General features: G+C 42.5%; 2 protein-coding genes and 1 pseudogene across 5 annotated transcripts in view; all 3 read left to right on the plus strand.

Annotated features, from left to right (window-relative positions):
- Window positions 1-30,399: 30,399 nt before the first annotated feature.
- plekhm1 (pleckstrin homology domain containing, family M (with RUN domain) member 1) lies at window positions 30,400-84,246 on the plus strand. 2 transcript variants are annotated; one of them, XM_048560859.2, is made up of 12 exons: window positions 30,400-30,504; window positions 43,822-43,895; window positions 45,216-45,454; window positions 50,150-50,797; window positions 62,394-62,913; window positions 64,291-64,516; window positions 66,010-66,936; window positions 69,977-70,122; window positions 71,574-71,767; window positions 73,415-73,478; window positions 76,668-76,825; window positions 82,764-84,246. In XM_048560859.2, exons 2-12 carry the CDS (start codon window positions 43,833-43,835, stop codon window positions 82,870-82,872), a joined length of 3,294 nt encoding a protein of 1,097 aa, XP_048416816.1. In that variant the 5' UTR covers window positions 30,400-30,504; window positions 43,822-43,832; the 3' UTR covers window positions 82,873-84,246. The 2 variants fall into 2 exon arrangements, with proteins under 2 accessions (XP_048416816.1, XP_048416817.1); XM_048560860.2 differs by having other exon boundaries at window positions 30,441-30,603.
- A 42,631-nt stretch (window positions 84,247-126,877) lies between these two features.
- LOC132206135 (basic proline-rich protein-like) overlaps window positions 126,878-144,179 on the plus strand; it is a 36,716-nt pseudogene continuing 19,414 nt past the window's right edge.
- The window catches only part of LOC125466241 (rho GTPase-activating protein 12), a 212,064-nt gene continuing 205,070 nt past the window's right edge, over window positions 137,186-144,179 (plus strand). For all 3 annotated transcript variants that reach the window (XM_048560516.2, XM_048560517.2, XM_059638678.1), the window contains exon 1: window positions 137,186-137,517. The gene's annotated coding sequence lies outside the window, so the exon portion shown is untranslated. The remainder of the gene's footprint in view (window positions 137,518-144,179) is intronic.

Genomic DNA, 144,179 nt, shown 5'->3' on the forward strand with positions numbered 1-144,179 from the left:
TACCTCCCCACCTATACTCTCCTCTCCACCTATCTTCTTTTCTCTCCATCTTCGGTCCGCCTCCCCCTCTCTCCCTATTTATTCCAGAACCCTCACCGCAACCCCCTCTCTGATGAAGGGTCTAGGCCCAAAACGTCAGCTTTTGTGCTCCTGAGATGCTGCTGGGCCTGCTGTGTTCATCCAGCCTCACATTTTATTATCTTGGTTCATCACTTGCAACAGCTTTAGCAGGAAGAGACTTGGACAATTGGCGTATCTCTAACCTCTGAAACAGGAGACCTGTGTTCAAGACCCAACCTGCTCCAAATATGTGTCATGGCATCTCCAAACAGGTTGGTTAAAATAAATTGTTTCAGAGATAGTATGAACTGCAGATGCTGGAGAATCTGAGATAACCAGGTGTAGAGCTGGGTGAACACAACAGGCCAAACAGCATCAGAGGAGCAGGAAAGCTGACATTTCGGGTCGAGACCCTTCTTTAGAATTGGAAGGGGGGAAGGGGGTTCTGAAATAAATAGGGAGAGAGGGGGAGGCGGATAGAAGATGGACTGAGGAGACAATAGGGTGAGAGGAGACATACGGGTCAAAGAGGCAGGGATAGAGCCAGTAAAGGTGAGTGTAGGTCGGGAGTTAGGGAGGACATAGGTCAGACCAGGGAGGACGGACAGGTCAAAGGGGTGGGATGAGGTTAGTAGGTAGGAGATGGGGGTGGGGCTTGATGTGGGAGGAGGGGATAGGTGGGAGGAAGGACAGTTAGAGAGACGGGGACGAGCTGGGCTGATTTTGGGATGAGGAAGGGGCGGGGTGATTGTGAAGCTTGTGAAATCCACATTGATACATTGGGCTGCAAGGTTCCCAAGCGGAATATGAGTTGCTGTTCCTGCTACCTTCAAGTAGCATCGTTGTGGCACTGCAGGAGGCCCAGGATGGACATGTCATCGGTGAAATGGGAAGGGGAGTTGAAATGGTTCGTGACTGGGAGGTGCAGCTGTTTAGTGTGAACTGAGCGTAGGTGTTCTGCAATGTGGTCCCCAAGCCTCCTCTTGGTTTCCCCAGTATAGAGGAGGCCATAAAGGGAACAGCGCATGCAGTATACCACATTAACAGATGTACAGGTGAACATCTGCTTGATGTGGAAAGTCTTCTTGGGGCCTGGAATGGGGGTGAGGGGTAGGTGTAGGGGCAGATGGAGGACTTCCCGTGGTTGCAGGGAAAAGTGCTGGGTGTGGTGGGGTTGGAGGGGAATGTGGAGAGGACAAGGGAGTCCCAGAGAGAGTGGTTCCTCCGGAAGGCAGATAAGGGTGGGGAAGGAAAAATTTTTTTGGTGGTGGGGTTGGATTGCAAATGGTGGAAGTGTGGGAGGATGATGTATTGGATCCGAAGGTTGGTGGGGTGGTGCGCGAGGATGAGGGGGATTCTCCTTTGTTTTTATTGCGGTGGGGAGAGAGATGAGTTGCGGGAAATGAGGGAGATTCAGTTGAGTGTGTTCTCAACCACTGTGGGTGGGGAAATTGTGGTCCTTAAAAAAGGAGGACAGCTGAGATGTATGGGAGTGGAATGCCTCATCCTGGGAGCAGATGTGGCGGAGGCGTAGGAAATGGGAATGGGGATGGCATTTTTACAGGTGGGTGGGAGGAGGTATATTCTAGGTAGCTGTGGGAGTCACTTGGCTTGAAATGAACATCGGTTCCTAGGTGGTTGCCCAAGATGGAGACAGTGAGGTCCTGGAAGGAGAGAGAGGTATTAGAGATGGTCCAGGTGAACTTGAGGTTAGGGTGGAAGGTGTTGGTGAAGAGGATGAACTGTTCAAGCTCCTGGTGGGAGCACGAGATGGTGCTGATACAATCATCAATGTAACAGAGGAAGAGGTGGGGTTTAGGGCCAGTGTGGGTACAGAAGAGGAATTATTTAATCTCTCCTCCCCCTACCGCGTCCCAAAACCAGCCCAGCTCTTCCCTGCCTCCCTAACCTGTCCTTCCTCCCACCTTTCCCCTCTCCCACCTCAATCCCCAACCCCATCTCCTAACTACTAACCTCATCCTGCCCACTTGACCTGTCCATCCTCCGTGGACTGACTATCCCCTCCCTACCTCCCCACCTACACTCACCTTTAGTGGCTCATCCCCGCCTCTTTGACGGGTCTATCTCCTCTCCACCTATCGTCTCCTCCATCCACCTTTTATCCGACCGCTCTCCCTATTTATTTCAGAACCCTCTTCCCCTCCCCCATTTCTGAAGAAGGGTCTCGGCCCGAAACGTCAGCTTTCCTGCTCCTATGATGCTGCTTGACCTGCTGTGTTCATCCAGCTCCACACCTCGATTAAACTAAATCTCAGAATATCCGTGAATTCTTCACGCTTTGTGAAAACATAAGCACTGGGAAAATATGGACCAAAGTGGGTGAGGCTGGGTTTAAAACGTAAAATCGCTCAACTGCATGAAGGAACACACCTAATTCTAGACTGCCAAACCGGGTAACATCTTGCCCGACCGGAATGTTGGGGCTCGGATCCATAAGGGGACACTGGACAAATCGGGAAAACATTTGGGGTGTCGATTGCTCTTCTGAGCGGCGGTGAACTCTTTTAAGACATGAAGAAATTTTCCGGCGGAGCCAGTGTCGTTTTGTTTTAGATTCAGATTCCACAGGAGATTAACATTTCCGCTGCTCTGATGAGCAGTGCGGTTTAACTAATGCAATTCGCAAGCAAAATGCGATACTTTTTTTTTGCAGACTTATTCTCTTCCTTTCCGATTGTCTTTTTCTTTCGATTGTCTTTTCAAGGTTAATTGCTCCTATTTTGAAAAGCGAATGTGGCCAGAAAATTTCTTGTGGTCCTGAAAATCTCGTGTTTCACTTTTCTAATGCAAGCCGCCGGTCCTTTTATATTCGCCGTGGCTTTCCCATCCGACAGTTCACTCTTGACTGTGGCAATAGTCTTGTCTCTTACAGCGAGTCCATTACGAAGTAAGAAAGCTGCTGTTTTCACGACCTCAGGAGCACTTAAGTCGCTTTGCTGAAGCTTGCTGTCTAATAACGATGTCCCTCTATTTCAGGTCCTGTTGAACATGGTTCTTTCTTATATCTGGAGATTTTGGGTGGCGCTGGTCTCCCTGCCCGGGATTCTGACACTGGGCTGCGAACAGCTGGCATTCCGCAATATTGAGACGCGAAACAAACTGGCTTCAATGGTGCGCTTGAACTGATCTTGATCTATCCCCTTGCCAGGATTTGTGCTTTGTGGCATTTGTATAATCTGACTTTTTGTTTGCGTTGCAGGGCGGAAAACTCACCCTGCGGTGTCTGAAAGTGACAGAAATACCCCGTGGCCCCTCCCTCATCGATCTCGCGGAAAACTTTCAGGTACGACTCCAGCGCGGATATTGAGTTTCACCTATCATTGATGTATGGCTTTTCAACCTTAAAATGATACCGGACCAGAAAGCCTTATATTTCAGTCCTGGGCTAAGAGGCAGGTTTGGTAGGACTGAGATGTGGAGGAATCTCTTCACTTAGAAGGTGATGGATCTATGGAATTCGCTACCACAGGGAGTTACGGTTACCTTGTCCTTGAGTAGATCTGAGATTCCGAATCGCAAAAACAGAACGAGGAATTCAAGATGGTCTATGTCTCATTCATAGCGGAGTAGACTCAAAGGACTAAATAGCACTTTCTTACTCGTTTTTCTTACGTCCTACACAGTCCTTTTAAAACTCGAGTAATGTTAAATTTCGTGAAGTAAAATTTTTGTGTCCAATAGGTGGAAGACAAACTCCTGCTTATCCATCACACACTAGAACAAATCAACAAGACTTTCATTGAGAACCTCAACACTGCTCCCTGGGACCCTGACCGGCTGGAAACCTTCCTCATTCAACTGAGTGAGCAGCTGACAAATGTGAACGGATGTGTGAGTGAGTCTGCGGCAGCCTCTAGAAGCGAGGAGATTCAGCAGTACTTCGGGAAGTTGAGGGAGCTGCTAGAACGGGAGGTATGGACGATTCATGTTCCAATAGTTCATCTGTTGTGAAGTTCATGTAGACAAACCATGCATCAAAGTCCCTAAACTGCGACCATCTGGACTAGGAATGACTAGAAATGCCACAGCTTGGAGCTGGATGAACACAGCAGGCCAGGCAGCATCAGGGGAGCAGAACAGCTGACGTTTTGGGTCGGGATCCTTCAGAAAAATTTCAGAAGCTTCATTTTCCGAAGAAGGGTCCCGACCCAAAACGTCAACTTTCCTGCTCCCCTGATGCTGCCTGACCTGCTGTGTTCCTCCAGCTCCGCACTGACTCCAGAATCGGCAGGTCTTACTATCTATAACTAGAGATGCGTTGGCGAAGATTTCCTCTGCACAGAATGTCTAACAACATTTCTTAGGAAATTCTAATCAATTAACCATCACGTTAAAATAAGCATCAACAGATTAGTGTTGTCCCAAAATGACAGATCAAATGAACGCTTACATTCCCGCGCGTAAACTGGAGCATGGCTTTCAAATAGGGTGCAACTTTTTTGTACCCCATTAAAATTCGGTGCAGGCTTACTAACACGTTCCAATATTGTTTGCCTTTCAGAGGTTCAGTGACTGTGCCTGGGAAATAGTCCGCTCTCGCACCATGTACTGTTTACGGCAGATTCAAACCATAACAGCACAAATTCCGAGCAACACTATAGGGTGACCGAGCGATCATCGTAATCAGAATCTTTTCTAATTCAGGGAGAAATTGGTTAATTTATGTCTTTTTTTTGTATTTCCGATTTATGTGCTATTTACAACATTGACAGGCTTACCGCTCTCACTGCCAGAGATAATAAGGAAAATGAAATTGTCATATAACAGTGGCCCGAAATTATTATTATGTCATGTATTTTGCAAAAGCTTACTAATGTTGCACAAAGAAGTAAATTGCACAGATGTTTTATGTTATTTATATTTATTGAATCTAATTTATAACTGACGTAAAAATTGTTGTTTGTAAGAATTATTTGTACTCACGTCCGAATTTCAATAAATATATTATTGCAGCCTCTCTTTGCTTCATAATTTTTATTAATATCTGTATTACACTATAAGATTCTATTAATTGCAAAATATTCAGTTATTAGTGATATTGTGAACATCTAACTTAATTAGAAACTCTTGTCTGAAGCAGAGTGGGAAAAGCTAGAGCTAGAACATAATATAAACTCACACCAATGTAATGAGCCATGCAAAAATTGTAAGCATTTTTCAGAAACAGATATATATATTTTATTCCATTTAAATCTTGAAGTTGTTCATGTAACAGTTCACATAAGGAGCATCAGGCTGCAACAGCCCTGGTATAAGAGGTTTTATTTATTCATTTGTGGATTGTTGCATTATTGGACAAGCCAGTTTTTAACACCCATCACTAATTGTGCTTGGGAAGGTGATAGTGAGCTATCTTGTCCAACAACAGCAATGCTTCAGGTGTGTGTATATTCAAAGTGATGTTTAGGAGGCTATTACAGGGTTTTAGTGAAGGAATAGTGATATAGGTTCAAATCAGGTTGGTGTGTGACTTGGAGGAGGTGTAGTTGGTATAGTTGGTGTTGTTCCCATGTATCTGCTACTTTGGTCCTTCTAGGTGGTAGAGCTCACACATGTGGAAGATGCTGTCAAAGGAGCTTTGATCAGATGTTGTAGTGTATCTTGTAGATGGTTGCTACCACTGTGCATTGCTGGTGAAGGGAGTGGGTGCTGATAATGATAAACAAGGTGTCAGTCAACTGGGTTACACTGATCCAACTGGTCTTGAGCCTCTTGAGTGCTGTTGGAGCTGCACAAAGGACAAAGGTGAATGCTGCACAATTAAATAAGGCTACTATTGCTCAGATGAAGTACAATAGCACAGGGAGGAGTTAATTAGATAAGAAACAAGAATAAAAAGACTCTTTTGAGTAAGGCCCCATTGTGAAGAAAATTCAAAACCAGAAGAGAAGATACCAGAAGAGAGTTAGAGGGACAGACAAGAAAAATCCAGAGACCAGAAGATGCAAAAAGAGAAGTCATTGCGTGCTCTCTAAACAGTCTTAGTATGAAGAATAAATCAATTCTCAGATTACAGGAAACATAGCAAAAACATAAGTTGAATTGAGAACAAAATGTTCACTCAGGGTGATTCAAGTATAGCTAAAAAGAAGTGTTTAATCTGAGCACAAGTGAGGGTAACTCAAATTTCCATCACATAAGTAGTCAAAACATCCTTAGATAAATTTTATCTTATATATAAACCTCAGGTATTGTAAAACTCAGGTTCTGCTCCAAACTCATTCTTTTTACTCTGTGGAGCTAAGATTTGATTCTTTTTGATATCCATCTACAGAGATTGAAAACCTTTATAACAGACATCAAGTGGCCAGTGGTTAGACATGTCAAAAAAAATTAGAAGTAATTCTGATCATATTTCTTAGGATTTCCAATTTGACATAGTGGAAGATGGCGGATTCTGCCTGTAAATCTACATGTTTGTTTGGTAATTCCAGCAACAATAGTCAAAAAGCTTATGCATTGCGAAGTGGCCAGGGAGGACCTAGTTGATTTTCTTTAAAAAAAGTAGTGAACAAGGTTTCATTAATGGCACAGCTAATGGTGTGTGACGATAAAGGAAGAGCAGTTTCATAGCTAAAAAAATTATTGGTGTTATGCCTTGACTATTAATCTTTCGATGCCTATTTTTAAAAATCAACCTTAACTTTGAGTAGGTAAGCATAAAACAATGACAGTGTGTGAGTCAAAAGATAACAAACACAAATGGATCATATGTGGATGAAGTTTAAATATGTCCAAAGTGGGGACCAATTTGGTGTTTAGTCATTAATTTATAAAGATGCCTAATTGATTCCTGCAGCTGTAAAGGTAAAAAGTTTATATATTTCCAAGTCATAGTATTGTGTGACCTGGAGGGCAAATTGCTTATAGCATTCTCATTTGCCAGTTGCTGTTGGTACAGGTCATGTGTTTGAGAGATGTTCTCATAGTAGCTTTGACAAATTGTGACAGAATACCTTTTAGATGGTACACATTGCAGCAACAGTGGTGGAGAGAGTGAATGTAGAATGTGGTGAATGGGGTGTAAATACACCAGGCTATTTTTTTTTTGCTGGGTGATGTTGAGATTCTTGAGTACTGCTGTAACTGTACTCATCAAAGAAAGTGTAGGGTATTCCATCACAATCTGGGCTTCTACTTTAGAGGTGCTGGACAGATCGCAGGAAGTCAGGAGGTGAGTCAGTCACTGAAGTGTGCCCATTCTCTGACCTAGTCATAGCCACATTATTTACTTGGTTAGTCCAGATAAATTTCTGGTCAATATTAACTCTCAGGATTTTGACAGTAGGGTATTTGCTGCAGATAATGCAATTGAATATCAAGAGGAGGTGATTAGACTCTGTTGGACAAAAATACATCCCTCCTGATGCACTGCATGCTTTCTACACTCGATTTGAGCAGAATGGCAGTATTGTGGTGCGGTGTCACCTGCCCCAACAGCCCTGGACACCCCTGTTACCTCAGTCATCACTGCAGATGTCAGGTCAATCTTCCTGAAAGTCAACTCAAGGTAAGTGATGGGCCCAGACAAATCGTCCAGCTGTGCATTTACCATTTGTGCAGTTGAGCTGGTGTAGGTATTCACTGACATATTCAATCCCTCCCTCCTACAAGTCAAAGCCTCCACCTGTTTCAAGAAGACCGCTGTCATTCCACTGCCCAAGAAAGACTACCAGCCAGTGGCTCTGACCTCCATAATCATGAAGTGCTTCAAGACACTGGTCATGGCCCTCATCAACCATAGCCTCTCAGCCTGACTCAAAACCCTGCACTTTGCCTACTGATGTAACAGGTCCCCAGTGGATGCCAATTCCCTAGCCCTGCACTCGTCCGTGGAATATCTGGATGGCAAGGACACATATGTCAGACTCCTGCTCATTAGGCCTTCAACACCACAATGCCCTGCAGACTGATCTCAAAACTCTCAGCCCTAGGTATCAGTTCTGCCCTCTGCAGCTGGATCCTCAGCTTCCTGACCTGTAGACCACAGATCAGTGAAGATAAATAACTGCACTTCCTCCACAATAACCCTCAACACTGGCATGCCCAAAGGATGCATTCTCAGCCCCCTACTCTACTCCCTGTACATCCACAACTGTGTAGCCAAAATCTGAATGAATGTCTCTTACAAGTTTTCTGATGACACTACTGTGGTTGGATGGATATTGAATAACAACAAGCCAGAATACAAGACAATGATAGAGGGCTTGGTGGTCATGGTGTAAGGAGAACAACCTCCGCCTGAATGTTGGCAAAACAAAAGAGTTGATCATTGACTTTAGAAAGAAAGGAGAACGCAACCCCATCTAGATCAACAGAGCTGAGGTTGGGAGGGTTGAGAATGTCAAGATTCTAGGAGTGACAATAACCGACAACCTGTCCTGGACTTCCCACATAGATGCAACAGTCAAGAAGGTACAACAATTCCTCCATGCCTATGAGGACCCTCACCGACTTTTACAGATGCACCACAGATACACAGATACAGAAAGCATACTGTCCACGTGCATAATGACCTGGCCAGAATTGCAAGAAACTACTGAAGGTTGTGTACACAGCCCAGAACATCCCCGAAGCCAATCTTCCACCCATGGTCTCTATTTATGCTTCTCATTTCCATGGAAAGGCTGGCAACATCATCAAAGTACCCCTCCTCCACCAACTCCCAGAAATGCTCTCCTGCAAGCTCTTTCATCAAGCAGAAGATACAAAAGCTTGAACACATGCATCAACAGGTTCAAGCATAGCTTCGTCCCTGCTGTTATTAGACTGATGAATGGAATCTCCAACTTTAAACAATGGTGATTCGATTAATGTTGATCTTGCCTCACACACCTCCTGTGCAGTGCAACCTGTATGTCTCACTCTGTCTCAGCACTCTGTTATCTGTATGTCTCTGCTTACTATTGTTTGCTTGTACTGCTCACAAACAAAGCTTTTCACTGTACTTAGGTACACATGACAATAAACCAAATCATTTCAAATCTTATTGAAGATGCTTATCTCACAGCCACTTTTGTGCCATGAATGTTACTTTTCAATGGCGAGGTTGAAGGAGCAACGTTCACTATGATGTTGTTAAGCGGTTCTGTTCTTTTTGAAGAGTGCCTCAAAATATTTTCAGCCATGAAAGGAGATAAGGTTTAGTTTAATGTTTAATCCGTAAGATCATATTTCCTGGGGAAGTCGCACTTCCCCATTATTTCAGCGAAGTGTCAGTATGAATTATTTTCCTAGCTCCTTAACTGTGGTTTGAATCCATATGCTTCTGGTACAGAGGTAAGTGTTCTCTCACTTCACACAACCTCAAGCATTAAAAACCGTCTCAGCAGCTATGGACAACAATGGAGGAGGCCACATGAATAAACAACAGGGGAGCTTCATGACTGAATGTGTAGGAGAGGGAAAGAGCCAATGTTGATAGGTTCAATGCTTTGGGACATGGAATAATAAGAGGAGGGTATCAAGGAAATCAACCAGAGATGAGAGATGATTAAGAAGGATTGAGTAATGATTTCTGTTCAATATCTCAGAGAAGATAGTATGACAAGTTGGAATAGAACAGACTACTGACATCACAAAGGCTATAATTAGTGATTTTGATACAACAGGTTCAATTCTATTGGACAGAGAGAAAGCAAATCACGACACAGGAAAGAGTAAACAGGAAAAAGAAAGTCCAAGAAAGGTGAACCACAATAATTGAGTGGGTGAAGAAACTAGATAAGAAGATACTGAATAAATTAGGTAAATTCTCAGCAGAATGGAGAAGTTTGACAAGTGATATAATAGCCATTATTAACATTTCAATGAAATGTGAAAACCTTGACAATGACAGGCTATTTCAAATGCTGCAGAGCAGTGAAACTAAAGGCTATGGATTAGGTTTGAAGAGGATAGTTTCACAACTAATCTTGTGAAACACTTTATTTTAGTAAGCGAGTTGACAGCAGGCAATAAGTGAGTAAAATGAAGTTGCTGTCATTGATTCGTTTGAATCTAAGTGAGATGGTATTTTTCCAAAAATAAGCATTTTGATACGCAAAGTAAAAGTAATCTGAAGCATCGTATTTGCTGAATGGAGAATACCTGAGGGTTAAGTAAACTTTGGACTTACAGCTCCAAAATATCACCATGTTTCTATCTATTTAGTCTACCTGAAAGAAATAGATTGCTATGGGTAGTCAACAACTCCACCAACTTTATAGGTAATTTTAATCAACCTGTTCATATGCACCAGAACACAGTCCAAGAACAGGTGGAACATGGATTCAGATCAGAGGTTAAGAACACTACAATAAGAGCCCCTATTTATAGTTAACCTGCTCAGATATGTTTTGACAAGGATTTGCAGGTTAGATGGATTGGCCATGCTAAATTGCCCATAGTGTCCAGGGTTCTGTAGGCTGGGTGAATTAGCCATGAGAAATGCAGGGTTACAGGAATAGGGAAGGGGCGTAGGTCTGGGTGGGATATTCTTCGGAGGGTTGGTGTGGACTCGGTGAACGGAATGGCCTGCTTCTACACTGTATGAATTCTATAATTCTATGATTTCTGGATCAGATACGACATGAACCTGTGCCTTCTGGTCAGATGTAGGGCATTACCAATGTGTCATAAGAGCACACCATCTTATCTTTAAAAAGAACTATTTTCTGAAGAAGGGTCCCGACCCGAAATGTCAGCTTTCCCGTTCCCCTGATGCTGCATGGCCTGCCATGTTCCGCCAGCTCCATACTTAGTTATCTTTATTTTCTATTCAACCTGTTCAGAGATGTTTTGCCACAACTATGGGCGTCAGCCTGGGCCTCCTGGGTCCACACTACCACAGCACCACAAGACCCTTCCCATCATACTTCTGTGATGGCTAATTAAGTTGATCTTATTTGTTCCTCTTCAGTAAAGGTCTCCCGTGTGTAATGGTATATCGCCACCCAGAGGAATCTAGGAGCTCAGCAAATAGGGCAACGTGGTTAGTCTTTCTGTTAGAAGAGAACATTTAAACCAGTTCACCATTTGTGCCTGATTTTGAAGGAATGTTCCCTAACTTAACTGCTTGCTTGCTGTGTTTCCCTAAAGGGACACCTTTGTTCCTTATTTCTAGGACAGCTGGAGGAAGATTCGAAGTTTTCGGCCAGTGATTAAAGCCGGGTTTCTGACAGGAAGCCAACAGACCCATGGGGATGGTGTGACTCCTCAACAGAAGTTGGACGTTTTGTTGGCCTCAAAGCCCACTCGGCCTCCTCCTTTTCCTTCTTCTTTATGGCCACCTGACCTCCCACATACTTAACCATCAACAACGAACCCCTCACCCCTCCCCCATCCTCAGCCCGTGGCCCAACTTGCCCTTTATTTCAGAAAATGGTGGCTGGGTAGTTTTGATAGTTGAGGTGGAATACGTACGATTGCGGGAAATATTTTGGATCGGAAGATGTACAATCCATTTGGATGGAGTCAACGAAGCAGCACGGTGACTCAGTGGTTAGCACTAGCGCGAAAGACTGTGTGGAGTTTGCACATTCTCCCCGTGTCTGTGTGGGTTTCCTCCGGGTGCTCCGGTTTCCTCCCACAGCCCAAAGATGTGTAGGCTAGATGGATTGGCCATGCTAAAATGCCCGTAGTGTTTAGGGATGCGTAGATTGGGTGGGTTGTAGGGGGATGGGTCTGGGTGGGATGCTCCAAAGCTCGGTGTGGACTTGTTGAGCCAAAGGGCCTGTTTCTACACTGTTGGGATTCTATGACAAGTGTTCTCTTACTCTGTTCCATACTTAGTTTGGGAAACTCATTTTCGTTCAGAACCAATGAGTGTAGAACTCACTGAAATAAGCAGGCATTAGCGTAATAAGTTTCTCTTCGTTTAGTTACACCACACATTATAATAGTGGCATTAGATGAAGGGAAACTTCTGGGGCTATTTATTTCCCCCGATACCCTTTTCCACCCAAAAGCTCCCCGAAAGCAATTTTCACAGTGAACCATCTCTCGCTCCATAACCACTAGTGCAGCAGTAAAGATTTATCAAGTCTGATGTCTCACACAGGTCAGGTAGGATTATTTGCATGTCTTCCCCATGGCGCTGCCGGCTGCTGTGGAAGTCCCAATTTTACTCACTTTTTTGGTAGCCTGATATTTTTGGCTCTTTGCACCAGTCTCATTTACACCAACGCGTGGCTCTAAACTGACTGAAATAAAAACTGATTGCCCGGGTACTTTCTCTCCCAATGATGATCACACATGACGTATACCCACGGTACTTTTTCTCGTCGAAATCATTTTCTTACCTCTCAGAGCAGAAAATGAACATGACTATTTTCACTTTTGTGATGTAAACAGTTCTGCCTGTTGAATACGGTTTATTTGAGGACTGACAGCCTATTCTGTCCAGTTAAAGCACAGCATCATATGTCCAGCATCTAAGGCACTCTGACATTTCTTACTTAATTTGGATGTTAGATCCTGTACGTTAATTTTCTCGATACTGAATGTGGACTTTCTTTTAATTGACTGTGGCACTTTAGGTCAGAATCGCTGTGGAGCATGGCGTTGGCTTGCACTTGGCAATTTGTTCTTCCATTGTTCCTGTTGCTTGGGACCTTGAGCCAGAGCTATCCAATAAGGCTGGAACTCCACCGACGTTTCACCAGCGAAATTTTGGAAATTCTGGATGCAATGGTGAGTTTACGGACGGGATCCAAAGTTGCTGAACTTCCTAACGCAGGGTCTAATGCCTTAACATAATCTCTCTGCTCTGTTTTAGGGGGGCGCCTTTCCTGTTCTTTGTCGAGAGCAGGGGATGCAGATCAAAAGCCTTGATCTGATGGAGATTGCAAAAAATGCAAAGGTAACCAGTGCGCTTTTCTGTAATTATTTTGAATGCAATCTAGGGATTGAGAAAACAGAAGAGGGGCGTCTATTGTGGTGTTACAGGGTATCCCAAAACGATTTACGACCACTTAGGCGCTTCTTAGGATTGTAATGTAGGAAAGTGTGCTGTTAGACTCAAATATTGTCCAGGATACCAGTGCAAATTCCCTTACTCATCTCCGAAATAGTCCTCTGAAGTAGGATCTTATTACTTTGTCTGTCTGACAGATGATAGATGGCGCTTTTGAGGTAGCGAAGAAATCGACCCAACCTTGAAGGAGCTATTGTCCCGAAGACGATAGGTAGAATCAATCAAAATTGAAGCTAGTGCAGTTTTAATTTCAAGTATGTTGCTTGAGAGTTCCAAAGTGAATAATAGATATGCATGTACCTACAATCAAACCTTACTAATTCTTTCATATGTGTCAGAAACTTTTCAATATTAGGAGGCTGAAAGGAAGCGACATGGCCTGGAACTCAGGGCGTAAAGAAAGTTGGAAAAGAAATGAATAAATCATTAATCATTAAAGGAAAGATTAAAAGTCTTACCACTATTACAGTTATAGTTTCTGGGAATGGAATGAATTCACCAGAGTAGAGACAATGCAAGGTATTGTCAGGTGCTTTAATGCACAGGTGATTTAAACACAGTGATAAATGCAGGGAACAGAAAAGACAATGGAATTAATGAGTTTGACAAGGGAATTAACGACGAGGTCCAACTCCAAGACTCAAGGAAGGAATACATTTGGTGACAGTGTCTAAGTTAGATGCAGACTGAGATTGCTTTCGCCAGGCCTGTGAAGCCCATCAAAGCATTCCTAAAGCACCAGTGCAATAGTTCCAATTCCTGAAATCATCCGCCCTTATGGATCCTCCGTGTGAAATAGTACCATTTGTGTCAAAATCACATCGTGTTATTCAACAATGTGCTTTTTGTTTTTCTACTGTTTGCCTATTAACACCTACTGTAGAGTGTTGAGGCTAGGTAATAACATTTTACATATTTTCCTAACATCAGCAGAATTGCAAGAGTTTCATCCTTCATCTTGGGCTAAGTTAAAAATTAGACTTAAGAGTGTAAAATATTTCTATTCTCCTTAATCTGGAATATATCTCTCTAATAGTGAATTATTATAATGTTTAAAATACTGTTCGAACAATTGCATAGAAGTTGTTTTCAAATCAATGAACTTTGTATAATTGATACAATATTGATTACATTGTTCTGTTTCATACAAATCATTATTCATAATTTTTTCACTATTTTCATCATTCATTAAGTTAAAGCTGAAAGAAAAATATAAAGCTCAAGTCCTGCTCCAAATTGCTATTTTTCTGATGAAGGGTCTAGGCCCGAAACGCCAGCTTTTGTGCTCCTAAGATGCTGCTTGGCCTGCTGTGTTCGTCCAGCTCCACACTTTGTTATCTCGGATTCTCCAGCATCTGCAGTTCCCATTATCTCTTATTAAAAATGTATTTGGATATGCCTCAGTTGTGATGCCCCACATCTCCCCTTTCTACCATGCCCCATCCCTAACAGATATTCTTGAACACTCATCAAGGTTCAAACATCTAAACAGTAGTCACTTTGCATAGAGGCATGTTAGTTTCTGTGAAGCTGTATCTAGCAAGAGTCAGTGACTTCAGAAGAGGGTGAGAAAATTTAGAGAGGATAGAGGAGTTGACAACTGTGAGAAGATTATATCATGCATAGTCATAGAATGCAAATTCAGGCCATTTAGCCCAAAAAATCTATGCCAATATTATGATCAGGTGAGGAAGGCTGACTTCGGTTTCCCCTCAACCACCCCTCATTTGATCACAACTGGTTTTTGAATTTAAAATGGAATGATGGGATTGCTAATTCAGTATTACTTAACTATGTAGTTTATAAGATCTGAGACAAACTGGTGTTCTTGAATTCAGCAAGAGTTAGTTTTATTGCAAAAAAATCAATCAAAATTATGAAAATATGTTAGAATATGGTCTATATCTCACCAATGTGTACATATGCACACATTCAAAAACTAAGCAAGGACTAGGAAAAATTATGGACAATAAACTTGACCACATTAACATGTAGATTAATAAAAAGGAAAGTCAGTACAAATGTACTGGTTGTACCCACAGATTTCATCAGCTGAAATAGTTCATTTGAAGTTGTGCTTGCTAATCCCCTTTGTTCCTGGAAATCAGTCATGTAGAACTCCAACAGCTTTCAGTAAAAGATGTTTCTGCTGTAAGGTCATCGACACACTTTTCTTTCTCAGTAAGATGGGCTTCAAAGCCTAGCTGGTACTTTGCACTGAAATAGAGAAAGATTGTTTGCTTGTGTGCTCTCTGCTCAAATGCAAATAAATCCTCCATACAAATGTGGTATCACAAGAGCTCTAACAATGTTTGTTGCATGTTCCAAAAATTATTAAAGGCTGGTTCATGTCTCATGTAGTTTCCCTTTAGCTATTGCCAAATAGCTGAGGTGATTAATGTTTTTACTGTTCCAACCATTAACTCCTGGATGATCCTTCTCCACATTTATGAGATGGGAAAGACTTGTTTACTTATCCAGGGATGCTGTTATTTCTTGTTGGGGTCTCAATGGACTTTGTGTCTTCATGGGATGGAATGTGACTTCACAGGTACAAACTGGTAGCAACTTCAAGTCATTATCCTTTATTTAGAAAAACTTTTCTTAAAAAGAGTTTTATATATGACCACCTAATAAAATTACAAGTTAATATCCCGTATTGTATATTGAATGATAACCAAAATCAAATCAATGAAAGTTGGAAACAGTCCACAGGTTAACCTTGCATGTAGAGACAGAACAGGATGAATGTTGCTGAGTTAAATGGCTTTTCAGCTCTAATGAAAGGTAATCATGACCTGAAGCACTAATTCTGTTTTTCTGCACAGATGCTACTTGACTTGCTGAGTATTCCCCAAGTATGTTGTTCTTATTTCAGATCTGCAGCATCCACAATAATTTTTTTAAATGAAGACCGATACAAAATTTTGTCTTCCCTATTAGTTCCTTCCCAACCTACTTCATCTCAATTTATCATATACTTCTATTTCTTTCTTCTTATGTCCTTATCAAGCTTCTGCTTAAATGCAGTTATTTCTTTGCTTGAGGCACTCATACGCTTCTTACCATTGGCTCAGTAATATGTCGTGCATTTTACACAGGCTGAGGACAAGGTTATGATCTTCTATCAAATACTGCACCATACCAGCAAGATCTACAGAACAGATGCCTGTTCCACGATGTGGGACAAGAATGGATTGGATGAGTTTGCAATGCTTCTGTTTCAGCAGCTGAAGGAACTCAGACAGGATTTGGGAGAACAACAGTCAGATTTTAAAAATTTTGGGAGAAAAAGAATTCGTACATATTTCCGAAAACTGAGAACATTTCTACAAAATAAGGTATATGTCTAGTTTATTATACCTTTAACGGAAAAAGCCATCTAGTGATTAATAGCTTTTACCTCAGTCAATTAATTCTGTGACTATCTTACACGTTTTCTTGGTACTAATTCTTGTTCTCTTTTTAGGGGTACAATAGATGTGCCTGGGAAATGATCCGCAATGAAAGCAGGAAAAACTTGGAAGAAGCCGTAAATCTACTGGCGTAATGTAATGATGTCATACATAAAATCTTGCTGTTGATACATTCTTTAAAATATCAAGTATCATTCATTGGACCATTAGAACTAACAACTCTTATCTACTAGTATTTTACGAATCTGAAAAGCCAGCAAGGGCCAAAGCAAACTGCTGCAGAGACAAAGGCAGAAAATGTTGAAAATACTCAGCAGGTCAGATAGTATCTGTGAAGAGAAATAGATTTGATGGCTCAAATTCTTCTAGTTGTTTCCTATGTGATGCCAAGTGTCATGCCATGCGGGATTCACCTTCACCCCCAAATCCAACATCATGAACTGGAAAGCTCATCAGATCTTGTGCCTATTAAACACCTGGTAGGCTTTTTGATGAATCAGTAGTTCAAGTAGCATTTACAGAGAGAAAAAAGTAGAGTTAAGATGTTTAAGAGTTCCAATATAAGGTCATCACCTTCACAGAATGTCAACATTGCTAACAAGGTGAGCAATTATTACCCATTTTTATGGCCATGAGAAAATAGAGTTATACCATCTTCTTCAACATGATAGCTTCCTAGACTATGTTATATGGTTAGGTAAGAGTCAACCACATCACTGTTGTCTGGAATCACATCTGACAATTAGTAGTCACTTAAAAGAAGGAGGACAGTGCCACAGAGTATAGCCTATGCAGGAACCTACGTATGGAGTCTTTTCTATGGGGAGACTGTTGTGTTACAGCTACCACACAGTTCTGGCTGGCCAGGAAACTCTCCCATTGTTGGTCCTGCTATAGGAGTATTGGAAAGATTTATAGACTGATAATCAACCTATTTGAGTACGCTATGAATGTACTTCCTGTGGCAATCACGTCTGACCGTCAGATCTTAACATAGAATTTCTGGTTCAGAGACAGGGGTTCTGCACCATGCACCTCAAAATCTCCCTGTGGAATCATATTAAAATCAGACTGAGTAAGAACAGCTTAGTGAACAGGATGGCTTTTCATGACAATGGCAATCATCACTGATGCAGCTTCACTTCAAGCCAAAGCTTCTAAAGTGTGTTTGAACTCACATCTCTGGGATATTAAATAGATTTATGGATCACTAGCCCAATAACAAATTGTGCTTTACCATACCTCTACGTTAACTTATTGTTTTCTTTCACAGATGTTGCCCAATCTGCTGAGTGTTTTCCAACATTTAAATTATATTAGAAAGAGTTTTGTTTCATCATGTTTAGTATCAAAAGTTCACTAAGAGAAGAAAAATATATTTTATACTAGTTTATGTTTGCAAATAAGAGAGCTGGTTCCACTAGTCTCATCATTGATTGTGAGTAGTTCTTACCAGAAATGTACGTTGAAAACCAATGACTGTGCTATCTGCAATTATGCATCCATTCATTTCTTTTTCAAACAAATGGAAAAGCAAGCGTTGCAGGCCAGTGGTTGTAATGACTTGTATCTGATATGTAACCCTGGTGTCCTTGCTGTCCAAATGGATAAAGACATTCACCAATCTTTTAATTGTTATAAATATTAGATGCAGATGCAAACAGTTTCAGCTTGAGGGCTCATCTTATGTTGAATCAGCGGATCTCCAAAATGTCATAAAGACTGACAGCTTAATTCTAATGCAGAAGGTGGACTTTCTTACAGGAAACACTACCCATGTCTAATGATAAGCTGCATCAAGCCAGAATTTAATGACGAATGTTGAGTCAAAGATTGCAACAGGATTGTCTCTTTTCCAAAACAATATATTCTGCTGGAAGTCAATAATAATGACATAATGGCAATATGAATTTGAATTAAGATATGAATTAAGAAATTTTACAAATTTCTGCCCCTTTTGTTGATTTTTATCCACTGACAACATGAGTCCAGAATTTCAGCAAATATCTTTGATGATTCAGAGATCAAGGAGATCACATGTTCAATGGTGACATCCTTTGGCAACAGGTAACACCCTGCCCTGCGCAAAGGCCATTAGCACACTAATATTCTTCCTAATTTACCAATCTATGCTTCTGTCAAGTCAGATGCCATGACAACAGCAGAGTCTTGGGAAATCTACCATAACATTCCTATCTGCAATCAGACTCAGCAAGCATTTCATCACGTGAACTGTAACTCTAACCAAAAAAGCAAACTAATCTGTATTAATTTATTATAAGTATATTTAATTATATTTAAACCCAATTTATTTAGTTAACTATGTGTATAAGCCGTATGTATTTTATTTTCCAAGTAAAAAATTATGCTTACTGAATCATGAAATGCCCACAAGGAACTGCTTTTAAGTGTTTACAAATTACTTTCATTGAGAAGAATCATTTATGACCCTGTATGTTTGGAAACACTAACTTGAAACCCCACCAATTAAAAAAAGTTAAAATATTTCCTGTGAAATGATATTTTTACATGACTTGTTACAGAGTAAAATAGAGATTAAACGTGTAAAGCTTTCAGCATAATTTCAGTGTCTATCTTTTTGAGAAATGTGTGTCTACTAGTATGTGTTTCACTCATTACTTTCTCAATTTCAGTGCACACCAGTGTTTATTTTAATTGTTGCCTTAATACTATCAGATCTCTGCAGATCAGTGCAAAAGGACATTTTAAAAAAGCAAACTTAAATTCAATGCCAGCGTACAGTGTACTCTTGGCTAGAGTGCATCTGAAGAAGTAAAATTGTCCTCAGCGCTTTGAACATAATTTCTTCCAGTGAGAAGCATGTCCATCATTAACCTGAGGGAGGCAGCTGCACTTCAGGGTGAAGATTGTGTGATGGGGTTACCCTCGTGGAGCTGGTCTTACACCAGCTGCTGAAACCTGAACTCAAGTTAGTTTCTTTATCAGTTATGCTTGGCTTTTGAATCAGTACCAAGCCGAAACTGCTTTTCAGTGCCACATAATTTGCAGAATAGTTAATGTATAAATACTGATCAGGTGCACGCATGTAGGAGGTTGGTCTTCCCCCCCAGAAGAAAGAATGAAAACACACAGTCAAATTATATTCCGTTCTTCTCAACCTTTCCCTGAATTGGCCAATAAAAATGCTATTTGTTTTGGCCTGGCATAATAGCAGAGGCTGCATTCCGTTTCATTTTCAATTCAATGACTCATAATAGAAATCCGTAATGTTTGACACAGATTTCACTTTGACAAAAAGATTAGAAAGTAATAGACCTAAGTTTTAAAAATGAATTGTACGCTTAAACAGTGAGATTAATGGCATTTCAGACTCCAATAGATAGCTGCTATATCTAGGCATAATCTATCCCTATTCACTTAATGTAGGTATTAATACCAACCTTTGAAAGGCTCGCATTGAGATTGGAAAATATGTAGCAGTCCAGACAACAACTGCGGATTGAAAAATAGAGTGGAATTTTTCCCTCATTGGTGTGAAGTGGGCAACATCGAGAAAGTTGGGAAAATACAGCGAGAATGAAAATGTCAGAACATCGAGAAACTTTTTTCTGAATTTCCCCTTTAAATGATGACTTTAGAATCTTACCATTGACCGGCGATTACCTTATTTCCATTTCTTTAATAGCCCATCAAAACTCTCTTCTCCTATCACAAGAAACCAAACAGTGACATGCAAGTCAGAATGGATACTGCAAGTCGCTGATTGCTTACTCCAGCCATAATTCAATTCTGTCCTCACTACATCCTCTCCTCATGGCTACCAGAATACTCAATCTTTCGTCCATGGCAGAGCAGCAACAGCAAACCACCAGCCTCACCACCATTATCATGCCTACTCTCAGATCAATTCACCCTTCCGGTCAGCCCTTCAATACTTTGCTTTGAAGCCCAGGACACCTGTGACTTGATGTTTTGGCCAGGTCACTTTGCACACAGGGACACGCAGATCTCATGTAGCTACACAGATTCCATCATGTGACCAGCTTGTTTTCTTAGGACTCACTCACAGTGTGCTTACTTTGAGTGAATGTCAGCCTGTACGTATTCCACATTGACTTATTGGCAAGCGGGATCTTCACTGCTCAGTTGTTTGGCTTGCATTGTTTTTTAGCACTGCAGGAGAGGCACAGTGCTTGAAATGGCGAGGAACACTGATCAGTCAAGGGGGCGGACATATTGCTACATGGCACCAGGCCACATCAAACATCACACCCTCACTACAGGCCCGCAGCTTATGCCACAAACACATTGCATATGCTTCAAGGCCATGTCTGAAAATCAAAAGGGAGCAGTCCTTAGTGAGGGCAAGGGAGACAGCTGTGGAGACATCAGTCCATGGGGTGGATCGTGTTCAGTATATGAAACTTTGGATGTGCAACATATATTATTGGGATGAGGTCACATATCCTAGAGCTCTTTATGGAGGCAGGGCATTGACCAGCTTGTCACACAATGTGAGGGCATAATATGAGGCTTTATTGTCATGGATGTGTGGTTTCAAGAATTTCTTCAATAAAATTGTGCAATCTTTCTGACCTTCTCCACAGATTATTTGTTCACATATCTGACATGGACACCAATGTGGCTGCAATCCTTGCGGTCTTGCTTCATATTCAAAGACAACATAGAAGGACACAGCAATTACAACTTTGTCAGCAAGTCCAGGAACTTCAGCAACTTCCAGTGGCTGGGGCACCACCATTTTTATGACCCTGTGAGTGAGGCGGAGTGTCAGCTTTCCTTCCTTGGAAGATGTCCTCAGCGATAATGGTGCGACACCATAATGAGAGCTACTTCCTGGGTCGTGATATCTAAAATGGTGTGCAGCTGGGCTTTAGATATGGTGCGGGTAGCACAAGGACCTGAAGATCTGGTAATGGTGAGTATTTCTGTCCGTCCTGTCATTCGACTACACTAGGAGGCAACCAAACAGCCGGGTTGCTTATTTAATGAGATGAAGAGCCAAAAAATGTGAGATGTGTGAGCCATAGCAGACAGGGCACCAAGAACCTCACTTGCCAAAACACTGTAATTGAAAATGAGAAATTTTCCATTCATCATTAATATTTGAGTTCTGAGGGAACTGTTCTGTGTTTCTTAGGGCAGTTAGAAAAAAAAATCTCCATTCAATATGTAAATACTGCAATGTCCAACTGTTATACTACCGTATTTTAGTCTTTTTTTGCCTCCACAGGATAAACATATTTTAACACTGAGCAGTGCACTTCCTTTATATCAGTAGCTGCAAAGCTAAGAAGTATTCAAGCCTGTGGTGATTAAAAGGTTCTTTCTCCAGTGAACCACAGGAAGGTACTGCACAGCAGATCTTTTATATAGCTATCCTCTTGTCTGTTCTTTTTCTGTAGTGCTGCTGAATTCTTTCCCCTTCAAATTTTATTGAAATCCCTTTTGCACATTATTCTTGAATTTGCTTCCACCAGCCTTTCTGGAAGTTTCCAAACTCCAGATTGCAACAAGTTGTGTAACATAATATTTCCTCACGTCATTTCTGGTTCTTTTGACCATCACACTAAATCTGTAATCTCTGGTTCCTAACATTTATGGTAGTGGAAGTTTTATTCACTTTTTTTCAACCCTCTCCAATCTGTGTAGTACAACTTCAGACTTCTCTAGACTCAGCACATGGTTGAAGTGTTTCATCCCTGGTACCATTCTAGTGACTATCTTCTGCAGCCATTTGAAGGCCTCAACATTTCATCAAACCTAGAATCAAGCAAGGCCTCCACCTGAGACATAAGCAGTGTTTTGTGAAGGCTTACAGAATAAGTAACTGGCATTTACAGAACATCTTTCACACTGGACTGTCACAAAGTCTTTTGAAGGGTGATTGCTGCCTTTATGTAGGAAATGTGGCAGCTATTTGGACAGGAAAGGTCCCAGAAGTAATAATAACCAGAAATTTTTTTGGGATGTTAATTGAAGGGAAAGTATTAAGTTCCCTTATCTTCTGTGAAAAAGTACAAAGGGATATCTTATGACCACATGAGAGTGCTGGTAATATCTTTGCTTAATGCTTCATCTAAAAGACAGTAGCTCTAACAATGAAGCATTTAGAACATAGAATCTCTACAGTGTGCAAACAGGCCCTTTGGCCCAGCAAGTCCACACCAACCCTCAGAGCATCCCACCCAGATCCAGCCCCTTATAACCCACCTGAGCTACACATCCCTGAACACTACGAGCAATTTAGCATGGCTAATCCACCTAACTGCACAGCTTTGGACTGTGGGAGGAACCCGGACCACGTGGAGTAAACCCATGCAGACACAAGGAGAATGTGTAAATTCCACACAGTCACCTGAGGGTGTAATTGAACCCAGGTCCCTGGTACTATAAGGCAACAGTGTTAACCATTGAGCCACTGTTGCAAACCACAGCAGCATTATCCTAGAGTGCTCCTCTAGACTCATGTGTTGAAGTTTCTGGAGTGGAAATGCACACAAAATCTTTTGTCACAGCGGTGGGAGTGCTATGAACGGATCTGCAGTTGAATTTCACACCAGTTCTTCAAAAATGAAGTCAAGGATTCCAAATTGCTTTTGCAACAGGTTTCTCAACTTACCCTTAAAATCCTCTGGTACACATATCAAGGTTCTTGCACTTGCTTTAAAATGTTATTATTTGGTTTCAAGTTGCCTTTTCCACCTTTTGTATCAAAACGCATCTGTTATACTTTCTCTGTCAAATTTCATCCGCCATAGGTCTGCCCACTTTATCAGTGTGTCTACGTCCTGAAGTCCATTTCCATCTTCCTAATTGTTTGCCGCATTTCTGAGTTTTGCATCTTTGAAATTATTATGCACCAAAAGCAGGTTCTGCAGGCTATTATACTGTACCAGTTACGAACATATTTCAAAGGGTTATAATATAAATGTTATGAATATATATTAAAGAAAACTGTGGTGTTAACACCGACCTCTTGAGGACATGTCACAATATTTCTAATCGGTCTGAAAAACGACTGTTATTCGAGGTGCACAAGGGTAAGTGCAGAAATGTTGTTTCCCCTTATGGGAGAGTCTAGGACGGAGGTCTCACAGTAAGGGGTCAACAGCTCAAATCAGAAATGGGGAGGATTTTCTTCTCTCAGAGGATATTGAAATTCATTACTGCAGAGGGTTGCAGACCCTGTGTCATCACGTATTTTCAAGGCTGCAACAGATTTTTAATCAGGAAGAGAATCAAGTATTATGGGGAAAAGACAAGAAAGTGGACTTGAGGATTAACAGATCTTTTTGTATTCCAGCATTTTAAGTTCTTAATATTTATCAGAAATCCAATCAACAAGACTCTAAGAGTTACAGAGAATGCCATATAACAGCTATGTGATTGAACAAGCTGTAAGTACAGTGAAGTTGTGTTTAAGATGTGCCTAGGTTGGACTTGAGTCCTTCTTCAGAATGTGCCAACATGAGGGTCCAGAATGGACATCATGTGCCCATTCCCCAACATTGGAAACCAGTGAGGTTCGGACCTACTGGAGAAGCAGGGCACAAAGTGCAGATCCTCATTTGACTGTTCTAATGCGAGGGAGGAAGACAGCAGCCATATGGAACTTCCATATTCAGACTGAATCTAACAGGCTGGCAAAGAACTGTGCATGCTGGCATGAGTAACTGCTGACTTGTCCACTTTGATGGGCATTCAACCATGCTGGGCCACGATCAACATTTGGTGTGGTAGTCTAAGCTGCACAGGACACAAAGGATGACCAAGGGCGGGAGGCTAGAATGCAATGGCTATGAGTCAAGTAGGCTAGCCAAAGATGGAAGGGATGCAGTGGGGTGGTCAGCAGCAGGCATGCACTCTGAGAGGCTGATTAATGGCCTTGGTTTACACTACGTGAATCCTTATTCCTTTAAATTTGGGGCTAGACCTTTGACCTCATAAGGTAAAGGTGGGGTATGATGTCCTGCACACTCTTGCTGCAAGAATGGCCAAGTTACATGGGCATGCAAATACAAGGAGTTAAGAACCACATTATCATGTAAGCAGCCAATCAATCTCTACTTAATTCCATATCTGTGATAAAGCTATATTGCATATTGTTAAGATTCTGGCCAATATATTAGATCATAACACTTCATCAAAAGTGCTTTTTCTTACAATCTTAGGAAGGAAATGAGGGTCCTTGAAAAGGGGGCATAAGAAATTTACTAGAATGGTACCAGGGCCAGGAGATTTTAGTTACCTGGTTAGATTGGAACAGCAGGAGTGGTTCTCCTTAGAACAAAGAAGATGAAGGGGAGAATGGGTACATTGAAACATAGGAAATCGGAATAGGAGCCTGCTGTGAAATTTAATACAGTCACAGTTGATCATCCAACTCAGAACCTTGTTCTCACTTTCTCCCCAAACCCTTTGATTCCTTTAGCCCTAGAATTAAATCTAACTCCTTCGTGAAAATAGGAAATATAAGGTGAGTAACAGAGTTTGATAGAGACAGTAATAACTGCAATGAATAACAAAATTTGATCAGTGCTTAGAGATAATTAAATCTGGGAAATGTCTAAAAGAGAATATAATTGTTAACTTTTGAATGTAAATTAATGGGGCACATTGTAAGACCTCAAGGCTCGATGATAATGATGTCTGGTAAACATCATGAGATCATGGGGAACCCAGTGCTGTCCATGGAGGTGTCCATCATTGATCAGGTGTTTCAAAGAATTTGTTTTTTACTTATTCATTTGTGGGATGTTGGCATCGCTAGATAGCTAGCCTTAATTGCCCATCCCGAGTTGCCTTTGACAAGATGGTGGTGAGCCGCTTTCTTAAACCACTGCAGTCCACCTGCTGTCGACTGACCCACAATTCTGAGGGAATTCTCAGATTTTGACCAGTGAAGGAACGGTGATATATTTCCAAGTCAGGATGGTGAGTCGCTTGGAGAGGAACTTGGAGGTGGTATTGTTCCCATATATCTGCTGCCTTTCTCCTTATAGAAAGAAGTGGTTGTAGGTTTGGAAGGTGCTGTCTGAGGATCTTCGGTGAATTTCTGCAGTGCATCTTGTAGATAGTACACACTCCTCTTACTGAACGTCAGTGGTGGGGGGGGGGGGGAGTGGATGCGATGACAATAATGTGGGTTGCTTTGTCATGGATGGTGTCAAGCCTCTTGAGTGTTGCTGGGGATGCAATCGTTCTAGCAAGTGGGAATACTTTATCACACTCCTGACTTGTGCCTTGTAGACGGTGGAAAGGTATGACTCATGTTGCTGATAATGCCATTGGATTGCCCTATAATAAAGCAACACAGGATAATTGGGTTGTCAATAAACAACAGAGAAGACTTTTCTGTTACCTATTTTAACACCTGAATGAGCACAGTGACCTGAGAACCAGTTGTCTTAGCTCGTACTGCTGCCAGTATATGCATTGTGCAAAACATATGCCATTACTTAACATTACTGGTAAATGTTTGTTTCAGAGTTGAATGAGCTATTGCAGAACTTAGTGTTATGAGCTATACTATACCAAATGATTTCATTTAAAATTCCTACTGAAAATACTGAGTGGCTTAGTAAAGAAATAACTTACAACTACTCTTTGGGAAGATGGTGGCAGGGTGATATTGTCACTGCACCAGTAATCCAGATGCCAGGGCGAATTCTGAAGGCTCATAGGTGCAAAGCCCAGGTCTAATGCTGAAGGGACACAGGGTACAAATCCCAGCACAAACAGCTGATGGAGTTTAAATTGGAACACAACACTGGTCAGCAGTGATGGTGACAGTAAGGCTACATTCAACTGTTGTTAAAACGTTAAAATCCGCCCTCGGTAATTACCTTGAATGCTGCCACCACCAACCCCTTCCCCAACCACCTGAAAGAGACCTTAATTCTGAGTCACAGTTATGGTTGGAGACTTCACTGTTCCAATTTATTTACCTGGATAGTAATTTAGGAAAGATTAGAGGAATGTAAACCTGCCATAACTCCTGGGTAATTGTAAAACTTACGCACCAGCGTGCCCCTCCTCCGCCAACAATCCATTGATCTCCCAACTCTCCCTGAAGCCATCCCAAACCCACTCAACCCAAACTCCACAGTACATTCTGATTTTACCCCTCATGACCCAATATTCCTAATCCACTCCCCAACCTCATTCCAGGAAACCACTAACCAATACCATTCCATCCCGATGTCTCCCCAGCCCGATATTTCATTAAATCATACAATCCCTACAGTGTGGAAGCAGTCATTCAGCCCATCAAATCCACACTCATCCTCCAAAGAACATCCTACCAAGACCCACCCCATCCCTGTAACCCTGCATTTCTCATTCAAAATTTGTCCATCCCTGGACACTATGGGCAGGTTAGCATGGCCAATCCACCTAACTGCACATCTTTAGACTATGGGAGGAAACCAGAGAAAGCCCATGTGGATATGCGAGAATTACTAACTCCACATAGACAATCGCCGGGGACGGGTGGGGGCGGGGGGGGGGGGGGGGGGGGGGGTTCGAACTGGGGTCCCTGGCACTGCGATGTAGCAGTGCTAACCACTGAGCTGTTCACATGAGTTTCCCCAACCTGACACCCTGGCCCATTCTTACCAACATTCCCCCGATGAACTCCTGGCCTTGCAGCCCCATTGACTTGAAACTTCTGACCTGAAAGCTGATATCAGTCCTGCCTGACAATAACACCCCCAGCAAACATTCCCTCTTCCTGATGAAATACTTCCTGGCTAGACAGACACCTCAATCTAACCTGACTCCACAATTTCCTGACCTGGCACATCCAACCTGACCCAACACCCATCTCCCTCCACTACCCCAATCCATGCCACCTTACTCCTCACCCACACCTGCTACCAAACTCCCTCCCCAGTAGTCATTCGCTACCCTACGTTGCCACTCTTCAAACTGCAAACAACTTTAGATCATGCCAGGCAAAGAGATAAGCTGCTGAGTGATTTATGTGAAAGTGAAATGGCAAGCACTACGACAATGAACACACAACAACTTCATGATGAATTGGAAAGCTGAAGATGTTGTCGGAACATTTGAAAAGTCCCGACAAAAGTGGAAACTGGCAATCGTTACCTTGAACAAAATGGAAAGGATCAGCTTTTGTGGACAAGAAAAGTGGTGTTAAACTTGCAAAATAACTGACAGTCAAGTGAGGACGACACTGAAAATACAGACAAAATCCTTGTCGTATTTCGCATATAACCCCAGCCAAAGTCAACTCATTGGATTTAGGGCTGCATGCTGCCTCAGTGGTTAGCACTCCTGCCTCACAAGGCCAGGGACCCAGGTTTGATTCCACCCTCCTGCATCTATCTGTTTGGAGTTTGCATATTCTCCCAGTGTCTGCGTGGGTTTCCTCTGGGTGCTCTGGTTTCCTCCCACAGTCCAAAGATGTGCAGGTTAGATGGACTAGCCATGCTAAATTGCTCACAGTGTCCAGGGATTTTCAGGCTAGGTGGGTTAACCATGGAAAGTGCAGTGTAACAGGGATAGGGTAGAGGGGAGGGTCTTGGTGGGATGCTCTTTGGAGAAATGGTGTGGACTCAATGGGCTGAATGGCCTGCTTCCACACTGTAGGGATTCTATGATTCTATGATCAACAGGCATTTCAGAGCAGGAAGCAAGTGAGCCTGTTCACAATTTCTTAACAAGATTGAAAAATGCAACCAAATAATACAAACGCAAGAATGAAATGTCTGGATGTGATATTTTCCAAGGAAATATAAAATCATATAACCATTCCCATCAGGAGGGTGAGAAATAAGCCCACAACCATATATATAAAGCAGAAGCTCTATACCAGATTACAGAGTAATGGTATTCTGCTAAGACCAAACCAGAAGATTGTTCTAGGAAATTTGATAGAAACTATCTGCCCAACGATAGATACTCCGAAACTGACCAAATGTCATAGAAGGAACTGATTTTCTACAGCTCAGAACATCCCCAATCAGGGGAATCCTGGAGTTGAGCACTTGTGAAGAATTGCAGCTCATCTCAATAAATCATGAAATGAATAAATGACAGTGAGATTGAAGATAGTATACCCACTGAAAACTGCCCTCTGATCAGAAGTGAGAAATTGATTGCTTGGCTCACAGAGCCCTAGCTTTGGTAAATTCCATTGTGATGAATGAAAATATTCAAAAGCCAACTAAATAAGTTGCAGCTAATAAAACTTCCTGCATCTACCTCTTCCCCTTAATGTCAGCCAGAATGTCAACAGAAAATAGGTGAGATAAACAGAGAATGTAAAAGAGCACTTAGCATTGCTAATGATATCCACATGTATGGTGTTGATGCAAAAATCATGATCACCATATACATGAACCATGGAGAGAACCAGAAGAACTCAGATAAAGCTAAACAGAGAGAAATGCATTGCAAATATGACAGAACACTTGCTCTTCAGTATGCAGTACACGAACGGTGGAGTTCTAAAAAGATCTGTTATCTTGCAGGTGGAAGTTCCAAGAGACATGAAAGAATTGACAAGTTTCCTTGGTGTGAACCTAGACGAGTCTTTTCACACTTCGCCCTAAGACAATAAGATGTAAGAGCCAGAAGTAGGTAAATTGGCCCATCGAATTTGTTCTGCCATTCACTGAAATCATGGCTGATCTGATAATCCTCAACTACACTTTCCTGCCTGACTCCTATTAAGTCTTGATTGCCATATTTATTAAAAATCTGCCCATCTCAACCTTGAATATTCTTCATATCATTATGTTGGAAAGCACAGCACATCTATGAGAGCTGGTGACAAAAGATATTGAGTACTGGTGCTCAGCGTCACATCAGAGGAAATTCAAGAAACTTGCAATCGTAGCACAGGGGACAAGCCTTTGTACTACAATAGAAAGAAATCTGTTGTTTTGTAATTGGTACTTCCACAGAAGGACTAGGCACAGCCTTAGTACAATCGAGAAGATCGCTAGCATTCACATCCAAAACTTTGATATCAGCTGAGACCAGAAATGCTAACATAGAAACAGAACATTTAGCAGTTGTGTATGGATATGAGACATTCTGTAAAAATTGCTAAGGAATCATTGCACACTAAGCAAATGTACAAAAATTGTGCGGAACACCCAAAAGACTCAATGGTTCCTGAACTATCAACATTCTTTCTCCCCAGCACTCCAAACCCCCAAACCTCTCATTACTGCATAAATGTTATTCCCTCCACATTTCATTTCAGCTTTGAAGAGTCATCTAGACTCAAAATATTAGCTTGCTTTCTCTCCATGGATGCTGCCTGACCCACTGTGATCTCCAGCTTTTTTTCTGTTATCAGTACAGATTCCACACCTGGAGAAATTTGCTCCTCCAAGATTAAATGGTAACTTTCAAGGCTGTGGTGTTATAATTGCACTCTGAGATACAAGTGAGAAACAAAAGTGGGGCTGGCAGATGTCATACTTCAGTTATGGTTACAAGAGATACAAAATCTAGGTTTAAAGAACATCACCAAAACTATGTCAGATAGGAGGGGACGGTAGCAGTTACGAATAGTCCTGGTATAACTGATCCAGGCGTGGCCTGATAAAACATAGCAATCACAACTGACCACAGAGCAACATTGGTCTATCACAGAGGGCATCCTGGTGGAAGATGGGGCGGTGCTAGTTGAACTCAGTCCAATCACACCGAAAATGATGCAGAATAAAACTTCTCCAAGAAGGTACATAAAGGTCACATCAGAACTAGATGAAGCGCCATGGTTTTGAAAGTAAAGTTTGATTATTTCAAACTCTGAGAACAGTGACATGGGTAGGCGGGTGTAAAACAGGACTCGAGCGAATGGCTAGATACTGCAGCCTACCGCTAGGTGGAGGCCGTTCACCGGGTTGGGGTTCTCGCGGTGTGCGCTGGGATAGTGGCGGAGTCCATGGGAGGAGGAAAGTTGTTCTCGCGGTGTGCCCTGGGATATTGGAGGAGTCTGTTTTTGCGGTGGTATTGTCGTTTTGGCGAGGGTGTTGACAGCCTGAAAGCTTCGGATCTGCGGGGGTAAGGGGAGAAAAGATGGCAAGTGAAGCGAGTTGTGGGCAAGAAGAAGCGGTTTGGGTATTTGGGAGGAGCTGATGGTGTTAGAGGGCGTTGGGACAGGTGAGCTTTGAAGCCTCCTCGGATGGGTCTCGGAGATTTCAATTCCTTTATATCTCTGTATCTGTCACCCCGAAGTTCAGTGCCTGAGATCCAGCAGCCTTGGGCACCAACAGGAATAAAGACGGGAAGTTGGTTTTGTCAATGAAACCTCCTACTCCCTGTTTGTAATATCATAGCTAATCTGATCTGCTACGCTCTTCAAAGTTTCTCAACAGTATTGCTTTGTCGGATAAAGAGTTTTCTTAGTCTTTGGACATGTTTCTAAATTTCTGATTAGAGTTACGGTATTATTAACCAGACTATGATTTTTTTTATTTCAAATTAATGTTTTGGACACTCAGTTTACATATATTTATGATAGTTGGAGCCTCTGTGTTAAACTCCACGTCATAAGGAGCAAAGTTCTGGACAGTTTCAATTTCGTTAAACTCTTGATAAGTTTTTTTTCTTTGTTCAACTTCATTAACACGCTGTAAAGTTGGGAGAAAAGAATCGTGAAGGCTGCCTTGTTGAAATTCCTCTATTGCTTGACACTACTACAGACGAGGAATCTGCTTGGTTCTATCATTCTTATTGGAACTGTGCCCTGCTAGGTTTGTTGATTTCAGTAAGAATAACCGTCATCATGTCTTGTACTGGGGAAAAGATGTGCTCATATCACTGGTCTCTTAAACAAACTCTATTGGAAAGACTAACGGTATGTATGTAACCCTTCAAACCAGGAATCAGCCTCCTTGTAGTCAAATAGCTCACTTGCTTTATTAGGGAGCCAAGTTTTGCAAAGACTTGTGGATCTGTACCTCAGCAAGTTGATAACACTTCATGAGAACAGGCAGTTAATTGGCCAATAAAATTACAAAAGAAACAAGAACAGAATGTTAGAGGAATGCGGCAGATCTGGTAGCATCAGTGGAGGGTAAAACCACTCCCCAGTCAGTTTTGGACTCAAAATGCTAAATCTGTTTTCATTCTACAGGTGTTGCCAAACCTACTAAGTTTCTCCAGCACTTTTTGTTGCAGATATCCAGGATCTGTAGTTCTTTGTATTTATATTAAGGAGAAAAAAAATATTGATTTATTAAGTCAACCTGCTTAGTCTGTCCTTTAGTTAACTTTTAAATTGCTGAGTTGTGGTTGTTGGCAGCCTGGGGTCTTCTGTACTTTAATCAAAATTATCTGATATTTTTAATCATGGCCATGAAACATTGGGTTAAGCATTGCCTTCTGTTTTCATTTAGAGGCTTTTAAAATTCATAACTTGAATTTATGACTTTTAGGGCCAATTTTTTATTATGCAACAGCAAGGATAAAAAAAATTCAATCAGTAGAAAGTTCTTTTTCATGTAAACTGTAATATACTAAATAAACGAATCAGCCTCCTTGTCACTGCTTCCAATACAGCTAAATCTTTCAATCAGGAAGGCAAACTACACTGATCCAGGTGTGGTCTCACCAATGCCCTGAATGAAACAAGGTTTCTCCGTTTTTATATTCCACATTCCTTTATAACAAAGGAAACAACCAATTACTTCCCTAAATACTAGCTGTATGTGCATGCTAATTTTGAGATTCATGTACACTCAGATTCTCTGAACTGCAAGATTCTGCTGTTTTCCCTCTACTTAAACAATTCTACTTTTCTATGCTTACTGCTAAAGTGGAACGTTTCACGTTTTCCCACGTCATTCTGCATCTGCAATTTTTTTTTGTCATTCGTCTATACCCCTTTGCAGATATTTGTATCATTTTGAGGCGCTCTACTATCCACTTGATGATCAGCAAATTTGACTATAATATAGTTGGCCCCTTCATTCGCTTATATAGAATGCAAATAGTTCAGCTCCAGCATTTATCCTGAACTACTCCATTAGTCATTGTTTATTAACTGCAAATGATTCATTTATCCTGGTTCTCTGTTTTCTATTTGCTAGTCAGTTTTCTATCCATGTCTATATATCACTCCAATGAGCTCTGATCCTTTGAGGTGAAATTTTAAGTGGCCGTAACAACTGATTTTTGGGAATTCACTGCAAGGCTCCTACATCCTGTTTTAATCGCAGTACAACATTAGCAGAAAAGTTTACAGTCAAGCTAAAATCTGTACCATTGTAAATTGATGCTAATGTTAACTAATAGGTAAGAAAGATATGAGCAGCATAGTTGCAGTGTGGTTAGTACTGCTGCCTCAGTGCCTAGGAAATAAAAATCGAAAGAACTATGGATGCTGTAAATCAAGAACAAAAACAGAAGTTGCTGGAAAAGCTCAGCAGGTGTGGCAGCATTGGTGGAAAAAAAATCAGTTAACGTTTTGAATCCAGTGACTCTTCCTCATATTTCTTTCAGGTGCTCTAGTTTCCTCCCACAGTTATCCCATAAAGATGTGCAGGTGAGGTTGATCGGCCATTCTAAATTGCCCAGTAGAGACCAGGGATGTGAGGGCTAGGTGGATAAATGTGAAATTACAGGGATGGAGTGGGAGTGTGGGTCTGGATGGGATGCTCATTGGGCCAAGTGACCTCTTTCTGTCATGTAGGGATTCAATGATTCTATAAAATAGAAATGACCTGAAAAGGCAATTTTTCATGGTGTTAATTCCTGCAGAAATGCATAAAAGGGCTGCCGTGTAGGATACTCGGATGATTAAATGCTTGTGTGTTGCTTAATTTGTGCAGTAAGTGAAGTTTTGCAATTTAGTGGTGGTAAGAATCTGCTCTTTAATTTCCAATAAGGGAGCAGACAGGATTGACATAGGTCTTTTCCTTTTTTTTATGATGCAATAATGAAATGGTTTTCATCAGTCACAAATTACGTAGCATATGACTGACAATAAGTTGTCGTCGTTGTCATTCTTGCCTTTGGTTCTATTGACCACCATCCTCCTGCAATACCTCTCCAGTGTTACACAGCTAAATCAATCCATTTCCACATCTCCATTTGCAACAAGCTATACCCCATCAACATCTCTCAATCTCTCCTCTGTCTCTCTATTAGACTACACATCTTACATCCAGTACTAGATAAACACAAACTTCCATGTACGAAATGGGGAAAGATAAAAGCTTTCCCCAAACTTCATTTCCTAGTTGTTGACTCCATCCGTCTCCCTGGCACTGCCTGAAGTTGAACCGAGTCATTTGTAACTCGGGCACTGTAATTCCATAGCTGAGTCCTAATTGTATGTTTTTACCATCATGAAGTCTATTTCTACCTCTAATATTCTGATCTCTAGGAATCAATGTTCTTCACTTTCAGTTCATTTGTTGTTGAGACCCTGACCTGTGTCTTTGAATACTTGTAGCTTGACCATTTTTAGGCCATCTTCCTCACAGTCTCATGCCAAAAATGTGAGCATTTGAAACTCTGTGTCTACGTCCTAACTCCTACCACATCCCATTTATCCTTCACTCCTGTATTTGCTGACCTGTTAGGTCTCAGCTGTGCAACTGTTTGATTTTCAAATTACCATTCTGTTTTCACATCCGTCTCAAAACTTTGTTCAGTCTCTACCTCTGTATCCCCTCCATCAGTCAAACCCATCCTTTAGCCCTACAACCTTCTGATCTGTCTCCTTTCCTTTGATACACACCTCATGCTCATCTCCAGTTTTAATTGCACACAGGATTAATTTGAGTTTATGGTACATAAACAGACTATTCATTCCATCTCAGTGTTTATGCCTCATTCAAGTCTCCATCTAGCTCTCTTTTCCATTTGAATGTACAATTTTTATTCAGTGAGTGCAAATCCCTGGAACCAAGTGACAGTCTCCCTGTTTTCAGAGCTGAGAATGATCAGCCCACTGAGTTTGTCGAGGGATACTCCTTGGTAATGTGCTGCATTGTTTGTGTCTCTCCACAAGTACATTGGGGTTTGTACTGAGGCCTCGGCAGTAGATGTTTGAGGTGCAGGTCCCCAGCTTTTCTTGAACCTGTTTATCAAGGAGCACTCTGGCTGTAGTTATTCCAAGCATGTCACTCGACAAATGGAATTGGTCACAATGAGCATAGTGACTTCCCGTGTTTCCCATTCCTTGATCCAATCTACAGTTGAAGTGACCTATTCCCTTCTCCCTCATTTATTCATCTTGTTTTCTGCAAATACATCTGTAGCATTCACTTCAGCCACTCTGTGATAGACTTTTCCAACACGCGATCACTGAGTGAAAAAGCTTCTTCTGAATTCTCAATTGAATTTCTTGGTTGCTGTCTTATATCGATTACCTCTAGTTGTTCTAATCCTCACAAGAAGTAGTATTTATTTTGTATCCACAGTATGAAACCCTTTCATAATTTTAGACACCTCTGTAAGATTACCCCTCAGCCTTTATTCTCGGACATGAAGAAACCTAGCCTATTAATTCTTAATGTGCGTGGTCACACGTTTCTGGTACTATCCTTCTGAGTCTTCACTTTACCTTCTTCTGTGTTTCAATATTTTTATAATATGGCACCCACAATTGAATGCAATAATAGGTTGTCTAACTAAAGTTGGATGCAGGTGTAACATAACTCCTCTACTTTTTGAGACTATGCCTTTGCAAATAGTGCCTAGTATTTGGTTTGCTTTTTTTAAATGGTACTGCTAACCTGTGGTGCAACTTTGAACAATTGATGTGCTAGTACTCTGGGATTCTGACGTTCCTGTGCCTCATTTAGATTTGCATCTTCCAGATAATAAGTGGCATTTCTAGTCTTCATTACACAATTGCTGCAGTTCTGAAAGACTCACGTTCTGAAAGGCCCCCATGATCTTCACTGCCCATCTACATTTCTCCTTTCTTATTTAAGACACTTCGTAAAAAGCTTTCATTTGACTGTGTTTACATCTCTATGTAGCTCAGTGTCAAAGCTTGTATAATGCTTTTCTTGGGTGGCATGGAATATTTTATTACATTAAAGATAGGAGGCTCTTGTGGCAAAATGATAGTGTTCCTAGGCTTCATTCAAAGCCCACCTTCTATAAAGATGAAGGTTGTGCACAAAATATCTAAAAAAAGAACGAGTTGATGAGAAATTTAGTCTGAAAGTGCTGTTATACTTGTGCATCCAATGGCAAGAGAGTAATATCTGCATGTCATTTCCTTGGTATTATATTCGGAATGAGGTTATGCTTTGGGCTATTTCATGTAAATCTCTCAGAAACCAAACAGATGGTGTTTGTGTCATTAAAACATTCATGCCTGCAGAATCAAACTTCCACTATTTTGGAACCATGATACATGGATCCATTACTTCAGGTTAAGCTTGCTTACTCTGTGGTGTGCACCCAGCTGAAGGAAATTCATGTGTGAGCTTGATATCTGCATTCCTGAACAATAAAATGTCATAACTGCATGACCAACAGTTCTACTGCACCGATGTAGAGATGAGAATTAATGTAGTCATTAGGGTGATTTGGGTTTTTTAACATTTCTTACTTAAACTCCCTATACCAAAATAATGAAAAATCAATCCCTTTATCTTCATAGCAGATATGACATAGTAATAAAGTCATAGAGGTGTACAGCATGGAAAAAGACACTTCGGTTCAACTTGTCCACGCTGGCCAGATATCCTAAATTAATCTAATCCCATTTGCCAGCATTTGGTCCGTATCCCTCTAAACACTTCCTATTCACATACCCACACAGATGCCTTTTAATTGTAATTGTAATTGCAATTGTAATTGTACCAGCCTCCACCACTTCCTCTGGCAGTTCATTCCATACATGCACCACACTGTGTCAAAAAAAATTGCCCCTTGGGTCACTTCTAAATCTTTACCCCTTCACCTTAAACCTATGCATAGACTCCCCTATTCTGGGGAAAAGACCTTAACCTTTCACTTTAGCCATGCCTTTCATGATTTTATAAGCCTCAGCCTCTGATGCTCCATGAAAAATAGCCCCTATTGCATCCCTACATCTTGGTCAGAAGGCCACGGTTAAAATCCTGCCTGCCCCTGATGTATGATGTGACATATCTGAATAGGTTGATTTAAAAATATCTATCCTGAAGCCATGCCTAGCATGTGTTAGGGCTCTTGTGGCATGATGATAGTGTCCCTGTTATTGAGCTAGAAGGCCTGTGTTCAAGTCTCGCCTGCTCTGAAGCTGTGTCAAAACCCTTCTGGACAGGGTCAACACAAATATCTGTGCTCACAGCAAAATGAGATTTCTGATGAAAGTCTAAAATACAAAGTTACAGGAGTGCTAAATTTAAAAAGTTCTTCACTGCTAATCAGTTGTTCTATTCCAAACTGTATGAGAGATACTTGTCTATTTTAGACAAATTTCTGTAGAGCTTTAACAAAGCATCAATTATCAAACTTATTTCAAAGCGTCACGCAAATAATGGTATTAGTTATGCGCCCTGAATTATTGACGACTGTCTGCTTTTATTTTTAGCGGTATTGGTTCCTGACATCCTGATCTTGTAGAGTAAGTTGCACTGTAAAAGTAAATTTGCTAGTATTCTGTAAATTTAATTGCACAAAAACTAGCCTGAGTTTTTCATTGAGGTTTGTAGGGATGCGTGCATTGGAAACTGGTGCTTTTGTTCTCAAATTGTACAATCAAAAGATATTTGATACTCATGCAAAATTCCCTAAAACTCTTTGAAGTTATTGGAAAAAGTTATCCGCTTTTTAAGCAGGCAGTTATACTGCCAATGATGGACTATCCTGGTTACTTGTGCTTCATACAGCAGATTGGATAGTCTGATTTTCCACTGTATTCAACAGCAAGTCTAAATAAAAGCATTTTTCTGTTACTGCTAACTGAATCAAATAATAGAAAATAACAACAGAAGATCATGACTCACACTGGAGTATGTTACAATTTTTTCATGGTCATTATTTTAGGAGAATAACTTAGATAATTTGGTGAGACAAATGTGAGTTGTGATTCAGAAATCAGCCTTTCAAGAAGTGCGTGTATATACTTTAGCTGGCATTTCTCTTGCTATGACCAGTTAGGATTTGTGAAAAATATATATCACTAATAGTTGCAAGAATAAAAATGGACATAAGTCTTCATGGTGAAAAGATGGCAAAAGGTTATTAAAGCTAACCCACTTATTGCCCTAACTTTGCCATACTAAACATCTTGTTTGTGTCTGTTGCCCTGATTGACTTAGAAATCAAGCACTATCAGAGGGGCGGCAATGTGGTAAAGGAATGTCTTCAATTTCAGGGATAATTTGGAAGAACAACTTGACCTTAATTTTTGGTTTGTGAATTTCTGCTCATTAGGGCCTTTCTTTTTATTTGATTGCTTTTTCAATTGTTCGTGCCCTCTTCCGGTTGATAGAAACTGAGAGGGTTACTAGAGAAAGTGTTTTTTTTCCAAGAACCATGATCCCAAGCACTGACATTTATAATTCTTCCGAGTACTGTTCAGGTATAACTTGTTGAAATTTTATTGTTAGAATTGGCTGCCAAAACAATGGCACTTGCATTAATTACAGTGTAAAGGATAAACTGGCTGCACGTGAGGGGGAAGGTGCTAAGCATGCATATTTGAGCTTTGTTCTCTGGGCTACGTAATTCACAAAATGGTAATTTACTGTTTGGCTCATCAGTGATGTGCATTGAATAGCATGAAGTACATACAAATTAAGCCTGCTTTATAGGAACAAAAACAAAGTTGCTGGAAAAGCTCAGCAAGTCTGGCAGCATCTGTGAAGGAAAAAACAGTGTTAACGTTTTGGGGTCCGGTGACCCGTCCACAGAATGGATTTTGTTCCTGATTTACAGCATCCTCTGTTCTTTCGGTTCTGCTTTATAGGGTAGTTCATAGCAGAAATTGCATTTCACTCTTGGTTACTTCCAGCCGGCCCTTCTAGGGTTGAAAGCTAACTATGACAATTTGCAAACAAAAACAAAAATTGCTGGAAAAGCTCAGCAGGTCTAGCAGGGTCTGTGAAGAGAATCAGAGTTAATTTTTCTGATCCAGTGACCCTTCTTCAGACCCAAATCGTTAACTGATTTCTCTCTACCTGTGGTACCTGACATGCTGAGCTTCTCCAGCAATTTCTGTTTTTGTTCCTGATTTCCATCATCTGCAGTTCTTTTGGTTGTAGTATCAATTTGGAGTTTCATTGCAGAAGATTTTTAAAACATGACTTTAAATCAAATATTTTTCTTGTTCTACACTCTGTGCACTGTTTCACTTTGTTTTTGATTTGACAATGAATTCCTTCACCTTCTCAAACCTCCCAGTGTTTGCTTCCCTATCTTTAAAATCTAATTGTTCTGTACAATGAAGCTGTGTTTTCCTTGCTCTGTCGTCATCACCTCGTGCTTGCTGTAATTTCTTGGACAATTTTTATTTTGAGCTGATCAGAATGCAGGGACAAGTTTAAATAATGATAGATGCCATCAGGTGCCTTGCCACAGTGAAATCTGTCTTGTTGGCTTGCTTGCCATTCCTCTAGTCACAGTCACAGTTAATACTATAAATTTGCTTACAGTTTGGTTATCCAGTTTATAGAGCTCTCTCCACAGTCAGTGTAGGTATCTGCTTCAGTTGTTGACTTGTTCCTGCTGCGGTTTCTGTTGCAGTGACCGCTTCCGTGTTGCTGTGGTCGGTGCTGCAATCTAAGTTGTTCACTTTGTAACACAGAATTGAAAAACATTTTGATAAGTCAGTTATGTTGGTGCTACACTGAATGTGCTTTGTATCAATATGTTCTTCCCGTAGGAGTTTCTGTTTGCTATTTAAAGCATAGCTGTCATCGTAAGTCTGAACAACATTTTTTAAAAAGTACTATTGTATCTCTTGTTCAGCAGAAGAGGGAGGCTGATGTGACGATGAGACCAGATGGTTCAGATGAGGTGATGGAGAGATACAGATTAGCTAGAAAGGATTTAAAGAGAGAGTTAAGAAGAGCAAGGAGGGTACATGAGCAGACATTGGCAGGTAAATAAAGGAGAACCCTGAAGCTTTCTATAGGTATGTGAGGAATAGGAGGATGACTGGGGTAGGCATAGGGCCAGTCAAAGACAGAAGTGGGAAGTTGTGTGTGGACCCTGTGGAGATTGGAGAGGTGCTAAATGAATATTTCTCATCTGTTTTCACTGAGGGACAGGAGAATAATTTAGAGGAGGTGACTGAGTTACGGGCTGCTCAAATTGAAAGGGTTAAGGTTAGTAAGGAGGAAGTGTTATCAATTCGACAACGTGTGAAGGTAGATAAAACCCCTGGGCCTGATAGGATTTTTCCGAGGATTGTCTGGGAAGCTAGGGAGGAGGTGGTGGAGCCTTTGGCCTTGATCTTTGAGTCCTCATTGTCTACAGGTCCAGTACCAGAGGTCTGGAGGATTGCAAATGTTGTGCCCTTGTTCAAGAGGGGCAGTAGGAATGACCCAGGCAATTATAGACCTGTGAGCCTTACGTCTGTTGTAGGAAAAATTTTGGAAAGGATTATAAGAGAAAGGATTTATAATCATCTAGAAACCAACACTGAGATTGGAGATAGTCAACATGGATTCGTCAAGGGTAGGTCGTGTCTCACAAACTTCATTGAGTTTTTTGAGAAGGTGACCAAGCATGTGGATGAGGGTCAGGCAGTTGGCGTGGTATACCTGGACTTCAGTAAAGCCTTTGATAAGTTTCCCCATGGTAGGCTATTGGAGAAAATACAGAGGCACAGGATTGAGGGAGACTTAGCCATTTGGATTAGAAACTGGCTTTCGGTAAGAAGGCAACGAGTGGTGGTTGATGGAAAATATTCAGCCTGGAATCCGGTTACTAGTGGTGTGTCTCAAGGATCTGTTTTGGGACCACTGCTGTGTGTCATTTGTATAAATGACTTGGACGCAGGCATTGGTGGATGGGTGTGTCAGTTTGCAGATGACACTAAAGTTAGTGGAGTGGTGGACATTGTGGAACAATGTTGCAGGTTGCAAGGAGACTTGGATAAACTGCAGAATTGGGCCAAAAGGTGGCAAATGGAGATTAATATGGATAAATGTGAGGTGATTCACTTTGGGAGGAATAATAGGAAGGCAGAACACCAGGTCAACAGAAAGATTCTTGGTAGTGTGGATGTGCAGAGGGATCTTGGTGTCCATATACATAGATTCCTGACAACTGCCACCCAGGTTGATAGTGCTGTTCAGAAGTCTGATGGTGTTTTAGGTTGCATTGGTAGAGGGATTGAGTTCTGGAGACGTGATGTCATTGCTGTAACTCTACAAAACGCTAGTGCGGCCTCACTTTGAATCTTGCGTGGTCGCTCCATTACAGGAAGGATGTGGAATCGTTGGAATAGGTACAGAGGAGATTTTACCAGGATGTTGCCTAGTCTAAAGCGAAGGTCTTATGAAGAAAGGCTGAGGAACTTGGATCTGTTCTGATTGGAGAGAAGGAGGCTAAGAGGGGATTTAATAGAGACGTACAAGATGATCAGTTAATTAGATGGGGTGGACGGTGAGAGTCTTTTTCCGAGGATGATGACTTCAGCTTGTACAAGGGGGCACAGCTACACATTGAGGGCTGATGGATTTAAGACAGATGTCAGAGGCAGGTTCTTTGCTCAGAGAGTGGTAAAGAGGTGGAATGCCTTGCCTGCCAATGTAGTTAACTCAGCCACATGAGGGGCATTTAAACAGCCCTTGGATAAGCATATGGATGATGGGATAGTGTAGGGGAATGGGCTTAGATTAGTTCACAGTTGTGTTGTTCTATGTTGTATTCATATAGCACCTTACAAGCTCAGGCCAATCCAAAATGCCCCACAGCCAGTTGTTTTTTTTAATTTTGAAGGGTAGCCCCTGATCTAAAGTAGAAAGCATCTTGGTCAATTTGTACACAACATGATCCCACAATGTGATTATGCCCAGGTTAACTATGTGTAATGTTAATTGGGGAGGGGGGCAGTTATTTGGTAAAGTGGTAAATTACCCTGTTCTTTGATATAGTGATGTAGTCCACATGAGAAGGCAAGTAGTGTTTAGTTTGAAAAATTACACCATCCTTCAACACTCCTCAGACTGGACTATAGCATCAGTCTAAGATGTTGTGCTCAAATATCTGCACTGTGAACTGTACCCACAAACATCTGTTCCTCTGAGCATACTATATGAATAAACAATCGCTGTTCAATGGAGTAAAGTTGAATTTCAGTTAACAGTATCTCCACATCATTTTCCTTTCCACATTCCAATAAGGACACTGTCCAATTACTTGCGTTTCCAGGTTGTGTCATGTACATTAGTCAGTTCAGTGTAACTTGCTAGTTGCATGTTGGTCCATTGGGTCTCTTCTCTTTAGGGTGATGTGCCCACTGGGTAAATCCTGAACTGCAGCTTAATTGCTTGTTGCTATAATTGCTTCTGTTCAAATGCATGTCTATGCCATTGGACCAATTGTCTATTCTATGATAATAAAGGGGTTTTAATGTCTAGGTTAGAAGCATAACATTTTATGGAAATAGATAATTAAATAGATTTTTTAACAGATATTTTGATAAATTAGGACAAACTAGTTAGTCCACGTATGTTTGCTCAATAATACCAACAAAATAACAGGAACTCAGTGCATCAAAGTACTTTTAAGCAGAAATGGCTTCTTGTAATGCAATTCAAGCTGTTAGTAGGCAAATGTCACAGTCACTATGCTAGTGATGACTTTTAGTAATATATAGCCAGTTTGTTTTAGTTGTAATTGATAGAGAGTTACGTTGATAAGGCTATACTGCTTTGACTGCTGCCTTGGGATCTTTAACAACCACTTGATTAAAAGGATGGCTCAAGTTCCATTTATGGATTATTGCCTCTGTTTGCAATAAAATATCAACCTTGATTATAAGTGTACCTTTCAAATCCAAATCCAGAGGTGAAAATGCAAGCTGACTCATTATGGAAACCAAAAAGTGCTGGAAATACTGAAGATGATTGAGAGAAACCGTTAACATTTTAGGCCGATAACCTTTCATTACCTCTGCTTTGTGAAACATAATGCAGAAATCTTGCTGTGCTGTCTTGCAATTGAATGGGAAATATTTTTGTATCTTTTGAGTAGTGTTATTGTAGCTTGTGACGTCCTGAGTTGTTTACAAAGAGAGCAGGAGGCATCCACGCACATATACCAAAACTTATTTCATTTCTTTATTGCCTTCTCCCAGCTTCATAATCATACATGTTATTGTATTTGTTTTTCTACTTCCAGCTAGTGCCAAGTTACTCTTCCTAGGTAGATGGTTTGGTAGATTTCAACTGTCTCTTTTGTGGCACTGGGATGACACAATATTGTTCAATGAGAATAGTATTTTTCAAGCAATTAGTCTCAAGTTGCTTGCAGCAACTTCATCCCAGCTTTACCCCAAAACGATTTTTTTTCTGAAATAGAGAAAATTGAATTTGAAAAGCTTCACAAATTATGAAGCTTGGATGTGAATTGATCCTGTAAAGCTTTGGTTTGGTCATCTAGAGCTAAAGTGGGGCTGTAGAGTGAGAGCTCTGATTTACTTCTACCTTGGGTCACTTGTTTTATGCTGTTGGTAGCTGAGTTAAGATTAACATTTGATCTTCCAAGGGGAAATTGTGAGTTGAGATGCAATTCACTGTAAAGGCCTAATTCACATTATGTTTCACCAGAGGTGGTAGCAAAATGGTCATGTCACCAGACTAGTAACCCAGAGCCCCAGACTAATGTAAATACTGAAAGAACTGTAGATGTTGGAAATTAGAAACAAAAGCAGAAATTGCTGGATAAGCTAAGCAGGTCTGACAGCATCTGTGGAGAGAAATCAAAGTTAATGTTTCAGGTCTCGTAACCCTCAGAACCCCAGTTTTGGCATTACTTTCATTGCTGCTAACCATCCAGCTATCTGAGCTAAATGTTGAGGAGGGACAATGCCCTAGTGGTATTATTGCTAGATTATTAACGTTCTGGGAACCTGGCTTTGAGTCCAACAATGGCAGATGTTGGAAGTTGGAATTTGTGATTGAGTCCAACAATGACTCTGAAACCCCAGTCAATTGTAGGCTCACTAATGACCTTGCAAATATGTGAATCCAGACCTACAACACTGTGACTCTTAACTGCCTGCTGAAATGGCCTAGCATGTGCTCAGTTTAAGGGCAATTAAGAACGAAAAATAGATGCTAGACTTACAAATGATGTCCAGATCTGACAAGTAAATAAAAAAAAACTTGATTCTCAAGATTTGCTTGTTTGTTACTTCAGTTATGAATTTAACCTTCGCTAAGTGTTTCTTCTTTCCTCCGTCTGAAGGTGTCATGTGAATGTGCACAATGATTTCTACGCACACATTGGAAAACTTAGTGGCGCACAGAGAAGTTAAACAGGTAAGTGGAAGCATAACAGTAACTCAAGAATAGAGGTTTTGCTTCTGCATTTGCTTGACTTTAGTAAAATTCAGGTTTGTGAACAAAAAATAAGTCTCACTCAGTAAATAGTCACCAAGTTGTGATTTGTAGAATATTTATTGAAGTAGAATCTTACTTGAATGGGAAAAGTGAGATCTGATTTTTGCACAAATGAAATATAGCATATTTGGAAGTGATGTAATCAAATGACATTTTGTCATTATATTTATATATGTTGGAATTAGGGACTGCTTAGATGGATCACTAATTTTGGAGTGAACAACATCAACCTGCATTATTTAATGTTCTTGAAGGTTTAATCAGACAAATATTATTGACCCTAAAAATGAGCTATCAAGAGACATAGCTGTATGTGTAAATGTCATTAAATATGTAAGTTTTAAAAGGCTTTTAAAGGTTGACTCATGCAAAGTTTTAGAGAGAGAGTTGCAAAGTTTGTCATCTAAAATTCTGAAGCATGATAAGTAGTGGTTATGCAAAGGGACGGGGAAATGTATAAATTGCCAGAGTGCAAGGGACCAAGTTTGATATGTAGTGTGAGGCAGGAAGAATTTAGAGGTGGAGAGAACGGTGATGCCATGATTAGATTTAAACAATGAGTCTTAAATTGATTATGTATCTCTCAGTTCCTCGAGGGTAGGTTGGCAAGGCTAGTAGTATTAGGCACGTGACCAGGTGTGCTATTGAATATGAGCAGAAGTTTCGGTGGGGTGGAAAATGAGAGTCCAGCAGGATGAATACTGGGTTATTGTCAACAGGGAATTTGCAGCTGATGGATAGATGTGAATGATATTAGAGGTAAAGGTAGGTGTTCATTATGCTGGAGTGTGATGCAATTATTGAAATCTCAGTTTGCAAACATTTCCAGATAAGTATGTGATGTGGGGCAATTTGAGGGGGGAGAAAATTCTGCGTTCAAGGTCATTACTGGTGAGCATGAGGGTAATTAAGCTGAATGGCTGGTGAAATATTGTAGAGAATGGGAGTCTGAAGGATGAGGAAGTTCTCAGGAGTATGTGGGCTTTCTGGGTCTGAATCCCACTTTGATATGTAGACTTTTTTTTTGGTGCAGGTTTGATTTTGTGGAAGTTACTTTTACACGGCGTCACTTCAGGCCACTTCTTTTAGTTCCAGGTCAGCATATAAGCTGTGTGTATCAATAATGTCAGTTCCGATACTCAGGATTTGTAGACCCTTTCACTTTTCTGATTGTGTATGAATTTGAGAGGTGGGGATTTATTTTGTATAAACATAAACACTTGATTATCCACTTCTCAGCGAATAAAGAAGAAACTGGCAAGTTCCCTGAAGTGCTTACAGAAACGTTACGTAAATTCGGACAATGTGGTTACCAGTGATGACAGTGATGCAAATGTTCTCTGCTCTGTCTTGGAGTCAGTGTTTGTGCACGGCTTGAAATCAAAGTATGTCAAAACAGATGGAGGAAAACGAGGACGAAATAGAGTACCTCTCCCAGAGCCTGTGTTTTGGACTCTGCTTAAAACTGTCACTCACCGGTAAGTTTGTGTAATTTTGTAGAACTGATTTATTTCCTTATTTCCTACCATATCATCACATTTTCTAAACTTGAATGTTAGTTTTAAGTGGGGAATTTTTGCATTTGTACATTTTATTTTTAATCTAAGAACACTGGTTACTTCTGTAGGATTACTCTGATAACAAGTTTTGTAACGTTACTTCTATAGTTTGTAATGCCACATATATTCATGGAAAAGTCAATATTATGTTAAAATCAAGTCTGTGAAATTTTAACCTAATAACCTGTAAAATTAAGTTTCATTCTAGCTTTTTGGGGATAAAAATTTAAACACTTCAGAATGAAAGTATAATGTGTCCAGTCACAACACTTCAATCCAAATTCATTATTGATTCAAAAATATTGCAGTTACTATATTGTCTCCAGTTCCTTCTTGTCAATTAAGATAGGAAGAATGTAGATAGTTTTGATTTTTTGAGGCTGAGGGAAGAAGGGGTCAGAAACTGAGATTAGAGGAAGAAAGAGATCAGCAGTGCTACTGAAGACAGGATGCAAGGGCAGACTCTGGACCAAACATGTAGTAAATGAACATCTGATCATTATGTCCTTCATCATGCCTTAGCTTTCCTGGGGATGAGAAGAGGTTCAGGCACTAGCAAAAAATGCCCTAGTAAGTGCTGACTCAGTACCATCTCCCTGAACCAAGACCTGAATAAAGATTTGGGGAGTGTCAGCATGACATGCTCTGAAGCATGTCTCTTCCTTTCACCTCTTTGGTGTGTTAGTAAAGTGACACGTTCCTTAATAAAAATACAGAGATCAGCAATAATGAGTGGGGTAGCTTTGCTTCTCCCTGTTAGTTTTTGGATTTTTTGCGTCACATTATATATGCTGGCCAGGATGTTTAGGTTGGAAGTAAACTCCTCAATGTTACCTGAGTAAAAGTTGACTCTTTAACATTTTGTCTATTAAAAATTGTTCTCACATTTGGTCATTCGACTTTTACACTGTTAGAAAAAATTCTATATTTACCAATTAGTAACTTTAAATCCAATTGTTTTCCAAAATATTTGATGCCAGCTTGTGGGGGCTTCACATTGTGGATTGCTATCATTAGGTTAAACAAACTACATTCTAATAAATTTTGTTGATATGCTAAACTGTCAGCTACATGCCTTGAAAGAAATATATATGTGTAAAAGTTCCTTCATTAGCTATCTTTAAATTCTTGTTTGCACTTAGCAAACCTTGTCCCCACTTACTGCCATCACCAAACATATGTGCTTAAGCCCACTCATATACTTTGTGTAGTGACAAATTCAAGAGCAGGAAAGTCAGATTTTTATGACTGAAATTCTGTTTGAAATCCATAGACTCTTCACTCTGGCATGGATGTGGCAGTCAGATGTACTTGGATTTGTCACAAACATCCTTCCATAACTTGCATGCTGCTTCATCTCTTTTTCCTCTTCACATCTTTTACATTCATATTACACTAGCTACAAACTTTTGCCATTTGTTTATTGATAACAAAAATTGTAACACAAAACCTACGGATCTATTTGCTTAATAAAGCTGATGGAAAGCTATGCCATAAACCTCTATGTTCCGGTCACAATTCTTCAAAATCCTAACAAATGTTTAAAGTTCTTTGGTAGTTTTATCCACTAAGCTTCATTCACCATCCCAAAACACATCACTGCCAATGTATCATGTAGACTAGAATACCCCGGAGTCATTTCCTGGTTTGTACTGAGGTAAGTAAACTCATTTGACTGGGATGTAATCATTATCTTGATCTAGTAGGAAAGATTGACTTAAAGTGTTTAGGTTTCAGATTATCAGCTCCTGCTGATCAATTGTCCATGTGTGGAATGGAGTGAGGAGGGGATTAGGCTTGGTTATGGTGTTCTATGCACTTATATACCAGATTGATGTACCTTGTCAAAAACTTTTGAATCGACGTGAAATACAGGTTTAAGGTGAGAAATGTTACTCTGAAGTACAGCAAAAACCTTCCTGTAATATCTTGTGTAGTATTAAAAAAGTAGGTCATAATGGGGATATTAAAAAAGCTACAAGGGGATATGGATAGGTACGTGAATGAGCAAAGATTCCACCAATGAAGTATGATGTAAGAAAATGTGAATTTGTCTATTTAGGCAAGAACAAAAAAATGCACGTGGTTTAAATGATGAGATATTCAAGAACTCAGATACAGGGTGATTTGGGTGTCCTACAGCTTGACTTACAAAGAACTAGTAAGCAGGTTCACCAGGTAAATGGGAAAGCTAACACAATATTATCGTTTATTATGAGGGCAGTTCAGTACAAAAATAGGTAAGTTATGCTTCAGTTATACAGAGCTCTGGAACCTTGTTTACAGTATTGGTTTTGTTTAACAAAGGATGTAAATGCATTAGAAGTAGTTTAAAGAAGATTTAAAAAGAGGGGAGACAATGGCCTTGTGGTATTATTATTGCTGGACTGTTAATCCAGAGACCCAGAAAATTATCTGGGTCTCCAGATTCAAATCCAAACACGGCAGCTGGTGGAGTTTAAATTCATAAATATCTGGAATTAAGAATCTAATGATGACCATGAATCCATTGTTGGTTGTCAGAAAAACCCATCTGGTTCACTAATGTCCTTTAGGGAAGGAAACTGCCATCCTTACCCGGTCTGGCCTACATGTGACTCCAGACCCACAGTAATGTGGTTGACTCATAACTACCCTCTGGACAAATGGGGATGGGCAATTAATGCTGGCCTAGACAGTGATACCCTCATTTCGTGAATGAATAAGAAAACATTTACTAGGCTAAAGCAGCAGATTATCTTATGAGGAAACATTGGACAAGCTAGGCTTGTAACTGCTGGAGTTAAGGAGATTGAGATGACTTGATAGAAACACAAAATCATGAGGGCATGGTGAGAATGGATTTAGAAGGATGTCGGAGCTGGCTTGACAATCCAAATGTCCTACTCCTAATATTTTTCATATTTGTACGTTACGCTGCTGTCCGCTTGATATTTCTTTCCCTTCCATTTCAATTTGAGCACTAGATAATTTGACCTAATTTACACGCTTTAGAGTTCAGAGCAGGCTGTTCGGTTTACGATATCAGCACATCAGACTTAAATACCAAAAGAAGTAGTAACTTGCTGTGCTTAACCTTTGTACATTATTACGAACCGCAGGCATTTGTCGTGAGATTTAAGGTAGTCAACAAGTTATGCAATAAGGGATAGAAAAGAAATTTCTTCACCCACAGACTGGTAAGAATGTGGAACTCACTACCACAAGGAGTGATTGAAGTGAATTGATACATTGAAGAGGAAGCAAGGCGGGCACTTGAGCAAGAAGGGGTAGATTTGATGAGGAAAGATGAAACGAGACTCAAGTTGAGCTGAATGGCCTGTTTCTGTGCTGTATATTCACTGAAGTCCTATGTTCTCCTATGTGGAGAGCTTGGGAACTAGGCAATTCAGCCCCTCAAGCCTGCTGTCTTGTTCAGTATGATCATGACTGACCTCATCTCAGTCTCAGCTGCACTTTGCTGCCTTCTCTCCATAACTGTTCAACCCATAACTAATTAAAAATCTAACTATCTCTGTCTTTAAATTTACTCATTGTCCTGTCATTCAGTATGGTGGACTGAATTCCACAGGCTCTCAATCCTTTGAGAGAAATGATTTCTTCTCATCCTGGTTTTAAATCTGATACCACTTATCCTAAAACTATGATCTCTCATTCTAGATTATTCCACAAGAAGAAATGTCCTCTCTATGTCTATTTGGTCAAATTCCTTTAGCATTTTGCTTACTTCAATTAAAACTCTCCTCATTCTTCTAAATTCTAAATTGTTGAATGAATCTTTCTTCATAAAATAACCATTTGTCTGTAGAGACAAAATTTTTCTTTCTGACCTATATGTTGAAATCTGGCAACAGTGCAAGTGAGGTTAATGTGGTATGATGCTGAAGTTAACTTCAATTCATAGATCATAGAATTCCGGAGGAAACAGGCCCTTCAGCTCAACAGTCCACACTCAGAACATCCCACCCAGACCCATCCCCCTATAACCCACATATCGCTGAACGCTACAAGCAATTTAGCATGGCCAATCCACTTAACCTGCACATCTTTGGACTGTGGGAGGGAACCGGAGCTCCTGGAAGAAACCCATGCAAGCACTGGGAGAATGTGCAAACTTCACACAGACTGTTGCCGGAGGCTGGAATCGAGTCTGGGTCCCTGGTGCTGTGAGGCAGCAGTGCTAACCACTGAGCCACGTGCTGTCCCTGAGTTCTGAGAGTGTTATCATTGAATGCAAGATGGTGCACATTTGGTTTTGCTATTCATGTTCTACATGTGTACTGTAAATAAGTTGAAAAAGGGTTTTCAATTTGTTTGAAACTAAAGAAGTGGGTATCAGGTTCACTGTGACATTGCCTGTGGTGGATCAGGGTGCTTCTTGTCTGTGCCTAACTAGAATTAGTGGCTCCTTGATTGAGATGCAAAGAGAGGCTGCTATCAAGGAAACCAGATTACAGTGGAAAAGTGGTGTAAAAAAGTAATAATTTTATTGATTTGTGAATTATCCATGTATATATTTATTAATGATGGCATGCAATTCAAATTGCTTGACTCTACAGAATTGCCTAAGAAATATCTTGAGTGCTGATTTTCATTTATTTAAAAATCTTACAGAAATGTGGTGACGGAGCTGGAAAATCTGAACTTTATTAACACTGACGTTGGGCGATGTCGAGCATGGGTCAGGCTTGCACTGAATGATGGCCTGATGGAATGTTACCTAGTATCTCTATTCCGTGAACGGGGCAACCTGTGTGACTTCTACCACCCTGTGGCCTTACTGCTTGATTCAGAGGATAGTGAAGTCCTATTGAGCTATCTACAAGGTCTATCATCTCTTTCATTTGCACTGTCTTTTAAATCAGCTGTACTGAATGAATGGACCACAACTCCCCTGGCATTGGCAGGTTTATGCTCAGCATCCGAGTTGCCAGAACACACACTGCCTGACTTTTCTGAAAGCAGAAGGAGAGGATCCTGGGATTCGGTTTCTCAGTCCTCTGGATCTGATATTGTTGATGTAATTCATTCTAGTTCCACAACTGCACACAGCAGTCACCTCTCAGGAAAACTAAAACTTACATCGTCTAATCTAAGTTTGGAAACAATTGGATCATCCCAACTATCATCCAGCCTGAACTCTGATGGGTTGCTTCAGTCAAATGGAATGAAGAGCCCTGATCAAGCCACAGAAGAGTTGTGGTCATGTGATACAGACAAGGGTATTGCAAGTGCAGAAAGTTCCAACAAATCTCTACAAGAGTGAGTGTTAATTTTGCTTTGCATGTTCTTCTCGATACTTTAATGTATGCCATTTTATTTCATTTATGAAGCCAAGAGAATTGACATCTGTCTTTAAGGACTCCTTGCCATCCTAAGAAATAGTTTTGACTGTGAACTGTAATTGTCACATTTTGCTTTGATAGGTTCTCCCACAATACAGCGAGCTGTTTTCTGTTCTGAAGTCGGTATGGGTTTCTGTTAAAGAGCGATGACTGAGATGGGTTTGATGCCATAAGATGGTGGTAACATTAGTTAACAACATCAGATTTACAGCCAAGGTGCTTAAAATAGATGACGTGACTGCCTCTATTTCTATAACTGTTTCTGGTTTTATGTTGTCAATCTGAGCATTATGCCTTTTAAATTTAAAGAACACATTTCTATTTAACTTTACAGAATAATGGATGGCATAAACATTGCCATTAAGTAGCAAATTCCCTGAGAAATCTCTGAAATTCTGAATAGATATAAACATGTCATCCTTGAAATTATAGTTTCATTTTGTGAAGAGGAAGACTTTCTTTGACTTTAAGTTTTTAGATTTGTTCAGGGAGGAGTGACAGTATCTGGAGATTTGTTTTGTATGCATTTAAATTAGATCTTTGAATTGCTCACTTAAGGATTTGTGCATAAGAAGTAAAGTGTAGGTGAGAGGAAATAAAGCTGCCATTGCTTAGTGACAGGAGTCCCGTAACACACAGTCAGAACAATCCAGAAGTCAGACATTGTGGATATTCATTTAGAAGAAAAGGTTCTCTCATGAGGGATGCTGTTATTCATGTTCAGTAAGTAGTTTGGGCTGAAAAGATCTGAGAAGCTTAGAAATGAGAATCAAATGGATATAAAAAGTTTTGAAAGGAGAGGCATTGGTGTCATGGTGAAGTCTCTGGGGAGTAATCCAGAACCCCAGTTAATGTTCCAAAGATATGGGTTTGAATACTACGTAGGAGATTGGGAAATTTAAATTATTGTCCTCTGGGCCAAAAGACCCAGTTTTAGCCCCACCTGCTCCAGAGGTGTGTCATAACATGTCTGAACAGGTTGGTTAAAAATATCTATAAAAGGTAACCAAATGCCTTGATTTTCTTTAAAAGAATAGATGGCAAGCAAGGAAAGAAATATGCAGCAAAGAGAGTATGTGAAGAGACTGGCAGCTAATATAAAGGGGAATCCAAAAGTCATCCATAGATATATAAATAGTTAAACAGTAATAAAAAGAAGATTGGAACAGATTGAAGACCGACAGGGGGATTAATGAATCAAGGTAAGAGGCATAATTGACATACGAAATATGCACCTTGTGTCTGTCTTTACTAAAGAAGATAATGCTACAAAAGTCTTTGTGAAAGATGAGCTTGTGGAGACACTGGGTTGAAAAATGACCTGTACTTAGGTCAGATCTAATGCAGATAAGAATGTTGAGGGAAGTAAGAGTGAGACTTAAGGGGTCCTGTCCAGAATCTTATATGCACCTCAAAAAAAATGATCCCTGGGGATTGAAAACTTGTAAATGTTACACACTTTTTGTAAAACGAGTGCAAGGATAATCCATAGCATGACAACTTTCAGGCTTTGATATAAAGAGCAAATAAAATTCATGCCATAGAAATGGTTACAACACTGTACCTCCACCACATTGAGTTCTAGAAGGCAGTTGAACACACCTTCTCAAGAGTAACTAGGGATGGACAAGAAATCCTGGCCCAGCCAGTAATACCCACAAGCTGTGAATGATAAATTAAGAATAAAACACATGACAGGCAATGATCATCTGCAAAAAGAAGTAATTTAATTACCATTCCCTACATTCAACAGTAGTGCCTTTACATATTAACAGTGCGATGTTTTATAAATAAACATCTACGTATATTGTGTCTTTCATTACCACAGGTCTTTGCACTCAATGGAAAGTACCTTGGGAGCGTAGTCACTGCCATAATATAGGACATACAGTAGCCAGTTTGCACAAAGCCAACTCCTACAAGCAGAAATGGGATGCTGACCAAATAATTTGTTTTTGCATGTATTGAATTGCGGATTGCCATTGTGAGGAACAGCAGGGAGAACTGAAAGACAAGTATCTTCAGCCTCAGTTGGTCAATACTGTACTAGATATTCATCCTAGGTTAGGAGCTTGATATATGACATGGAGCTCAAACCTGTCACTTTTCAACGCAGAGGTGAAAGGCTGCAAGCAAGCCACTAGCCAATGCTGTTGAAATCTAGAAAATGAGTCTGAGATATAGATTCACGTGCTCCCAATCAGAGTCAGTGGAAACAGTCTTGGAAACAAGTAACCTAAGCTTTATTATGAGCCTGCAGAATCGGGTGCCCCCTGTTGCCTGAGGGACGCACAGGCCAGGGAGCCTCCCCTTTTTATACATCATTTTTCCGGCCAGATCCTCCCCTTTTGGCTCCGTCCAATCGAGCCCCAAGGTGCACGATCTTCCCGTTACTTCCCTTGCCCCACCCCCTAATTAAGCAGCTTTGCAAGCATGAGCGTAAAAGTTAATATGCATTCTCTCAATAGGCATGCGCTTCAACTATGTCTATTGTGCAAAGCTTAACCTTTTCACCCTCTGGGTGTCTGCTAGTAGTTTTGGACCAGTTCATTCTGGTTTCTAACCACTTGGCCCTCACCGTTTCTTATCACTCTGCTCAGTACTAGATGTCTTTTTGTTCAAAGCTGAGTAATTCTTTTCACTGCAGTTTAATCATCCTTATCTCTCACAATCCACCCTTTTTTTCTTTTTGCTACGCATCATGATTAAACTGCACCTTGAATTCCCGTCCCTCAAACCCCCGGAGCATCCTCTGAATCTCTCTCTGCTGAGTACTATCCTCCGATTGCAGAAGCCTTTGGCAGTGAACCTGGGTCCCCCCTTCAAAGGATGTCATCAATCGGCTCAATATACATTTCAGGACATTGAGCACCAGACCCACTAGTATCAGAAATCCATAAATGGCCAAATTGACCAGCCCAACCTCCCCAACTGGTCAATCTCCAGTTTCCCCATTCCCATCCTTTCTCTTTCCAGTACCTGTTCCTGGCATCCCTCATGTTGGCGATCTGCTCTCGTAAATGCTGGGAGATATCAGTAATATTGGGGGAGACGTCCAGTATGTATGTACAACATTCCGTTTCAATTAAAGCACAGGTACCGCCTTTCTCAGCTAGAACAAAATCTAGGGCCATCCGATTTTGAAGAGCCGTTAGTCTAGTGGCAATCATCTCAGTGGTTATTTCCTTCACCTGGGATTAGGTATCAGTTAACGCATCAGCAGTATCGTTGGCCAACTCCTCCAGAGAGGCCGCCAACTTCTGTATCTCTCTTTCTGATTGGGCGGTCCCATACATGGGGAGCAGGGTCCAGAGGAGACGATCCCCCTCAGTTATCTTTCGGGGGTTACGTCTCCCTCCTCGATGTTTCCGGCTTAACTTAGGGGTCCGCTCCAGGAGTCTCACATGTGGAACCAAATAGGCTAGGTAACAACAGCCACTCCATCCCTTTTGATCATAGGGCAAGGATGTCCCCCACCCGGACCCTCCCTTCCCTCGGTGTTGGTGCATGTCCCCGGGTAGATATGGATACGCCTTTTATCGCAAACCCAGCGCGTCCCATTCAAAACTCAGGGTAGGGTGGTGTCTGAGGCTAGAATGTTTAGTTTACAAGACGAATTGCCCAATTGGAACGGGGCTCTATCATTTCCAGTTACAGAAACACGTTGAGTTAACCTGTCCCCCAGGTGGCGAAACTTTGAGACTGTCAATTGCACCTTGGGTCCGTGGGGCCGGCCGAGGAAACGATCCCTTGAAACTATAATTCCACTTGCTCCCGTTCCACCTTCCCCAACGCGGCCACCAATTCCCGTAATTAGAATTTCATGCACCCCTGCCCAACTCCCACGTATCATTTAAAGTGGAATCAAACTGCAGCACCTCGCTGATTTCTTCTTTGGTCAGAGGTACAATGGTAAGAGGAATTCCGGACTCCCCATGATGTGGAATCGCAGCGCACACTCAACAGTTGGTACGTCCCGCTTGTCTACCATAGTTTTGACATAAATTATTCTTTCCCTCTCCCCGGGCTACAATTGACAATAAAATAACAGTACTGTGTAAACCCTTCATTTTATTTTCAAGTTTAACGTCAATGGGTTATCCCCCTCCCGTGCCTCCCACTCTTCCTCAGCCGGCGGATCCACTGGTCCCTTTATCCGTGCCGCATGCGTCCACCCTTTTTCTTTCGTTTGGACTGCTGTCTCTGTTGTCAGCAGCAACAGGTATGGACCAGTCCACTGCGGCTGGAGTTTTTCTTCCCGCCACGACTTGACCAGAATCTAGTCTCCCGCCTTGATCGAGTGGATAGAAAAATTGAGAGGAGGACTCTGCACCAACAGCCCATTGGCCTTTAACTCTGTAAGGGATCGAGAGACTGCCAGTAAATAGTTCCTTAGAAATACATCATTACCCTCAATAGTGGGCACCCCTTCCATCTTTCCCATGTATGGGAGCCCAAACAACATCTCGTATGGGGACACCCCTATAGCTCTGCGTGGAGCGGTGCGTATCCTGAGCAGAGCTATCGGCATACATTTAGTCCAGGGAAGCTTCGTCTCTTCCATCAATTTTGTTATCTGGGTCTTTAGAGTGGCCTTCATTCGTTCGACCATTCCCGAGCTCTGTGGGTGCTATGGCGCATGTAACTTCCATTTCATCCCTAAAGCATCACAAATCAGTTTGTGTCCTGGAAGCAAAATGTGTTCCACGATCCAAGTCTAGGGACTCTATTATCCCATACCTGGGAATCACATGTTCCAAGAGGATCTTGGCCAACACTTGGGACATGGCACTGACGGGGTGGGGGGGAAAGGCTTCCACCCACCTTGTTAAGTGATCAACTATCACCAACAGGTACTTCCATCTCTGGACCCTGGGGAGCTCGGTGAAATCCACTTGTATTCTTTGGAATGGTTGAATTGCCAACGGCTGCCCCCCTCCTGGCGTGGCTCTCATCACCTTCTTATTTATCTTCTGACAAATTATACGTTGAGAGACCGCTTGCTTTGCCAGGGTGAAGATCCCCCTACAGGCATACGCCCGCAAGAGAGCATCACATAATGCTTGGGCTCCCCAGTGCAACTGGGGGCACAATTCTCCCAACAGTTCTCTGGTGATCTTCTTGTTCAACAGCTGTCTCCCATCAGGGAGCCACCACCTCCCATCTCTTGTCATCCTTCATTGAACACCGGCACCTCCTTTATCCCTTCTCTCAGGGGAATAAGGGACATCATCCGCACAGTCCCAGATTGGGCGGCTTGCTGTGCCACCCCATCTGCCAATCTGTTGCCCCTAGCCTCAGACGAATTTCCCCTCTGATGTCCCGGAACATGCACCACTACTATCTTTTCAGGTTTTAATAGGGCTTCCAAGGTCTTTCCAATAAGTTGTTCGTGAGCTAACTCTTTTCCTCTTGCTGTAGTCATTCCTCGTTCCTTCCAGATCTTCCCAAAAGTGTGTACTACCCCGAACGCATATTTCGAGTCAGTATATAGTACCTTCTTGATCCTCCAATAATTCCAATGCTCTCATCAGAGCATATAGTTCACAGGATTGGGCAGACCAATCTCCAGGCAGTCTCCCGGACTCTACTTCGGTTTCGGTGGTCCCGTCCATGATGGCGTATCCACTGTATCTTCTTCCATCAATGCAGCGGGATGACCCATCTATAAACCACCTGCACTCCTCTGCAAGGGGTTCTTCCTTCAGGTTATCCCTGCTTTTTGTCTGTAGCTCTATTACCTCACTGCAATCATGCTCCAGATTCCCAGATTCTTCCCCTCCCTTGGGCGGATATAGGAACTGGGAAGGATTTAAGCTCTTGTCTGTGACGATGGTTAAGTCGTCTTTTTCCATCAAAATAGCCTCATACTTCAATATCCTGGAATCTGTCAGCCATCGATGAGATTTCTGGGCCAGAATCGTTCTGACAGTATGTGGGGTGGACAGTACCAGGTTCCCTCCAAAACTGAGTTACTGACTTTCCTCAACCAGGATAGCCGTAGTTGCAATCGCTTGAATGCACACCGGTCAGCGGCAGGATACTGGATCCAGAACCTTCGAGAGGAAAGCCGCAGGGTGCTGTTGCCCTCCTCGTTTCTGAGTTGGCACTCCCAAGGCTACCCTGTTCTCAGCATTTACAAACAAGTGGAAGGGTTGATTGACCGAGGGTAGAGCCAGAACCGGTGCGTTTACCAGGCTGTTTTTTAAACAAGTGAACTCTTGTTGCTCCTGCGGAGTCCATGTTATCTTCTCATCTTCTCCTCCTAGTTTGTCATACAAAAACCTGACTTGTTGGGCGTATTCGTCGATCCACAATCTACTGTACCCAATGAGCCCTAGGAACCTTCTAATTTCTGTCCGACTCTTCGGTAGGGGCATACTAGTAATTCCAGCGATTCTTTCAGGACCTATTCTTCTTTTCCCTTGACTGATTAAATGACCCAGGTACTTCACCTCCTGCTCGACAAATTGCAGCTTGTTTTTAGACACCCTTAACCCCGGAAGTTTAATAACATTATAGTGGAATCTTGTACTTCTCTCTCTCTCTTTCTCCTGAGACTAGAAGATCATCCACCTATTGTATCAGTGGGGTACCCGGGGCCCCATGGTATTCCTCTAATACCTGCTCTAAGACTTGACCAAACAGGTTAGGGGATTCAGTGAACCCTTGGGGAAGAACTGTCTGGTACTGTTGCTTCCTCCCGGTCTGGGGGTCCTCCCATTCGAAGGCAAACAGGTCCTGACACCCTTCGGCGAGCGGGCAACTCCAAAAAGCGTCTTTCAGATCAACCACACTGAACCACTGATGATTGAGAGGAATCTGGTTGAGGATGGCATAAGGATTCAGGACAACTGGATGTCAAGTCTGGACAATTTTAATTCTCGGAGGTCTTGGACGAGGTGGAACGTCCCATCGGCCTTTCACACTGGTAGGACCGGGGTATTATAGGGCGACGTGCGTCCTTCTATCAGTCCATCTCGCAAGAGATTTTCAATAACCGATTGGAGCCCCTTCCATCCCTCTATCGATATGGGATATTGTCGAACTCGTACCGGACCACATCCTTCCTTCAGGGTTATCTGAAGCGGTGGTATCTGCAGGCCTCCTCTGTTCCCTTCCCCAGACCAGACTCGGTCCTCGATCTCTTTTTCATCTTCCTCCCTTAGGTGGTTTGGCTGGATCACAATGCATCCTTCCATGGGGGCAGTCCCTACCCACAAACGGATTTGTAGATCCCGTCCCATGAGGTTTACCCAGGCATGTGGGACTACAATCAGGTCCTCTACTGTCTCCTGGTCTCTCTCTTACGTGTACTCCTTCAATCACCGACATCTCCATCACCCTTCCCCCGACTCCGGAGATTTTAATACTTCCCTTTCCCACCGTCAGACCCTGTGAAATTTGTACTACGCTCAATCTTTTGGCTCTGGAGTCCACCATAAACACCATCTCTTCTCCTTGGGGTCCAATTTTTAAGTTTACTAGGGGTTCCTGTTGATATCCCATTGACCCCAAGGAAGGGAACCCCCGACACCACCCTCTTTCCCCCCCCCCCCCCCGCCCCAAACAATCTTCCTCCTCCATCAAGGCATAGGAGCAGACCTCCCTCCTTAGTTTAGGACATTCCTGCTTGAAATGTCCCTCCTCATTACAGTGATAACATCTTAAGGGTCCCGTCTTCCATATTTGTTCTCTTTCCCTTTCCCTTCTTTTGCCTCCTGCTGCGCCCCTTCCTCCTCTTCTCGGGGCCGCCCACTGTCCTTCACGTTCCCACTTCTTTTTAACAACTTGCTCTACTGCCTGCATCATCATTTTTGCTTTCCCTTTTTGTTTTTCGTCTTCCCGTAGGACAATAACTCGTCTAGAGGCTTTTTATTCCAATCATTCATCTTTTCTAATTACCACTCAATATCGGTCTAGGATTTGATTACAAAATTTGTCCTCAGAAGTTGTTGCCCAAATTCTGAGTTTGGGTCGATGCCCAAAACTTGCTTTATATTTCTCCGCAACCTCTATAAAAATCTGTCGGGGCTTCATCCTTAGTAACAATATTTAACTGTATTCTTTTTATTCTTACTCCTAGTCCTTCCTCCCTTACAGTTCTCTAGCATCCGCCCCAACGGACTATCGGGCGGAATCTTGGGACCCCTTTCCCCCGGTCCCTTCTCCTCTTCCCGGGGTCTTTCAGCTTTCACGTGCTGATCCCCCATCCCTGTCGAATATTTTCCCTCGACGGATTACCCCAGATCGCCCGGATAATACTTAATAGTCAATTTTCTTACCCAGGTCTTGTGCACAAGAATTGCTCGATCAATTTTCATTCCAAGGGCCCTTAACCTAAACCCACTTGTTTCCAGAGTCTCCTATCCGGATACCACTCGCTCGAGCCATCCAACGGCAGGCAAAGATGTCTGGGACCGCTGAACTCAGCGGAGCGCGCCTTCCCTTCTTCCAAACCCACCGCCGGACGACTGAGTGTGGATCCCAGACGAGCCCCCAAGCTTGTGAGCTATAGATTCACGTGCTCACATTCACCAGAGTCAGTGGAAACAAGTAACCTAAGCTTTATTATGAGTCTGCAGAATCAGGTGCCCCCCCCCCCCCCAGTTGCCTGAGAGGCACACAGGCCAGGGAGCCTCCCCTTTTTATACATCGTTTTTCCGGCCAGATCTTCCCCTTTTGGCTCCGTCCAATCTGAGCTCCAAGGTGCACAATCTTCCCGTTACTTCCCTTGTCCCACCCCCTTCATACATCGCATGTTATGCTAATTAAGCAGCTTTGCAAGCATGGGTGTAAAAGTTAATATGCATTCTCTCATTAGGCATGCGCTTCAACGATGTCTATTGTGCAAAGCTTAACCTTTTCACCCTCTGGGTGTCTGCTAGTAGTTTTGGACCGGTTCATTCTGGTTTCTAACCACTTGGCCCTCGCCGTTTCTTATCACTCTGCGCAGTACTAGATGACTTTTTGTTCAAAGCTGAGTAATTCTTTTCACTGCAGTTTAATCATCCTTATCTCTCTCAAGTCCAACCAGAGCTAGTACCTTCAGGGGAGAAAAATGATTTAAAAATATTGATGTAACCAAGGCAAAATGCCATGTCTTACATTTTATTTATGTTTCTTTATGACAGCTGTTTGAAATTTGGAAATTAATACAACTAAAATCAATTACTGCAAAGAACATCAAACATGATGGCGGTGGATGAACTGTGGGCAAAAGTTAAACTTCTAACATTACTGCCTGATGAGGCATGCTGTACATGACAAAATACAGATTGGTGAAGATCAGCTGAATCTGTTCCTCTCTGACCTAATACAACTTAACACTATAACCACCATTGATGTTTGAGAATGTCCTCTTTGAATCCCATAGATGATTGACTAAGTTCTGAGTGATGATGTTGCCAGGAAACATAACATGTTGTATTCCATCTCAGTTTTTCTGTGATGTCGAATCATCAGTTAGGAATCTGTCTAGTTCCCTTACGAAAATATGTAGCAAAACAGAACTCAGTCACTGGCATCTTATTCAAAAGGTGAATGAGTCTTTGAAATGACTCCCTCCCCAGCCCTTGTTCTAACATTTGCTTTAATTTCATGTTTGTGTAATGGATATGCAGGTTTTCTAGTCTTTTCTGATTTATTTAAGTCTCATAACCTATCCATATGGACCTATTTTTAATCATTTTCAGTATCTTTAAGGCTAGTCTGCAAGATACAAGTTAAATCATCCAGTTGACAAAAGCACTTTAAATTAAGCTAAATCCGTCTTGTGGCTCCAATTTAAGGCTTTCCTTGATTCACGACCTCTCATGATAAGAGGCTCATCACTATTCCAGATGCGACCTACCACGGTATCAAGACAGTAGTTTTTGTTTTGTATCTGTTTGTCTTTTGTATATTTTATATCTTTACATTCTTTTATTGTGAATCATGTAGTTATACTTCTGAATTAATAAGCTTAAATTCACAATTGTACATGGTATGCGCATAGTTGACCATAGTTCTATTTGGATGTGTGATACTAAGTTTAATTATGTTCGTATCTTTTGGCTGTCATGAATCATTTCCTCATCACGTAGATCTGTTCTTTATCCATTCCTTTTATTAATATATGATTTAAATGCCAACAGATCTCCCTCGTCTGTAAATTTGTGGAGTTATTCAAATGCATTCTTTGAAATCACTGACAAAATATTATGAAGAGCAGCAACTGTAACATTGGTAATAAAATCATAGTACTGCGAATAGTGAAAATCTGAAATAGAAACAGAAAATCTCAAGTCCAGCAGCACGTGTGGAGAAAGATTTGTGGGTTATTCCTAACACTATTGAATGGTTAATTTCAATTGTTGGTCTATTATTGATATATTGCCATTAATGCTAAAACAGATCTGAAAAATGCTGTAGAAAAATTGTTTCCTTTGGAAATAAGTTAGTAATGTTTGGGGATATTATATGAGATATTGCTACCCATTGTTCTTTCTCACCTTTTGGTGAATAGAATTTAAACTACAGAGCTGAGAGAAATTTACCAGTGTTTGATTTTAGTAAGAGCACCAGTTATTATTTAAACTGTCAACTGATTATAATCCGTATAATTTAAGTGCACACTTTCAGAAAGTGTATTCACATCCTTACCTGACACTGTTCTGCTTACACTCCGCTAGAAACCCAGACTGCACCACTGAAATTAGTAACAAAGTTCTGCCTATTTTAAATTCCTATTAAATTTTGCTTCCCTGTCCATCAAAACTCTATCTTATTAAGAAACGTATTGCATGACCCATTGTCTAAAACTTTTTGATAATCCAGGCACACAGTGTGCCCACATCACATTACCTACAACACTGTAACTTGCTCAAAAATGTTCCAGTACATTGGTGAAGTATAACACTTTCTGGAAAGCTTGTTAGAAGTCTCTATTCTCTTCGCAATCCAAGTGCTATTATCTAATCTTTTCCTTGAGCCCTTTTCAGAATTTGTCCAAATCACACATCAAACTTATGAACTTAACTTTTCAATTCGGCCTTGTTGCCTTTTGTTTAAACACTGGCATTACATGGATTTCTCTCAAGTACATGAAAGCGATTCCAAAGCCAAGCAAACTATTAAATGTATAAGCAGTAGTCTTGAAATGCAAGTTTTGGGATTGCATTAAAATGTAGTTTCCCACTAAGCTGGATGAGTTTGGATATTGAAGGATGAGCTACAATAAGCCAGTTAACCCTTTTCTCTTTTGATTTTCAGAATACGGAAGTTTTTCTATGGTATCTGAAATAATTTTATTTATTTATTATTCTGTTTTTATTCTGTTTTGTCCCTTTTGTTTTCCTTAGTTTTGGTTTGTACTGAATAATTTAAAAGCATTAATTACTGATCTGTGTTCAGCATTTTGTGTCTTTAATTAATAACTGGAGAATTTGCAGGTTTGCTTCAACCTGTTTGTATGGATCCCTTTGGTCTCTTACTCTAAGTAGTTTGCTGATAATTATTTTGTTTATTTAAAGAATGCCAGATGAACTCAGCAGAGGAGACCAAACACTAGTTTTCACAGAGCACAACTTTGATATTTCTGTAATCCAGTTGGAGTTGTCCTCAAAGCCTCCAGAAGAGATTGTTCTAACTAATGCTCAGTCAGATGGACAAGTGGCAAACTGGCATACATGTGATGGGGAGACGAACCCAAGGACAACAGAAAGCCATTCACAAGTTGAATCCACACCGCCATTCTGTATCCATGCTTCAACTTTGCAGTGTCCGGTATCTGTGGATGAAAGTGATACCAAGACCACCCCTGCACTTGCTGATGAGGTGCTAAACACTGGTCATGCGGAAGAATTATCCTGTACGAACGTTAAAAGAAACTCTCAATTTATAGCATGTCAAGACCAGCAAGTAAAATATGACCAAAATTACACTGAAGCAGCAGAACAGGTTCCTGTTGTGGGAGAAATAACTTGTGGTACAGATGAAGTGGACAAATTGAGCATGCTTGGCAGTCAGTTGACTGAACCAGGAGATAATCATGTGAGTTTTTTTTTGTTGAGTGCTGCAATTTGGCCAGTGTCCGATTTCACAACAAATTTACCCTGCTTTGAGCGAAAATAATCTTACTCCTTCAGGAACCTCTCATATTGATTGCTTTGCAGTATTCTAGCTAAGCAGTTGGACTACTAGGGTGTTACTGTATTACTTATGTGCATTAAATGGAATGATTTCCCAAAAGGGATAAATGCAGGCCCACATAAAGAGACTGTGGGTATTAGGGATTTTGAGTGAGTAACTCTGATTTGGAGTAGAGAGTGAAATGACACCAATACAAAAAAATGGAGATGGTATTTCATCTCCTCCCTGTGCCTATACTGCACTAAAGGTGGCATTAATTGAGTAGGCTCCTACAACAACTTGAGATGCATCAGTTTTTCTGGTGACAGTGAATGTGTACATGGGAGTGGAGAAATCGAGAGAAAAAAAGGAGAAATTGTCATCAAATGAATCTGCTTTATGCCTAAAGCACTAAAGATTTTTGCTGTTAACTTCTGAGTACATCTTATAGTTGCTGTTTGTAACGTTCTCTACTTCCTGTCTTAAAACAGTGTTTAGATAGCATTCTGCTGCACTTGAAATGGGTCTAGATCACATTGGCTTTTTTTTTCAAAATTAATCTTTCCATCAAAATTGTTGGGCTCCATTTGAATGATTTCAGGGTCATTTGGTTGCCCCATTTGAATAAGTAGCCAGAAAGGCCCCAATGTCATTGATATTTTCACCAAACTTAACAAATCTCTTCTTTTGATTTTTTTTTTTCTGTATCAGAGTTTCGTAAGATTTTTAGACTGTGGGACTATAAATGTAAAGAGGCAAACTATTTATAAGCACTCTCTGCATTAAATATTTTGGCCCTTGAATGAGATGATGAATGAGCTGGCCAATCATGATTTATATTTGTATTCCTTCGCAATTCTATTTTTCCCTGGCTTCTACAGATCAGACAAATTTGCAAGTAATTCTTATTGAATACTTCTTTGGGTACAAGGGAGGATCTTATACTTGGGCAAGATCAATGTTAAAGATGCTCAAGTACTTAACATGAGTACAGATTTGAGCTAGTTTCAGCTCAATGAAGCTGCACAGAAAGGGAAACTTATTCAGCTTCTTTGAAAACATTATTTTTTAAATTTGCAACTGTATTGTTAATATTGTTTGAACACATTTTTAAATGTATTCTTCTAATCAACTGCATTGATGGGTTTGTGATTAGAAGTTGGCACTTCGTTTTAATGCATTCTGAACTCTTTGGTATGGTGCAACTTCCAGTGTCTGTTTTGTAGTAAAATTAAATGCTGGACTTGTGCTATATGCATATCACTTGATTCGTTGTAAACATGAATCTCCTTGCTTCAGAAACAAAGTAGCTGGATATCAGACGATGACATCTGCAAACCATCTCCGAGAAGAGTGCGCTCAAGAAGCATAAGGGAAAGTTCGTCTGAATGTTCAGTAAGCTCAAGACCTGTGAATGAAACTAGCGGCCAGCTGAACACACATGCTCAGTCAGTGTCCAATTTCTCTCAGTGTAAACACAGTCAGGGGGATTCATCTTTTAAAGTGACTCATCGCCGAAAAGCAGGTAGGTTGGTTTGGGGTGAGGTGGGGGTGCGGGGGTTGGGTGGTAGGTGGTATGGGCTAGGGTGGGGAGCACTGCCTCTAAGTACTGCAGGATATGAATTTTTTTTATATAATCACTTCCTTATACAATCACTCCTATTGTTGTGTACACAGCTACAATTTGGAATTGTACTAAATAACCTGCAGAGGGTTTTGTTATGAAATGATTTAGAGCAGGGAGCTCCAAAAAGATACAACATTAGTTTTTCTTTGAATTAGCCTGTAGGTATTAAATATAGATGGAGACCTTCGTGATTTGAACAGTTGAATAACCATAATATCTGATCAAACAGTTATGGAACATTTTACTGTAAATCTTCTAGTTTCAAGATCCTGGCAGTTGTTAGAAGTAGTGCCACTGTGATGAAGCAGATTTCCTAAAACACTAGTGGTTTCCACTGTTTCTGTAGATTTTTAGCAAGGCAGTCAGGTATTGAAAGTTCCCTTTTCAATGCAGAGGCATTTTAGTCTGCATGGTAATTTATGATCAAAGTTCAGAAGGTCAGATACCCTACACCCAAACATAAGGGCAAGGCCTGTTGACTTTTGTTCGCTGACATACCCAGACTTGTGGAAAAGTAATCGGGATAGGTTTGCTAGACAAATCAAGAAAACATGCTTTCACACGAGGTACCAGCTACCCTGACAGTGAAATCCTGGCTCCATAATAACATGAGAGTTTACATATTTGTCTCATAAAATAGTGAGCAATAGAATGTTAATATGGTTAAAATTATTCTTTGTATCTAACATAAAGTAAACTGTTTGCTTACACCTGTGAATTGTTTCAGTTTCACTTAGAAGGTGAAAGATGATGCATGATGATAGGTCTGATGTTTTATGCACTAGCTAGATAAATTCTTAAACTCTTCGTTGTAAAGATTCACTCCTGATTGTATGGAGACACAGTTTCTGTCCAAGATTGGTCTAATCAATTGAGTCTTGCACATAATCTGAAAAGTTATAAACAAACTGCATTGGTTGAAACATGGGGCATCTGCAGAGTCGGCCTGCTGCAGCTTCAATAGTAATGCGAAGACTTTTACGTGGATAACCACTTGATTTTACAACTCATCTGATACGCACTTTGAGAGGGCAGCTGTCCATAAAAACTACACTGATGCGTCAGCCTGAGTTATGCATTTGAGACCCTGGAGTGGGACTTGAACATGCAGCTTTCTGATTCAGACAAGAATGCTATCACAGATCTAGGGCTGATTTTATACTACGTTATGATTCTTTAAGTGTCAGCAGCCCTGTAACACCTCAACTGTGTGCCAACATTGAATGTAAATCTTGTAATACGTGTAGTTAATTAATCCACTGAGCCATCAGAAGTTGGAATTGATTATTCTAGCTCCAAATGTAGCATAATGCTACAGGATGTTTGTTAATGGATTTGGCAACATGATAGTATTTTATACTTCATTATTTGGAATTATTGTCTTTAAACAGGTATTTCAAACCCATTTCGAGGACTTCTGAAATTGGGTAATTTAGAGAGGCGAGGCCATGTTGGAATTTGGAAGGAGTATTACTGTGAGTTATCACCATTTGAGTTCCGACTGTACCAAAATGATGATGACCGCAATTGCTATGACAACTGCTCTTTAGTAAGATGTGAATCAGTGGGACCCGCCCATGCAGATGGGAGGTTTGAGTTGGTTCTTGCTGGCAAAAGATTGTATCTGCGCGCACCCTCCCAAGATGAAGCTGAAGACTGGATTGACCGGATTCGGGAAGCTTTAATGAAGTGCCGGCCTCATCAAACTCCGAAACAAGAAGCCAAGTATACAGAGAATTCAGTGAGTGAGAAGTCACACAATATGCCTACACTATATACTCCTCAATCTGTTGAACAGCCAAACTATGAGAAAGAAAATGGCTTCCAGCAAGTGTTTAACTGGAGTTCTCAGGCAGAGCCTCAGTTGGATGCAATTAAGGAATCTGTACTTTATCAGTTAACAGAAAAATCATGGATGCCATACATTTTTTCTTTGTCACTGGAAGCATTAAAATGTTTCCAGTTCCAGGACCAGCAGAAAATTTTATGCGACACCTATAGAATTGAGACATTTAAAGACATTATACCTGATACAGCACTCGGTAGCCCGGCTTACTTTAAATTAATCACTTCCAAAATCACTCTGAGGCTTCGAGCGGAAAGTGCAGCAGAAGCAAAATCATGGCGGGAACTAATCCGTGCAGTTCTTTCATCTTTTTGGGAAGCAGAAGAAGACACCTTGGCAGCAAATGTGACCATTGAGAAGAATGAGCGAAGACTTCGGGAGCTTGGCTTGGGTGAGCACCTCAATCTGTTGCAGTGTCTAACTGTTGTTCCCGTGGAGAAAGGGTTGGACGCACAAGAGTTTCGATGTGCAGGTATGATATTGTTGACCTCTAGTTTAAATCTAAATTCTCAAAGGGTCTGGGTGGCTGACAAGATTAGACATACTCCTTTTAGCTTCAGGGCCAAGGTTCCAAACGACACAATGTGAATGTAAAGTCTCCTCTGTTTACTAACCTTAAGCGTCCCATGGAAACAGATTTGGTGGGTTTCCATCCAATTTACGCAATATTGATAATTGGGGATAAATGTATTCAATCTCACTTAGGTTGAGTGATCATATGGAAACTGAATTAAATGTCTGGAATTTTACTGAGTGCTTGTCAACCCCTGTTAATAGAGACATGTGAATGATTAGTGATGTGTTCTATTTCTTAACATTAACAACCCATATTGAGAAGAACAAAATATTTTAGACAAATGCAATTGGTATCCAATGATATTGTTTAATATCAGTTAAAATACCTCTAATTATATGAGAAGTAGAAAAAAGATCTATTATATTACTGTTCAAGATAGGCCTGCAGAAATGCTGATGTTTATTGTTGTAAATTTTTACAAATTTTTCAAGTTTTGTTTTGTAACCTCTTATTACAGAGAGCAGTAGGTGAGTTAAACCAACTTCATAGCTTTTGAGATAATAAAGTGTGAAGCTGGATGAACACAGCAGGCCAAGCAGCATCTCAGGAGCACAAAAGCTGACGTTTCGGGCCTAGACCCTTCATCCTTCATAGCTTTTGAGCAAGGTTGATACCTTGTGACAAACACTAGGTTCATTCTTGCTGTGAAATTACAACTACTCTGCAGAACAGTGAAGTTATTTAAACTCCATTTGTGGAGAGTCCTCTAAGTAGGAACAGATATTCATTCTATTAAATGGAACTGGATTAGAAAACTGTGAAACAACAACCTGTTTACTCGCATTTCATTAATGCAGTCAGTGTAGTATCGAGTCATTTAGTAACCTACAGACTATACATCAGAAAACAGACTTGATGATATTTTCTGTGAATAAAAAGCTTTCAATTTTCAGAAATTTGGGGTTATCTGTGAACAAGTTTACAATTGGGGAATCTGACACATAATTCGACGTAGTTTTATCACTGTTTCTGACCTATTTAACTGACATAAGGAAGGAACCTATTATAACTGAATGGTCAGATCATAAAAAGCAGATTAAAATGTCCTATCTTTAATATTATAGATGCTTTAATGACTTTTAACTTTTAAAAATCACTATTAGAATGGAAATGTTATCAAAAGACAGGTCAGATACTATTTTAAAAAGGTGGTAAATAGGCACAGTATCGCACAAATATCCCCATCCTCAATGATGGGGATGCTCAGCATATCAGTGTACAAGATAAGACTGAAGTATTTGCAGCAATCTTCAGCCAGAAATGCCAAGTGGATAATCCATCTCAGCCTCCTCCAGAGGCCCCCAGCGTCACAAATACCAGTCTTTAGCCAATTTGATTCACTCCACCTATTACCAAGAATTGGTTAGAGGCACTGGATACTGCAAAGGCTGACAACATTTTGGCAACAGTACTGAAGACTTGTGCGCTAGAGCTTGCCACACTCCTAGCCAAGCTGTTGCATTACAGCTTCAGCACTGGCATCTATCCCGCAATATGGAAAATCTTCCACGTATGTTCTCGACACCACAAAATGCAGGATAAATCCAACCTAGCAAATTAGCACCCTTTCAGTCTACTCTTGTTAATCAGTTAAGTGATAGAAAGTGTCATCAAAAGTGCTATCAAGCATTGCTTGTTCATTGACGCCCAATTTGGGTTCCACCAGGGCCACTTGGCTTCCTGATCTGTTTACTCCTTGGTTCAAGCATGGACAAAAGAACTGATTTCCAGAAGTAAAGTGAGAGTCATTACCCATAATATCAAGGCTGCATTGATTGTGTGTGGCGTCAAGGAGCCTGGACATAACCACACAATGCACTTTTATTTTCTGCAAAAACTTAATGGTGGCACTTTATCAATTGTCATCTTGAATTCCAAATACATTACATCTATATCCTCCCCTTTATCCACAGCATTTGTTATTCCTTCAAAGAACTCCAATAAATTGTTTAAATGTGCTTTCCTTTTCACAAACCCAAATTGACTTGGGCTTTCCTAAGTACATAACTATAATCTTATTGATTTATGATAGATGTCAAGCTAACTGCCAATAGTTTCTTGTTTTCTGCCTCCCTGAAAAGAGGAGTTATATTGGGTACCTTCCAGTCTGATGATATTGTTCAGGAATTGACAGAATTTTGGAAAATTAAGTGTCTCATCCAGTAACTCAGAATAGAATGCTTTTCAATAATATCATTACAAAAAGTGCGCACAACCATTTGCCTGGTTATATTGATGCACACTTGTCAATTTTTTCTATACATTTAACATGTTTGAAATATAATGAAACATGGTTATTAGAGTTTTTGCATTCAGGAAAACAACAATTTTTAGAGCCTTCTGAAAGGTGTGTGGTCATTAGAGCAGTTAATTTGATGTTGGTACTGACTTCCAGGGCAATATTTCTAAACTTGCGTACCATACTGGAGTTGTGTGGATTGTAACTTGTGTTTAAAACTGAATGATCTTTTGTACAAGTTTTAAGAAAATCACACTTAAAAAGACAATTACAGCATACAATATTTAAGCATCTTGTTAAAAAGGAATGTGAGAACTTTTTCTTTGTCCAATATTCTTCACTATTTTGCACAATTGGTATAAATTGATATATAAAATAAAAAGAAAAAATGCAAAGATATACTTGAATATCAGATCAGATTGGAAGCAGCAGGCTGATTCTAAGGGAGTCATTGAAATGCCATCTAATTAAGTTAGTGTGACAAATTGGTCACTGGAAAGAAGACATTCCTCTTCACTTGATTTCCTTGAATTCCCTGTGTTCACGTCATTAAACATTCTCCAGACATGGCAAAAGGAGAATTTGTTCTTGTGTTTCTGTAACAATATAGAATCATAATGAATTGTGTCCTGTCTTGATGGAGTTATTTTTAATGGGTAAAATAACCTTTTTTTTTTACTGTCTTTTATTTTGAAGGATGTTGTCAACAAATTGGGTTTTCTTTTGGAAAAGCCAAGCTTTGTGCTTTTTCCAGCCTTTACTATTGTGAGATGTGTCATCAGGATACATTAATAATTATCCCTTCTAGAATGATCCATAACTGGGACCTGGTGAAAAAAGGGGTGAGTAAACTGTTCTATGTTTGATGTTGTTTCACTCTAGTTTGTTATAATGTACCTCTCCTATTTCCAAATACGGGAGGGGGACTTTCTCTCTCCAGTAAAGGGTGAAATGTGTATTGCATGGTGACAATACCTGCCTCCTCAAGAAGCATCCGTATAGGACCCATTTGTATTTTGACATGAACCTTCGCTAAAGAGTGTTGATTGGGCATTGTAAAATGTGCTTTAAATTGACATTGCACCACAATGAGCTTTGGAAAATTTTTTAATAAGTATGATGTTGGGTGTTATCAACATCTTGAAAGGGGAGAGTTTTTTTTTAATTCGCAGCTGAGAAAAGACTGGGGCTGCCAAGATGGTGTTTTCCAGCTTCACCAGCTTCAAAATCTCCCCTTCCCCCACCGCATCCCAAAACCAGCCCAGTTTGTCCCCTCCCCCCCCCCCCCCCGCCACTGCACTACACAACCAGCCCAGCTCTTCCCCTCCACCCACTGCATCCCAAAACCAGTCCAACCTGTCTCTGCCTCCCTTACCTGTTCTTCCTCTCACCCATCCCTTCCTCCCACCCCAAGCTGCACCTCCATCTCCTACCTACTAACCTCATCCCACCTCCTTGACCTGTCCGTCTTCCCTGGACTGACCTATCCCCTCCCTACCTCCCCACCTATACTCTCCTCTCCACCTATCTTCTTTTCTCTCCATCTTCGGTCCACCTCCCCCTCTCTCCCTATTTATTCCAGAACCCTCACCCCATCCCCCTCTCTGATGGGCCTAGGCCCGAAACGTCAGCTTTTGTGCTCCTGAGATGCTGCTGGGCCTGCTGTGTTCATCCAGCCTCACATTTTATTATCTTGGTGTTTTTTTAACGTGGTTTCCCTGATGATGAAGTAGTGAACTGCGTTATACAAGCTATTTAAAAGTTTGCTGGATTGGAACTGTATCTGTTCAACAGTTCTGTTACAGGTGGTTCTGATATAATGTGATAGTTCCATTCTCTTGTGATCTTGCATTATAAGAAAATCGCACAATAGCCATACCTTTTAAACTAATAGGACCGGATTGCATTGTAGCCAATACAGGTGTGGGAAGTTCGTGTTCTACAAATCGTGATCTAAATTCTTCAATTGCGTGAAGTCCGATTTGCATTGAAGAAACACACATTCTGGCAGAACCAACTATACTTAGGAATTGATTTTCTTTTTCATTTCCTGACACATCTTTGATAATTATAAAAGTTTTGTGATGGACAGTCACATCATCCCATACAATAAATAGGAAACCTCACTAGTATTATTAAAATTACTTGGAATTTCATTATAACAATGGTATAGCACAAAATCTCTAAATGCCACAGACATCATTAAAGAAATGCTGATTTTTGAATACAAAGTAATATGTTAAGTGTCTGTCACTACTCATGTTAAAATTTTCTCTTTTTATTTTCAAAAAAGATTTCCAATGTGGCTGCAAAATTCCTGCAGCAAATTCAAAATGAACCATTCATTGATATTAATCTGATAAATGCAAGTCTGTACCAGTATATTGAGCAGATGGCCCAGGCCCGCAAGAGCAGAAAACGTTTGAAGCTATTGGAAGATTATCTTCTCACATGTCGGAGTGGTGCAGTCCAGGAATTCTACAGAAAGTGAGGATTGGTGCTTTTAGTTTTAATCACTAGTTGCGCAGTGTTATGTTAAATAAAATATGATTTTTGCCCAGTAATGCACTTTGAAATTTTTGCAACCAAAAGAAATGTATTCAGCCAGTTTTGAGAAGATTTGTAGATTTCTCAGCAACAAACCCAAACAAACAGACAAAACGGGCCCAGAAACCATAACCGCTCTCCCCTACATCAAAGACATTTCCGAAATGACTGCCAGACTACTCGGACCTCTTGGCATCAGGGTAGCCCACAAAACCACCAATACACTAAAACAGCAGCTAATGAACTTAAAAGACCCTATACAGACAACAAGCAAAACGAACGTCATCTACAAAATACCTTGCAAGAACTGTGACAAACACTACACTGGACAAACAGGCAGAAAGCTAGCCACTAGGATACATAAACATCAACTAGCCACAAAACGACATGACCCACTATCACTAGTATCCTTACATACAGATGAGGAAGGACACCACTTTGATTGGGACAACACGTCCATCCTAGGACAAGCCAAACACAGACACGCACGAGAATTCCTAGCAGCATGGCATTCCAACCGGAACTCCATCGACAAACACATTGATTTGGAGCCAATCTACCATCCTCTGAGAAAAAGAACAGGAAATGACATCACCAACCCAAGGAAACCTAAACAAATAAATAGAAAGCAAGACATAACACCAGCACTTCATCGGAGGCTCACTGATGTTACCTAGAATCGTGACGAAACGTCTGAAAACTAACCTTCTAGCTCAGCGAGTAAACTCACATCCAGAAAAATGTATTCAGTTATTTATGCTTAAGCATGAAATTGCTTGAATTTTATAGATTTGATATGTTTGGTCAATCTGTTTTGATGCTACCTTGGATAATTTCTGATGTTGAAACAAGATTGTAGGTTTGCAGCTGATTATTTTTGAGAGCAATTACTACTATTATCTAAAGTTGAATATAAGTTTCTAGAAATTCAGCTCAGTTCAAGTAACTTGCATTTATGTTAACTTGCAATAAATGTTTATTTTGGGTAGTACTGAAGAGCAATATATTGTCAGAGGTGCCATCTTTTAAATGAAATGTTACATCTGATTTAATTGATGCAAAGTTTCCCTTTGCACAGTTCGAAAAACTGTCAATCCAGTGAGCTATCAAATTATCTAGCCTTCAATCAAAATTTCAAGTACAGACCCTCTGGTTATTAGTACATTGACGGTTTGTGCACACCTGGAGCATTCACATTAGTTCAAGTTATTTTTACTGTTTGGCTCCTTAGACCTTTCACATACTTGCAGAGGTACAGGAAATCACTGACATCAACTTCTGCATTTCTGTGTTAATTACCCATGCACCAATACCAGATATTGCTCTCATTTTCACAATTTTAACAACTGAGCACTGACAGTTTCACAGTTATTGTGCAGACATTATAATTGTATTAAATTGTTTGTTAAAATAAAGACTGAGCAGCATTTGCAGAACAATCATAAAATCTAACAGTGGATGTAATGGCTACATTAAAGGTGAAAAGCTTCAGCAATCTGCCTCTTTTCAGAAATTCTGTTTTCTTCTTTAAATTAGCCTCTGATGCTACTTGTAAGAAACAATCAACGCTTATTATCTCTGTTTCAGATTAGAGCAAAAGAAGTATCTCCTGGAGTCACCTGATCTGTACAGTGTTTCTGATCTTCAACAGGTGAGAGAGTCTGGCATCTAGTTCCTTGTTTATCCTGTGCGATGAGTAATTTTTTTTTCTATGATATTCATTTTGGTAAAGTAAAGCAAACTCATTCTTTCAATATGAATAAGGTATAGATCAAATCATAGAACAAATTTCTACAGTGCAGAAAGAGGCCATCCAGCCTATTGAGAATGCAGTGATCCTATCCCCTTTAACTCCTATTTACTGTGGCTAACCCATCTATCCTGCACATCCCAAGACTACTGCCAATCCACCTAACCTCCACATCTTTGGACAGAGACAAAACCGGATCACCCAGCGAAAATCCACACAGACCCAGGGAGAACGTGTGCAAACTCCTCCCAGGCTGTCACCCAGTGGTGGAATTGATCCCAGGTTCCTGGTATTCTGAGGCAGCAAAACTAACCACTGAACCACTGTACTGCCCAGATTAGGTTTCACAACAGTACTCAGTTCTTGTGCTTCATATGCACTCAATAGATAATGAGTACAAAGTGGATATTATTTCAATATCCCTTCATTACTGCCTCATACGTGTGATACTTATGTCATTTAATATATTCTCCATCTATTCTACTGTTTAAAATGGGCATAATTAAAATGGCAAGTTATTTTTTAGCGTCTCACTGAAGAGAAATAACCATTTAGATCACTCATTTTTAGATTTACATTGCAGAAGGAGAGTTGAAGTTTTTAATCTAATTCTGAAAAGATTAGTTTCTTCACACTATTTTCATTCATGTGAAAGTTGAGTGAAAATGTGAATTGCAATGGCAATTTAATTACCAACTCTTGTACTTAGGTTTCAGCTGCGTTTTATTAATGGGACACTGCTTATTAAATATTATTTCATTCACAGTCAAGAATTTAGTATCAAGTACAATGCTGATCTTGCTTTAAAAAAGTGTCAGTGTAATGTATAGTAAATCTGTGTGTGAAATTTTGTGAAAGATTATGATCAGCTTTCCAAATGATTGCAAGTTAATGGTGACTTTGGTTTGTCTCAGAGATAGCACTTTCACATCTAAATCGGAGATTTGAGAATGCACATCCCATTTGTAAACTTAAGCATACAATTTAATTCAAAGCTTCCCTGTATCTCCAGAAGAGACATTAACCTTTGGCATGACTGAACATTTATTCATATTGCTATTCACTGGTGGGGGAGCTAGGAATGTCCTGAGGGATGCAGACAGTACCTTTTCTTGCAAGTGCAATCATTGACCTGGAACTGGTTGTGAGGAGGAATCGGCCAACATTTAACCAATAGGGTGATGTTTTGGATCCATTCAGTCTCTAATTTGTTGATTTTTGCCATCATTCTCACTCCTAATTCAATGGTCAGTGAAATCCTCCAATTTGAACAGACCTCCTCAAGGGATGTATATGTGAATATTGCATGCAGTTCTGGTCGCCCCATTACAGGAAGGATGTGGAAGCATTGGAAAAGGTCCAGAGGAGATTTACCAGGATGTTGCCTGGTCTGGAGCGCAGACCCTACGAAGAAAGGTTGAGGGACTTGGGTCTGTTCTCATTGGAGAGAAGGATGCGAAGAGGGGATTTAATAGAGACATACAAGATAATCAGAGGATTAGATAGGGTGGACAGTGAATCTTTTTCCGAGGATGATGACTTCAGCATGTACAAGGGGGCATAGCCACAAATTAGGGGGTAATACGTTTAAGACAGATGTCTCAGAGGCAGGTTTTTTACGCAGAGTGGTAAGGGCATGGAACACCCTGCCTGCCAATGTAGTTAACTCAGCCACATTAGGGGCATTTAAACAGTCCTTGGATAAGCATATGGATGATGATGGGATAGTGTAGGGGGAGGGGCTTAGATTAGTTCAGATTGGCGCAACATCGAGGGCCGAAGGACCTGTTCTGCACTGTATTGTTCTATGTTCTAACTGTGGACAATAGAAATCTGAAACAAAAAACAGAATTGCTGGAGAAACTCAGCAAGAATGCCAGCATCTGTGAAGAGAAAGCAGAAGTCGATGTTTCAGGTATAGAGACCATTCATCAGAACTAGTAATAGCTAGGAGAAGGCAGTGAAAATACTGAAGATGGGGTGGGGATGGGAACGTGGTAGAAAAGTGAGTGAGTAGGTGGGCACAGAACCCAGATGGTGAGAAAAATGTTCAGACTGACAAAAGAATAGATGTTCATACTCTGGAAAAGCTGATAATGGGGACTATAAGAGGCTGAAAATGGATTGGCTGTGCCGGAAGCAATCCATGTGTTGACATGGTCTTGGTGTGGGGATGGGTAAAGCACATTGGAGAAGCTATTCAGGCTCTGAAATTATTGAACTTACTGTTCAGTCTTGAAGGCTGCAGGTTCCCCAAGCAGAAAATGAGATGCTGTTCTTTCAGCTTGCCAGAGACCTCAACTGGAGCACTGCAGCAGGCCCAAGACAGAAATGTTGACCAGGGAGCATGGTGCTGTGTTGAAGTGGCAGGCAACTGGAAGCTTGGAGCCATTTCGGTGGACACATAGGTGTTCTGCAAAACAGCCACGCAGTATGTGTTTCATCTCCCCAGTAAAGGAGACCAAATTGCGAGCACTGATTACAGTAGATTAGGTTGAATGAAGTGGAAATAAATTGCTGCTTCACCTGGAAGGTGAGTCTGGAGCCTTGGATAGTGAGGAGGGAGGAAGTAAACGGACAGGTGTTTACACCTTAAGCGATTACAAAGGAAAGTGCCGTAGGGCTGCAGTTGAGCCAAGGTGTTCCAGAAGGAATGATCCCTGCAGTATACTGACAAGGGAGGGGAGAAGAATGTGTGTCTGGTATGGCATTCTACTGGAAATGGCTGCTTATGTCTTTTGAATGCAGATGCTAGTGGGCGGAAAGTGAGGACCAGGCATTCTTATTGAGGTTTTTGGAGGGAAGAGAAGGCGTGAGCACAAAATTTTGAAGGGTGTCGTTGACAAATGGGTTTTCTTTTGGAAAACCCAAGCTTTGTGCTTTTTCCAGTCATTATTACAGTGAGATGATGTGTCATCAGTGTACAGTAATAACTATACCTTGCAGAATGATCCATAACTGGCACTGCCACCAATGTGACCACTGCACTCTTGAATCAGACTATTCTTTGATGTGAGCCTGCCACAAACTCTCTCTGTTAAAAAAACAAATGTTATTACTTCAGTGTCCAATGTTTCTTTTATGTTTCAGACAGCACATGGAGTGTTTGAAGCATTCTTGCAGCATGCCATCCAATATGCCACCAATCATGTTTATATGTGTGACCTTTGCACTCAGCGTGGCTTCATCTGCCAGCTCTGTAATTGCAATGACATCATCTTTCCTTTCGAGTTTGAAACAACTTCAAGGTAAGTAGAAGTGTCCTTACTATTATATAAACTGTTGTCATGATAGATTTACTTCATTTCTGAAAACCAGCACTACATGGGAAAATGCATAAGCTGCAGCTACATTTGGGGAAACTGTGCGAAATGCTACTCATTAAAGGAAGCAATGTTAAAGATTTGTAGTTGTTGGTTCATTGTTGCTCTGAAGTGGAGCACACTTGATAGAACTTAACCTGAGCAGATTATTGGTGAGTAACTGACCTTGATAGAGCTGTCAACAGCACCTTTCATCACGTTGGTTATTGAAAGACGACTGTTGAGGGCAGTACTGTGCAGAGTCATGTCTGCGCTATTTGGACATACCTGAGCATTTTTCCACTTAGTCAAGCAAATATTAGTATAGAAGTTTTACTAGAGCAGCTTGGCTTGGGTATTTCTGCTCTGTAGCATGTTTTCAGCATTGCAGTTAGTATGCTATCAGTGGTCCATAGCCTTTGCTGGCCATTGCCCTCAGCAATTTCTTGTATCGTGTGGCATTAACTGAAAACTGGCATCTGTGATTGAGACTCCAGGGAAGGTCAAGATGGATCATCCACTTTGCACCTCTGGTTGAAGATGCACTCAGATGTTCAAGCCTTGTCTTGTGCAGTCAGGTGTCGGGCTCTGCCATCATTCAGAATGAGATATTCCAATGTTAGTTGTTTAATTAAGCACACTCGCTCATGATTAGATGTGACAGGACAGCAATGCTTTGATCTGTTCCACTGATTAAGGAAATTAATATTGCCCGTAACATGTCATTTCTGCTGTATAGCATACATACAGTCCTGTGATATAGCTTCACAGGGTTGGTAACTCATTTTTTGTAACGTATGCCTGGTACTGCCCTGCCATGCTATGCTGTCCTGTATTCCTCTATGAATCAGGGTCGATTCTACAATTTATGGTAATAGAATGGGAGATACGCCGGACCATGGGCTGCTGTTGAATGCCTGTCGCGTTCTCGTGGTTGTTCATTTCTGAATATATCCTATTTGGCATGACAGTATTGCCACACGCCATGATAAAAAGGGTGTCCTCAGTGGGATCTTGTGACAATCTAGTAGTTTTGTGTCCATCATTGCTAATGCTGGCTTTTCATTCTAGCTTTAATTAATTAAATGAATTTAAATCCACCAAGTTCCGTGTTAGAATATGAATTCATGTTTTCAGTGCACTTTTTGTGTTAGTGGTTCCACCACTAGACTGCTGTCATTGTTCCTTGCTTCTTGTTTGTCCTTTTGAGGTGAAGGTGGCCATGTTTTTCACTTGGCGTGGATGTTGAATTCTGGTGGTTATGCAGATGGCTGCTAAGGCCAATTTGTACCTGGAAGATTATGTGCAAACAGGATATTGCAGATAATTACTTGAATAGGTTACTGGCTCAGGGTTTCTTTTTTTTCCACTGCTTCTGTTGTGTGTTTCCGTATCAAGTTTTGGTTTGCTGGACTTGCAAGCCTTCATTCCCAAGCTGACATTCAAAGTCTGCCAAAGGCTATACTTGCTTTGCCAATTGCACGTTTCTCATTGTCAACACGATATGAACATGTTCTGTTGACATAAATAAATGTCCATAGCTGAAAGGTTCGCTCAGTGACCAAGTCTTTGGGCTTAAAGTAGACTGTTCCTGGAGCAGGCTGGTACACTAGTTCAGTTTTCTTTGTGCTGTTCATAACATTAAAGCTGTCACATGCATTGGGAAACAAGTCCAAGTCTCTCACTGCATTTTCAACTTTGAGCTTGCTGTTGTGCACAGGCCTCATAATACCGCTTCAAAGTATGGTGGCAAAGAACATGTTAAAGAAATTTCATTTTAACAGGCTGCCATATTTAACTCCATTAATGACTGGTGTTGTGAGCCTGAACTAGATTCCCATTTTTTTAAATATAAGCCAGTCAGGGACTATAACAAAATGTGGAGCTGGATGAATACAGCAGGCCAAGCAGCATCTCAGGAGCACAAAGATGCTGCTTGGCCTGCTTTGTTCATCCAGCTCCACATTTTGTTATCTCTGATTCCACAGCATCTGCAGTTCCTATCGTCTCAGGGACTATAACATCTGTTGTAAAGGCATTATTTGAAATCTGTTATTTACTAAAGAAATGAAGCCCAAATTGGCACAAATTTAAATAGATTTTTTTACAACAAAAGAGTCAATAAACAGTCCATAATACCTGCAGTATGCTCTGACAGAATCAACATGAGGCAGACATGAATTAACAGGCAAGCTGTGGCTGAATACATCACAATTTCCATAGTATTGATAGAAAGAACTGCAGATGCTGGATTCAGAGACAATACAGTGTGGAGGTGGAAGAATGCAACAGGTCAGGCAGCATCAGAGGAGCAGGAAAGTGGACTTTTCTGGTTGGGACCCTTCTTCAGAAATGGGGAAGGAGAAGGGAGCTGGGAAATGAATAGAAGGAGGGGGTTTGAGGATAGTAATAGGTAGATGCAGGTAGAGAGGGGTGGGGATGGTGATAGGTGGATGCCGGTAGGGAGTGGTGAGGATTGGTCAGTGGGATGGATGGGGAAGATGATGGGTAGGTTGTCAGATCAAGGAGGCGGGGATGAGAGGGAAGTTTGGATGTGGGATGAGGCTGGGGGGTGGGGAGATTTTAAAATTGGTGAATTCTATGTTAAGGCCATCGGGCTGTCAGCTCCCGAGGCAGAATGAGGTATTGTTCTTCTGGTTTGCGTGTGGCATCATTGTGGCACTGGACGAGGCCCAGAATGGGCATGTCATCAAGGGAGTGGGAGGGGGAGTTGAAATGGTTGAAGTAGTTGTTTTTGGCCTCCACCCTGAAAAGTCACCAACACAACAGTACAGATTTCCCCCATGCTGGGAATGAGTCAGAAGATTCCACACCACCTGGGATGTGAAGAAGCACGCCATCATGAAGCTTTTGAATCATAATGATGAATTTGTGTTACCTTCAAAGGGTCTCATGGCTGACTTGTGCCAAAAGCCTTGATCAGGTTAACCAGTGTTATGCAGAGAAACATTTCCTGGTTTTCGTCCTCGACCTCGCCGCAACTGCTGGTTGCGATGTTATACTAAGTGGTTCACTTGTATTCTGGTAAGGATGTTGCTCGTGATGAAGAGGCATGAAATTCCTCTGTGCTTGACACAAGATTGTTGAGTTCCTTCTCAAATTGTCCAGACAGAAAGTGGAGACCTATTCACATTCTTTGGGATGGTTCCTTGTTCCCTCATGGACTGAAAGAATTCACCGAGCTTCTTGACCAGAAATTGACCTCCGGCCTTGTAGACCCCAGCTGGGAAAATATCAGCTGCTGAAGCTTCTGCTGCTGGACGGGAGTTTGATTTGTATTTGTCTTTTCTAACTGCATGGGAGCATCATCAAGAACACTGGTCAGAACAGTGTGACAGCCGGTTTACTGTATCTTCATTGATCAATAAAGTTCACTTGATGCAGTTAGGGCGCTGTGTCCATTGTTCTAGAATTTGGGCTTATTTTATGAGTAACTTTGACTTGTCAATACGCAGGATTAGTGATGAATCAGTATATTAGCTAAATGTTTTAACAAGTAGAGAAATGTTGTGCTTAATGCAGTTAGATGCACAATAAAACTGTATATCCATTCTGTTCAAACAATGTACTTTTGCCTCATTCTGTCAAAATTACTCCTTAAAGCTCAAATGAAACATTTTCTTGATGCTTTATGGTTTCTGAGTTTGACTGTGTTGAGTGTTTAATTCTGGATAGGTTTGTGTCAATAAGTAATGAGAAATATATTGGAAATATTTCATTCAGTGACATTAGAAAGATTTGCATCCCCTCTACTCTCAGAGACATGCACTTTTTGAAATTGCCTATTTCAAGCTATCCTTTGTTCAAATAAATAATGAACCACATGCTGTGTAGTGCTATTCTTTCTCCTTTGTATAGAAAAGTTCAGACTGACATTTGTAACTCAGTTTGTCAGCATTTACAGGCCTTTCTGTCAAATGAAGCATCAGGCAATTTAAAAGATATTAAGTTGCCAGTTCATGTACTTTTCAAAGCTTGACTCCATAATACTTTAGAACATAGAACATAGAACAGTACAGCACAGAACAGGCCCTTCAGCCCACAATGTTGTGCCGACCACTGATCCTCATGTATGCACCCTCAAATTTCTGTGACCATATACATGTCCAGCAGTCTCTTAAATGACCCCAATGACCTTGCTTCCACAACTGCTGCTGGCAACGCATTCCATGCTCTTACAACTCTCTGCGTAAAGAACCTGCCTCTGACATCCCCTCTATACTTTCCACCAACCAGCTTAAAACTATGACCCTTCGTGCTAGCCATTTCTGCCCTGGGAAATAGTCTCTGGCTATCAACTCTATCTATGCCTCTCATTATCTTGTATACCTCAATTAGGTCCCCTCTCCTCCTCCTTTTCTCCAATGAAAAGAGACCGAGCTCAGTCAACCTCTCCATAAGATAAGCCCTCCAGTCCAGGCAGCATCCTGATAAACCTCCTCTGAACCCTCTCCAAAGCATCCACATCTTTCCTATAATAGGGCGCCCAGAACTGGACGCAGTATTCCAAGTGTGGTCTAACCAAAGTTTTATAGAGCTGCAACAAGATCTCACTACTCTTAAACTCAATCCCCCTGTTAATGAAAGCCAAAACACCATATGCTTTCTTAACAACCCTGTCCACTTGGGTGGCCATTTTAAGGGATCTATGTATCTGCACACCAAGATCCCTCTGTTCCTCCACGCTGCCAAGAATCCTATCCTTAATCCTGTACTCAGCTTTCAAATTCGACCTTCCAAAATGCATCACCTCGCATTTATCCAGGTTGAACTCCATCTGCCACCTCTCAGCCCATCTCTGCATCCTGTCAATGTCCCGCTGCAGCCTACAACAGCCCTCTACACTGTCAACGACACCTCCGACCTTTGTGTCGTCTGCAAACTTGCTGACCCATCCTTCAATTCCCTCGTCCAAGTCATTAATAAAAATTACAAACAGTAGAGGCCCAAGGACAGAGCCCTGTGGAACTCCACTCACCACTGACTTCCAGGCAGAATATTTTCCTTCTACTACCACTCGCTGTCTTCTGTTGGCCAGCCAATTCTGTATCCAAGCAGCTAAGTTCCCCTGTATCCCATTCCTCCTGACCTTCTGAATGAGCCTACCATGGGGAACCTTATCAAATGCCTTACTGAAGTCCATATACACCACATCCACAGCTCGACCCTCATCAACTTTTCTAGTCACATCCTCAAAAAACTCGATAAGGTTTGTAAGGCATGACCTACCCCTCACAAAGCCACAATTACTTTAATTTGCCATTTTTTCATTCTTGTGCATTCTGTTGAGTTACTAATTCCATTACATACACAATTTCTTCTTCTTTGGTTTACTACTTAATATATTTCCTATTCAACCCTATATCTTATACCTTACCTTTTATCAGGATGGTTTTCTGCCCCCTCTGCTCTAACTAATGGGGCAGCGTCTTTCCATCTAGATGCACTGATCAGAAACGAATTATCCACTCCCATTAGCCCATTCACACAGTCAAGTGGCAAAAGTCACTACTCTCTAACCTCCCATATTTTTTGTTGTTTTTATTTTTCTTGATCCTACACTTCGTAGCTAAAAGGTTTTGGATAGCTAGGATGCAATGGTGATTGAGGCAGACACCAAAAAATTCAATAAGTTTCAATATTAAATGAACTAATTTTACATTTGATATTACACACAAGCTTATTGGCTTTTGAAAATAATGCATGGCACTTGAGATCTCTTTGAACTCCAGTTTTATTCCCATAACTTGTGCTCAAAAGTATCACTCTCAAAAAAAGAAAAATTAGCGTGTTCAATGCCGAAGTTATTTGCAGATAATTGACATCCCCCACAACTTATCTAATTGTTCCTTTCAATGCTCAGGTGTAAAGAATGCAAGACTGTCTTCCACAAGGATTGCAAGGCTGGGGTCTTATCATGTCCCCGCTGTGTGCGCAAACAAAAATACCAGCAGAGCAAGATGAAGTATTAACTATTGATCTACATTGAAGACCACATACGTGGGAGAAGATGAACTTTGTGCTGTGTATGGATCTTTGAATTTCTGCCGCTTTCAAGGGCAACACAAACTCTTATCAGAAATGGTGCAATATAAACTGGTCTGCAACCCACTTCTGAAGGCAGAAGCTTTCACTTATTTCCTTTCAAGAGAACTTTATGTCTTATTGAGGTGGTGTGCAGCTTCTTTTCCTGAGAATAATGTAGGTTCAGTATGTTAGACACCGGTGCACTGCTAAGATGGGATTTGTTACTAAGGAAGTTGCTTGCAGCTGGATTTCAACTTCACACACTTAATATATTATGCTGTTAGAAAGTGTTTGACGTGTACAGTCTCATTTTCTTTTTTGTAATGCTTCAATCATTTTTAAATCCATACATATAGATTTGTTATAACATGTAAATTATATCAGCAATTTATGGATATTGAATGTACACCACATGTACAGTATGTGTACATACAGTATTCGTAGGTTAAAATCGCTGTAAAAAGATCTTGCTGCTTTGAATTGCACTTTGCAAACTAACCCTTGTAAATACACATTAAATATTTAAATTTCCACCAACATGGCGGGACGTCTGCTGTATATTAACACTTGTGCCAATGGGGCATGTGCACTTTTCTTGGTACATCTGACACTAATCAGAGATTTCATTTTTTCCTATTTTAAAAGATTAACTGTAATACAGATAGCAGATCTGCTTTTAAAGCATTTGACTTGAGAATGTTTAAGTTACTGGTCATTATCGTAATGATGCATTTGTGTAGCTGGATATATTTTAGTGCCGTTTCTGAAACATTCTGCATAAATATGGATAAGTTTAATATTACCTATCTGTAGTTTAAGAACTTATTTATTTCCAATGGGAGTTTATACTTGACTGTCAAAATTGGTCCAAAATGGTTGCAGAGGTGCTGAATTTGCAGGACCCTTTCATTCCTGATGTGTTTAAATTCATCAGCCCTGCAGAAACATCTATTCTACTGGCAGACAAATCCGGACTCGGTTCATCTTTAATAGGAAGGAAGAAAATCCAAAAGCAGCAGTTTTTTTAGAGCTGCAGTGTTTAATTTCACTGACGTAGATAACTTTACAAGAATCTAGATATTTCAAAAAATTCTGGATTTATACAGTGTGTTATAGGTTTGTAAGAGCATTACTTCTTGCGGTCTTCCAACTATGGACATAACAGCCATATAATAATCTTAAACTTTGTACTTTTCTTTTTGTATTATCAGCTTTTTGGCATACAGACTATGCTTTCATTCAATCAAAGATCATGACTAGATTTACTAAACAATCTCTGTAGACAAATTCTATTTTCTTAAGAACAGAATGTTGTCATTAAAGATTTGATTTTTAAATGTGCAAAGAATATTTGGACTCTTTTAAACCCAAACGTGTGACAATCTTGGCAACAAGATCAAACTAACTTTTTGGCAGGGTGTATTTCAGTGTAATCTGATTGTGTTCCCTCTACATATCATTACATAGGGTAGATGAGGTAGAAACAGGCCATTCAGCCCAACCAATCCAGTTTTGTATTCATTCTCCACTCCAGTATACTCCCAGCTTTATGTTGACTGAATCTACCATCGTCAACCATCTGTTCCTTTCGACCTTTCTAGAACTCAGGAAATCTGCAGCCCTCCAAACTCAGCACTGAGTTCAACAATTTTAGGGCCTGAACTCTCTGTCCCAGCCCCCTCCCCCACATAACCAGGCCTTGTTATCACATAACCTGGCCATTACATGCTACCTGTTGTTAACCACTAACAGTGTCCATTAACAACTATTCACCTCGCAGCCAGATTATCATCAACTCATTTGTCTGTCCAACTGTTCTTCTGTCTGAGGAAGGGTCACTGGACCTGAAATGTTAACTCTGATTTTTCCTTCACAGATGCTGCCAGTCCTGGGCTTTTCCAGTGACTTTTTGTTCCTGGTTTATAGCATCTAGTTCTTTCGGGTTTTTGTCTTTCTAGTTTCTCTGTAAATGTATCATTACTTTTTGTTTCAGGCATTCTACGTGATAGCATGTTCCATATTTTTACCACTCTCTCCTCTGTGCAAAAGCTTTTGCTGAATCCCCTGTTAGATTTATTGGTGATTTTACCCTAAAGGTCTTTACTTAGGCTCTCCCATGAAATAACCTGTTCTGTCCATTTCCACTCTCTCTCAAACTTCCATAAATTTTAAAATCCTCTTTGGATCATTTCCCAGCCCTCTTATTTTTGAAAAGATTCAGACTGTCAGTCCTTTCATGATATACAACATACACCTTGATATTTCTGGTGTCATCTTTGTAAATCACTTCAGTACTATCTGCCTGTAAGCCCTTTCTGTAATTTGATGAACACAACTGCACAATATTTTTAAAAAAAACAAAGCTCAATGTAGGTTTAGATAACTTCCCTGCTTTTCAATGCTATCCCTTGTGCTTGGTTTGTTTTTCTTAATGGCTTTGCTAACTTGTCGTGATCGATTACAGAATTGTCATTGCACAGAAGGAGGCCATTCCTGTAAGGAGGAAGGACAAGGATGGCAAGGTAAGTGACCCTCGGATAATGAAGGAGGTTGTGAATTTAGTCAAAAGGGAAAAAACAAGCATGTGTAAGGTTTAGGAAGCTAAAAACTGACAGGGCCCACAAGGAATAGAAGGAGAGCAGGCAAGAACCCCAGCAGGGAATTAGCAGAGCAAGAAGGGCAAAATGACTAGCAAATACGATTGAAGAGAATCCCAAGGCATTCTATAGATATGTTGAAAACAAGAGGATAACTAAGGAGAAGATAGGATCACTTGAGGATAAAGGGGGGAGCTTGTGCTTGGAGGCAGAGGAAGTGGGTGGAATCCTAAATGAGTACTTTGCATCAGTATTCACCCTCGCCACAATACTGAAACAAGCCTTACTGAAGTCGCAATCACGTGCAAGGTAACTGTAATCATGGTAATTTATCCTTCCTCATCATCTTAGCCAGTCTATAGTCTTTGACATGGTTGATTTCTTCACCCTGGCTGAATGCGCCTCATCGATTGGCCAAATGAGTAGGACTGCATTCACGTGATTGCATTCCTATCTGTCTAGTCACAGCCAGAGCTGCTTTTACTTCTCTTTCACCATTCGCTCTGCTTTCCCCAGCTCCGGTACTTTTTGTCATGACTCCGTGACTACTACTCTCAATGTCCTCAATCTCCCTGCCTTGGCACACATCTTAATCAACATTGTTCAAAATGAACGGAAATATCATTTCTATACTTCTCCCTGGTAACTTTGGTATCATGTGTGACTCCCCCAGATGCAATTCCAAACACAAATTTACTCCACCACCAAGAACAGATATTTCCACAACATCTCCCAATTTGGCCAGAGATAGTAAGAACCGCAGATGCTGGAGTCAGATAACAGTGTGGAACTGGAGGAACACAGCAGGCCAGGTAGCATCAGAGGAGCAGGAAAGTTGACATTTTCGTTTGAAGAGGAGCCCTGAAACGTCAGGGATGTGTAGATTAGGGGAGAAAGAGGTCTGGGTTGGATGCTCTGTGGTTCGGTGTGGACTTGTTGGGCTGAAGGGCCTGTTTCCACACTGTAGGGATTCTATGATTATAGTAAGTAACTACAATGTGGTGAGTAATTAGTTCCCTTTCTTGATCCTGTTTGCTAAGGAAAAAGCCTACCAGCAGAAATCGGAAGCTGATCACGTGAGAAGTTAGTCATCTCAAAGTATGGCCTGCACAAAATTGTTTAAATCTACATTGAAATTGTTTAGATTGAAAAGGAACACCAGTTTTCTTGAGCATGAACAGGCCCCACAAACAGCGAGGAGATAAATGACCAATTAAATGGTTTAAATCCCTTCATGTTGCTAGATGCCCCTGGTGGTATGTAGGGTTGTTATCTGGCTTGAATTTCAGCTGAATTTCAAACCTCTCAATCAGTTCATAATCATTACCAAAATTTCCACCTGTATTTTACCATCAAAAGCAGGGTCTTAGGTCTGGGGATCCATAGTCAGGACTTAAGCCCCTCCATCTTGTAGATCTCTTACAACCCTCACAAACATCCTTACAATCATCAACCTCCAACACTTCCTTACCTGGCCGCTTACCATAACATCCCACCATGTTTGATCTTATCTCTCACTGCAAAACCCTTTGAGTCATTTTATTATGTTAAATATGCTATATAAAATGCAAATTAAAATTAAAATTTGCTTTAAATATATGATACATAGTGGAATCAGATGAAGTAGATTAAAGAATGTTTAGTTAATTTGGGCAGATAAATTCTGTTTTGATCATTGTTACTGTTCATCAGAGATAAATAGTTGCTTTTACGATTGGCATTGGTTTTAGAAATTGCCAGAAATGGCTGATATCAGAATTTCAATGAATTCACTTGTGACAAATCTCAGTTCATTGACACAACCACTAAGTTACCAATACAATGAGCATTGCCACAGTAATTTCACATTTAATAAAATGCAGAAGTGTGCTAATAGGCTAGTTTAGAATATTATGTGCTTCGCTCATCAAAAATGGGTATATTGGCAATATTTTTTTCTAGGCAAATTGTTTACTACTTATGACTGGAATTGGGCATTGCTGGTAAATCCAGCAATGAGTTTTGAGAAGCGCTGATGAGCTGACTTCATAAACCATTACTAAGTACACCCACAGTGGAATTTAGAAGGAAATCCAGGTTTTGACTCAGTGACAGTGAAGGAATGGCAACATAATTCCAAATCAGGATGGTGAGTGGCTTGGATGGGAATGTACAGATGGTGGCTTTCCCTTGTCCCTGCTGCTGTTCATCTGGGTGTTAGATGTCATTTGGATTTTAAAGTTGTTGGAGGTGTAACACCTACAAGATGCACTGAACCTCCAATTTCTTTCACTCTGAAGCATTTAGAATTTAATACTGACTCCACTTCATGCAGAGTATCTCTGGGGGAATGAGGAAGGAAGATGCAGGGGTGCAGTGCCTCTCAATTAAGTTAAGGGCAGAGAAGGTCTAGAATGACTTCCCTGCTGGAGACCAATTGAGATCTGTAATTAGCCAGTTGATGGGAACTGAATACCAATACTGCTGGTATTGTAAGGCTGACATTACATGGGGAAGCTGCTCTGTAAAGATTGGTTCTCCTCCTGGATAATAGGGTTGGGAAAATCCTCCTGTTTGGGCACTGTCAGCCCATGAATGGTCCTCTGAATGGAAAGGCCTACCCTTTATGACAGAGACCACCCCTTGCCTCATCCTCTATAAAGAAATTGTCCCTGGCCTGGACTTGCTGAGTCTAACCAATTTTCCTTCATTACAGGGCTTCCTTTTATGGGGGCTGATTCTGGTCTGCTGCAGTGGCCACTATTTCTGGTGGTGTTACTGAAACTGAACAATTGTTGGTCCTCTAGCTGCTAACTCTTTTGGATTGGTGGGGGGGGGTGACCTCCATCCTGAAAGGATCACGAGCCAAGTTGCCATCTAGTGAATAGCCAGATGGAGACTTAGAAACAAATCCATCAGGATATACAAAATTTGTTGTTGGAGGATTGACGCCACTTTCTGCTCGTGGATGTGTCCATGCTAACCCAGCTGTACAATTCAGCCTGTTATCTCTATCTTTCTCTCCATAAATGCTGCTTGACTTGTTGAGTACTTCCAGAATATCCTGGGAGATAGCAAGAACTTCAGATGCTAGAGTCAGTGACAACACAGTGTGATGCTGGAAGAACAGAGGAGGTCAGGCAGCAGAGATAACAAGGTGTGGAGCTGGATCAACCCAGCAGCATCTTAGAAGCAGGGGGAAGCTGCTCTGTAAAGATTGGTTCTCCTCCTGGATAGTAGGGTTGGGAACATCCTCTTGTTTGGGCACTTTCAGCCCATGAATGGTCCTTTGAATGGAAAGGCCTGCCCTTTATGAAAGAGACCACCCCTTGCCTCATCCTTTATAACGAAATTGTCCTGATGTTTTGGGCCTAGACCTTTCTTCAGAAATGGGGGAGGGGAAGACAGTTCTGAAATAAATAGGGAGAGGGGGGGAGGTGGATCAAAGATGGATTGAGAAGATGATAGGTGGAGATGAGACAGACAAGTTAAAGAGGTGGGGATGGAGCCAGTAAAGGTGAGTGCAGGTGGGGAGGTAGGTGGAGATATGTCAGTCCAGAGAGGATGGACAGCTCAAGGGGGTGGGTTGAGGTGAGTAAGTAGGAAATGGGGGTGCGGCTTGAGGAGGGGGGGTGGACAGGTGAGAGGAAGAATAGGTTAGGGAGGCGGGGATGAACTGGGCTGGTTTTGGGATGTGGTAGGGGGAGCGGAGACTTGGGAGATTTTGAAGCTTGTGAAATCCACATTGATACCATTGGGCTGCAGGGTTCCCAAGCAGAATATGAGGTGCTTAAACTGTAACCTTCAGGTGGCATCGTTGTGGCACTGTAGGACGCCCAAGATAGACATGTCATCTGAGGAATGGGCAGCGGGGGGGGGGGTGGTCGAAATGGTTTGCGACTGGGAGGTGCAGTTGTTTATTGCAGACTGAGCGTAGGTGTTCTGCAAAGCGGTCCCCAAGCTTCTGCTTGGTTTTCCCAATGTAGAGGAGGCCACAACAGGTACAGTGGATGCAGTATACCACGTTAGCAGATGTGCAGGTGAACCTCTGCTTGATGTGGAAAGATGGGGGTGAGGGAAGAGGTGTGGGGGTAGGTGTAGCACTTCCTGCAGTTGCAGGGAAAAGTGCCAGGTGTGGTGGGGCTGGAGGGGAGTGTGGAGTGGACAAGGGAGTCATGGAGAGAGTGGTCCCTCTGGAAAGCAGACGAGTGGGGAGGGAAAAATGTGTCTGGTGGTGGGGTCAGATTGCAGATGGCGGAAGTGTCGGAGAATGGTGCATTGGATCCGGAGGTTGGTGGGGTGGTACGTGAGGACAAGGAGGATTTTTTTTTGGTTGTTACTGTGGGAACAGGGTGTGAGGGATGAGTGGTGGGAAATGTGGGAGACACGGGCGAGGGCATTTTTCTGAAGACAGGTCCTGACCCAAAACGTCACCTTTCCTGCTCCTCTGATGCTGCCTGACCTAGTATGCTCCTCCAGCTCCACACTGTGTTATCTCCAGAGTATCCTGTTTGTATTAAAGAATTATAATGTCTGTGTTTATTAGCTGTGAAGAGCTAATTTTTCAGAAATTATTTCCTGTTCCATGTGGCTGACTGGGGAGTTTCCTAACCTGTAGGACTGTCAATCAACATAAAAAATTGCCCAATAATCTCACCTCACTTTGCTTTCCATTGAAATAGAGCTGTAATGTTGTTTGAAGTGAGCTGGCTTTCTCAGCAATCGTTAGTTGAGTTGAGTTATTCCATTCCTATCTGTCCAAGTGGTTTAGACAGTTGAAGCATAGGGAGCTCTTTTAATACCCTGACCAACATTTCTCCCTTAACCAACACAACTGAACCACAGATTACCGATGAGTTGATCTATCTGCAGTTATTGGTATGGGCTACATTCTGACACAAAATGAGTCAGGAATAAATAGCCTAATAAATGTTTATTTTGAAACATAAAGTTTGTGAATTGATTCATGTACTTAAGAACATTAAAGAAGTAGATGCACATTATTTGTTTGAGTGAAAAAATAACATGCAAACACTGCACACGAAACTGTTCAAAATATTCATGTTAAATTGTTCTCTTTAACTGTAGTTTTGATAGCCGGTCTTGGCACCAATAACATCAGTCTGATGATCATGAGCATAGTAAGAACTGCCAAGGCAGTAGTACGAGATAGCACAGAGTAGAGCTGGAGGAGCACACCAGGCCAGGCAGCATCAGAGGAGCAGGAAAGTTGATGTTTGGGTCAGAAATGGGGGAGAGGGATGGGAGCTCTGAAAGAAAATAAAGAGGGGAGGGGTGGGGCTGGGGCTGGGGAAGGTAGGTGGGATGGTGACACGTGATTGCAAGTAGGCAGTAGTGGGGATTGGGCAGTGAGGTCGGAGGAACGGATAGGTAGGAGAAGATGGACAGGTTGTGTCAGGTCAAGGAAGTGGGGATGAGAGGGAAGTTTGGTCATGGTATGAGGCTGGGGCTGGGGAGATGTTTAGTTTGGTAAAGTCCACATTCAGGCCATTGGGCTGTAGGATCTCAAGGCAGAATATGAGGTGCAGCTGCTCCCGTTTCTGGGTGGTGTTATTGTGGCACGGGAGGACGCCTGGGGTGGGGGGGGAGGGGAAGAGAGTTGAAATGGTTCGTTTGTTGCAAATAGAATGCAGGTGCTCTACAAAGCGGTCTCCAAACCTCCGCTTCTAAAATGAAAGACTGAAGAATGACCTAATCAAAATTGTTAAAATTATGAAGTTATTTGATAGGAAAGACATGGAGAAAGTGTTTCCGCTTGGAAATTCCAAAATTAGGAGCCATAAGTGTACCATTGTCATGAATAAATCTAACAAAGAATTCAGACAAAACTGTCTTCCACAATGATAGATTAGAATGCAGAATTTGTTTCTCTGAAGTGCTTGTGGGGAATAACATAAATGGTTTTGTAAATGCAGACAGGTTTAGATGAAACAGGGAGGGGAATGGAATGTGATGAGTCAAAACATTCACACACACTATGGGCTGACTCGCTTGTTCCTTGTACATGTTATGTAATTAGTCATGTGATCTTGGCTAACATGACAGATCAGGTGCCATAGAGAAGCTTTCCACAACTACTAACATTTATTACAGTCAGTGGCAGACTGCAAACTGCTCAGCTATGAATAAGGTTGGGTTTGCTACGATGTCAGCCACAGTGAACAGCTGGTTGCTTAGGCTTGAAACTGAACTTAGCCACCCACATCTCAACTATCAGCACCCGCACGGGCCCAAGATATGCCTGCCTCTTTGTAGGATACGTGGAACAGCCCCTCTTCCACAGCTACGCTGGTCCCATACCCCACCTCCGTTCTATCAATGACTGTATCGGTGCCGCCTCGTGCTCCCACGAGAAGCTCGAACAGTTCATCCACTTCATCAACACCTTCCACCCAACCTTAAGTTCACCTGGACCATCTCTGATATCTCTTTCTCCTCCCTGGACCTCTCTGACTCCATCTGTGGTAAACACCTGGAAACTGATATCTATTTCAAGCCCACCGACTTCCACAGCTACCAATAATTTACCTCCTCTCACCCACCTTCCTGCAAGAATGCTATTTCCTATTCCCAATGCCTTTGCCTCCATCATATCTGCTCCCAAGATGAGGAATTTCACTCCTGGACATCCCAGATGTCCTTGTTTCTCAAGGGCGGTGATTTCCCCTTAACAGTGGTCAAGCCCTCAACCACAACTCTTGTGTTTCCCTTACCTCAGCCCTCACACCCCCTTCCCGCAATAACAAAAAGACAGAATCCCCCTTGTCCTCACGAATCACCCCAAGACCCTCCAGATTCAACACATCATTCCCTGCCACTTCCACCACCTGCAATTTGACCCCACTACCAAGGATATATTTCCCTCCCCACCCTTATCTAGCTTCCGGAGGGACCGCTCTCTTTATGACTCCCTCATCCGTTCCACACTCCCTACTAGCCTCACCACCGCTAGCACATTTCCATGCAACCGCAGTAGGTGCTACACCTGCCCCTACACCTCCCCCCTCACCTCCATCCCAGGCCCCAAGAAAACCTTCCATATTAAACAGATGTTCACCTGCACATCTGCTAATGTGGTATATTGTGACCACTGTTCACAATGTGGCCTCCTCTACATTGGAGAAACCAAGCGGAGGCTTGGAGACTGCTTTGTGGAGCACCTACATTTGGTTCATGACAAACAACTACACCTCCCAGTCGCGAAACTCTTCAACTCCCCCTCGCACTCCTTGGATGACATGCCCATCCTGGGCCTCCTCCAGTGCCACAACAATGCCACCCGAAGGCTGGACGAACAGCACCTCATATTCAGCCTAAGAACCCTGCAGCCAATGGTCTCAATGCAATCTGACCCCACTACCCAGGATATATACAAGCTTCAAAATCTCCCCACCACCAACTCATCCCAAGACCTGCCCTTCTTGACCCTGCCTCCTTGACCTGTCTGTCTTTTTTCCCACTTTGCGCTCCTCTCACCTTACTGACCAATCCCCACCCCACTTCCTCACCCCCCCCCCCCCCCCACCATTTATTTCAGAGCCTCCTTCCCTTCCCCCATTTCTGAAGAAGGGTCCAGACCTGAAACATCAGCTTTCCTGCTCCTCTGATGCTACCTGGCCTGCTGTGTTCCTCCAGCTTTACACCTTGTTATTTCAAGACACAGGAGGGAGATCTATTGTTATTTTATGGAAACCAAGACATCATGTTGCTTTTCACAATTAAAGTAATCCAATGCTTTTGCAATTTTGTCAGAAAGTATTTTATACCATAGTAACAAAAAGTATATAAATATGTATATTAGGTGTTCTTTAACATGAAGGAAGCATTGCGAAGTTTGGCCACGCAATGCTGAAGTCATCAAATAATTATTATAAAGATGGCTACAGTTGTCCCAATGCATCCATGAGGTTATATTCCAATTGTTTGCATTCACATCTCTAATCTTACTTCTTCCTTTGAACAATTGCTTGAATTCTTTTAAACTACAGTTTGAAAAGAATGGTTGTAATCATAAAATATTAACTGCCTGCTCGCACATATACTGAACTTAATACATCACTTGCAATATAATTTTGTTAGCTGTGCCAGAGAAACAAAAGCTGTCCCAATTTTTCCATGATGAGTATTGATGTGACTGGGGTGTCACATCTTTCTAATTATCATTTCATCCACAACTTGTGGTTTTCTGCATATGTTTTCCCTTCCCACTTGCAAACAAAGAGTCAGGGTTCATTTTGTGCTGTGCTATGATTAGTCACTTCTATTCAATTCCCTTTACCTCATCCTGTTTATGTTACCTGCACATTATCACTTGATAATATAGAGTGAATCAGTTTGCATATATGAACTGATACTCAGATTTGACTACTTTGCCACTTTTGATTATGTGGCTGTCTTAGTGCTGGCAGGCTGCCTTTCTAGCATCGAGTATGGATGAGCAAAAATGCCCCACAACTCAATATTCCCTTAACGGACATCATCTTATTTGCATATGTTAAAAACTCCACACCATTGTTCCTCTGCTGATCCTATTTCCTGTTTGAGATCAATTCAAAGCAATATTTTGCACAGCTGAGAGCTATACTTTAACTCCACAATTAGTTCATCACCAATACTGTATTTTTCTAGCTCCGAACCAACTCGCATCTTAGTCCCTACCATATCTCCAGTACCTCATCTACATTTTTTTGCTTAATATTTAAAGAATCCATGCCGCAGTCACTGACCTGCTACGCTTGCATCGATATCAGCTCATTAAATACTTTGTTGCTATAGCTCACGATGCAGTAAATCCCACTCAGCCTTTCTTAATCTTGAAAAGGATGCATTTTAAAATACTTACCTCACTTTGGTTGTATGTTACTAATTTTGCCTCATGATCACCCGCTGTGTTCCTCCTTGTAACCTCACATTGCCAGCTTTTTTTTCATGTTTCTATTTTATTGTGCAATATTAGGGCCATAGTTAAGAGTTTGAATTCAAGACAGACTGGCCAAGGAGAAGGCAAATCATGAAGTGTCTTCAAGTTTAAGCATCTGTAAAACTCTACTGCACGTTAGCATTGCATCCAACTATACATGGCAGTCAAAATCTACCAGGTTGTGGTCTTGTTTTTACATTAAGGGGTAGCATGGTGGCTCATTGGTTAGCACTGCAGCATCACCGTCTGAGGGACCTGGGTTTGATACCAGCCTCAGGTAACGGTCTGTGTAGAATTTGTATATTTTCCCCATGACTGCAAGGGTTTCTTCCTTTTGCTCTGGTTTCCACCCACAGTCCAAAGATGTGCTGGTTAAGTGGATTGGCCGTGCTAAATTACCCTGTAGGTGGGCTAGCCATGCGAAATGCCAGGTTACAGGATGGGTTACTATGGACCAAATGGTCTCCTTCCACAATGCAGGGATTCTATGAAAAGGTGTTATTTTTTGAACTCTATCATCTATGGTGATAGGTGGATAAGGAAAGTCTATGACTAAGTATAGAAACATTTGAGGTGAAGTTGGCAAGTGTTTTTTTTCTACTGGTTTCCTTTAGATAGTTATTCAATATGGTGGCCTTATACATTGGCCAGAATAAGTACTACTTGCTGCAGGATTGTATGGACTATTCATGACTTTGTGTATTCTTCTCAGTCAATAATGCTACGATGATTCATGGTGTTACTTCTTTGATAAAGGAGTAATGTTGTTGATCTATAGTGGTTGTTCCTCATATAAAGAAATTGTTCCATTGCTTTTGTGGGGGGCTCACCAATGTCAGCTTAGAAACTATATGGTTTCATGCCTACTGTGTTCTTCAGAATGTGCCACATATTTGAAAATCATCTCTTTTCTTATAATAATCAAATTGTCAGAGTAAGGTTGGATAGATTTGTCTTTGCTTATGTAGAGTTTTGGAACCATACCTGTGACATGTTTTTGTAGCAGCAGATTGCTTAGGATTTCACACTGTTGCATATATTTTTCAGATAGATATTTAGCTCCTCTAGTCAAATGTACTATTGTTACTCTGAATAGTCAACACTCTCTGTAAATGTTCTGAATTAAATAAAACTTTTGTCATTTCACGCTTCTTGAAAAATTTCCTAGTCTCTATATGCACTGTCGTTTGAACTTCTTTTCCTAGCGTTAGGTGCTCTTGATTGAAGAATTTCAGTGTTTAATTTACGTAAGAAATCAATGACGATGTTGTCACAAATGAACTCATTGCAAGTTTCCATAGTTGACTGATGCAGAAGTTATTAATGCAAGTTATTAATGAAGTTATCTACAGACTCTGCTGAGAGTCAGTATCTGCTATTGACGCTTTATTTTATCAGTCTTATTTGCTGTTGAACTGAAATATTAATCAAAAACTGTTAAGAGTTTGACAAAAGTAATTTGTTTTTCATTGTTGTGGTGGTTAAGTAACATACAATCTGATGTTCTTCCCATGTAGCAGAGAAAGGAGCTAATCAGGCCTTCCTCCTTATTCTTGATTGAAATTTCATCTTCACATAATCTGAAATTTCTCTCCTAAATTTACATCTATTTTCTGTTTCAAAGGTCATCATAAAGATCACTACTTAGACTACACTGTGTCATCTGACCTAACCCTCAGCTCGAACTCATGTTCAGTTCTGCTACAAAATCAGGAAGTGTTTTGACACACATTTCACAATGTCAACTTTACTCAAAAAAGCACTCAAATGGACTATCTTCTTGTTCTGAAGTTCCCTATGGCACTTTGGAACATCAAACTCTCAGTTGTGAAGTAGCATGTAAGATCACCCTAGTTTACTTAATTCTCTACTTCGTTCACACTAGATTGGGAAGTGCAAAGTGGAGAAAAAAGCATGACAAAGAATGCAGATTTATAACCAATTACACTCCTTTTGAAACTGCAATGCACGAGTGAGGCAGCACTGTGCCCCCAGGGTTTCTGTGTTTCAGAAAAGGTAACAAAACCTTGATAATAAACTGTGAAGCTGGATGAACTCAGCAGGCCAAACAGCATCTCAGGAGCACAAAAGCTGACATTTCGGGCCTAGACCCTGCATCAGAGAGGGGGGATGGGGTGAGGGTTCTGGAATAAATAGGGAGAGAGGGGGAGGCAGACCGAAGATGGAGAGGAGAGTATAGGTGCGGAGGTAGGGAGGGGATAGGTCAGTCCAGGGAAGACGGACAGGTCAAGGAGGTGGGATGAGGTTAGTAGGTAGGAAATGGAGGTGCGGCTTGGGGTGGGAGGAAGGGATGGGTGACAGGAAGAACAGGTTAGGGAGGCAGAGACAGGCTGGACTGGTTTTAGGATGCAGTGGGGGGTGGAGGGGAAGAGCTGGGCTGGTTGTGTGGTGCAGTCGGGGGAGGGGACGAACTGGGCTGGTTTTGGGATGCGGTGGGGCAAGGGGAGATTTTGAAGCTGGTGAAGTCCACATTGATACCATTGGGCTGCAGGGTTCCCAAGCGGAATATGAGTTACTGTTCCTGCAACCTTCGGGTGGCATCATTGTGGCAGTGCAGGAGGCCCATGATGGACGTGTCATCTAAAGAATGGGAGGGGGAGTTGAAATCATTCGCGACTGGGAGGTGCAGTTGTTTATTGCGAACCGAGCAGAGGTGTTCTGCAAAGCGGTCCCCAAGCCTCCGCTTGGTTTCCCCAATGTAGAGGAAGCCACACCGGGTACAATGGATACAATATACCACATTGGCAGGTGTGCAGGTGAACCTCTGCTTAATATGGAAAGTCATCTTGGGACCTGGGATAGGGGTGAGGGCGGAGGTGTGGGGCAAGTTTAGCACTTCCTGCGGTTGCAGGGGAAGGTGCCGGGTGTGGTGGGGTTGGAGGGCAGTGTGGGGCGGACAAGGGAGTCACGGAGAGAGTGGTCTCTCCAGAAAGCAGACAAGGGTGGGGATGAAAAAATGTCTTGGGTGGTGGGGTCGGATTGTAGATGGCGGAAGTGTCGGAGGATGATGCGTTGTATCCGGAGGTTGGTGGGGTGGTGTGTGAGAACGAGGAGGATCCTCTTTGGGCGGTTGTGGCAGGGGCGGGGTGTGAGGGATGTGTTGTGGGAAATGCGGGAGACACAGTCAAGGGTGTTCTCGACCACTGTGGGGTGGAAAGTTGCGGTCCTTGAAGAATTTGGAAATCTGGGATGTGCGGGAATGGAATGCCTCATCATGGGAGGAATTGGGAATAAGGGATGGAATTTTTGCACGAGGGTGGGTGGGAGGAGGTGTATTCTAGGTAGCTGTGGGAGTCGGTGGGCTTGAAATGGACATCAGTTACAAGCTGGTTGCCTGAGATGGAGACTGAGAGGTCCAGGAAGGTGAGGGATGTGCTGGAGATGGCCCAGGTGAACTGAAGGTTGGGGTGGAAGGTGTTGGTGAAGTGGATGAACTGTTCGAGCTCCTCTGGGGAGCAAGAGGCGGCGCCGATATAGCCATCAATGTACCGGAGGAAGAGGTGGGGTTTGTGGCCTGTGTAGGTGCGGAAGAGGGACTGTTCCATGTAACCTACAAAGAGGTAGGCATATCTGGGGCCCATGCGGGTGACAATGGCCACCCCCTTTGTCTGTAGGAAGTGGGAGGAATCGAAAGAGAAGTTGTTGAGGGTGAGGACGAGTTTGGCTAGGCGGATGAGGGTGTCGGTGGGGGGGGGTACTGGTCGGGCCTGCGGGACAGGAAGAAGCGGAGGGCCTTGAGGCCATCTGCATGCGGAATACAGGTGTATAGGGACTGGACGTCCATGGTGAAAATGAGGTGTTGGGGGCCAGGGAATTGGAAGTGCTGGAGGAGGTGGAGGGCGTGGGTGGTGTCACGGACGTAGGTAGGGAGTTCCTGGACCAAAGGGGAGAAAATGGAGTCCAGATATGTGGAGATGTGTTCGGTGGGGCAGGAACAGGCTGAGACGATGGGTCGACCAGGGCAAGCGGGTTTGTGGATTTTGGGAAGGAGATAGAAACAGGCGGTGCGGGGTTGGGGAACAATGAGGTTGGAGGCTGTGGGTGGGAGGTCCCCTGAGGTGATGAGGTCATGAATGGTGTTGGAGATGATGGTTTGATGCTCGGGGGTGGGGTCATGATCAAGGGGGCAGTAGGAGGTGGTGTCGGAGAGTTGGCGTTTGACCTTGGCGATGTAGAGGTCAGTGCGCCATACTACCACTGCGCCACCCTTGTCTGCGGGTTTGATGGTGATGTTGGGGTTGGAGCGGAGGGCTGCCCGTTCTGCGGGGGAGAGGTTGGAGTGGGTGAGAGGGGTGGAGAGGTTGAGGCGGTTAATGTCTCGACGGCAGTTGGAGATGAAGAGGTCGAGGGAGGGTAGGAGGCCTGGGGGTGGTGTCCAGGAGGAGGACTTGTTTTGGAAGCAGGTGAAGGGGTCACTGGAGGGAGGGTTAGGTTCCCGGTTGAAGAAGTAAGCGTGGAGCTGAAGGCGGCGGAAAAACTGCTCTGTGTCCAAACGTGACTGGTATTTGTTGATCTGTGGTTGTAGAGGGACAAAGGTGAGCCCCTTGCTTAGGACTGACCGTTTGTCCTCAGTCAGTGTGAGGTCTGGGGGGATGGTGAAGATGCGGCAGGGCTCAGTGTGGCTGTCTCCTCTGGGGTTGCTGGCTGTGGAGGTTGTGGGCGGAGCGATGTTGTCGGCCGTGGGTGGGGTTCTGTTGGCAGAGGGAGGAGCGGGGTGGGCTTGAAAATATCACAACCTGTTCTGCTGAAAAGCTGTCCATCCTGTTCTCAAATGGCAAGACCAGCATTTATTCTTGGTTGCTCCTGAAAAAGTGGTGATGGGCTGTCTCAGTCTATGTGGTGTAGGTATACTATGCTTTCTTTTGTAGTAGTTTTGAGGTAACTGAGGGGCTTGCTGCACTTTTTCAGAGGCAGATTCAATCATACTGTTGTAGGTCTCAAGTCGGTGAAGAGGGCAAATTTCTTCTACTGTTGTTGGACATTTGTAAACCAGGAGAGCTTTTACAACAATCCGATACATTCACGATCATTATCAATGAGACTCACATTTTATTTTATATTTATTAGTTGAATTTAAGTCCTCATAGCTGTCATAGAATGCCTGCAGCATGGAAACAGGCCATTTAACTGAACAAGTCCACATCGACCCTCTGTAGGATATCCAATTCCAACTCATATCCTTGCCTATCCCTGTAACCCTGCATTTCTCATGGCTAGCCTGCACATCTTTGCACTGTGGGAGGAAGCTGACCACCCAGAGGAAACCCGCACAGACACAGGGAGTATATGCAAACTCCACAAAGACAGTCACCTGAGGCTGGAACTGAACCCGGATCCCTGGCAGTGTGAGGCAGCAGTGTTAACTGCAGAGCCACCGTGCCAACCGTCATGGTGAGAATTGACCATTAGCCCAGACCACTTCTTTGCTAGCCAGTAACTAACCAATATGTTAACTCTTCACACAAGATGGCTTCCACAAATGGCACAGGTATCTTGGGATAAAATTGGTCAATGCCTGCAGCCTAAAACATGCTCATAGCAAATCAGTGACTGCTTTTTCACTGTGTCTGATCTTGTTTTCACTGAAGCTCAGAGAACAATTGTTTGAACTCAGGAGATTCACCTCCTAGACTGACTTCCACATATATTAAGATTTGAAATATAAAAGCCTTGGTGATAGTTTGCAAGTCAATGGTTAAATGAAACTGATTTGGTCGAAAATTAACCACATGTACTGTGCAAATCTTACTGGCTTTGAATGGAATTGCAGTACTAACTGCTTCAAATGTGTGTACAAACATTTGAGCATACAAATTAGGAACAGGAATAGGCCATTCAGCCTCTTGGATCTGCTCCACCCAAAAGGATCATGGCTGCCCCAATTGTTTTCACAGTTCCACATTTCCACTCACTCCTGATTACCTTTGACAAAACCAAACCGCAACTGCGAATGCTAACTCAGGATATCCTGCTTACTGGACAGGCATTAGCTTAACCATGGCATACTTGCAGATGAACATGCTGCTCATATAGGTTCTCAATTTTGAAGTAAACAAGTTGATTTGTACATTTACTGTTTTTTTTCCATCTGGCACCCATTTGCACTCTTATCCTACTCTGAATATGGTTACGTGGTGCTCCTTTCTTTCTTCCCTGATTCCTATTTTGATATCAGCAAAAACTGGAATGATTAATTTTCCTCTGTTAGTGAACAAAGACCAAGTCTAGGATACTAGGCAGTCCTACTTAATATCTACCATCTGTTTTTAAAACGTCGATGCATCCAGTGCCATATTTCAGCTTCTAATCCAAGGCTCTATACTTTCATTGTTTATCATGCAACAGTACCAATGTGGTCTGAAAATTTAGGAGTTAAATAATTGCATTTCATGTCACAGTTTCAGCATACATTTTTAAAGACCTTCTGAATTTGGCTACAACTGCACATTTTACCTTTTCATGAGCTTGACAAGGGCTCACATGAAGCAAATCAAGCCTTCTCCAACAACATTGGTAGGTGCATCTTTGGTTGAAACAGAAAGCACATTTGGTAAAATGAATAACACAGTGTGGAGCTGGATGAACACAGCAGGCCAGACAGCATCAGAGGAGCAGGAAAGTTCACGTTTCTAGTCGGGACCATTCTTCGGAAAAAGACTGGCTGCCTTCAACACCAGAATAATTCTGTGATTCTGAGGATCTTCCAGGAAGTTGACCAGATTTACTCGACTTTTACAAAAGTTTAAACACTCCGTTAGTTGAATTCCGAATAACTACTGTTTGTCTGTAATCAGCGGGCGCCATCATTTGGCTGAAAATGGAACTTCCGTACTGGTTATAAAGTGATTGGCAGGTGAAAACTTCCCACTGATGGTTCAACATCAAATAACTGTTAATCGATCACACCCCTCTAAAAGTCAGCTTCTGACCATTAGTGAGTTATACTAGTAAACCAGACAATGACATCTTACACTGTGTAGTTTAAGTGAGAGCGGTCAGCTTAATGCAGCTTTTATCAAGAGTAAGAATTTTGTGGTTCTCTGGTGGTGTCCTAGGAAGCTCAGGTACAAGCTGCTCCAGAGATGTCTCAGAACATGACTGAAGGTTGATTAAAATATATCCTACACTCATACTGAAGATTAATGCTTCAATATTTTTCACAATCAGCATTTGTTGTTATATCTTTAGGATCATATGTTGCAAGAAAATATTTGAAGGGCTTTTGTGGCAATGTGATAGTGTCCCTATCACTGAGCTAGAAAATCCTTCTACATGTCCCACCTGGCCTGGAGATTAGTCCAAATATATTGATGAAAAAATAAATGTGCTGATACTGGTTCTTATTGCTCTAAGAATTGATCATCACTTTAGAATTTACATCTCCGAGAAGAACTTACAAGATTTGATATTCAAAACAACTGAAAAAAAGATGAAAAGTCACTTCATGGTTTATTATTTTAAAAACAGTTGAACAATGAATTGAAAATAGTTCCTCAGTGAGGTACAACTATGACAGATGAAAGTGATTGATAATAATATGCCACAGGATATACAATGTAAGTAACCTCTGCCATTTCAATAAGGTCCTACAGTACCTTGACTTTCATTCGTTGTATTAACAACCTTCACTCTGGTATATGGAGATTTGTGCCATGCTGTATAATGCACAAATATTATTTACAAAGTATATTCCAAATATAAACAATTTTTATAAATGAATTAAGATGATAAAGAAGGCACTCTTAGTTATTGAGCCATACAGAGTAGGGATTGCCAAGTTTTGATGCGTGCTCTCTACTAGGTTAATTGATCTCAGTGACCATATTCCGAAATTTGAGTTTCAATCGAGCGTCTGTTCAGACTCAGATAAGACTTTGCTTGCAACCTTGGAAGACTGCGTTCAGTTCTGGTCTTCCTGCTGTAGGAAAGATGTTATTAAACTTGAGTGAATTCAGAAAAGATTTACAAGGATGTTGCCATGGTTGGAGAGTTTAAGCTATTGGCAGAGACGGAATAGACTGGGGCTATTTTCCCTGGGGCGTTGCAGACTGAGGGGTGACCTTAAGAGGTTTATAAAATCATGGAAGGGTGAATAGCCAATGTCTTTTCCCCAGGGTAGGAGAGGCCAAAATTGGAGGGAATAGGTTTAAGGTGAGAGATGAAATGTAAAAGGGACCTAAGGGGCAATGTTTTCAAGCAGAGGGTGATGCATGTATGGAACTGCCAGAGGAAGTGTGGTGGAGACTGGTACAATTATAATGTTTAAAAAACATCAGGATGGGTACATGAATAAGAAGGGTTTAGAGGGATTTGAGTAAAATGCTGGCAAATGTGACTAGATTAATTTAGGATATCTGGTGGGCATGGATGAATAGGCTTAAAGGGTCACTTTGCATGCTGTACAACTCTATGACTCTGACTCTAAGTGGTGCCAATAGCCACTCTATGAACTGGCACATGGAATGTGCTGATCTGCCTGCATTTGTAGAATTGTAGCCCAACAAACAGACAATGCCTTCAGGAAAGAGGAGGGAGGTTATAAAGTCAGCAAACAAAAAATGCACTGATTGATTTGGATGTTGTAATATTTTAGAGCAATATGAATTAATATCAAATCATTTGCTGCTCAAGCAAAGCAGGCGAACTTAGAAATGTCAGACAACCATAATGCTGGGTTTTTGTTTATTTTTATGGGTGGAGAAGCAATTATAAATCAATGTTGAGTTTAACAATCCTTTCAATGGCTTCAGCTGTCACAGTGTGAATGGTTGTGATGCCAAGAAGAATTGATCTCTCAGGAGAGGAGTTTAGTGCGTGGACGACAGTCTGACTGGGTTGGCCGCAGTCACAATTTAAGATGTTCTTCATGTTCCATTTGAAGAATGTTAATGTGGTATTTCCTTAGTCAGGTTGAGCAACAGTACTTTGTTGTTGGATAGACAAGGGTGAGTTAAGCTGTGTGGAGTGTTTTGGCTCTGCTGCCCAGCTGGTACTTGATGCTTCCGTACAAAATTCAATGGTCCTGGAGGTGTTGCTACTCAATGAATGATGATCAAGAACTTTAGCACTAGATTGGGGGTGAGTGGTAAATCAATGTGGCAATACTGTGGCTTTAAGACGTATATTTTGTCCTGGCTGTTTCTTTGGAAGAGAGGATGTAAGGCAGAGGTAACGAGCTGTCTGGCATTATGTAAACAGCTTGGGAGGCTTTGGGATTTTTTCTTAACAGCCTGAATGGGTGTAGGCAGCTCTCACAGATCAGGATTTCAGGGTTCTGGTTTTTTAGTAGCATCCAAAGCTTTTGGAAGCTTCAGTGAATGTCGCCGGCTGCTTTTCTCTCTGAATTTTCTCTTGATGTTTATTTTCCTCTTGAATTGGACAACAGCATGTGAGAATCTATGTCTGAATTTGCCTTTTTGTCAAGGGGTAGGTTTATTCAATATTGTGAACAGTTAATTAATAATAGTTACAGTATCAATCATTCAGTTATGTTTTCCAACAGATTTAAGTTAAGCTAAGTTCTTCTTTCTTTTGTTTGTATTTTAACTAGAGTATTTAAATAAATTGTGGTTTTGCTTAACATCGAGTAGTTTGACTAGTCACACTGCATCTGGAAGATGCCATTTCACATCTACCTTTAAAGTAAGAAAAGGCTAGAGCCTAGGCTATCTTCTTAAAGTATTTTGAAGGGTTCTGGTCAAGTCCATAACATGCGAGACATTTTACCCTGACCTTCGAGTTGTGAGCTGAAAGAACAGTTTCAGCAGTATTTGGTCAAATCCTCTTGTAAAGTAGATTCCTGACAGCATGAATTTTCAATGAATGTTTTCCTCAATATTCTGAAGATACAAGGTTTGGAAAGCCAGAGCCAAGTTGTCAGCATGTGTGAGGAGCTGTGACTGTGTGGGAGGGAGTTCACTGGTGTAGATGTTGAAGAGATATGTTGGCGTGAAGACTCTTCCCTGTGGGAACCTGTAGTTAGATATCTGTGGGCTGCTGATGAGTTGATCTCAGAGTTGCACATGAAACCGATGGTGGAGTTGATTAGTTGCCAGTTTTTCCCACAGTAAATGTTAGTGAACTGTTTCAGCAGCACATCCTGAGCACCACAGTGTGTTGTGGACACAGGATAAGTCAACAGGGTGGTTCCTGCTTTCAAGCCTATTTGGAAACCAGCCTCAATGAGTGAGGTCAGTGTCAGGATCAGCACAAAGCATTTGTGGCCTGAGCGTGTTGCAGTGTTTGGTTGGGGGAGGCAGGGGAGCATTGCTGCCTCCACGATGGAAATCAGTCTGTTTAAGGGGTCTTAAGTTATTGGCAGCAGAGCAATGGGGTAGTAGTTGCTTAGATCATTGAGTGCCTTCCCTGGTTTGACAGTGGCTACAATCTTGGATATGCTCTGCATGTTTGGAATGGTACCGTGTGGTAGATATTGCTCAACAGTTTTACAACCTCCTTCCCTATGATCCAATGTTCTTTCAGTTCTGGGTTAAGTCCCATTGATTCCATCTGCTTTATCTGCGCTGGTTTCCCAAGGGCTTTCTCTTACCCACTTTCTCTAGTGTGTAAGGGATTGAGAAGTTTGTCCGCTCTGGAACAGTCTTGAGAGATGGAATCAGGACTATTTTTGCTACCTACTTACCTTTTCTGCAGACTGATGCATTTGCTGATGCTATCACATCTCAGTAATACTCATTGATTTGGTGACTTGGCTCTTGAAATACAGAGTAAAATTTCCAAAATTGCCTATGAAAGTAAGCTTGGAGAAATGGCATTTAGTGAGGATGATGTAAATCATCTGCAACAGGACATAGGCCAGCAGAATGGGCAAACAAGTGTTAGATAGAATTTTATAAAGGGAAATATGAGATGATACATTTTGACAGAAACGTTGCAGATAAGCAATCTAAACTGAATGGCACACCTCTATGGAGTAGAGGAAGCAGGATGTGTATCGATATCTAAACACAACAGCGACTATTGAGAGAATGGTGAGTATTAGATCTTGGCTGTATAAATGAAGACATTGGGCACAAAAGTAGGGACATTATGGTGTGAGTTACAAGAATATGGTTAGGGATCAACAAAATATTGTATCCGGTGTTTTCATCACAGTTTAGAAAAGATGCGACGGTCCTTGAGATACAGCAGAAGAGATTTACCAAAGCGATTCAAGGGATGGGGGCAGAAGGGTAGGGTGTTGTGTGGTGGGGTTATTGGTGCATCTTACTGGTGTTCACATTTTGGCAAAACAAACAAGGACAGGACTTGCACAATTAAAAGGAGAGCCTAGAGTAGTGTTGTAGAACAGAGAGACCTAGGGCTTTGGTACTTAATTCTTTGAAGTTTGGATCACATATACGTAGGGTGGTTAAGAAGACATTTGGTATTCTTGCCTTCGTTGCTCAGAATTTTGAGTGTAGGAGTTGGAATATTATGTTGAGGATGTACAGGAGAATGATGAAGCCTCTTCTGGAGTATTGTATCCAGTTCTGGTCACCCTGTTGGAGAAAGTTCAGAAGAGATTTACTAGGATGTTGGTGTAAATGGAAGGTTTAAGTCATGGGGAGAGGCTGAATTGGCTGGGACGTTTTCTTTGGAACATAGGAGGTTAAGGTGTGACCTTAAGCGGATTTATAAACTCATGAGGGATATAGATAAGGTGAATGGCAAGTGTTTTTACCCTAGGGTGGGGGACTTCACAACTAGGGGGCATATTTTTAAGGTGAGAGGAGAAAAAATTAAAAAAGACATGGGGGGCAGCTTCTATACGCAGAGAGTGGTTCATGTGTGGAATGAACTTCCAGAGAAAGTGATCAATGCGAGTACAGTTACAATGTTCAAAAGACATTTACGTAAAGAATAAGAAGTGCTGGGAGGAACAGGGGCCAAGTGCAGGCAGAAGGACTAGTTTAGATTGGGATTATGGTTGGTATGGGCTGACTAGATAGAACTATCTATTTCAGTGCTAGCTTTCATTCAAAACTCTAAAACTCCTATTTCTCCCACATCACATTTTTCCTACTAGTAATTCACATGGAAAAATCACAGCTGTCAGGATTGATATCTCTATCTGTTTAATGTTGGCTTTATAGAGTACAAAAATGGTGAGGTAATAATAGGAAACTGAGAAATGGCAGAGGCACTAAACCAATACTTTGCCTCTGTTTTCACAGTGGAAGATAATAATTTCTTCTAAGAACTGTAGCTACTACAGAGGAAGATGGGGAAATTACTGTAATTAGGGAGAAGGTATTAAGTGAACTGATAGGATTAAAGGCAAATAAGCCTCGAGACCTGATGATATGAAAGGAGATAGCAACAGAGATAATGGATTCTGGAAATTTCCATGGATTCTGGAAAGGGACCATGGATTTGGAAACATGCTAATGTGACACCCTTATCTGACAAAATGGGATAGGCAGGAAGTGGGAATCTGTAGACCAGTTAGTTTGACCTTAGTAGTGGGGAAGCTGCTGGAGTTAATTGTAAAAGGAGATAACTGAAAACTTGGAAAAACAAAGCTCAATTCATCAATGTCAGCATGGTTTCCTGAAGGGCCGTTCATGTTTAACAATCTTCCTGAAGTTCTTTGAGAATGTAAACAGCAAGGTGGATAATGGGGATCAAGTGGATGTATAGCTAGACGTCCAGAAGGCATTTGACAAGGTGCAGTGTAAAATACTGATCCAGAAGGTTAGATCCTAGGGGATTAAAGGATAGAGTATTGGCTGACTGACATGAAAGCAGAAAGTCAAGATAAATGGGCCCTTCTCTGGATGGTAAACTGTAACTAGTGGAGCGCTGCAGAGTTCAGTTCTCGGGCCTCAACTACTTACAATCTACATAAACGATCTGCAAACAGGGACCCAGTGTGACAGAGCAAAATTTGTGGATGATACCAGAATAGAGTCATAGACTCATAGAGATATACAGCACGAAAACAGATCTTTCAGGATATTGACAGGCCAGAATCTGGTAGGTGGAGTATAATGTGCATATGTACGAGGTTGTTCCTCTCGGCTTGGAAAATGATAAGGGCAAATTATTTTTTAAATGGGAAGCAATTTGAAGTGCATCAGTGCAAAGGTCTGTTTTTATTCATGAATTACAGGAAGTGGGAATGCAGGTGCAGAATATAAAAAGAAAGGCAAATGGAATCCTGGCATTTATTGCAAAAGGACTGGATTATAAAAGTAAAGAAGATTTGTTACAATTATATAAGGCATTGGTGAGACCTCATCTGGAGTAGTGTGTTCAGATTTGGTCTCCTTACCTGAGGAAGGATGTGGTGGCGGTGGAGACAGTTCAGAGAACGCTCATCGGGTTGATTCCAAGGATCAAAGGACTGCCATTTGAGGAGCGGTCAAGTGGCTGGGGCATCTATTTGCTGCAGTTCAGAAGAATGAGGGAGGATTTGATTGAGGTATATAAAATGCTAAAAAGGGGATTGATGAGGTGGATCTTGTTGGCCAGTCTAGAATGAGAGGTCGTAGATATAGAGTGAGAGGAGGTAGATTCAAAACTGAGATGAGGTGAAACTACTTCCCTCAGAGGATTGAGAACCTGTGGAACTTACTAACCCAAAAAGTGCAGCGGGGGCAGAGTCAATCAACAGATTCAAGAAAGAAATAGGTTTCTGATGAAAAGCAGGATAAAGGACTATGGGGAGCAGGCAGGAATGTGGAGTTGAGACAGGATAAGATCAGTTATGATCACCTTTAATGGTGGAAAGGGCTGAATTGCCGACTCCCACTCCTATTTCCTTTGTTTCTGTGTTCCTACCTATTCATACAGGCAAAGCCACCATGTACTCATACCATTGTCACTTAGTGTTTCTTTCTTTCTGCAGGATAAGAATGTGCACACCAAGTGTGAATGTACCTGGATAAGGAAGGAGGAATTTTTCAGGGCTGGGGAGGGGTGCCTGACATAAAGTTCCTGACCCTCTTTGGGCAGCAGACTACTGAGTGGACAGGAGAATAAGAGGAATTGCCTATGCTGAAGGGAAGATTCAATATCTATGGCCATCAGAGGCAAAGCCTCCAAACTGACCACTCAGAACAACGCATTCAATGAAGATTAGCTAAGCATGGTGACTCTTGATACCGCACCTTTGCGGTGGAACAGTTGCAGGTCACTTTCAAAGGATGCACTTTCAGAGCCTTCCTCCCTACCGTTCACCAGTGCACAAACGCTCACCTTAATGTGTGATCCAGCCCCAATAGGCTTAGTGTCACATTCTCATGAGCACAATACTGACGTCAGCCTGTAGCTTGAGGAGGAAGAAATGGCCACGGTCTGCTGGAGAACACATCCTTATGGAGTCCAAAACAGGCTCTGAACCCAGCCTTCAGTAAGATGACAGAGATGCATTGGCAAACAAGGTAACTTCTGGCAGGTGTGCCAGAGATTAGGCACAGACTGGAGAGAAGCACAGAGGAGTTTGCTGCAGTTCTGTCTGACGCAATGATTTTAAACAGCTGCCTCCATGAAACCAGCTGTGGCCTCTGGAAAGAGCCAGGTCCCACAAATCAGTCAGCATCAGTTGGAAAAATGCAGGGAATTTCACTTGAGCTATGGATGAATTCATTCATTGGCTGGGTGAAAGGGGGCTAAGGGACCTTGACCTCCTTCCAGGGGTACCATCCCCGAAATAGTGAGGGAGATGCCAGAAGCAGGAGCAACAGACAAGTACCAAGGGTTTGTCATCTCTGGGCACTCTGCAAAGGACTCAAACTCCTCCATCAGGTCAGGTTGAGGAGGTTGCAAGAGACCCATTGCTTGCCAGAGTATGCTGTAGGCTCCAGACTACCAGAGGGTGCCCATCAAAGTAATCTGGAGTAAGCAGGCAAAGGAATCAGTAGGCTTCCTTAGATTCCACTGTTGATGGCGTTCCAAAGTGTAGTGGTCAGTAGAAAAAGATTGAACAACATTTATGTTACTTTTGGAGCACAGCTGTCAATCTTCTGTCCAGCTTGATACTTGACATACATTTGCCTTTGTAAGGCAGTCATGAGGTTCCTTCAATCTGTTAAGGCTTTTGATAATTTATCTTTACATGGTAGGCCATCTTGAGGGATACTGATCACAATACACACTCACATATGTATCATGAGGAGCTGTGCAAACAGTGCTAAAGCTGTCACTCCCTGCAGCCCTCTTGTAAACAGGAACTTAGGCTAAATATTCAGTTTTCACAATCAATCATCAATTGTTAGCCTCTCTGCATCTCAGTTACAGATGAATGATGCTTGCAAACTGAGGTTAAGTATAACCTCCATAAAATCCCTTGTATCTCCATACAGGAATGTGAACAGGAAGTTCTTGGTGGCAAGGAAATAAATTAACTTACAATTAATAACAAATAGAGTATCTTAAGATCTTAAAGTGACAAAGAAAGCGATCTCTTGAGGGCAGGAACATATGAAGTAATAATTAACCATAGTTCTGAATAGTAACATATATGTTAATACAAAATCATTTGCTCACAAATCTAGTAACTAACAGGTTCTCTTTGTCCCAGTTCAGCCCTGGCTTCTTGAAAATGCTCAGCAACGGCACTGACTCCTTCAGTATCACTTTTTAAAATTCATTCATGGGATACAGGTCACATTGGCTTAACCTGCATTCCTAATTGCCACTTGATTGGAGTGGTTTGCTGGAGCCATTTCAGAGGATAGTTAAGAGTCAACCACATTGTTGTGTGTTTGGAGTCACAGGTAAGTTATTAGTGAACCAGATGGACCTGTAGAACAATGGTTATATAGCCACATTAGGCTAGCTTTTAATTCCAGATGTTCATTCATTCAGATTTCACCATGTGCTGGGGTGGCGCTTAAACCCATATCCCTAGAGCACCAGCTTGTGCCTGTGGATTGCTAGTGACAACACCACTGTTCCACTGTCTCACCCACTGTCTTCATCAGAATCCCTTTCTCTTCATTCCCTCCTCCTTGTTCCAACAATCAGAGCTTCAAGGCCATCTGACAGCTTAATGATGGCCCTAATGCATACATGGGCAGCAGTGTAGCCCTGTTCAACGTTAGTCAGGGAGTTACACTCCAGAGTTATTAACCATGTTTCTGGGGGTACCGTTGTCAGCCATAAAACGTGAAGATCATACCGGGAGTGAACATTTGAGGAACCTGTGAGTGGTGCAGAGCCTACATGACAGTTCCCTGGATGGTGGGAGCAGAACTACAGAAATTGCTGCTTGCGGTCACCAACTATGTTGGTGGCAGTGAAATCCTATTCCGTTCAGGAATGTGATTGGATTGTGCCTTGGAGCTCTAAGCATCTCATGTACAATCGCTTGACCCTTGTACCTGAGGGAACCCAGTGATAACTGCAAATCTGATAGCTGGGGCACCTTGTCACATCTGAGTTCACGGTGAACTGGACAAGCTACTTTTTCTTCATGTATGGGATGTGAACATCAAAAGATAGGTCAGCATTTATTGCCCATCCCTAATTGCTTAGAGAGCAGTTAAGTGTCAACCACATCACTGTGGGTCTGGAGTCATATGTAGGCCAGACCAGGTAAGGATGGCAGATTTCCTTCCCTAAAGAGCATTAGTAAACAAGGGTTTTTCCCCTGACAATCAACATGGTTTTATTAGACTCATAATTTTATTGAATCCTGCCATGAACATTACCTGGTTCTCTGGATTATTAGTTTAGCAATAATACCACGAGGCCATCACCTCCCCTAAAGCATAACTTCCTTGTAAAGAACAGTGAACTCACAAATAGACTTGTGAGCTGCTGATTGGAAGTGCCATGTGCCCAGATGAGGTTTGAAATTAATAGATGGTTAGGAAGTTCAATGCTGCTGTAATCTTCAGTGCCACAGACATAGCCCAGCCAACCATGCTGCACCATTACAGAACTACCAGCAGGGGGTGGCAGATGTAAATTACACAGTGTCCCTCATTATGCAAAGACTTCCCATCAACTGACTTTGACTGATCTGACAACAGAAATTATGACTCTCTCAAATGAGTCTCCTCATTGAGTCTTGCCTGACTAGTTACACTGTGTCAGTTTACATAGAGTTTTGCCTGTCATGGTATCGGTTCTTCCTTTGTGTGGCCCCACTGGTAACAGTAATAGTACTGTAATCACCTAAGGCTGTAGCAGTGCTATTGGCTGGTTCAGCAACCCAGAGGAAAAGTTATATGACGTTTGTTGATCTGCAAGCATCAAGATGGTTAGCTTAGGTTAGAATCCACTCATCAGAAAGAAAAAGAAGAGGCCAATTGGTGTGTCCCGGACAAACAACCTCCGCGTACAAGTGTCAGTGGTAGCATCCTTTGATAAGTACAGATGTCACACAAAATCCAGTTGCGCATCAGAAGAGACCCACCAGCCTGTTATACTGTACCTATGTGGACCTATATTTGGAGTCAGGTTTGTAGGAGTGGCACGGTGGCTCAGTGGTCAGCACTGCTGCCTCACAGCATCAGGGCCCTGGATTTGATTCCAGCTCAGTGACAGTCTGTACGCAGTTTGCATATTCTCCGCATGCCTGTGTGGGTTTGCTCCACTTTCCACAGTCTGAAAATGTGCAATTTAGGTGGATTGGCTATGTTAAATTGTCCATTGTGTCTAGGGATGTGCAGGACAGGTGGATTAGCCAGGGGAAATGCAGGGTTACAGGGATAGGGTAGGGGATAGCTCTGAGCGGATGCTTTCAGGAGGGGTGGTGTGGAATCAAGGGCCTAATGGCCTGTTTCAACACTGTCCGATTATATGTTGGACCAACGTTGGAATAATTGAAGACTACCCTATTATCGAAGAGGCTGTCTGGGCAGCCCACACAATAGGTTATAAGACTCATATTTTCTATAATAAAAGTACTGGACAGGGAGAATATAATCAATATTTACATCCACCTTCTGTTGGTATGCTGCTTGACAGTGCTGAAGACTCTTGTTCCACTTTTCAGCCATTATTTGCTTGTACACAGCTTCAGTCTCCTGAGTCACACGTCTTTGGTTCCAGGCCCTGAATATTGCGCATCATTTGGTTGGAGAAGCCAGGGTTGTTCTCTTGAGTGAGAGGTATAGTAGATGGTTGCAAGAATAGGAAAGGTTTTCACATGGCAGAAGAGAATACCCTTCCTATTTGGCTGATTGTACAGGATTGGGGTCAGCAATTTAAGGCTTTGAGCAAGAGACACTGGAACAATGTGAGGAAGAATATTTTATGCAGTGAGTAATGACCTGAAATTTATTCCCAGGAGCTGGTTGAAGTCGGAAAGCATCAATGGTTTCAAAGAAGAAATTGGATGGACCCATCTCTGAGCAAGTTGATTAGAAAAATAGTCTAATTTAGAAAAAACTTACATGTAAAAATAAGTTTGCAGGGCTAAAGGGATCAAGTGAGGGAGGATAATTGACTGGATTTGTTATACAGGAAGCCGCCATCAGCCTGATGGTCAAATGTCCTCCTTCACTGCCTTTTGTGACTCCGTAAATCTGGACTGCTAGTCTGGTTGTTGCTTTGTTGCACCTGGACAGTGTAGGAACTTCATCGGCTTGAGTGCATTAAATGTATTTTCTTTGCTGTTTCCTCCTATCTAATGAGGAGTCTTTGATCAACGAATTCAAGGAGGTACCGTTAACATAGCTTTAAATTGGACTGTGTTCTTCCAGGAGGGATTCACTATTGGGGTCCATAAGGAAATGAACATTTTTCTAATGCCCTGGATAAGAATTTTAGCAATTACTAGTTTGAGAAATTGAGGAAAGTGGTTATAGGTTGCCGGATGTAATAGCTTCTGGTTAATGATGATTCCTATGTACCTTCTTTCGGCATCATGGAGACCCCAACACAGACTCCAGTGAGAGATAATGGGAACTGCAGATGCTGGAGAATCCATGATAATAAAGTGTGAAGCTGGATGAACACAGCAGGCCAAGCAGCATCTCAGGAGCACAAAAGCTGACGTTTCGGGCCTAGACCCTTCATCATGAAGGGTCTAGGCCCAAAACGTCAGCTTTTGTGCGCCTGAGATGCTGCTTGGCCTGCTGTGTTCATCCAGCTTCATACTTTATTATCACAGATTCCAGTGAGGTTTGGATTTGAATTCTGATTCCAATTCAAGCTGGTGGGAGCCAGACTTGGGTGCTGTTGGGAGTTGGCGAAGATGGGAACACATGTCAGGTGCTCATCAGCAATCAGCACTTGTCAGATATTAGTCTTTGCATCTTTGCTGAGTCTTTCCTTAATGTGCATGTTAGGACAGATGTCTTGTGATCTCTATTTGCAATGAATTGGAATCCAGTATTCTTAGCTTGTTAGCTGGAGACATTCCCAAGGTGAGTTTTTCACAGGACAACAATATCCACATTCCTGTCATTGAATCTTTAGTGTGTAATTCATGCTTAATCCAGGATAGATGTTCAATGCTGAGCTGGTTAACTCTTCTTGGTGGACCTTTTTCTCAGTTTTGTTGACCCTGAGAGAATCCATTTTCATGTGGGTTTTTAGAACTTGGACCATAAGCCTGGTGGCTGGTGTTCAATTACCTTCCTGACAGCATTAGTTTGCAGTTTTTCAAGATGGAAACCTTGCTTTAGCAGGAAGACTATATAGAGGTTGCTGTCTCCCATAAAGGCCAATTAACTATAAACCTAAAGTTCTGAAGAACGGCCAGACCCGAAAAGTTAACTCTGATTTCTCTTCACAGATGTTGCCAGACCTGCTGAGCTTTTCCAGCAATCTCTATTTTTGTTTCTGTTTTACAGCATCCACAGTTCTTCTGATTTTTATAAATCTAAAGTTACTTGTTTGTTGAAATGAAATGTATGTCACTTTATTTTTGAGCATAACTTGGGCATGCGGATTAATTTTTTTCAGTCCATAGGACTTTATAGCGCAATAGGAGACCAATTGGCCTATTGTAGCTGTACTCAACTTAAAATCTATCCAATTAGTCCCACTGTCCCTTTCCCTGTGGCCCTGCATTTTTTCTCAGTTGCAACTTTTCCCTCGAGAGAATTAGCAAAGGCATCACCTGATCATGAGTAGCAAGTTTGTTTTTAAATATATGTTAGATATGTCATTATTGTCCATGTGGTATGACAATGAATGAAATGACTTCCTTTAGAACTAGCTGGAGTATATTACACATGGTAATTTTGCATTTGAATACAGATATCTTCAGCCTGTTACCTTTTAGGTTTGCTGAATCCAACATTTACACAATTTATAAACATTCAGAAGCCAAATTAGCAATGATGCTATTCAAATTAACAGGGCACAACCTTTTGACTCTAGTCAGCAAAACAGATTGCACACCATTTGTCTGTGTATGCATGTTCGAAGTGGCTTTATCTAATAAGAAGTTATTGAGACCTCATTACAACTTCCAGGTAGATAATCTGATAGTGTAAAAGCAGTGGGCCAGCTTCTGATTCTACATGAATGATTCTATGCTATACTATCTCTCTTAAACACTCTCTTGCCTCTGTATAGGGAAACTGCTTATGCAGGCTTGAAGAGGCTATAGTTTTCTTCTATTAAACTATTGTCTCCTGCCTCCACCTCAAACTCATTGTCCTAAGTGATAAGGGCAATGTAAAGAATATATGGCGTCAGGGATTTGGGCAGAGGTGTAGTGTAAAGGATTAAAGCTAAATGTGAAAATGGTCAATCTATATCATGTGTTATGAGGGTTCGCGTAACACCTTCTAGAGAGAGATAGTTCCGCGTACAGACTCATGCTAAGCCATGCCCTGTAAATATCATGAAAGGAAAACTTACCAACAACCTCATGCCCAGCAATTGACCTTGACCAAGGCCACAACTTCCCTCCAAACCCACTACAGTGGTGATAGATGGCAGCTTTGAGTAATCAACCTAGCAGCATAAGAGGCATAGCTCTGAATCCAAACCTCAACGCAAGAGAAGAGGCAATGGGGAAAAATGTGACCGAAAAGGAGCTGAGTGTGGACTGATAACAGGACAGTGCAAGGGGCAACTCGAGTAAAGCGAAGCCTAAGGCAAAACTCTACCCATTGCCAAATAGCCTCAAGTACATGAAAAGCTCACCTTGAGCTGAAAAGAGGCAAAGCTGGCTTTGACTGTTCACCGGCTACAGGAATATATCACGTAGGATTATCAGAGGAAACAAACAAGTATCTTCCTCTATGCAATTGGCAGCATTATAGATGAATGAGACAGGGCGATGAATGAGGGGGAAAAAAAACAAAATAACTGCAGATGCTGTAAATCAGGAATGAAAACAAAGTTGCTGGAAAAGCTCAGCAGGTCTGGCAGCATCTGTGAAGGAGAAAACAGAGTTAACATGTCGGGTCTGGTGACCCTTCCTCAGAACTGGAATTCCTTCTGAGGAAGGGTTACTGGACCCGATGAATGAAGAAACTGTGTCATAATAAGCTGCTCTTGGGGATTTCGATAGTTGTTTCAGCCTTAGAGGAAGTACAGTTATAGAAAGGGTGAAATTTAACAGATGTACTGAAGGACTGGAAGAAAGTAGAGATTTCTTTATTGGCTTCATTTCACATGTATTGAGTGACAAGTAGTTGCATGTATGGCAGCATGAAAAATGACTTAATTCAGTATTGCACTGTATTCAGTGTCTTAGAAGAGCCATGATCATATTTTTTTAAACAGTCAAGGTTGTACAGTTGCCGGGACAAGCAGGGATTAAAAAAAAACTAGACTTTCATTTGAGGTGATGAGGACTTGTGCAGAAAACCGGTTGAGGCAGAGCAGTTTGTAGGCTACCAGAGATGAAGTGTGGCTACACAGACTGGGAAGATGCAAAGGGCAGCAGGAGTCACCATTACACAGTGCTCTTGCTGTGGAAGGAAAATGATACATCTATATAAAAATAGTCCTGCCAAAAACGTGACGTGCCATGCTGGCAAAGGGGTGGGGAGAGGGGGTCATTTTAAAACTGCTTGCCTGGCAAAAATTAGTCAGACTCAAAAACAAAACGAAAAACTGGTCAAAACATGTAGCACTCAAGAGAAACTGAAAATGCTAAGAGACATTTCTGGGAGAAATTACAGGAGACAATTTAATTAATGTAATGCCAAAATTATGGCAAATGGACACAAAACAAGTCAAATTGGACACTGAACAAGTCCTTTCAGACTTCATGACCAAAATGATACTTTCTCTAGCCATCTGCCATTGATTCCATGGACCAAATGGCATCCAATACAAAGTCAAGGGACAGTCCACTGTTACATTTCGTTACAAAGGTAATCATGGAAACTCTATATCTCATTCTAAACCAAGGACGTTCACTACTACATCAGAAAACTGGCACGGAACTAGGATGCATTTATAAATCAGATAAATTGGAAAGTCAAGGAAATCCAAAAGGATTCATGGCAAAATGCCCAACATTAGTTCAGCTCAGGGTATAGGGAAAAAAGCTTGATTCCAGACCAGTGTGCTTATTCAGCTCAAGGAAAGGTTCACATCCATTTTCAAATAATATAAAACAAGAAATTGACTCATTGCTGTATCAAGATTAATCTGACCAGTGGCAAAATAACAGTGGCATTCAGGTGTGGTCTCAGTATAAAAAGTGAATTGGTCAATGTCAATCTGTGTTGAGCTCACTAAACAGTGAAGCAGAAAGGGAAATTGGGCTCATGGTGTTTTGTGGACAACAGCCTGGAAATGCTAGCGAAAAGCACTATTTTTACCAGATTAACTGCCCACAGTGTCTTCAGGCAGCCAGCTCTGAACAAATTCATAGTGCTAACAATATACAACACACTAGTTAGAAGATACTGTTTTAATTACTTATCCTTTTGTCATTATATAAGCACCCAACATTTTGCAAAGAATAAAGGATGAACATATCCAGAGGAATAGAAGCTGTTACCTGACATATGAATAATATTTCACAGTTCAATCATGTCAAAATATGAATACAGCACTGCTGTGATGCTTTTCAGAAGTAAAACGTACTCAGTGAGAAATGTGGGTTCCTGCGACCAGATTTTTAGATTACACCATTCATGCACTGGGCATCAGGGCTAATTGTCAAAAATCCAAAGCAACCAAAGATTTTCCATCACTTTGCAACACCTTTGCACTTCAAAGATTCATGGGAGTGGTGAATCAGGTAGGACAGTGCTTAGCTAATCTGACATAGTAAAATGAATCACTACAAGACAAGACCAAGCGTGATGTTAGCAAGAAAATCTACAAATCTCCTTTGAAAGGCTAAAGCAAATAGTAAAAGCAATTTCACCAGACATTAGCTATGCTGACCCAGAACTAGCCAACATAGTACAACAAATGTATCAGCAGGATGAGGAGCTGTACTTCTTCAAATTCATGAAGATTGTGTTACAACCTGTTGGAGCAATGTTCCCAAGTACATCATGGTTTCAGATGGGATGCGAGGAGAGGTGAACTGGCTCCCCTTCTTTATTCATCTGCCCCCTCAGTTGATTACAACAAGTTTGATTTGGAAAAGGATCCTTCCCTTTCTCCCAAAGACTGAATGAATTCACACTTTAAAAGGAGTCAATTAATCAAGTTTCCTTGAGTTAACAAAGGAATGAATTTAGCAGCCTAGTAAAGGAATGTGCAAGATGAAGTGGTAACACAGCACACATGCCTGTAGATTAGGGAAAGGAATTCGAAAAAGATACAAGTTAAAAATAGGTATAGGAATTAATCTCTAAATTGTTGTTGAAGAATAGACAGTTGCAGATGCTGTAGTGTATCATATCTGTAGTATTGATGTTGGTAGTTGAGCAGTTGTTTCTGAGACTTGTGGGTTTGCAGGTTTATTGAAATTCTTTTGTCTGATTTCTTTCAATGGTGGCTGGCTGATGGTACCTGATGAGTACCTTACTTTACTCTCAAGGCAGATGTGTTTAATGGTTATTCTCAACCAAGACATTCATAGTACTGTAGTCTATACACTATTACATCAGGCCACTAACCATGGGTTGCAGTTTGTTTTTAACCCCTGGTTTTTGTATATTCCTGGTAGGGTAAAACACAACTTGGTCTGCAGAAGATGACTTTCTAGCGAGTTTTGAGAAGATTTGTAGCTCAGGTTGAGGTTCTGGATGTGAGTTTGCTCGCTGAGCTGGAAGGTTCATTTTCAGACATTTCGTCATCATTCTAGGTAACATCATCAGCGAGCTTCCGGTGAAGCGCTGGTGTTATGTCCCGCAAGGGCTTTTGGGTAGGCAGTCCCCCATAGCTGCTTCCTTTTTCAGTCTTTCTATTTGAGTTTTCCCTTTCTCTGTACAGCTGTGACGTTCCATGGGTCAACACAGGGGTTTACCAGACAGACAGTTATTGAATATTTCTTTGCACTGATCTTTTAAATGTAACTATCTCCTTTTTAAAAATAGATGCTAGAATGAAGGGCTCAGAATATCATAAGTACTTCAGGGCTCTGATCTGTTGCTATGACAATGGAAGACGTAGACCAGTTATTATGCATCCAGGTCATTGAATGAAATGGAGCAAGATATACAGTAATTGAGAAGGAATCACTAGCAGCAATAGAAACTTGTGAGAAGTTTTCAGATAATGTATTAAGTCTAAGATTTGCCATTGAAATAGATCAAAAACCAATGATTACATCATTAAATCACAAAGAACTACTGAAGATCCCATTGAAGGTAAAAAAAATTCTTTGTTTAATAAGGCTCAAAACCACAATCAAACAATTCTAAACAAAGCAGTGAATTACATTTGACACATAGTCACACATTCCTGTCGAAAAGCCTACATGAGAAAACATAAATTTCTACTTTTTTTATGAGCTCTGAATGTAATTGGTGCCAAACTGCTTCACCTCCAAGAAAGAGATCAGAAGAAACTCAGAAAATGAATGAGAAATGCTCTCAAATATCTTCTGAAAGGTAATTTCTTAAAAGTCGGCCAGAATATGCTCTAAGCAATCCCACTCTCAAATAACACTTCAGCCAGGTAAGACTGGAGTGTGATGGGTGACATGCTGTTCTGTATTGAAACACTGGCCATTCCAAAAGGCCTCTGACTCAACCCTTTGCCAAAGATACAAAAAGGCTACTTGGGTGCTCTAAAATATCATGCCAGATTGCAGAATTCCAAGTGGCAGTCATGATTTCAGAATCACTGGAAGAAATGCTTTTAAAGTGCATCATGAGTAATTCATTGTAATGAGCAGAGGAAACATTGATGACCCTTTCTTTTTCTGGGAGAAGGGGGAGGGCAAAATCATGTCAAAATAAAAAATCCATCCATTGAGTTTGACTGAAAACCGGAAGCAGGTCTCAGAGTTGAGAACAAAGACCAGAGAGATTGGTGTAAGCTCTGTAAGGTAGAAATGAAGACAGAAATTTGTGTGGTGGGGGTACAAATGGGGAGGCAACATGAGTTGGGGGAGTTGTGGGGTGAAAGTATGGGAAGTGCAGCAGCTGTAGGGGGAGATGTAGGATAATGTGAATAATGTATGTAGTCAGATTCTCAGTGGAAGATGTAGGAAAGGGTTAATGCTGAACATGGAAACAGGCAGTTTACATCATCAGTAAGAGACCACATGACAACCAGACTTGGGGCAGCGATGGTTCAGTATTCAGCTTTGTGCTAAGTCTCACATTGTAACTAGTTTGAAAAATGTTGAATAGAAACAAACACGGTCTCTATTTTTCATGACCAAGAACTTCACCTAAAACCCATTAGGGTGGCAAAAGAATCGCTAATTCCATTTCCCTCCACAAATGAGACAGATGGGTTGAAATCTAATTATTTAAAACCAAATGTTATTGCGCATTTTACCCAGTCATTAGATACTCTCATGTACTGACATGAAAACTAGGTGTGCTGTCCAAATACCTGAGTTCAGTTTTAAAGTGCCACATTGCTGAATCAGCCCATTGCTTTACTGAAGTAATTAGAGCTATTAATGTTCATTCAATTAGTATTTAAAACTTCCCAATATAACATTCAGCTGCATGTTAATTATTCTTATGATTTAAGATTTACTATAATGTCTGTTCTTCCAAATATTTATCACTCCGAGTTGAGAATTTTCTTTGGGAAGATTCTTGAGTACAAAAAAAAGCAAATCACTGCAGATGCTGTAAATTTGAAATAAAATGGTGGCGTAGTATATACATGTACTGTTATTTGATTCTTTAAGATGCCTGGATGGGCATGATAAATATTAAACATGATCTTAATACATAGAGGTTCAGAAAAACAAAACAAATAATTTGATGTCAGCTGATAAGTATTGACTCAAATAAATGGTTAATTGCAGCACTAAACATTGCCAATTTCCTCCCATTTCAGGTTGCCTGCTTCCGTAGCACGAGAGGGTGCCTTTGTCCCTCTAGACTTAATGTTCTTCATGTCCTCCTACTTAGCTCTTCATTCAAACATCACTAATGGTAGTTCATCCAAGACTCTACTGCCTTTATCTTAGGCCAGGTCAAAAGTCACACGACACCAGGTTATAGCCCAACAGGTTTATTTGAAAACACTAACTTTCAAAGCTCTGCTCCTTCCTCAGGTGTAGTGTGGAAGAGGAGGTTTACTAAAACAGAGTTTACAAGCAGAAAGGTATTAACTTTAACAATGGCTTGCTGACTGCCTCCTAATGAATCCTTAATCAGGTAGAAAGGAAACATAGGTTTCTATTGATTAAAATGCAAATCCTAGAATTTCTTTCAAGTCATTGCCCCACGATAACTAAAAGTTTTATCAGTGTATATAAGAGATGACATCTCAGGTCAGACAATGAGTTTTAGGTGTTTAGAATCTGTGTTTTAACCTGGAGTCAGACTGGTTTTATGTTTCTGAACAAAATAGAATGTATCTGCAAATATCTTGGATGAAATAATTCACTCCATAGATTTATATGTGCGTGTGTGTGTGAGAGAGAGAGAGGCAGAGGGAGAGAGACTGTATGACATCTCTCTCATTATTTCTATGTAATTTTCTATAATATTATGACCCTCACTTGAACTAGCCCAATGCTAAAAAGTTATTTCTTTTGTGCATTAATGCTTCTTTCATGTCACCATTGGTGGTCATTTTGTTAGGCCCTAAACTGTCTCATTCCTTACCTTATAAGCTCAATTTAAGAGTCAGATATTTCACCAACTTTTTGAATAGCCATCCTGTTATTCTTTTGGCTGTGTCCATTATTTTGGATTTCATGCCCTGCATTCACCCATGGATTACCCACATTAAAAATACATCAAAATTATGAATTGTTGCTGCTAGAAAGTCCCTGTGCAGCAATCTAGTTTGTACAGGCTCAGACTTTTCTAGGATGCCGTACTTAATTGGAAAACCATGAGCAGGCAAAGGCTAAATTTGCTCTTGAATATGGCTACTTCAATGTAGTACTGTAATGCAGATATTGCCAGTAGACCCATACCTAGGTTTGTCCAGGCCACACTGCTGGGGTAATGACTCAGGTGACAACTGTTCATGGTTTTGATTTCAGTGGTATAAGTGATAGTGCAATCTTTGCATATATTTCTATAATTATATATTAGAAGATTCTTGAACAGCAACTTTTTGTTTGGAATTGTAGTTAATATGAAGAAATTGGAAATAAACACTTGCTTTGACTTGGTTAGATCTAGACTGAAGGTTATCTCCTCTCAATATTTTTGCTAGCTTTCCAATGGCTTTGCTTCTTGCTAATTTTCCTTTGAGTGATATGATGATCAATTGATGTTACACACAAACTATTCAGTGCATCAGATCCCATTGTCACATTGTGCTTTCAGGAATATCTAGGTCAGTAACAGAACTTGTGTTGCTAAGATGATTGTTGTAGCTCTCAACTCTTCACCCTTTGGATAACTGGAACTTTGAATCTAGTCTGCAGCATTAATATCCTATTCTTGATTGCACATAATTAAATCAGCTCCCACAGTGTGCCATGGCCTGGGGGCTAGACCAGTCGATATTATCTCCTCTTTGCTCTGCATTCCCGGCATATATTGCATTCCTGGCATATATTGCATGTAAACACCATTCTTTGCTGCCTTTTGTAGATGCCAATCCAGTACACAGCTGATCTGGCTCTGAGCTTACATTTCTCCATTCCATGTGGCATATTTTTTAACTCATGGAATGTGAACATCACTGGCAATGCCAGCATCTGTTGTCAATGCTTTAACTGCTGTTGAATTGGCTCGCCAGGACATATCATTTGAGAGTCAACAACTTACTGTGGATCTGAGGTCACATGCAGACCAGACCAGTTAAGCACAGCAAATTTCAGTCCTAAAGAAAATTTGTAAGCCAGGTGGGTTTCTATGACAGATGATGGCGGTTTACAATTTGAGATTTATTTATTAATTAAATACAAATTCCACCAGCTGCAATGATGGATTTTGAACTCATGACCCCCGAGCATTAGCTTGAGTCTTTGGTGTACTAGATTGGATTTCGATATTATCATTGTCTTCTCCTGACATATCGCCCAAAGAAACTTGCTCTGCATCATTTCAGGTACAAATAAACTCTGGGTCTGGGTAGTAGAACACCATCTTCTGGTGAGAAATCACTTCTGATAGCCTGTTAATTACATATTGTTGGCTCTTTTTGTGATATGTTTTCAGGCCATCCTTTAATTGCTTGCTGCTGAAAGCATCTGTAACTCTTTGACTTTGATGGTCTCACCTTGAATACAGCTTTGTCAGTGTTACATTCACCAGATGATGGGCCTGTATTTTTTTTTAAATCGTGTGTTTCTCCACAATGAACTTTTCCTGATAGAGATATGTGTGGGATTTCTCACATCCATACATTGCTGCCACCTGCTCTATGACAATGTTGGCATTTCAGCTGATGTCTGAGATTTGGTTGTAAATTCTATCAGATCTTCCTCTTCTATGGTGGTTTTACCCAGTTCTTTTTTAAAACATCTGATTGCAGAGTGACATATTTCTCTCTGACAGACGTCTCATTTCACACAAATTCTGTGTGATTATTGAAATTCTTCCATATGACACAGAACACTTGTACACAATAGCTTTTCTTGTAGGTTTGCTGTGTGTTCTGGCATGGGTTATGTTTGGACTCAGGTACTGGATCAAACCAAGGAAACTGCTCAAATTTTTCTTGTCCCTGGAGCTGTCATTTTAGAAATAGCTGTGATGTTTCCAGGACTCAGCCTAACTTTGTCAGGTGTGTATACCATTTCAAAGAACTAGCATTCTGTGAGTCTTTGTGTTTAGCATTATCCCAGCTTTGTTGTTCCTTGCCTTGTTTTCATTATCAATAGTAGTCATAACATTTACCATCTATACCATACGTCTGAATATCATCAGCTATTTTGACTGCCCCTGTACGTCCTCATCAGGTCTTGTGTCTTTTTCTGCTGGAACAGATCTGTAACACTTCAAGCCAAAAGGAAAATGCAGGCACTTGCATTGACCAAAAGGTTTGTTGAATGCTATCAAGGGGACAAATCCTTGTTCAGCTTCACATTTCTGTCACCATTTCTGGCATTGAGTTGCTGAAAACATTTGATCCTGCCAGTGTAGTCTTGATCTCTACCAGTGTTGGAATGGGATAATGTTTCCTCAGTATTGTTTGACTCAAATCTTTGGGATCCAGGAACATTGCTAGCCCTCCATTTGACTTCTCCATTACCCTGATGGAATTTGTTCAGTCTGTTGTTTTGATGATTCCAGCAGTCATTTTCTTGTTCAAGCTTTTCTTTTAGCTCTTTAGGCACTTTGTGTATGTTGAATCATTTTTTTTTGCTGTATCAATATTGATGTAATATTTTGATCAATGGTGATGCAGTAATCAAAACCTTGAGGGTATCCATATGTCTCATATGCATATTTATTGAATATTCCTTGCTTCTAATTGGAACACATTTTTCAAATGGTTTAACTACATTCTACCCTCTGCTGCTCGCCTTAACTCATGCAAAATACTGCAGCTCATCACAATAGTTCCTCTCCAGATAAGCATCACTTTGTGGATGATCCCCAGATCATCCAGTTAATATCTCTGTGTTTTTCACTGATTTGGGTTGTTCAGCTATCCAATTCATCATGAGTTGGAGCTACCATAGAGTCATACAGCATGGAAACCGACCCTGCGGTCCAACCAGTCAATGCCAACCATAATCTGAAACTAAACTAATCCCACCTGCCTGCCTTGGTCCATATCCCTCCAAACATTTCTTATTCATGAATTTATCCAATTGTCTTTTGTACAGAATAACTATATCCGCATCCACCACTTCCGCAAGAATTCATTGCACACATGAGCCACATTGCGGAAAAAAGGTTCTCCTCACGTCTTTTTTTTAATCTTTCTCTTTTCACCTTAAAAATATGCCCTCTACTCTTGAAATCCCCCGCTCGAGGATAAAACACCGGCCATTCATCTTTCTGTACCCCTCATGATTTTATAAACCTCTAAAGTCAAACTTCAACCTCCTATGCTCCAATGACAAAGTCTCAGCCTTTCTTTATAAGTCAAATCATCCATTCCCAGCCACATCCTGGTAAATCTCTTCTGAACCCTCTCCAGCTTAATAACATCCTTCCTTTAACAGGGTGACCAGAACTGGACGCAGTACTCTAGAAGATGCCTCATCAGTGTCCTGTACAACTTCAACATAACATCCCAGCTCCAAAATTTAAAGATCTGAGCATTGAAGTCAAGCGCGCTAAACACTTTTTTAACCACCCTATCTATACTTGGTGCACACTTCAAAAAATTATGTATCTGAATCCCTAGGTCTCCGTGTTGAACAACACTACCCAAGGCCTTACTTTTAATTGTATAAGTCCTGCCCTTGTTTGTTTTAACAAAACACAATATCTGTCCTTTGCTGCTGTGGTGGTGGTCTTATCACTTTTACTCAATTGGCCCAGTTTTTCACTCCTTCTATGGCATAATTTGAGTTGATTTTTCAAAATCTAATTCAACATTAAACATGGTTAAAATGTTTAGTGTTACTGACAGACATCTACTGTCACCATGTTATATCTTCTAGTTCCCAGAAGTTTGAAATAATCACAATTTTGAACTCAAAAATGCAGGAGTTTAATCGCGTGTATTTCTTACAGGTTTTCATGTGGTTTTAGACTGAGATATTGGTGTTTGACTCCTAACTGCAAAGCAGCAGTAAATGTGGTTCCCTCGATGTAGATCCACTAAACAATTGATGTGTAAAGGATGGATACCCATATGTTGAGTCAGGCAGCAAATGACATGGAGAACTGTGTGTCAAAGTAGTCAAACTGGGTGTTCTCCAACAGGAAACCTTAGATTAACCAGGAAATCCACTCCCTACTGAAGACCAGGCTTACAGCATTCAAGTGATATGGCCCAGACCGATAGAGGAAATGCAGATATTTATAAACCTCTAAAGCTGGAGAGGGTTCAGAAGAGATTTACCAGGATGTGGCTGGGAATGGATGATTTGACTTATAAAGAAAGGCTGAGACTTTGTCGTTGGAGCATAGGAGGTTGAAGTTTGACTTTAGAGGTTTATAAAATCATGAGGGGTACAGAAAGATGAATGGCCGGTGTTTTATCCTCGATTTATAAAGAAGAGGCATTGTTGCACCTTCCTAAGTGTTGCATCTATGTGGGAAGTCCAGGACAGGTTGTCAGTTATTGTCACTCCCAGGAAGTTGACACACTCTACGCTCTCAACCTCAGCTCCATTGATATAGATAGGAGCATATTCTCCTCCTTTCTTTCTGAAGTCAATGATCAGTTCTTTAGTTTTGCCAACATTGAGACAGGTTGTTATCATTGCACCACATCACCAAGCCCTCTATCCTGTTTCTTCACTCTGACTCACCCCTGTTTGATATCCATCCAGCCATGGTGGTGACATCAGCAAACTTGCAGACGGCATTCATTTGGAATTTGGCTACACAGTCATGGGTGTACAGGGTGTACAAGGAGTACAGTAGGGGATCAGAGACGCATCCAAGAGGATCTCCGGTTTGACGGAGAGCCATAAGAGAAGCTAAGAGGCTGTATCGGACCAGGTTAGAGGCCCAAACCAACCATAGAGGATCCAACCGCCTACACAACATAACAGGAGACAAAATGAAGCACAGCAAGAGAGTCAACAAAGACATATCCCTCCCAATGCTTTCTATGCTCGTTTTGAGCAGAATGCCAGTGGCTTGGTGTCAGCTGCCCCGACAGCCCCGAACGCACCTGCTCTCCCCGTCACTGCTGCAGAAGTCAGATCAGTTTTCCTGGGAGTCACACCAAGGAAAGCAACAGCCTGGATGGAATGCCCTGGATGGAATGTGTAGATCTTGTGTGGACCAGCTGGTATTCACTGATATCTTCAACCTCTCCCTCTGACGAGCCGAGGTACCAGTACCAAAGAGACCACAAGCAACATGCCTTAACGACTACTGCCCAGTGGCTCTGACCTCTATAAGTATGAAGTTCTTCGAGAGGCTAGTCATGGCCCACATCAACACTAGTCTCACAGCCTGTCACAATCCCTTGCAATTTGCCTGCCGATGTAACAGGTCCACAGCACGTACCATTTCCCTGGCTGTGCACTCACCCCTGGAATACCTGGACAACAAAGACACCTATGTCAGACTCATGCTTGTTGACTGCAGCTCTGCCTTCAACACCATTATCCCCTCTAGCCTGATCTCAAAACTGTGTGACCTTGGTCTTGGCTCCACCCTCTGCAGCTGGATCCTCAGCTTTCTGACCTATAGACTACAAACAGTGAAGATAGACAACTTCACCTCCTCCACGATAACCGTCAAACCGGAGATCCTCTTGGATGCGTCTCTGATCCCCTACTGTACTCCTTGTACTCCCTGTACACCCATGACTGTGTAGCCAAATTCCAAATGAATGCTGTCTGCAAGTTTGCTGATGTCACCACCATGGCTGGATGGATATCAAACAGGGGTGAGTCAGAGTGAAGAAACAGGATAGAGGGCTTGGTGATGTGGTGCAATGATAACAACCTGTCTCAATGTTGGCAAAACTAAAGAACTGATCATTGACTTCAGAAAGAAAGGAGGAGAATATGCTCCTATCTATATCAATGGAGCTGAGTTTGAGAGCGTAGAGTGTGTCAACTTCCTGGGAGTGACAATAACTGACAACCTGTCCTGGACTTCCCACATAGATGCAACACTTAGGAAGGTGCAACAATGCCTCTTCTTTCTCAGGCGGCTCAGGAAATTTGGAATGTCCATGAGATCCCTCACCAGCTTCCAAAGATGCACCATAGAAAGCATACTGTCCGGGTGCATAATGGCCTGGTACGGAAACTGCTCTGCCGAGGACCGTAAGAAATTACAGAAGGTGATGTGCATAGCCCAGACCATCATGGAAGCCAACCTCCTATCCATGGACTCCATTTACACCTCTCATTGCCATGAAAAGGCTGCCATCAAAGTCCCATCCCACCCCAGTAATGACCTCCTACAACCTCTTCCATCAGGCGGAAGATACAGAAGCTTAAGCACATACACGCACAAAGATTTTCACATCTTTATTTTAAACCTGCAGTTTCACACAAATGGCTGTTTCCATCTTTCCCTCTGCGCTCTCTCTCTGACTTGAAGTCAATTCCCCATTGAGTAAGAACAGAGGTTTTAAAAAGTAAAACCACCATCAAATCACCAATGTCACTAAATAAATTAAGAAAGTACAAGCACTGCCTGTCAGGGGCATTGAAAAAATAAGGAAAGGGAGGGGTTTAAATTAAAGTGGAGTTGGAGACAACCCAACATTTTTTTAATCAGCCTGTTCAGAGGGGTTATGACATTTCTATGAAATAGATGAGACTTGAACTCAAGCTTCCTGGCTCAGGGACAAGAACATCACTACTATACCACAAGACCCTCAGAACATGGCTTTCTGCTTTCTCTTTTTTTTCTGTTCAGAAATGCTTTTACATGCCTCTGGAAATTCTTAATTTAACCACAGCTGAATCATTCTTGTTACATAATAAAATTATAAACATCAAGTCTCACCCATCAAGACTAATGCAATCATAATAAATATAGGGGAGGGTAGGAGAAGAGGAGGGAATTAAAGTAAAATGGAGTTGGAAGGAAAATAATGCAGTCCAATCCCAATGGTGCTTAACTCTCTCTGAAAGCTTCAAGGGTATTGTGTGCTCCAGGGATACCTGGGTGCAAATGTAGCTATGGAAGAGGGACAGGCACTTGAGAACTACGTCTCCTCCACAGGCTGCTTCCTGGACCTGTTCATGGCCACCTTAGCCAGGACCAGGCCTACACTGAGGGTCTTCAACTTGGTAAACACAGCTCTTTTTAAATTCAAAAAAGTGTTCATAACACTCAACAGAATGTTTTGTTTTTTCATCACCAAACCACCCATGATACTTTTCATTCAATTATTTGCCACCACTGTACTTCTGACTAAGAAATTATGTGCAACACCCAACAAGGGCATCAAAGCTGAGGGCGAAGGAGTGGGCTAAATCAAAATGGAATTGGATTTTTAAAAATATCTGAAAATATTATCATACAAAGCTGAATGGCTTTTCTCCCACCACCAATCAACCTGTGCTTATTTTTCCATCAATTAACCACCACCAGTAAATCACCATGTTTTCGAATTGATTATATTACATGCAAAGTTCGTTAATAGCAATCCAGTCATTCAAAAGTGGAGGTGAGAGCTCAATCAAAATGGACAGACTGCAACTGTGAAGAATCCAGCTTTTCTCTTCACTTTTTTATATAAGTGCTCTTACACACATTTTCTTTGTGTCACCAAATGATATTATTTCACCTGTTAACTATCACCATTAAATCACCAATGTTTTTCAACTGATTCACTTGCATGCAAAGCCTATTAAGGGGATTGCAGACTATCAAAAGTGAGGGGGAGGTAGGAAGAGGGGGCAAAATCAAAATGGAGTTTGAAGGGTAGAGAAGGCACTCCATCCCCAGCAGCCCAGTTTTCTCTAAAAGCATCGAGAGTACTGGGGACACAATGTGGCCTCTCTCCAATGTGATCCAGGCATGAACATAGTCACAGAAGAGGGGCAGACAACTGGTAAATATGAAGGAGTCAGCTTTGTTTTTATACCCAGAAGTGCTATCACACGGTGTGAGTGACTTTCCCACTATCAAGTTACCGTGAACTTTTCTGTTTTTTTTTTAATTACCAACCGCAACCAATAAAACACCCCCGCAGCCAATTAGCTATCTGCAAGAAAAGCCTGTTAAAAGCTATGCAAACTGTCAAAAATGAGGAGAAGGTAGGAAGAAGAGAAAGGGACTAAATCAAAATGGAGTTGGAGGCAGAGAAGAACCCAGCTCCTAAATGAAAATTCCAATAAGTATCATCTGTTCTCAATAACTCTGGCATTTTTCTGCTTGGCCCTTAAATGGACTTACATTTCTAACGCACAAGATCTGAAAGAGATCACAATTGCTTTACGAAAAGAAACCTTCTTGTCTACATTTTAAAAATGGACTTTGCTGGATGAAACTATGGCCATCACCAAGCATAATACAAATTGACTCTGGAAAGTTCCACTTAGCAATTACCAGGGTAGAACTCAATCGTACCTGGAATCTCACATATTCCATTGTTTGGTCATTTCTGATAAACCAGCACAAATCAGCTGCCTCCTCAGTCAGATCCTGTAAACAACAGGGAGCTAGAGAAACTCATTATACCCGAAGTGGAGCCAATGCCTTAACAATTACCTGATACAGTAACTTTTTTTTGATTGGAGCGATAGAAATTGACCTGCTAGCTAGTGACTTATCATTAAACGGATGGTCACATGACCTCAGACCTTGGTCTCTGAGAAAAGTTTTAATTGTACACTTTCTAAACCCTGCTTCCATTCAGCAAAAGTCTCATTTTCTGATCATTTCAAGGCAATCTGCAGAAATCCATGTTCCAGACTGTGCGAAGCCTGCTTCAAGTCCAAGATCTCCTTGAAGTTTCATTCTCTGAAGATTTCAGTTTTTCCTGGAAAATTAAAACAAGTCTGCAACTTGATTGAATTCTGAAACTTCAGTCAATAACAACCACCTAAATCCAAACTCCTATAGAGAAAACCTTCAAAGAACACTGACTTTCTGGACTCAGGCCAAGGGAACAAAAATACTAATTCCTGATCATAGCCCTTTTGTTTTTCTTCTTTTACTTCTTATTTCTTCTTTGTAATCTTGTGAGAATGTATACAATAAAACCCTTTCAAATCTCTGAAATCTTGTCAAAAATCATCCCTTGTTTTTGAGTACATGAATTAACCATATTAATGTTTTAACCCTAAAGGCAGCTTGTAACAGAAACACAGCAGGTCAAGCAGCATCAGAGGAGAAGTTGACATTTCAGATCAGGACCCTTCTTCAGAAATGAGGGAGGGGGAGAGGAGCTCTGAAAGAAGAGAGAGAGAGAGAGAGAGAGAGAGGAGGGTTGATGGTGGGAAAGGTGGGTGGGGTAGTGATAAGTGAGTGCAGGTAGGCTGTGGTGAGGATTGGTCAGTGAGGTGGGAGGAGTAGGGATAGGTAGGAGAGAAGATGAACAGGTTGTGTCAGGTCAAGGATGTGGGAACGAGAGGGACCGTTGGTCATGGGATGAGGCCAGGGGTGGCAAGATTTTGAAACTGGTAAAGTCTACATTGAGACCAATGGGTTGTAGGCTCCCAAGGTGGAATATGAGGCACTGCTCCTCCAGTTTCCATGTGGTGTCATTGTGACAATGTGAATTTTACCAGTTTCAAAATCTCCCTCTCCAACCAACCCTCCCTCTCATCCCTGCCTCCTCGACCTGACATCTTCTCTCCCACCTATCTGCTCCTCCCACCTCACTGACCAATTCCCACCACTATCTACCTGCACTCACCTATCACCATCCCACCCACCTATCCCAGACCCACCCCTCCTCTCTCTGTTTATTTCAGGGCTCCATTCCCCCTCCCCCTTTTTGGAGAAGTGTCTCGACCTGAAATGTCAACTTTCCTGCTCCTCTGATGCTGCCTGGCCTGCTGTATTTCTCCAGCTCCACACTGCATCTCTGACTCTGGCATCAGCAGTTCTTACTATCTCTCAGCTTGTTACAGGTTATTTTAAATACAATGCACTTCCCATTACAGAGGGTTTGAGTGAAGCCCAGAACAGGCAGTGTTCACTCTAATCTTCTCTCTGGCTGCGTGACCATCCGATGTCAGTGCACTGCAGTGACCTCCAGAACCTGGAGTCAATGTCATGATTACTGATCACTGATAACTGTGTTCAGAACTTGGAGCACATGCACTGTTTAAATGGAATGTTTACCACAGGTCATTTCAAAACGAACAGAAGGAAAATGAATTCAAAACATTTTTCTTATGAACAGAAGAACAATAAAAGAATTCAATTTACCTCTTGCCGTCTATGTTAATAATATATTCATATTATTTATGGAAATTGGATTTTTTTTCAATACAAAGAGCCAAGTAGGTTTTCATTAGTCCTGTGATGTTAATTCTTTATAAGAGCCAAGATCTCATTAGGACAGTGACCTAAATGCATCATTTCTGAGAAGGCTTATGCTTCAGCCAACTGCCTTGCTGACTCCTGTGGTATTGATGGATAAATTGTTTGAAGAATTAAGTTTATGATAGATAGACAGAACATATCAAAGAAGGTTCAAAGTTTTAGTTCAGACAAATCCAGAGTTCAGTTCAGAAGAGATCAGTTATTCTCATAGTAGAAGGAGAAACTTTTTCCAGAACAATTCAGGAGAGCCAGTCACCTCAGCAGAAGTGGTTCCTGTTCTTTGGAATTTCCAAGATGGGAAAGCATTATAGAAATCTTCAAGATATTGGAAGTGAAAAATGTTGAGGTCATCAGAATTGTAAGAAGTTCATGCAAATGGACTCAGAAAGAAATAATCAAATAAGAAGTCTCAGGACTCCAAGGGAGAGTGTTTCTTAAGTAAAGATTGAAAAAGAAAATGGACATGGAGTAATATTTCTTTGGGATCGAATATCTAACAGATAATGTGGGGAAACAGGCTGTCACTTTACTTGATGTTTGTGATGTGATCTTTTCAACTGTACATAGCTTTGATTTTCTTCTTTAGTGTAATAATGATCTGTGATTAAATTACACCTGCATCCACGTGAATATGTTTCAGTGATAACTGCATGAACCAGGGAACTGCTTAGCTCACTTGGCTGGATGGCTGGTTTGCACTACAGATTGATGCCAACAGCAATCCTGCACATTCCTGTTCAATTCCTGCACCAGCTGAGGTTACTATAAAGGATGCTCCTCATTACCCTCACCCTTTCGCTGAGCTGTGGTTAAGCCACCACCAGTCATCTTTTTTGAATAAGACAGTAGATCTATGGGCTGGTATGACAATGATGACTTTACCTTTCCACCATTAACCAATTGGAACAGTTAAATATATGATCTAACAATTCAGGTTTCATTCTAGGATCTGACCTTTCCAATTTTAGCATTGGCTGTGTTCTGAGATGTGCCTTTAAGAACGTTCTGTTCTGTCATTCTTTTTGACAGCAAGTGTTGTAAACTTGGAACTGAGCTGTCTGCTCTAATCCCAGCTATTTTTGTTTTTTTTGTTAAGTTGAAACAATAGAAGCAGCCTGAAGGGGTGGAGTAAAGTTTCCACAGAACCAGGATTTTCGTTTTCACTTTCAGCAGTTACTAGGGCCTTAAAGCTCGATGTGGAAGCTGTTACTCCTCTCTCTGTTACAGCTAAAAGCTTGAGTTCTCTTCCTCCAGCTAGAATTGCATGTAAGAACATATATATTACTGATTTTACTTTTGCTGAGGATGTGTTTATGGAACGTTGCTATATTAGAATTGTTGTGTTTAGGAGTTAAACACTCTTTACAGAGGTTTGTAAAAACATGAGGGGCATGGATCGGGTAAATAGCCAAGGTCTTTTACCTGGGGTAGGGGAATCCAAAACTAGCGGGCATAGATTTAAGGTGAGAGGGGAAAGATTTAAAAGGGACCTGAGGGGCAACGTTTTCATGCAGAATGTGGTGCACGTATGGAATGAGCTGTCAGAGGTGGTGTAGAGGCGGGTATAAATATAACATTTAAAAGGTATCTGGATGGGTAAATGAATAGGAAGGGTTTACAGGGCTATGGACCAAATGCTGACAAACGGGACTAGATCAGTTTAGGACATCTGGTCAGCATGCATGAGGGGCTGAGGGGCTTGTTTCCATGCTGTAAAACTTTATGACTCTACAAAACTTTGATTAAAATGGCAGTTTTGATAAAATAATGATAATTTGAAAATTACAAAAAGACTGAAGACGTGACCTTCAGTGGATGAAATACTCAGTCATTTTCTGCACTTCCCAGTGTTTTTTTTCCCACTTTTTCTCATTGAAGTTCACTCCCTACCCATGAAAGCATCAACCTTGTGCTGGATGCACAGATACCTGTCTCCAGTCGCTTGCCCAATATGTAAATCTTAACGTAAGGTTATTTCTCCACTTCGGATTTCACAACAGAACCACGAACAAATAAACTTACAATATGAAACATTGGATACTAGTGAGGAGCTTTGATGGGTAATTTGGTCCTTGACCAAGATGCAGAAGTAAATTTTAAGTAACCTGGAATCACTTCAACTGAGATTAGCTAACTCAGCACTGAGAATGGATCTCCTTAATCAGTACGTTCTTACTGGATCCACTGGGAGTTTATGGGATCTAATGTACAGACATAGCAAGCCACAAAAGCTTGAAGTGGCACAGCCTTTTGAAAACATTGATTTTTCCATCTAGTGGAATAAATCCATGGCTTCAACATGAACCTCTTAAAAAAAGCTTCAAATAAAGTCTGCTTCCCACAGCTCCCCTTTGAATGATGAAAGACAGTGAACACCCCTAAAATATTTCGGACATTACAAATCACACTGAGAAGCTGACATGTTTCACCTCATGCATTTGTTTGGGACAGAAGCACCTTGTGAAGCTTCACAACTCCACAAACAGGAATGAAAGCAAGAATTGGGACTGCATGTTGTCCAAACAGAGCTAAGGCCTGCATTTCTGATACTTTACCTTTTTTCTATTTCTCTTTCTCTCATTTTTGTGGTTTTGCATTTTTATATAAGAATCGTGTGATATGGGGTAGGACAGTAGAGTTGAAGTAGAAGATGAGCCATGATCTTATCAAATAGTGGAGCAAGTTCGAGGGACAGCTCTCATTCCTGTTTCTTATCTTCCTCTTCTAACTTCGAAAGCAGAATACATGTGTGCTGCTACACCATTTTCTCCAGTTTTTTTGTTCTTGATGACTGATCAAAAGCAGCAGAAAACTATTGAGGCAACACTGTCCAAACATTCAAAATGATAATGAAGGCTGTCTTGCTCTTTTTCTCAAACATGTAACTGACACCTGAGGAAATCTATCAGCAAGTTTCAGAGAGTCTCCAAGCCAAGCTACTGAGTCATCTATACTGGGAGGGGTGTTCCAATTTATGAATATACAAAAATATGAATTAAGAGTTGCAGCTAGCCACTCTTTAAAACCTACTGTTTAATATTGAATGTGCACTCTTCCCCCACAGGGATATGTCCTACTTATTGAAGCTCATAGAAATTAAGCACATGTTGAAAATAGCTAAAGCTTAGAGTCCTACAATAATGTACAAAGGGTATTACCAAAATTTGACTTATTAAAATTGAAGTTTATGGAATACCGTTAGACTACCCAGTGCCTCACCATCTATCCACTGGCAGACTGCCCTTCAGGATTATCTGGGACCAAGTGGAATGTGAAAGATCCCACTGAGAAGCTTGTTCCTCAATTAGTCAGTCTAATTGGTTTGAGTGCTAGCATCCTAGTTTAGTCAGATGCTGTATCACTGAGTCTACCATGGAAAGTAACTAGAATTCACTATCCCATCAACATTCAATTCACGACAGCCACTGTGCACAAACCTCTTGAAATCTACTGCACTAATTTCACTAAAAACAGTGATCCTGTCTGGTGCATAACCCTAAGCTGGATATCTGGATCTCTACCTTGTAAATTTGTAATATTTAAACCGACAGTGGTGCCTGAGATTTTAAAAACTGGAAGTAATGTATTTTGGCTGTTTCAGTTCCTAATGCATTGGTTTATTAAAAGTTTCACTTCATTTTATGATTAGTTGAAATACTAAACACAATTCCAGCCTGATGATAGAAATGAAGTCCTTGGCATTCATATATAGTAAACAGGTCATCTTCTTCTGACTTTGCCTCAACTGTGCAATGTTTGCAACAGGAAAAAGGAAAGGTTTATTGGGATTAAATGTCCTTTGTATCTCATATTAACAACACAGAAAGGAGAGGTTAGGTCATTATTTTTGGAAGCTATTTAACTGAAGAAATTGCCCACCACTGTGTCTCTGTCTAGTCCTCATGGAATGTAGGTCAAGACTCCATAAATTGAGGATCTTGACTTCACCTGGAGTTGTGTCACAAACATTGAATTAGGACAGGAGTAGACCATTCAGCCCTTCAAACCTGACCACTATTCAATGTGATAATGGCTGATCATCCAACTCAGTCCCCTGTTCCTGCTTTCTCCCCCATACCCTTTGACCCCTTTAGCCCTAAGAACAATATCTAACTCCTTGAACACATTTGATGTGCTGGTCTTGACGGCTTTCTGTGGCTGAAAGTCTGATTACTATCTGGACGGGGAAAATAGTCCTCAAGCCCACCATGTATAATTAAACCCCGCACCCTGGTTCCGCGAGATTTTTGAGTTACCAACATGGAGCTGGGACTGATTTCTGACAACTGTGTGTTTCTTCTAAAGCTGATGTTTTGCTTTGTTTTGTTGGTAGGCGTGACCTAATGTCTGAGGTCTGACTTCTGTTGCAAAAAATGCGCGTGAATAAATTGTTTGTTTTAATTTTTAGAGAAATTGACTTTTTTTGGTCACACCCTGTTTTGCTACTGAAGCCCCTCCCATCGCTGAACAAGTGGATGATATACTCCCCATCTCACCCCCGCCCATGGAACCCGCTTTTCAATTTCGGGTCACACAAAGTCTGAGGGATTTAAGGGGGAAATCACGGGAAGGCGTTCAGGAAGTAGTGATGTGAGTTTCTGGGTAGCCATTGGATGCAGACGAATGCTCTGTGCTTTTAGCTCTAACAGTGAGTGCAGTCTAAATGCACATTCTCCGGGGAACAGCACACCTCCAGCAGAATCCTCTCCAACTGAAGCCTCAGCTAATAATCAAAGGACTGCTAGAAAACTTTAAATCAAAAGACTAATTATGACTTTTACATTCACAGCAGTGAGTGCCTGTAATCTGTACCCACTCCTTTCCTGGGCTTCCCAGCTGGAGGGAGCAGGATCTATGTTACTGTCTGACACCATCCTCTGCTTCCCCCCGCAAATAAAACATTTATTAATGGATCACAGTTAGTAATTTAACTTAATTATTATTATTCAACTATAACCTCCATTTAACTCATTATCAACAGCTGTTAATCAGCTTACAACTTACCATTTCTTACTTTATTAAATACAGCACTATTTTTTGACTTCCTAGTAAACATATAGTTACAGTTAATTGGTATTTATTGCACACATGACTATTGTACATTATCGAAAACATTTTACAATAAAAAAGTTGTTAAGATTTGCAACGGTTAAATTATTTCTCTAATTATGCAGATAGACTGAGACTGAAACTCTTGACGGGGGAAGTTTTTGAGAATCAGCTTCAAGCGGAAGCCAGAGACAAACAGCAAAGGAGAGAGAGCGACCGAGAGCAAGTTCTGACCCGCAGAGGAAAAGCGAAGCGAGAGACAGATATGCGGGTCAGCTTTCGGACGTCCCGTTAAAGATTAGAGCACAGAGACCACACAGTACGGAATTGCCAGGACTCACTTCAATTCTAGGACCGGGGGTGTTACATCAACATTCAAGGGCACGGTGCAGAAAGCGTCTAAAGGGAGGGGAAAATGCAGGAATTCCAGCCACGTTTTGGAAGAACCTGTTTGTTGGTCTAAGCCGTTGGAGCACAGCCCTTTTCTCTAGGAGATGAAGTTTCACCTAGAAGCAGAAATTTCAGGTAAAAATCATTTTTAATCCAAAGGTTTTTTAAAATGCCAGCTCATTTCACGAGGATTTTTTTTCTCTTTAGTAAGTTATTTAAGAATCAAATTGTTTTAAAATAAAACTTAGGAAAGCATCCAGCTTAATTCTACAGTTTTATTTTGTAAGCTCGCGTTCATTGTTCAAAGCGCACGTTATTGCCGGTTGATGTTTTAAAAACGATCGAGACTGAGGAAGTGTTTCCGCACTTGGGTTGGTACGTATATTTACATTAAATAGGGCAGTGCTGGAAGTTTGGACTGAAGACATTTTCCATGAGCCGAATTCAAAACAAACCGACAGCACTTCTCAATCAGGTCACCCAGAAATAGTAGTAGTCGAAAAATGGTTACTAATAAACACAGATTCCCCTAGGTTTAAATGCCTTATTTACACCATAATTTGTCTATCAATATAATTTAGCATGCATCCTTTAACCAAAAGGGAGGAAATAATACATTTTTTGGAAAATGTTATAATTAGAATTTCTGTATAAATTGTTGTACAATGTCACAGTAATCTTTTGTTATTGACAATAATTAAGCAATCCTTCACACATCACGGATTGCACTGATGATTGTTATGACCACATTGACAGTTTCCGTTCATATAAAGTGCAAACTTGAGACAATGCATACTTTTTTTGAAAGAAGTGGTGCTTTGAACATGACCTAATTTTAAAGCTTCAAATGATGACTGAATCGTCAACGTCAGGCAAAAAGTTGTGAGACGTTTTCCTCCAAGCGCAGGTTGCAAGCTCTTTCAGAAGTGTGCGGCTTCTGTTAAGAATGTCATTCATTATAAAGGACACAATTTGACACCAAAATAAATGAATTTTCACTAGGCCCGAAACGTCAGCTTTTGTGCTCCGGAGATGCTGCTTGGCCTGCTGTGTTCATCCAGCCTCACATTTTATTATCTTGGAATCTCCAGCATCTGCAGTTCCCATTATCTCTGATACGAATTTTCACTGTATTTGCTTGACATTCCTTCAGTCAATTTGGTGGTAATCAAAAGAGCCTCCTGATCAGTTACTTCCAGGGATCTTCTGCATTTATTTCGGTAAACTGATGTGCTTTCTGTCAGTAGCATGGTTTCATTTACTGAATGAACACTTTATTTTGTTAACTTGAATGTATTGTAAAGAAGAAAGTATTCAATACAACAGTGCAAGATGAGAAAAACTGAAGGAGAAAACTTGCAGGCAGACCCAGAGCTGCAAAGGCAGAAATTCTGATGTGGCCTAATATCTGTGCAAAGTTTATCCAATTTTTTTTTCTGCCTATATATAATATAAAATAAATTTCCCACACTGGCAGTGTGCTGTTTTACAAAATAGGCAGAGTTTCTATACTACTAATACTCAATAGTTACAGAGTAGCATTGTAGGGGTGACAGCCAGACAATATTATTCCAACTCTTCAATTCATCAATTTGTCAGGAAATGGTTTTTTTCATCTATAATAACAGAGATACAGATGAGTTTCCATACAGTGGAGTGTGATGTGATGTATTTTGGCAGAAAGAATATTGCAAGACAATAGAAAATAGAGGGTACATTTCTATGGGGGGAGGGGCATTGAAGTGCAGGAGAACAAGGGAGAAACTATTCCGGCCCATAAAAGGAACAAAAGCAGAGGGTGTATTGTGGTGTTATTATGGCAGTAAGTTGTGTATTTTGTTCTTTCTCAGGAAGTAAGGTTGAGATAGAGCGAGAGAGCAGTGGGCTGAAAGGCAATAAAGTAAACAGGTGGTAAGGCCTTGGTTTGTTTTTAAAGTTGGAACAATAGAAGCAGCCTGAATGGGTGGGATCAAGCTCGAACAGAACCACACTGCTTTCAGCAGTTGCTGGGGATCTTGTGGATGGTTGTGGAAGCTCTTCTCCCCCTCCCCTCCCTCCCCCCCCCCCTCCCCCTCTCCCCCCTCTCCCCCCTCTCCCCCCTCTCCCCCCCTCTCTCCCCCCCTCCCCCCCTCTCCCCCCCTCTCCCCCCCTCTCCCCCCCCCCTCCCCCCTCCTCCCCCCCCTCCCCCCCCCTCCCCCCCCTCCCCCCTCCCCCCCTCCCCCTCCCCCCTCTCCCCCTCTCCCCCTCTCCCCCTCCCCCCCCCTCCCCCCCTCCCCCCCTCCCCCCCCCCCCCCCTCCCCCCACCCCCCCTCCCCCCCCCCTCCCCCCCCTCCCCCCCTCCCCCCCCTCCCCCCCTCCCCCCCCTCCCCCTCCTCCCCCCTCCTCCCCCTCCTCCCCTCCTCCCCCTCCTCCCCCTCTCCCCTCTCCCCTCTCCCCCTCTCCCCCCCTCCCTCCTCCCTCTCCCCCCCTCCCTCCTCCCTCTCCCCCCTCCCTCCTCCCTCTCCCCCCCTCCCTCCTCCCTCTCCCCCCTCCCTCCTCCCTCTCCCCCCCCCTCCTCCCTCTCCCCCCCTCCCCCCTCTCCCCCCCTCCCTCTCCCCCCCTCCCTCCTCCCTCTCCCCTCCCCCCTCCCTCCTCCCTCTCCCCCCCCTCCTCCTCCCTCTCCCCCCCTCCTCCTCCCTCTCCCCCCCTCCCTCCTCCCTCTCCCCCCCCCTCCCTCCTCCCTCTCCCCCCCTCCCTCCTCCCTCTCCCCCCTCCCTCCTCCCTCTCCCCCCCCTCCCTCCTCCCTCTCCCCCCCTCCTCCTCCTCTCCCCCCCCTCCCTCCTCCCTCACCCCCCCCTCCCTCCTCCCTCTCCCCCCCCCTCCCTCCTCCCTCTCCCCCCCTCCCTCCCCCCTCCCCCCCCTCCCTCCCCCCCTCCCCCCCCCCTCCCTCCTCCCTCTCCCCCCCTCCCTCCTCCCTCTCCCCCTCCCTCCTCCCACTCCCCCCCCTCCCTCCTCCCACTCCCCCCCCTCCCTCCTCCCACTCCCCCCCCTCCCTCCTCCCACTCCCCCCCCTCCCTCCTCCCACTCCCCCCCCCTCCCCCCCTCCCACTCCCCCCCCCTCCCCCCCTCCACTCCCCCCCCCCTCCCCCCCCTCCCACTCCCCCCCCTCCCCCCCCTCCACTCCCCCCCCTCCCCCTCTCCCCACTCCCCCCCCCTCCCCCCCTCCCCCCCTCCCCCCCTCCCCCCCCTCCCCCCTCCCCCCCCCCCCCCCCCCCCCCTCCCCCCCTCCCCCCCCCTCCCCCCCCCTCCCCCCCCCTCCCCCCCTCCCCCCCTCCCCCCCCTCCCCCTCCTCCCCCCCCTCCCCCTCCTCCCCTCCTCCCCCTCCTCCCCCTCCTCCCCCTCCTCCCCTCTCCCCTCTCCCCCTCTCCCCCTCTCCCCCTCCTCCCCCTCTCCCCCCCTCCCCTCCTCCCTCTCCCCCCCTCCCTCCTCCCTCTCCCCCCCTCCCTCCTCCCTCTCCCCCCCTCCCCCCCTCCTCCCTCTCCCCCCCCCCTCCTCCCTCTCCCCCCCCCTCCCCCCCCTCCCCCCCCCTCCCTCTCCCCCCCTCCCTCCTCCCCTCCCCCCCCTCCCCCTCCCTCCTTCCCCCCCCTCCCCCTCTCCCCCCCTCCCCTCCTCCCCCCTCCCCCCCTCCCCCTCCTCTCCCCCCCCTCCCTCCTCCCTCTCCCCCCCTCCCTCCTCCCTCTCCCCCCCTCCCTCCTCCCTCACCCCCCCCTCCCTCCTCCCTCTCCCCCCCCTCCCTCCTCCCTCTCCCCCCCTCCCTCCCACCCCTCCCACCCCCCCCCCCCTCCCCCCCCCCCCCCCCCCTCCCTCCTCCCTCCCCCCCCTCCCTCCTCCCCTCCCCCCTCCCTCCTCCACTCCCCCCCCCTCCCTCCTCCCACTCCCCCCCCTCCCTCCTCCCACTCCCCCCCCTCCTCCTCCCACTCCCCCCCCTCCCTCCTCCCACTCCCCCCCCCTCCCTCCTCCCACTCCCCCCCCCTCCCCCCCCCCACTCCCCCCCCCTCCCCCCCTCCCACTCCCCCCCCTCCCCCCCTCCCCACTCCCCCCCCTCCCCCCCCTCCACTCCCCCCCCTCCCCCTCCCCACTCCCCCCCCCTCCCCCCCCCCCCCCCTCCCCCCCCTCCCCCCCTCCCTCCCTCCCCCCCCCCCCTCCCCCCCTCCCCCCCTCCTCCCCCTCTCCCCCCCCCTCCCTCCTCCCACTCCCCCCCCTCCCTCCTCCACTCCCCCCCTCCCCTCCCTCCCACCTCCCACTCCCCCCCCTCCCTCTCCCCCCCTCCCCTCCCTCTCCCCCCCTCCCTCCTCCCTCTCCCCCCTCCCTCCCCTCTCCCCCCCCCCTCTCCTCTCCCCCCCCTCCCTCCTCCCTCTCCCCCCCCTCCCTCCTCCCTCTCCCCCTCCTCCTCCCTCCCCCCCTCCCTCCTCCCTCTCCCCCCCCTCCCTCCTCCCTCTCCCCCCCCTCCCTCCTCCCCCCCCCTCTCCCACCCTCTCCCCCCCTCCCCCTCCTCCCTCTCCCCCCCTCCCTCCTCCTCTCCCCCCCTCCCTCCTCCCTCTCCCCCCTCCCTCCTCCCTCTCCCCCCCTCCTCCCCCCCTCCCTCTCCCCCCTACTCTCCCCCCCTCCCTCTCCCCCCCCCTCTCCCCCCTCCCTCTCCCCCTCCCCTCTCCCTCCCCTCCCCCTCTCTCCCTCCTCTCCCTCTCCTCTCCCCCCCTCCCTCTCCCCTCCCTCTCCCCCCCTCTCCTCTCCCCCCCTCCTCCTCTCCCCCTCCCCTCTCCCCTCCCACTCCCCCCTCCCTCTCCCCCCTCCTCTCCCTCTCCCCCCCTCTCCTCCTCCCTCTCCCCCCCTCACCCCTCTCCCACCTCCCTCCTCTCCCCCCCTCTCCTCTCCCCCCCTCTCCTCTCCCCCCCTCCTCTTCTCTCCCCCCCTCTCCTCTCCCCCCCTCTCTCTCCCCCCCCTCTCCTCCCTCTCCCCCCCCTCTCCTCTCCCCCCCCCTCTCCTCTCCCCCCTCCCTCTCCCCCCCCTCTCCTCCTCTCCCCCCCCTCTCCCCCTCTCCCCCCTCCCTCTCCTCTCCCCCCCCCTCTCCTCTCCCCCCCCCTCTTCCCTCTCCCCCCCCCTCTTCCTCCCCCCCCCTCTCCCTCTCCCCCCCTCTCTCCCCCTCCCTCCCCCCCTCTTCCTCTCCCCCCCCTTCCTCTCCCCCCCTCTTCCTCTCCCCCCCTCTTCCTCTCCCCCCCCTCTTCCTCACCCCCCCCTCTCCCTCTCCCCCCCCTCTCCCTCTCCCCCCCCTCTCCCTCTCCCCCCCCTCCTCTCCACCCCCCTCTCTCCTCTCCCCCCCTCCCTCTCCCCCCCTCTCCTCTCCCCCCCCCTCCCTCTCCCCTCTCCCCCCCCTCTCCTCTCCCCCCCTCCTCCTCTCCCCCTCCCTCTCCCTCCCCCCCTCTCCTCTCCCCCCCCTCCTCCCCCTCTCCCCCCCCCTCTCCCTCTCCCCTCCTCCTCTCCTCCTCCCCTCTCCCCCAGCCTCCCTCTCACTCCCCCCTCTCCCTCCCCCTCTCCCCTCCTCCCCTCTCTCCCTCCTCTCCCTCTCCCCCTCCTCCCTCTCCCCTCTCCCCCTCCTCCCCTCCCTCCCTCTCCCCCCCCTCCCCTCTCCCCCCTCCTCCCTTCTCCCTCTCCCCCCTCCCCTCCTCCCCCCTCCTCCCTCCTCCCCCCCCTCTCCTCTCCCCCCTCCTCCCTCTCCCCCCCCTCCTCTCCCCCCCCCTCCTCTCCCCCCCTCCCTCTCCCCCTCTCCCCCCTCTCCCCTCCCCCTCCTCTCCCCCTCCCCCCCTCTCCCTCTCCCCCCCCTCTCCCTCCCCCCCTCTCCTCTCCCCCCCCTCCTCCCTCTCCTCCCCTCTCCCTCTCCCCCCCTCTCCCTCTCCCCCCCTCCTCCCTCTCCCCCCCCTCCCTCTCCCCCCCCTCCCTCTCCCCCTCCCTCTCCCCCTCCCTCCCCCTCCCCTCCCCTCTCCCCCTCTCTCCCCCCCCTCTCCCCCTCCCTCTCTCCCCCCCCTCTCCCTCTCCCCCCCCTCTCCCTCTCCCCCCCCCTCTCCCTCTCCCCCCCTCCCTCTCCCCCCCCTCTCCCTCTCCCCCCCCCTCCCTCTCCCCCCCCTCTCCTCTCCCCCCCCCCTCTCCTCTCCCCCCCCTCTCCCTCTCCCCTCCCTCTCCCTCTCCCCCCTCTCCCTCTCCCCCCCCTCTCCCCTCCCTCCCCCTCTCCCTCTCCTCCCCCCTCTCCCTCTCCCCCCCCTCTCCCTCTTCCCCCCCCTCCCTCTCCCTCTCCCCCCCTCCTCCCTCTCCCCCTCCTCTCCTCTCCCCCCCTCCCCTCTCCCTCTCCCCCCCCCCTCTCCTCTCCCCCCCCCTCTCCCTCTCCCCCCCCTCTCCCTCGTCCCCCCCCTCTCCCTCTCCCCCCCTCCCCCTCTCCCCCCCTCTCCCTTCTCCCCCCCCCTCCCTCTTCCCCCCCCTCTCCCTCTCCCCCCCCCTCTCCCTCTTCCCCCCCCCCCTCTCCCTCTCCCCCCCCCCTCTCCCTCTCCCCCCCCTCTCCCTCTCCCCCCCCCTCTCCCTCTCCCCCCCCTCTCCCTCTCCCCCCCTCTCCCTCTCCCCCCCCTCCTCCCTCTCCCCCCCCCTCCCCCCTCCTCCCTCCCCTCTCCCCCCCCCCCTCTCCCTCTCTCCCCCCCTCCCTCTCCTCTCCCCCCCCCTCCCTCCCCTCCCCCCCTCCTCCCTCTCCCCTCCCCCCCTCTCCCTCTCCCCTCCCT

This window comes from Stegostoma tigrinum, chromosome 31, assembly GCF_030684315.1.
Source record: "Stegostoma tigrinum isolate sSteTig4 chromosome 31, sSteTig4.hap1, whole genome shotgun sequence".
Lineage (NCBI taxonomy): Eukaryota > Metazoa > Chordata > Chondrichthyes > Orectolobiformes > Stegostomatidae > Stegostoma > Stegostoma tigrinum.

Bases quoted from the DNA above. Each gene is read 5' to 3' on its own strand.
- plekhm1 (XM_048560859.2), top strand. From the start codon at position 43,833: ATGTGCACAATGATTTCTACGCACACATTGGAAAACTTAGTGGCGCAC. The intron at 43,896-45,215 runs GTAAGTGGAAGC...TCCACTTCTCAG, and splicing joins CGCACAGAGAAGTTAAACAG to CGAATAAAGAAGAAACTGGC. The intron at 45,455-50,149 runs GTAAGTTTGTGT...AAAATCTTACAG, and splicing joins CTTAAAACTGTCACTCACCG to AAATGTGGTGACGGAGCTGG.